At 41.9% G+C, this 142,221-nt stretch overlaps 8 protein-coding genes across 13 annotated transcripts in view; 2 read left to right on the top strand and 6 right to left on the bottom strand.

Moving 5' to 3' along the window:
- Positions 1-22,460, bottom strand: part of LOC111225431 (spectrin beta chain, erythrocytic-like) — a 53,670-nt gene extending 31,210 nt beyond the window's left edge. Inside the window, exons 1-14 of one of the 5 annotated variants that reach the window (XM_022750292.1) lie at positions 22,088-22,460; positions 17,466-17,524; positions 15,590-15,859; positions 6,113-6,264; positions 5,791-5,964; positions 4,220-4,317; positions 3,418-3,498; positions 3,140-3,255; positions 2,905-3,017; positions 2,629-2,816; positions 1,927-2,044; positions 1,119-1,277; positions 303-605; positions 65-215 (exon numbers count right to left, since the gene is read on the bottom strand). In XM_022750292.1, coding sequence (XP_022606013.1) covers positions 65-215; positions 303-605; positions 1,119-1,277; positions 1,927-2,044; positions 2,629-2,816; positions 2,905-3,017; positions 3,140-3,255; positions 3,418-3,498; positions 4,220-4,317; positions 5,791-5,964; positions 6,113-6,264; positions 15,590-15,737 — 1,801 coding nt within the window. In that variant the 5' untranslated portion in view covers positions 15,738-15,859; positions 17,466-17,524; positions 22,088-22,460. Of the gene's footprint in view, positions 1-64; positions 216-302; positions 606-1,118; positions 1,278-1,926; positions 2,045-2,628; positions 2,817-2,904; positions 3,018-3,139; positions 3,256-3,371; positions 3,499-4,219; positions 4,318-5,790; positions 5,965-6,112; positions 6,265-12,765; positions 13,352-15,589; positions 15,860-17,465; positions 17,525-22,087 lie in introns of those variants that run through there. The other 4 variants (XM_022750291.1, XM_022750293.1, XM_022750295.1 and 1 more) reach the window with 4 other exon arrangements.
- A 1,210-nt stretch (positions 22,461-23,670) lies between these two features.
- On the bottom strand, positions 23,671-32,410 carry LOC111225714 (stAR-related lipid transfer protein 9-like). The gene is made up of 11 exons (XM_022750736.1): positions 32,294-32,410; positions 31,232-31,435; positions 30,940-31,123; positions 30,116-30,262; positions 29,822-29,921; positions 29,428-29,594; positions 29,196-29,260; positions 28,769-28,971; positions 27,567-27,646; positions 26,987-27,145; positions 23,671-26,017 (listed from the first exon to the last, which is right to left on the bottom strand). The coding sequence occupies exons 1-11, from the start codon at positions 32,365-32,367 to the stop codon at positions 25,901-25,903; spliced, it is 1,500 nt and encodes a 499-aa protein (XP_022606457.1). The 5' UTR covers positions 32,368-32,410; the 3' UTR covers positions 23,671-25,900.
- Positions 32,411-35,816: 3,406 nt separating this feature from the next.
- On the bottom strand, positions 35,817-65,809 carry LOC111225760 (stAR-related lipid transfer protein 9-like). Its single transcript, XM_022750788.1, has 23 exons — positions 65,623-65,809; positions 62,815-62,884; positions 60,362-60,478; positions 50,482-50,598; positions 50,191-50,223; positions 50,005-50,066; positions 49,301-49,413; positions 47,143-47,285; positions 46,873-46,940; positions 46,582-46,679; positions 46,220-46,420; positions 45,408-45,505; positions 45,245-45,322; positions 44,880-44,957; positions 43,845-44,024; positions 42,830-42,881; positions 42,291-42,416; positions 40,949-41,031; positions 40,727-40,788; positions 40,039-40,232; positions 39,423-39,839; positions 36,562-38,357; positions 35,817-35,900 (listed from the first exon to the last, which is right to left on the bottom strand). Exons 1-23 carry the CDS (start codon positions 65,667-65,669, stop codon positions 35,817-35,819), a joined length of 4,317 nt encoding a protein of 1,438 aa, XP_022606509.1. The 5' UTR covers positions 65,670-65,809.
- A 1,271-nt stretch (positions 65,810-67,080) lies between these two features.
- cdan1 (codanin 1) lies at positions 67,081-78,396 on the bottom strand. The gene is made up of 28 exons (XM_022751244.1): positions 78,310-78,396; positions 77,106-77,818; positions 76,809-77,009; positions 76,293-76,483; positions 75,826-75,945; positions 75,651-75,729; positions 75,373-75,493; positions 74,952-75,061; positions 74,671-74,760; positions 74,457-74,532; positions 74,058-74,263; positions 73,618-73,750; positions 73,306-73,449; positions 72,926-73,092; positions 72,692-72,773; positions 72,421-72,510; positions 72,274-72,328; positions 71,886-72,022; positions 71,692-71,795; positions 71,124-71,273; positions 70,901-70,964; positions 70,715-70,793; positions 69,527-69,753; positions 69,207-69,314; positions 69,043-69,106; positions 68,613-68,824; positions 68,178-68,285; positions 67,081-68,051 (listed from the first exon to the last, which is right to left on the bottom strand). Exons 1-28 carry the CDS (start codon positions 78,385-78,387, stop codon positions 67,929-67,931), a joined length of 4,032 nt encoding a protein of 1,343 aa, XP_022606965.1. The 5' UTR covers positions 78,388-78,396; the 3' UTR covers positions 67,081-67,928.
- A 4,808-nt stretch (positions 78,397-83,204) lies between these two features.
- ttbk2 (tau tubulin kinase 2) lies at positions 83,205-95,650 on the bottom strand. The gene is made up of 15 exons (XM_022751059.1): positions 95,582-95,650; positions 93,565-93,712; positions 92,138-92,211; positions 90,785-90,925; positions 90,275-90,379; positions 89,378-89,443; positions 89,096-89,188; positions 88,861-88,986; positions 88,420-88,577; positions 88,030-88,237; positions 87,674-87,897; positions 87,022-87,574; positions 85,804-86,142; positions 84,019-85,019; positions 83,205-83,652 (listed from the first exon to the last, which is right to left on the bottom strand). The coding sequence occupies exons 1-15, from the start codon at positions 95,648-95,650 to the stop codon at positions 83,205-83,207; spliced, it is 3,753 nt and encodes a 1,250-aa protein (XP_022606780.1).
- A 7,794-nt stretch (positions 95,651-103,444) lies between these two features.
- Positions 103,445-111,956, top strand: tmem62 (transmembrane protein 62). Of its 2 annotated transcripts, none has more exons than XM_022750251.1 (14): positions 103,445-103,607; positions 103,763-103,967; positions 104,340-104,451; positions 104,619-104,756; positions 105,221-105,266; positions 105,757-105,898; positions 106,336-106,460; positions 106,569-106,691; positions 106,848-107,003; positions 107,605-107,764; positions 108,057-108,255; positions 108,527-108,622; positions 108,861-108,979; positions 109,752-111,956. In XM_022750251.1, exons 1-14 carry the CDS (start codon positions 103,570-103,572, stop codon positions 110,070-110,072), a joined length of 1,980 nt encoding a protein of 659 aa, XP_022605972.1. In that variant the 5' UTR covers positions 103,445-103,569; the 3' UTR covers positions 110,073-111,956. The 2 variants fall into 2 exon arrangements, with proteins under 2 accessions (XP_022605972.1, XP_022605971.1); XM_022750250.1 differs by having other exon boundaries at positions 103,728-103,967.
- A 396-nt stretch (positions 111,957-112,352) lies between these two features.
- ptgr2 (prostaglandin reductase 2) lies at positions 112,353-115,825 on the bottom strand. The gene is made up of 8 exons (XM_022750252.1): positions 115,558-115,825; positions 115,310-115,428; positions 114,849-115,040; positions 114,423-114,593; positions 113,852-114,061; positions 113,425-113,634; positions 113,278-113,317; positions 112,353-113,179 (listed from the first exon to the last, which is right to left on the bottom strand). Exons 1-8 carry the CDS (start codon positions 115,592-115,594, stop codon positions 113,115-113,117), a joined length of 1,044 nt encoding a protein of 347 aa, XP_022605973.1. The 5' UTR covers positions 115,595-115,825; the 3' UTR covers positions 112,353-113,114.
- A 6,528-nt stretch (positions 115,826-122,353) lies between these two features.
- On the top strand, positions 122,354-141,341 carry LOC111225750 (ELM2 and SANT domain-containing protein 1-like). Its single transcript, XM_022750775.1, has 12 exons — positions 122,354-123,992; positions 126,046-126,309; positions 126,900-127,248; positions 127,497-127,563; positions 129,874-130,016; positions 130,718-130,821; positions 134,189-134,264; positions 135,286-135,374; positions 136,082-136,225; positions 136,970-137,089; positions 139,096-139,295; positions 140,862-141,341. The coding sequence occupies exons 1-12, from the start codon at positions 122,400-122,402 to the stop codon at positions 141,097-141,099; spliced, it is 3,387 nt and encodes a 1,128-aa protein (XP_022606496.1). The 5' UTR covers positions 122,354-122,399; the 3' UTR covers positions 141,100-141,341.
- Positions 141,342-142,221: the final 880 nt, after the last annotated feature.

The raw sequence follows: 142,221 nt of genomic DNA, 5'->3' as shown, positions 1-142,221 counted from the left end.
AATAAAACCAGCACATTTATAATAAATATTCTTGCCAAGGGGAAAGATGAGCTACTGCACTTACTATCTCCATTTGCAAACTTGAGAGCAGCAGCACTGGCGCTGTGGACCCTGTCTGCCTGCAGAGCAATGTCGTTCTCTACCAAGGCGTGTTTCTGCAACAGGTCTTCAACTTCCAGCAAGTGTTTCCCAAAGTCTGGAGACAGCAGCCGGGCCTGTGAATAGAAATCAATCAATATGATCGGTTAAGTCTCTGGAAAATGTTTGGAATTAGTTTATGAATATTGCTTCACGTTCTGTACCTTCATGTCATCCATCCAGCTGATGATGTGCAGCATCTCCTGGAAGATCCTCTGCAGGGTCAGGTTCTTATCCAGACGCGCCCTACGAGCCTTCAGCAGCTCCTGCAGGTAGTCCCACAGACGCAGGATGTTGTCTTTCCGCGCGTCGATCCGTTTGGCGTCATGGTAACGCTCCGACTCCAGCTCCTTTGAGATGTCCACCAGGGCCTGAACACGTTCCTCGTACGCCGCGATGTCTGTCTCGATGGCATCGTGCTTCTTCTTGGCCGCCTCCACAGCCGGCAGATCGTAGCCAAAGTTATCCTGAGGAGGAGAGAGCGGAGAGTAGTTCAGTTCAGTAGTATATAATATGGTGCACTGTTATAGATGAAACTACCTAGGATATAAAGTAGGTAAAATAAGCTCCACCTGGTCCAGCTACATAAAAATACTGCTTGCATATAAATCTGTTGGTCATAATAATCCCTGAATGTGTCCATTCTGAGTATCCACGATCCACATTTTTAACAGCTACTTCACAACTTCTGCTCACTTCCTCTAACTAACTTTTTGTGCTCAGAAAGTTCCTGGGTTTTTTTTTCAAGGCAATCTGTTTCTGCTGTTTACCTCCCATCATCAATAATCAAGGTGCACAAACAACCAATTATTCAATGCAAATAGTGTAGAAAATCTATACTTATGCATGTTTTATACATGTAAATTTTTATTGAATTAGTCAGCCTCACTGAGATCAACATCTTCTTCAAGAGTGACCTCTGAATAAATATCAGATAATAACATCGTGTAATGTCCATAGTTGTGTTGTTGACAGTTTACCTGGGCCACCAGTCTCTGGTTCTCCATGAGCCACGTCTCCCTCATGGCAGCCTTCCTGTCGAATCTCCTCGCCATCTGCTCCAGCTTCTCCTGTCTGATCAGCTCGTCTCTCAGGACGCGCTCCCGCTCGTGCTCCGCCCTCTCCAGACGCTCCCAGGCCTGCACGCAGATGATGAGATGGATCATTAGGATTCGCAGTTTTTATTTGTCATAGTTAGTCGCCATAACATACAGCAGCAATAGCATCATCCCATCTGAAGGACCTCACGAGTGAGAACGTAACTGACCATCATTTTTGATTTGACTTGATTTATCTGTGGATCATTTATTCATTTTGATTAATCAGCAAATTCTCACATCTAAAGAAATATTGCATGATAACTGATATCAAATTATTACTTATTAATAAGTAATAATGGACATTACAGTCATCCACTAATCCATTACTGGACTAATTGTTTCAGCTCTAATGTCAGTAACTGTGAATATATTCTACCTTATTATTTTCTTGTGCCTGCAGTTCTGTCAGACCGTTATTCTCTTCATGAGATGGCTTTTATTGTACAGTTTAGTAAAGTAGTCTATAGTATTACCTGTATAATTCAATTCATCTGTGCTTTAATTGCTGCCTCAGGATTGCACTCTGCTAAATGAATTAATTTTGTCCATCTAACTGAGCCATGCTGCATGTCTGAGCTTCAAACCTCAGACGTTTGCAGAGACAATCCTCCCAGTAATGGGTTGACAGCCAGAGACATTTTTTAATAAAACACCCATGTTGTTTCTGTGTGCTGCCCAGGCATCTCACCCGGTTGATATCTGCGACCAGGGCTCCCTCTTTAGGCGTGTAGACCCTCTGGTTGTTGGCCCTCATTCGACTCTGGATGGTGAACAGCAGCACCTCGAGGTTACCCTTCTCCTGAAACCTGAAAGAAAACAAAGACGAGTCACACACAAAGGTGAACGTTAGCCACAGGGTTCTCTGCAGAGGCCAGTTCGCAAATAAATTTAAAAAAAAGAGTTGCACTGAGAATGGAAATACGTGTTCAATAATTTACTGAAAATGAAAACAGTGGCTGGATTGAACAGACCCAAACACACCCACTACATTACTTACAGCTCTTACTAATAACAGACTTTGTTAACAATAGCTATAACAGCAGCCTATGTTTGCCCCTTCTATATCAGTGTGTTTTAATGAGATGTTATTCAGTGCCACATACTGAAAGAGTTACGTGTAGTTTAAGGAAAACTAGGAAATCTTATAAATGCAGAGGATGTGTTGAAAAAAGTGTAGGTGTTTTGTTTATTTATCTTTTCCTGTTTCTGTTGTGTGTGTGCGCGTGCGTGTGTGTGCGTGTGTGTGTGTGTGTGTGTGTGTGTGTGTGTGTGTGTGTGTGTGTGTGTGTGTGTTTGTTTTTCAATTTAAGAAAATGAAAAAGAAAATGAAACACTAATAGCACAGACTAGATTAGAATGAGCCGTGGGGAGTTGTCCTGGCTTGACTCACTTGGGCGGCTTCTCTACAGTGCGGTAGGTGTTGAAGGCCTGAAGCTGCTGCTGGACTCCAGCCAGAGAGTTGGCAAGTTTTCGGTTGTTCAGCACGATGATGGTCTGCTCGATCCACGTCAGCAGGTCTGACGCCAGCGTCTCGTACTTATCAATCATCTTCTCTGTCTCGATGGCGTGATCCAGAACCTGGAAGAAGGAGGTCAAAAAACAATCAGGAAAAAACAGGCAACCAAACACATCACATCAACGAGTGTGCGTCATGTTTCCATCTCACCTTTCCAACTCTCTTGCCCTCGACAGCGAGCTGCTTCATCTTCGAGAAGTAGTGGTAAAATGCCACGACGTACGTGATGATGGACTTCTCATCTGGGTTCTCTGTGAACACATCTACAAAACAAAGGGGAAGACGAATCCGTCACAGCCAAGCCAGAGACATCACATTTCCACCAGGCTTAAAGCTCATAAACATTTATTTCCACACGAAGGCACAGCCTCCGTCGGTCACTCGCCTTCTGGGTCTAACAGTTTGGTCACGCCAAGCTTCTGCTCTGCCACATTGAAGGCGTTTTGGAGGTTGTGGGTCGGGTTGGACCTCTTTAGACTGTTATAGTCCACCAGATCTGGCCTGGGAGAGAAATATGGAGGCAGCAAAAGTGGAAAAATCAGACAACGAGGCAGTCAAAGAGATGAAGGAGAACGTGGAGGAGAGACACTGAGCAGACGGGTTTTGTGCGTGTTTACATTTCAGAGTTGGTGAGAGTGGATTTGGTCATTCATCTCCCCTTACCGGTGTTTGTGTATGAGAGCGTTGAAGGCCATGCCGTCTTTCCAGCTGGTGGTGAAGTTTGTGATGTTGACATTGGGATATCTGCAAAACAGCAGCCAGGGGACGTCACTCACTGAGCGTAAGGGACATTGCTGAGGAGCTCCTGCTTTAAATCAATGTCTGGGATTTGTTCTGTGCCTCAACATGTAATTATGCACCACTTATTGCTGCAGCTTCAGCCCCAAGCACATGAAGTTTTTTAACTCCACTACACTTCAGGGGCAGACATTGTACTTTTTGCAGATTCTAATTAATAGTACAAATTATAAATATACACATAAATTATGATTTAGATTAGTCTTAAAATTGGATTCTGCATAATAGGTACTTTTACCATTGGTATTTTAATTTACTTTTACTTGTGCCGCAGTATTTCTACACTGTGGTATTGCTACTATTACTTGGGTTAGAGTACTTCATTAATTTGCAATTTGCACAGTGGATTTTAAATTTTTTATCAAAATGAAATTAATAAATAAATAAAATTTTAACTATAAAACTGATAAAAAAAATTAATACTAATGATAGTAATAATAATAATAACAACAACAACACTAATAATAATAATACTAAAAATAGTTTCTTTTCCGGATACTGAAAGATGCTTTACACGACAAATTAAATAAGTAAAAAAATTGCAGTACTCTAAAGACATTTTTTTCTATTAAAAGATGTGCACAGGACTGGATTCACAATCACATACTATTTCCCAGAGGGTCCTTATGACAGCTTGGTTATGCTAAAGGTCACACATCCCACTAACCCTGCAGTTTTCATCTGACACCACAGAAGAAGAGCGTCCTTGGCTGAGCGCGTCTCCTTCTGGTCCGCCTGGCCCGTTTCCACAATAATGTCCTGGATCTGATGAAGAAGAACAACAAGCACAGCTGGATGGTAAATAATGAAGTTGAACTAATGGCTGTGAGGTTTGAAATCAAACGAGAACAAGTCGCAGCTGAGAACAAAAACCTAACTGATAGTAACATGTCGCTAATAGGACGCACCAGTGGGGGAACATGTTGGCAGAGTGGCACAAATATCCGTTTGAAATACATCATTTATCAAATCTGGAAGTAAAACTGGGAGGTTTTTATTTGTGCAAAACAAAACAAATCTCAAGTGATAAATCATCAATGTTATAAAGAGGCTGGAATTTAACAAATTTAAACCCAAAGTCTAATTGATAGGAAGAGGGGTGGTAATTATTGAAGTTCTTATTTTCCCACACAGTGGGCCAGTAATTAGAGCAGTGATGTGATCTGAGAGACAGGCCCTGAGAGAGGGCTAAATTTAGCCAGTTCTCCTTGGTTTATGCAGACTGAAAAGATACAGACAGGACTGAGTAAACTCCTTTCTTTCCTGTTTCATTTTTTTTTTTCTTTTTAAAGTCTGAATAATGCAGCAGGCCATATTGTTTGAACTAACGTGTCTAAAAATAACAGTGTTGCTGTCAAATTAAAAATAAATATCTGCCCCCTCCAAGAAGATAAAAGAGTCAAACAGACATGTTCTGATGTTCTGGGTGTGCTGCTAACAGCAGATAATAATGGCTGGAACCTGAAGGCATCTCGTTCGAGGAAAAAGAAAAAAGTCAAAAAAAAAAAAAAAAAAAAAAAGAACATCCCAAAGCTGCCAGCTGAAAGTGTTTCTGTGCTACATGCTCACAGACGCAAGTGAGAATAAACAATTAACAGTCAGAGACTTGTCTAATGAAACACAGCAGGTTGTATAGTACGGTCGCATTTAAATGCAAATGCAAATGTGATTATAATGTAATTAAGGCAATAATGCATGTGAAGCAGATCCATACTTTGATTTCATTAACAGTGCTCTTACGTCAATGTCAGCACAGTCATAAAGTAAGAGGTGATTCTACACCTCAGTTTCAACAAAAACTGATCATATTAACCTTCATGAAGGAGGATTTATTACAGGACTGGTGTATTAGACTGCATTAGTTTTAGCTGGATGTTCCTAATTGTGTATATTTGCACAGCTTCCTACACAATGCACAAATCATATCATGTGTATGTTCTAATATATAGCTTATAGATTGTCATTTACTTTATTTTGCTGTATGTATAAAGAGTTCTCAATCTGTTTCTATTTAAATTTCCCCTCTTGGCATTAATAAAGTCCCATCTTATATTTATTTTACTATGATGAGGGACATAGTTGAAGGATTGGTCATGATATATATTGCAAAGTTTAACATCTTTATGCTTTGATGTCAGCATCCTGATGTAAAAAGTTGAAAGGGAATAGAAGCCAAATCAACACAAAGGTAAGTAAAGAAAGATAAAAAAAAATGGGGGTTCAGGTTCCTGAGTTCACCTGGAAACGCAGGATGATGGTCCAGATGAGGCCGAGGATGAGGCGATGGTTGCCATCGACAATGTCGTGGGAGCCCATGTTCTCCAGGTGGACCCTCTGTTCTTTGAGAAACTGCAGAGCCTTGTCCACATTCTCCAAACAGTGGATACGCATCCGACCCTTGGTGGGTTTCGGCTACAGACAGGGCGGAGAAAAAAACAGACAGAACTTAGAAAGGAGAAAATTATAAACAGAGGAGTGACCACAAGAGGGTAAGGAATAATACAAAGAATATAAAAAGGGAAAATAACAAAATGTGAGGTGCAACAGAGAAGTCTTTTACCAGTCGTTCACCGGACAGCACCTCCAGCAGTTTAATGAGCATGCGTCCATCCCGTAGGTCCAGGTAGAGGTCAGATATGCGACAGCCGACCCGGGACAGGATCGAGTTGACCCATTTAGTGAAGGTCTTCTTCTGAACCGCCTCACGCTCATCTGAAGTTAAGAAAGAACATGAGCTCCATGAATAATGAAGAATCTTCACAGCTACAGAGCAGCACCACTAGAGCTGGTAGGGATTTACTGTCTTGCACAAGGGTACTCCAGACGGGTGGGAGACTGACGGAGGAACATGACTGGAGTTACATTATATCAGCATTTGTCTGTGGAAATCTGCTCTGGAGACACAGAGATCCTACTGGTTGTGCAGCCAACATCCACTCAGAAATGATTGTTTGGTTCCACTGATTCAATCCAAGTTGCCCGGTAATATTATTTCTTCCTTAACAACCTAAACCTTAAATAACCAAAACAAATCTTGGATTGGCAGATATTAGATCAGGACATTCCTAATTTAACTGCGAGTTTCCACCAAGAAATGTTAAGAGTTGTCACTTTGGGCCCCTAGAACTCTTCCTGGTAGCCCTGTTCAGTAATGCGTGCATGTCCATGCGTGACTAAAATTTCGGTTATTCAATGAAATGGTCAACCTTGTCACCGTGCCGCCCTGCTGGAACAGACGGCCTCACTGTGACACTTTGTCACTGTGGTGTCAAATGGGGACACCGTGCATTAAAATGAGGCCATATCAAAAGATCTGGACCAGTCAAATTGTCCCTGTTGTATATTTGTGCAGTGCATCTCTTTTATTGGAACTAGAGCAGTATGTCAGTCAATAAAATCACCCCGGTGACAGCATCACCTCGTAAAACTGCTGAAATGTCTTAGAAACCCACAGTTTTGACCTTTTCAGTCACTGCTGCAGGAGTCAGTCACTCCTGATTTTGTTATCAAACCACACGATAGAGATATATATAGAGAGGTGATGCTGCACTATAACATCACATGTATAACAAGAGAAGTAATCACAACGTCTCTGTAGCCAAGCGTGGGTGTGTACGGCATTTATGCCAAAGTTTCTCGACTGCAATTTTGCCTGAATGACAGAGCAGAGAGAAGCAGAGAGAAGCAGAGAGCATGGAGCGTCAGACATGGTGAGGGTTTTTGGGAGGAAGAGCGCTGCCTACATGGTGACACATCTTGCCGGGCTCACGCTCACACTTGAAACCAAATCTCTGTGCACGACAGATGTGCCTCCTACACAGCAGCAGAAATAAAAAACAATTTTGATGGGACCATATGGTAGCATGACCCAATGTACGATACTCTCTTTGTTTTGTCTGTGGACACACTTGATGTGAATGGAGATGGGGGTGTTGTGAGTGGTGTGAGCACATGAGATGCTCAAAAATCTACCTGCATGATTTAAACTGAACACTCAAGCAGAGAATAAAGCGCAGATTCTTACGTCTGTTAATGCCAGTACACAGATAAAATGCCCTCATGTATTATATATATATACAGTTGAATTCACTTGTCAGAGGTTTCTGGCGTTATGCAATTATGTAACAGATAGACTGTTTCTAAATGATCTCAAAACATATTTTTGACATTTTTACTATTTGCATTTGCAGTTTTTTTTTGTTACTTATTCCCTTTATATGCACAGATGACGATAATGATGTATCTGCAATAAACTAATAACAGCCCAGTTGATTTCCTCATCGAGCTCTAGAAATGAAGTCCGGAGACGACAACATCTCAGAGGGGAAAACAAAAACACCACAGTAAACTGCTAGACATTCCTCGTATGTGAAAAGCTACTTGGCAATAATCCTGATTAGGATTCTCAGACCCAGACTACGGCTAATATCCTCAACAGATCTTTCAAAACATTTCTGTAAACCTTCATTCCAACATTTTGAACAGACTTTTCAAAATTCTCACCATCATATTGATTGGCCAATTCGCTGGTTAAAATAAATGTCACAGTATTAACAAAGATATAATTAACTTATAATAATAATGCACATATATTAATATATGCATAATATAATACAAGTAAATTCAATAAATTGCTGTCAAAGACAATGAAGTCTGTTTCACTGTTAAGCAGTTTTGTTAGTTAAATTACTTGATTATGTATTTCTCAGTTAATTAATTTAACAGTATCAATACAGATAAACAAAGCTAGAGCTAATTTAACAATCATACAATATGATCATGAAATGACTTGAAGTCAACAAACAATAACACTAAGCTTATAATAACAATACCAAAATCAACATTATATCACAAAACTGTCTCACACACGTCATTACTATAATATCGCCTAATAATGGGCTTTACTTTAATTCAGGCTGTGTTGTTTTTTGGAGTGGATATTAGAGCTGAAACGGTTCACAGATTGATAGAAAATTACCTGCTAACAATCCTGATAATAGATCAGTCTCTTTAAATCATTTTAAAAAATGTGAATATCTTCTGGTTTTCTTGGACTCTCTCTTAATGGCCCATTTTTCCTGCCAACATTTCAGAGACCAAACAATTTATGTAATCATGAAAATAATCTGTTGATTAATCAGTGATGAAAATAACTACTATTATGCATATAGCATTTTCAATGAAGCTCTCTAAGTCCAGGTGATGTACTTCATACTCATCTGGAGCATGGATGAAAGAAAAACAATGCATGTCAGCTACAGTTACCTTGATTGGTCTCACAACTTCCTGCAGATACACACACACACACACACAGAGAGAGAGAGAGAGAGAGAGACACACACACACACACACACACAGCTTCTTTAAGTTTATCAGGTCAACCACTGGTGATGAGACCTTCTCCTCTCAGTCAACATGTACCATCCTGCACCACGTGACTTCCCCCTTGGTCGGCCTAGCTACAGTCTGCCCTGTTTATTCCTGAACCCAAATATGACTGCAAACGACGGAGTGCAAAGGACTGCATCCTTAATGACTTGTGTAATAAATGATTCAGACCCCGAGGCTGTGGAGAACAAGCAAGGAACAGCTGAAGAGGAGGAACAGAAGAAGAAGAAGAAGAAGAAGAAGAGAGAGGAAGGAAAAGGTGAAAGAGAGAAGTTAAAGGATTAAAGGTTAAGAGGAAGACAATAAAACAGAGGGAGACAGAGGAGAAGGCAGAGACACTGGAGCAAAGGTAAATCAGGGAGGAGGATGAAGAGAAAAAAAGGGCAGGCGATGGAAGGCAAGACAGATCAAACAGAAAGTAATGGAGAGACTGAGATGCAGGCTTTCAGGTTTAGTCTACAGAGACCCAAGCAGGAAAATAGAGCAAGATACATTACTTACAGTATCTCCCCTACTGCTAAAAATGACCCAGTGAGCACCTACAAAGCTCCAGCTCCTTTCTCAGTGTCATCAAAGAGAAGAAATCATGGGTTATTGTATGTAAAACACATGGTGCAGCAGAATACAGTAAATAAATCATGCTTCATTCTGCTCCCCTCAGCAGAACAACAGCACGCACCGCTCCGCTACATCCACATGGATAACGCCGCCGCCATGAAAAAGTAATGGCAATCAAAACGTGCAAATAACTCAAAGCTCCATTAGGAGTGTCAGCGGGATGCTGCCTCCAGAGGATCTTACAGCAGAGAGGAGTCAGAGGAAAATTAAAGCACATCCCTGAAATGTGCACATGGTTCTCTCGTATCATCTCACATCACGAGACCTTGAGAGGAGACAGTGCACACTGATGCTCCCGGCCATTTAGGAAGGTGGGGGAGGAGGAGAGGGAGGGAAGTTGTTGCGTGCATGCATCCCACTGAGCCATCTCCAGAGGAGTAGTCCAACAAGCTCATTATGACAACAGCTCTCTGTGCACTCACTGCTGAACAAGCCTCACAGCAAGTTCTGTTTAACCCCAAAACTCCAGTAGATTAGACATTAGAGAGAGAGTTGGACATTAAGTCAATAGAATATTGATATTGTGACTTAAGATTCAATATCACCTGGAATTTCATTATCCTAATATCAAGATGTTATATGTATGTGTTAAATTTTGTCCCTTCCGTCTTTAAAGCTATGTTACAAGTAAATGATCAAATCTCAGAGCTTATTTCCGCGCGATTTATTTCACATAATAAATTCACATCATAAAGCACCTTTAAAGTGTTTCCCAACGCATGCTATTCATTCTTATACATGTCTCCCAGTGAGCTATGCTGTGTTAACCGATATAAATACTGTTTTATGGTGTCATAGTAACCTAAGTCGAGAAGTGTCATGAAGTCAGCGAACAGACTCAGTCGTGTCAGTTTCACAGCAATTTCCATGTGAAGTTTGCTAACTTTAGCCACTAAGCAAGGCTGCATTTTCATGCTTATGAATTCAGCGTTTCATTCATCTGAATTTGAACGTCAGGAGTTACATAGTCATTTTTCCAAAAAAGCTACCGTTTTATTGACTTATTGCAGGATTTCCCGGCTGTCATGGCAGAGCTGTAGCTGAACAGTGGCTTAGCTTTTGGAAAAGACAAATGAGACTTGCATATTTAGCTACAGTTCATAAACTTGAAAGTAGCGGCAATAGCTGCAACACAATGGGCTGACCACAACTTTACTGCATGTTCAATGTTTGGTTGTTCTTAGTAGTGCTGCAACAGAAGCTGTCATTGTCATACTGTCATTTTTACATGAATTAAATATCATACATGAGCCATAAGTTCCTTATAGTTCTCACTTTTCATCACAGTCCTTCCACACTGACTGGACCATAGCAGCTTCCTGTCACTTTCCTGCTGCTTCCCTCTTCCCAAACTTCCCGGCTCCCTCTTCTTCCTGCATGTCAGTACAAGCCTTGCTAAACATTCCTCTGTTTTCACATGCTTTTACTTACTTACTCTTTGACTTTAGTGAAAGCCCCATGACTTATTCATGCTGATGGATTTTCCCTGTATACAGCCTGATCTGTCTTTTCCCACAGTCAGCTCTTACTGGATGCGGCCCAGTGGTCCCAGAGCACCCAGCTAACATGCCTGAGTCATGGCACTGCCGGCGCTACCTGTCCGGCACTGATACCATGTCTTTGTTTACAGGCTCGTCCAGGAGTAAATGAAACACCTGCTCTGTTGGCTTTGTTTATGATTGATTTCGGTCTAAGATGAAATGTCTGAGCCTTTGATAGATGGACTCACATTCTGCAGCTGCTGAGCATAAGATTAATGCACATTTGAGTGTGAGAGAGAAACAGGCCAGTGTTTTATCTAATGATGATTAAGAGAAGATGCAAAAACAAACTCTTGAATAGCATATATTCACAATAATTTGAGGATCAAACTCATGGCAAGGTTGTATTTTTCAAAGAGTGAACAGGAGACAATTAAGAAAGGAGGAAGGTGTGCAGACATGACTGAAGAAAGCCAAAAGGTTAAAGGTCAATATGTCACAAAAAACAACTAGGAGAAAAAAAAGACTTTTTCTGCAATCAGAGCAGCAGTAATACTCAAAACCAATGAGCGTGTCAACTTCAACAAAGACATAAGAAAATGCATGAATGCTTGAAATCAATAAATGCAAAACACATATTGTTTTCCCTCTCGTTCTCCAGCTATTACTTCTGTTTCTATTACTACTTCTTTTTTTTTTTTTATTATTGTTGTTCTGTCCAACTTCATTCCCTCTGCAGTCTTGACCAGACCTCCCTAATAGCGAGTAAATAAAAAGTAAATACAATTTCATGAAATGCAATTGGTTGGATCAATACACTTGGCTCTGAACACCCCCCCCCCCCCCCCCCCCCCTTTCAAAAAGTTTGCTGCTTCACGTATCAGTTGTCTCTGCAGAAGCAGTCGATACTTGAAATCTAGCAAGGGCAGAAAAAAAAAAAAAGAAAAAGAAAAAAAAGAAGCATGTTTCCCTCTCTGTTCCTGCATCATCTCCTCCATTTTCTTCCTCTCACTAATGCACTCCGGTCATCAGGGAGTTGGATAGCATAGTGCAAGCTAACAAAAATCCACAGTGACGGCAAACCTCACTCTTAAAACCTTAATATCACAGGCAGGGAGAAGTTAAACAGTCAGAGAAATGCATTACGTTTCTTTTTTTTTTTTTTTTTTTCACAATCATTCAGGGAAAAAAAGAGTTAGACACAAAACACACTTTGTTCTTCAGAACAGTTTGTGAAGGGTAAGGGCCATATGGAGAAGAGGTGACAAGCTTTGCTATCTTAAAGAAATACCTGCGAGTGCATAACACTACCTAGCCACAAATAGCTTTGGAGGGAAAAACATCACAACCTTTTTTAGGAGTTTGCCTATGAATTATTCAACACCAAGTCAGTGAACAATTAGGGCAGAGCTACATCTTCCTGAAAATAAATAAATTACTACTCGATACATTCAATAAAAGGCCCACCGCTTTGACATTTTTTTTTTTGCTGCTGCCTTTTTCCACCTCTCACAACAGGATGACTAACCTCACACTTACTCACATCGCAGCCCAACCTCCCCGCAATCCCGTCCTGGCCTAAACACAGACACAAGTTGGGGAAGGGAGGGGCATGATTGGAAAAGTGTTGTCTTTCTCATCTGTGAGGCGAGGAGAGGGTGGACAAACTCTCAAACACACACACACAGACACACACACACACGGTTCTGCCATCAGGTCCCTGTACCTTGCAGCTGCCTGAAGCGTCCATCCAGGATGGAGTTGAAACAGATGTTGGAGGTGCTGTAACTCAGCCAGCGTGCTCGCTTCATACTCTTGGCCGAGGAGGAAGAGGAGGAGGAGGAGGAGTGGAAGGGGGCGGGTGGAGGCGGAGGGTGAGGGTGAGAGGGCCGCTGACGTCTCGGGGTGCAAGAGGAGGACGAGGATGAGGATGAGGAGAAGGGGGAGAGTCCCACGGCGGGTGCCACGGCGAGCGGGACATGCAGGAGGGTGCCGTTCCTCTCCGGGTGGTGCTCCGGCTGCTGCTGCTGCCTGCTGATGCTCCCCCTCGCCGTCTTCCTGCTTTCGGGCCTCTGGGCCCGGTGGACCGGCGGGGTGCTCCTGCTCCGGCTGCTGCTGCTGCTGCTCATGCCAACCCGCACAGGGGCCTCTTTCTCTGCCGGGGCATAGGGCCGGCTGGCAGCCTCCTTGGTCCCTCCGCTGCTGCTCCGGATGGCTGTGGTCTCCCTGCTGCTGGCCTTCAGGCTGATCTTGACCTCTCGGAGCCGGGGTTGGCTTATAGGGGCAGAGCGCAGCAGGCACGGGCTGCTCATCTTGACCCCCAAACAACAACAACACGCAGCCTGGAGCTGGCAGAGGACCTTGGCTCTCCGCGTCTCTCCTCTTCTCTGTCTCTTTGGCTCTCTGTCCTCCTTTCCAGATCCCTCTCGCGCTCACTCCTCCTCTCTCCCTCCCTCCTTCCTTCCCTCCCTCCCTCCTTCTTATTCCTCTTTCTTTCTCACTCTCTCCTCACTGCTGCCGTAATGATGCTGTGCCTCCACTCTCAGGCGGCACAAGGGCTCAGGCAGCCTTCGGTTCAGTTCAGAGTGGTTTCTCTAGCATCATCCATGCATACAATATGTTTCAATACGTCCACGTGCTCCCACGACTCCCTCCCTCTACCCAGCCCTCCCACACAGTCGTGACATCACTGAATTTGAAGCACATGACTGGCACTGTTGTGATTTCCTGTGCCAACATAAAACTACCTATCTCAAAGGTATGTGTCTTTTTCTTTTTAGTCTTGTATGAGGAGCAGTGTAAATTACTGGATAATCAATACGTTCTGTATGAGGACTCTTTGAGGACATGCTGGGCACATATTTCTGAGTTCACAAGCTGTAAATCAGCAGTGGGTGTCATTCAGAGCTTCTCTCATCTCCTGCCTCTCTCCTCACTTTCCTCCCTCCTTCTCCCACTCTCCTTCTCCCTCTCTCTCTCTCTCTCTCTCTCTCTGACAGGAAACACTGATTACATTACAGAAACATCAGTGCAGCAGCACTCTAACACAATATCACCAACACCCACACAGAAGTCTACATCACTTAAAGAGACAGAAAGAGACAAGGCAAGAAAAGTGGTGAGAGCACTGTCCGATAAACTGTCTGGACATGATTTAAACAGTTTGGCCTCGCAGATGCAGGGCTGGATATTGAGCCACAATACTATTTGGGACCAACCGAAGTGTCTGAAACAATGGAAGCTGGCACTGATGTTCAGATCACACATTTCTTGATTGTGAGTCATTATATCCCCACTGGTTTAGTGATACTGTTTATGACCTATTTTTTTTTTCAGAAACAGCCATTCGATGTAATTGCATTCTTTCATTGTCTCTCTATTTAAATCAGAGATGCTTGCATCAAGGGATTTATAACAAATGATGGTACAGTTAGATCTGATGGGAAGAGACTTTGCTCTTTGAAGGAGAAGCAAACACAGGCATGGAAATTAGATCTCAGTAAAGTTAACAATACTTCAAAGTTACTGGTGGAAGAGCTGCAGCAGTTATAAAGGGCCGTTGTACACCTGCAAGACAATGATTGGAGGGTGCTAGTCGGCTGGTAGCCAAACAACTGATGACTGAGCCAATAATTGTAAAGCATGAATGGAGCAGCTGATCCCGATCAGCTAATGTAAACAACATCCTTGCTTACGTGTTGGCCATAAAAACTTGATTCTGTGATAATGTGTCAAATTTAAACTTTAAATTTGACATTTGAGAACTCATTATGTTCATTTAAAAAAAAAAAGGGGGTTTGTAGAGGTTCTGCCATTTTGGTGTTAGCATCAAAATTCAGGCATTGTATCTGCACTAGAAACGAAAAGATAAATGACACCCAGGTCTACCCAGAAGATCTTTCTCCACAGAGCAAGAGTTCGCGTTTTACCACCTTGTGGCTGACCTCTCTTGTGTCTGCAGCTTTACAGACATGAACATCGTGTGACCCTCAACTGTTATGCTTCCTCCCACCGCAGAAACGCTGCTATTTTAAAACCCCCGAGCAGCCGGCCCACAGGTGGGTCACAGCTTACCAGCTTAGCCAGAAATGCCAGAGATCTGTGCTATGGCAGGCAGACGGGCAGGGCAGCTGTCCAGATTGGTCAGTCGGGAGACATTCTGGGAATGCGCAAGTGATCCCAGCTACTTGCAGAGGGTGCGGAGCGGTGTCGGGGCTCAGCTGCTGGGAGCGTGTTACACCATGAGAAACATACACACACACACACACACACACACAACAACAACACCTACAGAGCTCTAGCTGGGTGTTTTGAAGTAAAATCATGGACTGCCTGGAGTGTGGTTTTGTAATTCTTTTTGACTAAATTTGTGTGAAGGTCAATGTTTCATTCAAGCTCATTCAACCCTGGCAAAGCTAAACAGACACCCATTATAGCTCATCCTTTCTGCCCTTCCCACGCTCTTAAAAAGACACTGTCATCTCAAAAATCCGCCACACAAATGCCTCAGCGAGGACGGGACGTAGCCTGTTTACTATGCAGTCACTCACCTGCGAGGGCCTTGATGCGTGAGCGCTCAAACAGCCTGGCAGAGCTGTTGTCATTGTCTAATTCCTCATCACAGAGGTCAAAGCGGGTGTTGATGTGGCTGTACTGCTGCGTGATCTCCACATTGTCAAAGTCTGTGGTGGAAGTCATGGCGGTAGCCAGTGTGGCAAGCAGGTGGGGGGACGGCGGCTGGCGTCCTCAGGTGCTCTGGGTGAGGATGGAGATGAGTGGAGGAGAGGAAGGCAGGATGGACCTGGGATATTGCAGGTAGTCTGAAACACAGGGGAAGGACATACAGTAGAGGTGTCATTATGATTGATTATGATGATTAACTGGGGGTCAGCACGTATAAGACTGTAACTGAGACAACTTTAATCATAAAAGTTATACAGAAATCAGAATGAAACAGCAGAGAATAAAGTGGTTTAAAGACCCCTCCCACTCAAAAATTTGTTTTATTGTTATGTCACTTGGATGTTTGATTATCACTGTGCACAATGGTGTATGCGCTGCTTTCTGAGCCTTTATAGAATAATCGATTAATCCAGGAGATAATCAGCTGATTAATCAATAATGAGAATAGTCATCAGCTGCAGCCATGGTACAGGGACAAAACAAGAAAATGATGCTGATCGGAAAGACCACTTTTCTTTGGAGGGAGCACCTGACTGCGGTTTAGTTTTATTTTCAGGTGTTAAGTTTCATTTCATGAATCCCAGTGAGGGGAAGCTCCATCTATACCTGGCACCAGAATTTAATCTTGGCAATTTGGGCAAAGCTATGTGATCTCAGATGTGGCACAGGTATATTTTTAAACAGGAATCTCACCTATCACAGCCGTCACACTGGCCCCACGAGCTCCTGTGCCCCTCACAATCTCCATTTTGTGTGTGTCACTTTGCTCAACTGTCACCCTGCAGTGCGTCCGTGTATTCTTTGCATGGAATGGCGGGTTGAAGGGTAACTGCTCTGATAGCTCTATCTGGGTGCAGCATAGCTCTCTTATCATGTCACACAGGGGGGGGGCAACCCCTCTGCACTGCAGAACATGACGAAACCGCCTTCTTTTGAATGATGCAGCTCACGTAGTTTGAACTGTGAGTGTGTGTGTGTGTGTGTGTGTGTGTGTGTGTGTGTGTGTGTGTGTGTGTGTGTGTGTGTGTGTGTGTTTGTACATTACTCAAGTAATCTATTAAGCACAATTCTGAAGTATTTACATTATCTGGGCATTTTAAATGATAGTTTGTATGTTTAATCCTCTACACTTCAGTGGGAAGAATCATATTTTTCTTTATCCACTACACTTATTTGGCTGAAGTCAGTAGTTACTGTGCAGATTCAGATTTTAAAAACCTATAATGAGTATATACAATAAGTTGTATTGTTATAAAGTAAATTAGATAACACAACAGTACATAAAATACTTAGTATTAGGGCCACTGTAAGCAGCTACAGCATTAAAACACTGTTTATGTGTTAATTCACCAACAATAACAATCCAGTAGTATCATATTAATATAACACAGTCAGAGGCCTGTGTAGTGAGAAACATTTTACATTTTACTCATAATACTTTTGTACTTTGGCTTAAGTAGATTTTTTCAATGCAGGACTTTTTTGCAATGGAAACATTTTTCCCTGTGACATTGTTAATTTATTGAGGTTAATTTACTTACTTAAGTCATTTACTTAAATAACGAATCTGAATACATCACTGAGATTTCATGAAACGAACCTAATAAAATAAAATATGAAAATAGCGGAAAAGCTTCACAACAGCAGCGTGACATGTTGGACCTTGAGGTTGATGAGACACAGCAGCAGACGGCCAAAAAAGAACAGAACAGAAATCTGAGGCTGCAGAGGGCACAGACTCACCAAAGCTGGGCAGATGAAGACTGGAAAATGTAGCCCGGTCTGATGAATCTGGATTTCTGCTGAGACACGCAGATGGTAGGGTCAGAATTTGGCATCAGCAGCGTGAATCCATAGACCCAACCTGCCTTGTTTTAACAGTCCAGGCTGCTGTTGGTGGCGTAATGGTGTGGGGAATGTTTTCTTGCGACGCTTTGGGCCCTAAATATCAATCAATCATGGTTTGAATGCCACAGCCTATCTGGGTATTGTTGCTGACCGTATGAATCCCTTTATGGCCACAATTTACCATCTGCTAACGGCTACCACCAGCATGATAATGCACCATGTCACAAAGCAAAAGTCTGACGACGAGTTCGGTGAACCTCAGTGGCCTCCCCGGTCACCAGGTCTGAATCCAACAGAGCACCTTTGGGATGTGGTAGACCAAGAGATTGGCAGCATGAATGTGCAGCTGACAAATCTGCAGAACTTATGTGATGCAGAATCTCAAAGTAATGTTTTCTAACATCTTGTGGAATATATGTTTTCAGAGCAGGAGGAGGCCTGACCCAGTGTTAATATTGTGTTCCTAATCAAATGCTCAGTGACTGTATATTTAAAGCCATAAAAGTAGAAGTAGTCATTATGCAGAACGGTCAATTTCAGAAAAATGGATTATATTGTATTATTATTACAATTGATGACGCAATAATGTACAGATCATTTGAATGTTGCAGCTGTTAAAAGTGGGGGTAATTTCAATTACTGCTGGGCTGTACAGTAAAGTACTTGAATAAATAAGTTAATTTCCACCACTCCTAAACTTATGACATGAAGTCACATGGTGGCTATGCAGTATGTTTGTCCGGTGCATTCAGGGAAGAGGCCCTCAGTAATGCACAATGATGGCATCCTACAGGTGTCCCTCCTCCTCCTGCTCAGTATCAGTCCTCTGCAGACGGCTGATATCAGCACGGGGACGCTCCACCCACCGCTGGGGATCCCCTTATCACCTCACACACAACCTGGACAGTACTACTGCACCGCACGCTCATACTGCACAAAACCTCTTTACACATACTCCCATATCCACGAGCTGTCAGCTGTATACAAAACCAATAAGACTGTAATTGTGTCTGAGGACTGACTGCTCGACTTAGCTGGCAAACACAAACCGCAGCAAATTAAGTGTTTGAGCTGAGACACACACTCAGTGATACTGTAGTAGGCTCCATTTAGAGCTGTATAAAGACAAGATGGCCTCCTGCTTATAGACAGTCCTGTGACAGAAAGGTCATGAGTTCACTGCCTGCCACAGCAACTGTGTGTCTGTCAATAGCCAAGTATCGTCTTGTAGTGTCCTTGAGCGAGAGGCAGAACTCTTACATACCTGATCACACACAGTGGGTCGCTGTCACTGTCTGCGCTAAGTCTCTACAGTGTAAAATAAATATGAATGTAGCTGTGAGGCGTGTCAGAATATTATAATTTGGCTAAACTCATTATACTGAACACTTGGTAGAGATGCAGACCTCTAAATCATTATTGAAATCTAAAGTTTCCATTATAGCAGCAGCTAACAGCTGCTTTCATTAGTAACTAATGTTTCAATTATTTCCATGGTTACTCTACTAATCATTTAATCTTTCGACTGTCAAATAATGGAAGCGTCTACTGTCATGTTAGCAGCTCTGTGAGGCTGCTAAATGCTAATGTCAACATGCTAACATGGTCACAATTACAATATCTTTTGCAATGCTATTCAGTAATTAGCACTAGGCACAAACTGCAGCTGAGGCTGATGGGAATACTGAGGTTTTTTCAAGTATCTGTACATGAACCAAAGTATTGGACAAATCTGAATTTTGACCTGATGGTGGCGCTAGAGGAAAAGTCAGAGGATCACCAGAGACATTAAGAGTCATCCTCTGGGGATCAAGAATCTGTACAAAATTTCATGGCAATGATATAAAACAGAAAAAAAGCAGCAAATGTTTTGCATTTTTCCTCCATAAATGACTTAAAACAATGAAACTGTGATGAAAACGTTTGCAGGTGAATTGTTTGGCGTTTGACGACTTGATTGATCGACACAAGTTTAGAGGAGTCTGAGTGTGGCAATGCTAAATGATGTAATTGCATTATAAGTCATATTATTAGTGCCACCATTGCAATGTACAGGGCATAATTTGATATTAGGTCGATACAGATAACATATTCTTGAGCTGCTGTTGGCTCTACTGATAAGGCTAATGATACAATGCTTTGGCACCACTTGTATTTCTTCCAATCACCTGCTGTAGATAAAGTCCTCAGCACACGGTCCAGTGAACACAACATTTTCATAGCTGCACATTGTGAGCTGATGAGTAAGACATTCTGGATAATTTCTCAAAAGTAGTAAAATGTCAAGATGGATGATAAAAAATGTCAGCTGGGATTTCTCAAGATATCCAAGCATTGCTTGACCTTCTTGGGAAAAAAAAACATTTCATATTTCTTTTTGCTGGAAATTACAATGATGCCACATGAGTTTTGATTTGTGTGGGTGCACATCTGCACATGATTGCCTTTGGAAGAATGGTTAAAAGGTGTGAATGAGATTTTTAACACATTTGCTGAGTCGAAACTCTCTAAAGCCGACAGCACGATGCCTTGTTTACGAAGTGTGAAAAAACTTTGATTATGACCTTTCCTGCTTGATTTTAATTGACTGCACCCCCCCTTTGTTGCGAATGCAAAACAACATTATAAACAAATATGTACAATGTAAACATCAAATCAGCGCCTGAGGTGAATAATACCCCTGGCAACCATGCTCCCAGCTGGAAGCAAACTCCATGCTGGTGCCTGGAGTGCACTCTGAGCAGCAGCACAACACATTAGTTGGCTCGCAGTGAGCACATTATTCTGAGTAGCATGGAGTCAGATGGAGAGGATGAAATAAGAGAAGGGTGTGGTCAAGATGTGTCATCTACAGTGTGTGTGAGACTGTAGCAGCAAAACAGCAGCAACTGGACTGAGGAGAGAAAGGCCTGTGGTACAGCAGAAAGTAAATCTGAGACATAAACATAAGAGATCAATATGGAAGGAGAGGAGGAGGAGGAGGAGGAGGAGGAGGAGGAGGAGGAGGAAGAGGAGGAGGAAGAGGAGAAGGGGCTGGTTACTCTCCACAAAGTCTCCAGCTTTAACTTTCTCCTCAAACTGGAAAAATCAACACTAAACTATTACTTATGAATTTTAACAAGCTACAAGGAAACACATGGTGAATTTTCAGTGTAAAAACACTCTGTTTAGCATAATCCATACTGTGCATCCATTTTTTAAACAAGCTGTGAAAAACAAACTTCCTTTGTTGTGGTCAGTTTTGTTTTGACTGCGACAATACTGAGGCCTGATCTAGTAAGAGAACTGATAGTAAACTATTCGTGGAGTGTGTTTACACAAAAGTTCCTGCTCGTCCAGACACAGCGACACACTCACACTTGTCCTTTTAAGGGGAATAAAGGTGAACGTCTGTGTTGAGCAGGGGACGTTTCATTTTTCAAAAGTCAACACACTGTTTTCAATCAAGGGTGCAACATGCAACGTAGAGAGAGAGAGATAAAGAGAGAAAACATGTAACTAAGTACATTTGAGGTACTTTACTCAAGTATTTCCACTTCATTCTACTATGTAAGCTTCTTCACTCTACTGCATTTCATAGGAAAATAAAAATATTCCCCTCTGACATATAAATACATATTTACTCCACATTTATTTGATAGCTTTACTTTCTAGCTACATTACAGATTAAGATTTTTTACAAACAAAACAACATGATCCGATAATAAATTATGATATATTTTATGTATGTTAAACAGTCTAAAAGTATGTTATGTAAGTAATGCTTTTAAGTAATGATTAAAAGCAGCTCCACCTTCACCTTCACCAGACACAACAATGACATGTTACTTGTACACTAAGGCACCAGTCATAATAAATCAACAATGTAATAGCCTATATAATATCCCAAGGGGCATTTTCTTTTTTTTAAATTTTATATATGTGTATGTATGTATTTTTACCTTTGATTGTAAATAGGCCTACATAATAATAAAAAATACATTTACTAAAGTGACATTCTCAAAGCAGGTCTTTTAGTTGCAGTAGAGTATTTTTATATTGAACTTTTACCACTTTAAGTTTAGAATCTGAAAACTTCCTCCACCTGTTTAACATAGAAGCCACTTTTGTAAAGCGCACTTTTTCCACGCGCAAACAAGCGCAGTGGCGTCATTGTGCGCAATTTCACCTACGCGCCTCCCTGCGGCCTTCTCACAGTCAAAGATAACAAACTGATAGCTCGGGAATTTAACAAGGTGTCGATTAATTAAAACAAACACAGGTTAATTTTGACAACAGAGCCCATTAATTTAAACACTCAGTCTACCACTTTTGAATCGACGTCATTATTTAACATGGCAGCCTGGTCCAACAGGTGGTATACAGGAAACTTGTAACTCAACTACAAACAACGGCAAACAATAGTAGTCTTAATGGAATGAGCACCATTCAGTGACCATTGACAGCAACTATTTGGCCAAAGATCAATAATTTCATTTAACAATGGCGCATTAGCTCTGCCTTCAATTTACACTTACTTGCTTCTGGATGTTGTCCTGTCCTGTCCGAATCTGTTTATGTTGAGTCTTCTCCCTGCCAGTGAACCAATTATAATCCCATTGAAGCAGCGCTGTCCTGGTCAGAGCGGACGAGGGTCTCCACAGCGCGAGGGGGGCACGGGGGACGAGGGAAAGGGGCTGAAGGCGCCGCGCGCTCCACGGTCATTCCCGAAAGCCAGCGACTGACCCACCCTGCCGGGTTAAAAATAAAGTGGGCGCATCCAGTACATGATCTGTGCGCGCGGGGGACGGACATTCCTGACAAGAGCTGGTGACTCTAAATGGCAGAGGCACTTCTGATCTCCTGTACAACCCCCCACCCCAACTCTGCTCCACCCCAGTCGGGCTCTAATCGCACACACAACCACCACCCACCCACCGAGACCCTCTGAGAAATGTCACCTCCACCGCTGCCGCTGTGTGTCACTTACATGCAGGGCGGAGAGGAGAGGTCTGGACATGTAGAGAAGTCCGCTCATTAGAAAGTATGTCCATCACTTTTTGCCCGAGTGAAAACACCTGTCAGATAATGTGACATACAGTGTGAGTGCACACTAGGGCTTTAACCATATAACCTATTTAGCTTTTATAAGCATAAACATTGATTTTACAAGTTATAACACACTGTAACGTGGGTGTAAGGAGATACAAGGACATTTTAAGTGTTATTTATTTGTCAACAATTCTCCTATGAAGACATATTTAATATTATTATTACATGTGTTTCATTATATTGTCATTCATTATCTGCTGGTGCAACAGCAGCTACTTAAAGCTGCTCACAGGAGGAGGTGTTGTTGACAAGTAACTTTGAACAAAGCAGAGCAGCTCACATCACTGGTATTAAAATAACAGGAGAAATTCTTCTGTCAAACATAACTTGGATTAGAAACGAATGAAATGACATCACTGCATTTCATATATTTTACTTAAACGCAAACTGTTCAATTTAATTTCAGCTTGAATTTAAAACTTATGAAAAGTAACATAATGGTGTTACATTCTGTAGGTCTTAACCAACTGAACCAAAATGTGGGTTGACCACTTAGACCCAGGCTGGGCATCATTGGACATTATATACAGTAACTGATGTTTAGCACTAAAACAAGGTAAAAAAAAACAAACTTTGAGGAGTATTAAGATATTATCCTACAAAACTGTTTTTTAAATTAAACAAAAAAAAAGCCAAACTTCTTAAATGCTAATTATAGTATAAACACATGCAGTGCAAGAACTGTACAAGAAGTTTGTTTGAATAAAACTGTGTGAAATTACAAAATTATTATCGAAATCACAAACTGCCCATCAAAGAGCAAGTAAACTATAGTATTCAATGCCAGCTTCTGGTACTTGACAGTTTTTGACACATTTTGATCCATTAAGGTTTCAATACCAAGAGCTGTAATACAACACTGGCTTTTGCAAAAGATTAAAGATTCTGATCATATATCATAAATCTTGTAACAGACCATCACATAAACAGGCAATAAACAAGTCCAAAAAATGGGAAGACAACAATTCACTTAAAAAATATGTATTGTATTAAAAGAATGGCCAAACAAGTAACATCTTATTAGCAGAGTGTTTATAATAAAGTACAAGCAGAGTGTTTATAATAAAACACATTTACAACACACTGTCAAAACATAAATAACAATTCTTTTTACACAATGAACAAGCACTTAAAAATATATAGATACCCATACAAAAGAAATCAGTACAAAAGCTGTCTTTGCGTTCCTTCACTCTGTTTCTCCAGTATTTTTGTCTCTTTCTCTTTGGTTCCCTCGGGAACGTCTTTAGTGTCAAACTGAGCGCCGCAGCTGCAGAGCTCAACCAGTCCTGAACATTCAGCTACTGTAAATATGGCTTCATATCTGGACACAGCTGACCCAGCTTTGACTGAGAGCAGTCCAGCCTTTGATCAGTTTCTGCATAGTTTCAACACTGTACAAATGAAAACAAAAATCACCTTTTTAATATGTAACATTAATAAATGCATAAAGGGTTTTGTGCAAGCTGCTGTAAACACAGCATCGCGCTTTGCTCATAAAAGACAACTAAAAAAAACATTCATCAGCATTTCAAACAGAGGGCAGGAGGATCAAAATAAATACAACAGACTTCAGAAAAAGGTGAGAACAAAAGCCTTTAAAACTCAGTTTATGCAGATTTGGGGTACCATAAAGTACAAATGAAAAAAAGGGAGGTCAGATGTCTGGGTCAGCTACAGAGCATAATGCCTGGAGCTGGTTGGTGACTTCAGTAACTTGCTCAAGGACACTTCAGCAGGCCAGATGGCTTGAACCAGTGACCTTGTGTTGAAAGCGGATCGGCCTTTTTTGCCTTTTGGCTTATTAAATCCAAAAGGTCTGCGACTTTCCACCTCATCCTCTCACTGTTTTGCTACTGCTTTGTCTTTAGATTAGATTTTCTGCAGAGAGAGAAAGAGCTCCGAAGACGTTAAACTTGCAGTGCTCATACAGATAAACACAGATAAAAACAACCTAACACTAAATAAATAATTCTTTGAATTCCTTCAATAAACCATCGTACTATCCAATTCAGGGACTGTACAAAAATTTAAGGGGTAGTGAGGTGGGCTGAAACTTATGTTTCACTTTCTCAAAAAGCAAGGCACTCACCAAGGTTACTGTTGTTTTCTTTGAAGTCTCCTCTGGACTTAAAAAACACTGCAACAACCTCCCTGCAACGTGTCAAAATAATATAACTGTTTAAAACTGAGACTACTTTTTTAATCATATACCTGAATTTAAACCATCATACCTTAATTTAACTTCTAACGTGCACCACCAAATGCATATAAATAAATGAAACACTGATAAAGACAAAACTGCACATCTTTAGGACTATGGCTGATAATAGAAAGCTAAAATAAAATATTAATCTAGAATGAGAAAAATCAAAGACCCTCATTGCTCTCCCCAAAAAGTAAGACAAGACTACTCTACATTCAGCCAAGATTAAAATGACTATACCCTCCAACTTTTCTGACCCCGTCTTCCCTAATAATTTTTGTACAGTCCTTTCCATATATTTACCTTTCCCCTTTTTGCTGAAAAACTGTTGAAAGACATTTCAAGTTCAGTGTCTGCAGAATTAAGGTCATTGAGTGGTTAAGATATGCAGTGTCTGGGGAAATAAGTATATGCATGTACAGTAACAAATCAAGGATGAACGATATTTGCAAATATTTCCTTCACATGTTTGGAAGTGGATTAACCCGTCAATTCAGCCGCTACTTTCTTTCATTTAAAAAAATTTATCCGTTGACTAACTCTTAAACTTCATCTTAAATGTTCTCTCTAGCTACGGTGTTGACCTCAACTTAAACAAAGTTGACTGTCCACGTTACAATGTGGTAGGAATCAACAGACACCATATTGCTAACAGGCTTTAGGGAAATTAAATGGCTGGTGTTTATCAGATTATAACAGAATTATCAAGCTACTTCATCAGATGAATCACATGAAGAAATTGATGAATCTGTCGAAACCTAAATGCAATCCTTAGACTTCTAGTCAATCTTTGGTAAAAAAGGATTGTGATTGTTAAAAGCATCCATGTACATGTACAAATATAAAAATACAGTTTCAATATCTTATAAAAAAAATACCTCCATACAAAAGAAGCTGCTTTGACTTTTTAACTGGGAATGAATATATAACAGTGCTCTTGAAATAGAAAAAGTCAAGTACATACATTTCAGGTGCAAATTCAAAAAGACAGGCTAACTCCATGCTGGAGAGATTTCAGTCTAAGTGCTCACTGCTAACGAGTCTTCATGTACGAAGCGAGGAAAACGTCAAGATCGGCGATGGCGGCTGCCTGTCGTCTGGCAACGGTGTTCAAAAGTCGGGGAGGAAAAGATGGAGTTCCTAGATCCACCTTAAGGAGATGAGAAATACTAAGTAACAGAATAATACAGCAAAGACAAACATCATTCAGATTGAGCATCACCTGCCAACCATAATTCATATGGATGAATCCGGATCAAAGGTTGAAGTAAATAAATCTCACTTGTGAGTTTGTACAGTGAGACAGCGATTTCAGCTTTTAACCGTTTTGACAAATGTGTCATGTTGAGAATATAGTTATCGAAACACCATTAAAATACAGGTTATAATAAAATTTTGTCCAGTTTTAAATAAATGAAAACACGTCAAATCACCAAAACCCCAGTTACAGCTGTGCTGCTGTTTATTTGCTCATTTTTTGGTTTATTTTATTGGCTCTCCATTAGGTTCTGCCTTAGCAGACACTAATGTTGCTGGGGTTCAGCTGTTCCAACAATAAACGTCAACTCTGGAATCAAATACGGACAGTGAAATCTACATTACATTACATACAAGTCCACTTCACTAAGATCAAGCAGCCTGCCAATGGTGACCCATAAATTTTCTCTTGCTGTAGAGAACCATAGCAAAATCTGTGTCAGACGGCTGCCCACACTCTGCTAGCTGGCCACTCCAATTTTACAATTTATTTTAAATTAACATTTGATCTGATTACAATGCAAGAAATCATGGACTTATAATTAAACTACTAAGTGATGCTGGCTGGGTTTAAATCCTTCACAGCCCTTGGTCCTGCACCAAAAGCATTTCACATACGTGTTTTGAGACTGAAAAATTCACACACACACACACACACACACACACACACACACACACACACACACACACACACACACACACACACACACACACACACACACACACACCCTTTAGCTGTCAGAGGGGGCTTTTGCTGATCAAAACATCTGTGCTTTTGCTGGCAGTTAAAATGCGGTGGTGCTGCTAGTGAGCACAACACATCTATCAGGCAGCCAATTAGTTTATAGAAACTATATCTCACCTGCAGCAGGTAGATGACCCTGGTGACTTCTTTTCCACTGCGTCTAATTGGCTGAAGGACCCAACAACTGGGCATCATTTCCCCTCGGACAGCATCAACGCTGGGACGAGGCAGTGACTCCTCAAACACTGACTGCATTGCCAGCACGCACAGGCCACCCTGAGGCAGAGAGCGAGAAGAAAACCATCAATAAAACAGGCAGCACAGCCTTTTGATCAGCCGAGAGGCAACTGTACACTGACATCCAACTGATAACCAACAGCCGACACTGTGTCTTCCACACCCACTCCCTCTGGGGCAGTATTATGTATGCCTGGTGTTGTTTCTGTGAGCATTAGTGGCTAAATAGTATGTTCTGCATTTTGCAGATGAAAAACTTAATGTCGCACTGTGCACTGAATTTCAAAAGACAGCACTGTCCAATCCTGGCTTCATGGCACGCTAATGACAGCAAACTGAATTTTCTCCTTCAAACTACGGCATGAGTTTGTGTTTAGCTTTGCAGCAAATGCTCACCGGACATGAGGGCGACTAGCAGTAATCATCAGGACCGGCTGGGTGATTTTACAGCTGTGCTTACCTGTCTGGACTCAGTGCTGATGCAGCAGAAGTCCCGCGGCTGGCTGAGGTGGCAGGTGGACGGATCTGTTAGTATGTAGACTAAACAGAAATACAGAGAGAGAATACGTCAGACTGGTGAACACAACTTTACTGCTTACTAAGGTTGGAGAGCAACCTTCCACGGTCAGCACGAAAGGCAAAATTTCATGCATTTATAACATGATATGATGAACGACTATAATAAACAAACAAATACACAAACCTAACTTTGTAAAAGTCTGAAAGACTTGAACAGAGCAGAGTAAGTGAAGAAGCAGAGGTCTGATGATGTTGCAAAGGTAATAAACGCAACATACTGCAGGTGTGAAAATGGAGTTGGTCATGCAATAGAATTAACTTGTCAGTGATGAATGAGGCTCTGTATTGTACTGCACTATAGATAGTTATGGCTGCACGTGCATAATTTTGAAGTGAATACATTTGCAGGGTCCATTAATACGTTGCAAAAATGTAACAGTCTTGCAGCAAAGACAAAAATATAAATACTTTTTTTGTCTTTGTGTTTCTGCAAAAACATAAATATTTTTTGCAAAGTAAACTCTTCTATTACATCAGCTCCTTTCGCAAATAACCAGGACTCATCAGTGTCTCATGAATGACTTCACTGGTGAGTACATGATTTCATGTCTCATGTATACTGTCATCTGAGTGCAACTATCATCTGGGATTTCAGAGAGTTTGCTGGCAACGTTTTCAACACGTATCGTCTCACATTGTAGCAAACAGTGATGATGGAGGGATTCAGATCCTTCACTTTGGGAAAACATCTAATATGACAATGTAAATATCTAAATATGGCCTAAGTAAAAGTATACTTATATAATCAACAAAATGTACTTAAGAGTATCAAAAGTACAAATACTCATTGCTGAAAAATTAACCTTGTAAGTGTTAAACTTTTATATATGATATTATAAATTAATATTATTATTACTATTGATGAATTAACTTGTAAGTAGCATTTATTTTTATAGTTGTAATTTTCATTATTCTACAGATAAAAATGAAATGGTTGCTTAAGAGTTTTAAGTAAGTTCTGGACGTATAATGTGGCATAAAAATCAAACTTTATACTTTACGTTACATTCCACCACAGGTAATCACTATGATAATTTATGAAAACCAGGTAAAGATATACACTAAGCAGAGATGTTAACTCACCCAGCTGAGTGCTGTCATCTAGTGGTCGTGTCCAGACAGAACGAACTGACTGATTGTACATGTGGCTCTTGGACAGCTGGCAGATCATGTTCCACAGGCTGTCCAGGGGTCTGTCCAGCTCCCCGGACCCCAGGAACCCATGGACAGACGGGCTGGAGGAAGGCTTATAATAAGCCTGGACCCCTCGTTCTTCTCCTTGGTACCTACATGAACAAACTTAATATATTAGTAAACTGAATGATAATCATGATTTTGTGAAGTGAAGCCTTTGCAGTAGCATATTCTCATATTAATTAAGTTGACTGAGAGCAAGTACTGAATAGACAGATCTCAATATAGAGTATTGATGGAGGAATACTGAGCCAGTAGAAGTTGGGGATTAAAATGAAAATAGGTAATATGTTTTGGATGAAATAACTGAATTCACCTCCAGCCTGCCGTGGCCTTGCCCATCACTAGGTTAGTCAAATCTCCAGCGGAAGCTAATCGTACCTGTGGAGAAAACAATGTACTATTAAACCAGATAAAAATGTCTGAAAGCGAAGATTACAAACAAGGAGAATCGTTAAGATAAACACTAGATAATGGTAATCTTTAATGCCATGGCTTGTGTTGGATATCTCAAAAGGTTTTTTTGGGGGGTTAACTCTGAACATTACCTCAGCTAGAGCTCGCCCAAGGAGGGTGGATGTGATATCCTGATAGGTCGTGGATATGGAAGAGGAGGAGCCAAAGGAGGCAGTGCGTTGACGAACACATGTGGGGGGTGATGGAGATGAGGTCACCAGGGGCTCAAACACCATGACAGAGGGCTCAAGGCAGACATCTAGTAAGACACGTGGATGTTAGAAGGGACGTTAGATACAGGGAACGTAGAAAGGGATTAAGTGACAAACCAGTGACAGATCTGGGCAAAATTACTTAAATTACCACCATTTTAAAAATCTGGTATATCTGGAATAATACACTATATTTTAGAAAATTTGAGCACAGTTTGGATGGTTGTTTTGCACAGATCTATTTGGGTTTTGTGAATCGCTGTCCAGTCCTTACCCTGGGCAGAAAGCCAAACTCTCTGTGACTTCACACTTTGAGCACCACATATAGGAGGACGTGTCCTGACCTTCAGCCCTTCATCCTGAAACCCTGTAGTCTGAACAAAAACAGTAACATTGATGCAACTGGCCTGTGTTGCTCATTCAAACAAAAAAGGAAAAAAATACAGAGAGGTGAGATATTTACAGTAAATCATCCAAAACATTCCTTTTACATTCCTTTGATTTTCTACAAGTTCTTATATCTCCAGTATTTCAAATGTACAATAACATGTAACATTAGTGTGCCAACCTGTCCGGTCATTACTGGTCTGTCACTGTGCTGTAGTTGGACAGTGTTGCCACTGTTGTACCCTGATGTGGGTCCAGAGGAAAGACTCAGGCTAGATCCGGTGCACAAGGTGCTGTTACTGATTCTGGTCCGATGCCTCAGGTCATCCTGCCCGACACAGATGGAGACACCCAATGAAATGATTTGCAATACTACATTTTAGTAACCATTCTTCTTTAATGTTAACATCAATAAGCCCATGACAACAGAGCTGTTATGGTTTATCTTGACCCAGTTAACTGGCAAATTAGTTGAAATCCTATATAATCAGAATAGAGGAAAAAAACAAACTGTGATTAACAACTTATTAGACCTAACTAACGCTTAAACAATTTGGCAATTTATCAATTACTTGATGTACAGAAATTCAATCGTCAATAATTTTGATAAATAAGTCATCATTTAAGTCCTTTATCAAAGAAAATTTTCTGGTTCAAACTCGTCAAATGTGAGAATTTGTCATTTTTCTCTCTTTTATGTGATTCTAAATCAAATATCTTTGTTTTGTCCAACCAACATTTCAAAACACAATCAATTTCAAAAAGTTACCTTGGTCTGTGGGAACCTGTAATAGGCCTTTTCACTATTTTCTGACTTTACACAAAACCAACAATTGATTCATTGAAAGAAAAAAAAAAAAAAAAAAAAAATAGCCGTTAGTTGCAACACTAACACAAGCAAAGTGTTCTTTCTGACGCTGGTCTGACCTAAAACTTTAGTCTGAACTAAAGTGTTTGGACACTTGGATGAAATAATTATGATACCGCAGTGACACACAAACTGACCTTCACTTCCTGAGACAGGGCCTGCTGCTGAAGCCTCCTCTTCTCCTGCTCAGTCCTCTCTCGCAGACGTTCTCGTGCCTTCGCAATCTCCGTCCTGGCTTCTTCCCGGGCTCGGCCGTAGTCACGCAACATCTGCTCAATGTCAGACGGATACTGGCCTTCTCCTCGTGGAGGATTTGGTACTCTGTCACACAGATAATTCAGCAAAAACTCAGCAAAAATGTTTTCATGTACATTTTCTACACTAAATTTAAAAACATTTATGTATCAAATTTAAAAACCAGTATCTCACCTGGTACTTTCTATCACCTCTTGGCGGAGCTGTTGCAGGTACTCTTTACGGCGACTGGGCATAGCGGCAGACACCTTGGAGGATGAAGCAGGCTCTTGAGGAAAGCGGCGAGGATGTTTGCTGGGACTCAGACTACGAGCTCTCCTGCAAGTCTGGAGCCGCTCCTCCCTCTCCTGCCTCAAACCTTCAATACTCCTACGGTGTCTGAGACAGAAAATACAATAAAACCAGCGAGGTCAAAGAAGGGGCTTTTAGTCAATTTTACAATAAATTTAGGTCACAAATCAGAAGAGTGAATTGGCTCAAAGACGGAAAAAATGTAATTGCACTGAACCTTTCTTGAGTTTTCCAAGTCTATAAAAACATTACAAGATATCTGTGTACCTTGTAGGTATATTAACTTTAGCTGATTTTGTATGGCTGTTTATCAAACCTTAATACATTTTCACTACCAACCCCAATGTGTTTGTTTATTGTTCTTGTTCATGGGTTCCCAATTAGCTTCTGCTTATGTGGTTGCTAATCTTCCTGGTGTCTGAAATAAGTCTGTAATATGAAAAACTGTCAGGTATTGAGAGATGGTATTAAATACTTGGCCAGATTTTAGTCTTGTTTACTTATTCTTTGATCAGTTATTTCCTAATAATAAGAAATTAAGAAACTTTGACAGTGAAGTTGTGGGCTGGACAGCTAAAGAATGAGCTGAAAGCTGAGGAGAGCTTCAGGTGACACATCTCTGTGTACTTCTTTCACATTGTTTTCACAATGTCATTTGACACAGTTATTGCACAATAAAATGCAGATTATAGCCTCTTTATGACATCATTAAATATTATGCATTGGGAAGTGGGGCATATATTGCAGAAGTGAAAAAAGGGGCTTGTATAGACAAATGTTTATATTCCTCAGACTAAGTAATTGGAAAACATGCATTGCTTTAGTAATCGTACCAAAACCTAAGCATCACACTGGCAGCCGTATCTAAGTACCCCCCGTCCTAATTAGTTTAGGGCCATTTTATTACATCAAAATAAAGGGTAGTTGGGTTGTGTGTATCCTTACCGATCATAAAGCTGCTGTTTGGTAGGAGAAGAGGTCGGTGGCTCCAGCTCTTCTCTGGACCTCGGGGACAGCATCTTCAACAGCGTATCCGTCTCTCCCAGCCCATAATGCAGCTTGGCCTCCGTCAGCTCCACGGTCAGAGGTGTTGGGTTCATGTTGAGGTTGACCGACGCCATCACCTGCTCTCTCTCCTGTCGCAGCCTCTCTATCTCTCTCACCCTTCTGTCGCTCTGTGCCACAGACTCCACATTTGAGCCGTAACTTTCTACCTCACCCCATTCGGCACAGTTTCTGCTCTTGTCGTGGTCGTTGCTAAGCACCGTGGCCAGTTTGTTAGACTGTTTGGATTGCTGGTGGTTGATGCCCGACCAGTTGGTGAACTTGTTGTGCATGGGCAGGTCTTCTGGGACTATCTGGTGGTCTTGACATGGGGACATGCTGGTGACAGGCTTGATGTTCACAAGGACATCTGTGTTGCATTCACTGGGCGCCAGTGACACCATGTCATCCTCTTGAAGTTGAACAGTCCTGTCGCTGACTGGTGATGGGTTGTAGGAATCAATGCAACAGTCCACAGAATCAGCCGCAGGTCTTGCGTAGCCTGATGGTTTTCCTTGTTCGACTTTAGCCTGGTGTTTGTTCACATCAGTCTGTCTTAATATAGGAGAGCTGTGGCTGTGTAAAGTTAAACCTTTTGTAGAGGCACAAGTCCTCAATTGTGGAGAGGTCATCTGCCATTTTGAACTGGGATGGTGGTGGTCCTTGTCTTTATATGTGACATTTCTCCTGTCGGTGTCAGTGTATCTATCCAGTGATGAACTAAGGCTTGTAGAGCATTTATCTGATCCTTTAGGGCTTGAACAGCTGATCTCACTCACCTTCTCAAGTGACACAGATTCTGATTGACAAGAGGAAACATCACACTCTGGCGTGAACATCTTATCATTGTCTGAGACAGATGTGAACACCGACTGTTTGCTACAAGGCACAGAAGGGCTGTCTTCCACAGAAGCATGGTTTCTTTTTCCATCCATAGATTTCGAAGGACATATTATTGGTTGTTTTCCTCTCTGCTTCAAACTTAACCTGGCTCCCACAGTTAGAATGGGAGAAGATGCACGATCTTTGTATGTAGCCTGTTTCTTTGAGCAAGGAGATGGTTCATTTCTTACAGACGAGCTGTGATTTTCTTGGTAGCCGTTTCTTGACAGTCTGTGGGTGGTTTCAGATATTGCAACACTTTTATGACACAGTGCCTCAGACGTGCTTTGTTTTGAGCCTCTAGAAGAAGCAGATCTTACACGTCTCTGACATTCAGCTGCAATCTTTACCGGAGGTGTTCTGAGAGGGACATTCTCTGACTGTGACGCAACAGAGGCGTTCAACCTCAGGTCAGGCACGCTCTGCATCTTTTCATCTGGGTGAGCTTTCGTTTTCACCACACAGTGCACATCCTTGTCTTGAGGCACACTGACAGCCTCAGAACCAATCACTCTAACTATCACATTGACCTCATGAGGTTTGGACTTTTCACTGGGTGACTGATGAACCATGACTTCCTTCTCTGCCGTTTCTGTTTGGATCCCAACATCTACAGCTGTCTGAGTTGAGCAGTCTGCCTTAGTGCAGTCATTAGACTCACTATAAGAGACGGTAAGATTTGACAGGTTGACACTCCTCCTCGGACTGGCCCTGTGAGCTTCGCCTGTTCTCATTCCCTGGACGTCGCCCAGCAGGTCTGAGGTGCTGTTGATCAGCTTGGAGAGGTGAGCCGACATGCTTTCCATGCTGGCCCACGTAAGAGATTCTTTAATGTCTACCTTGGTTTTCTGTGTTGCAGGTCCATCAGTGTTGCTCCTTCTGTGACGATCTTTCCTCTTTGGAGCATTACTACTGTTAACAAAATTTACTGTTTGAAGCCCACGCTCTGTTTGAGTGCCATGTTCACATGTCCTCCTCCTTTGGGCCAGTGTTTTGCTTGCCTGGGACTCTTGCTCAGACGAGTAAACATACATAATTTCATCCACATGACTGGAGTTATTACCTAAACCACCAGGAACGTCGTTACTTGAAGAACTACCGCTCACGGTCAGATTGGCTAAATGACTGTGAATATCAACAGACGTCTGTTGACAGGGTGTGAGCTGAGATGCTTTGTTTGCTTGTTCCTTATAATCCTCCATACTGCTAAGTGTACTGGAGAGCCCCTTGTTGGTGGCATAAGTGCTGAGATGGGAATTGAAAGGGGAGTTCTGCCCATTCAAACCATTGTCAACACTGCAGCATCTTGTCATACCTTTTTCAGCGCTGTTTAAAAGCGGAGATTTGCAGGATAGGTCGGCAGCACTCCCGAACGACGGGTTCTTAAAACAGTGCTGGTTTGAGTCGTCGTCTTGCCACTGGTGAACAAATGGGTTGATGTCACTTGAGGCAAAATGCATAGGGGAGTCCTGAGACTTCAGTGTATGTTGTGGTTCTCTATTCTTAGCATGCGGAAGGATTTTTTCCACATTTGGCTTTTGTGACATTGCTTGAGGGGGTATCAAGTGTCTCTTTTGGCTGTAATCTCTACTAAATTTAACCTCACTTTTAGTTCCAGCAGAAGTCGTCTTCATTTTAGTTTTGTTAACTGACACAGAAACATCTGCATTGTTGCTTCTAGCCTGTGTAACTTCCTGTTTAGCATTACTCTGAGTGGCAAGCTTTACCCATTTAGATGAGAGCCGGTTGTAATGCTCTCTGGTGGTTTTATCATCCTCCTCATCTTCATCTGATGACTTAAGAGAGGACTCAGAGAAAGAGGTGGGATGAGTCTGGATCTTAGATCTTCTGAACCTCTTCGACTTGGCCTTTTTGGCCGTAAGAGCAGAATTACCTTGTGTACCACCACATGTTTTTACATCACTCTCTCTGGACATGAGAGATCCACAGCAACTTGTATTTCTGACACCATGTCCCTGTGGTATTTGGTGGAGTGGCTGTATGGAACCAGAAATAGTGGTTTCATATCTTAATTCTGCCAATATCTCTGGAACCTGTGCTTCAGACTGGCAGGTCAATGTTTCTTTGTCATTTTTCATCACACAGTTTCCTTTACTGTCAACCTGAGTCTGTTTGTCACATTTACTCTGTGAAATTGATAAATTATGGCACTTGTTGTAATTCATATTGACCACACAAGTCTGAGTCAAATTATCTGAACGGGTTTGTGTACAGCTAAATTGATTCTGTGCTGTGACAGACAGTTTACCTCCTGTTGTGAACTCTGTTTCACCATTTCCGTCGTGGCCAGGAGTAACAGCAAACCCTGTCATAGAGGCTTTCTCATCAAAGGATGTATTCCGGTCGCTGTTATGGTTGAGTGGTTTGAATTGAAGACTTCCTCCATCAGATAATAACTTTGTGGCTCCGGATGTGTCAGGACTGTGCTGGAGATGTTGCTCAGTCATCTTTGGTGAGCTTTGTTTGTATGAATAATGGCCTTTATCTTTAACACTGGATGCAGCTCCCAAACTGACAGCCTCTACATGGCTACATCCACAGTTAACCTTTGTATCACCAACTGTAGAAGGTGATTCATGGTGTATTTGCTGAAGCTGTGGGTTATCTGTATCCAGGGTAGGGGGATCAGAACAGGTCTGGTTGTCCATTTTTGAGTGCATATCACTTAAAGCAGAATTAAGATGGAAAGTTATTTTTTGTTTACCTACATCATTCATTTCTTGAGATAAAGCAACTTTCTCCACAGTGCTTCCTTGAGAATCAATACATTTTCTTGCTGAAGAGGAATCACTCATTGAGGACAAACTAACTGGTTGCAAAGCAGTGTTTCCAGAGTGTTCAGTCTCTCCGTGGCTGTTAAGTGTCAGATTTGATTGGATGTTGTTGCATTTCGCAGAGGTGTTTTGGACAACACAGTGACCATTTATCAGCTTGTTTGATGTTTCATAAGAAAAGTTAAGAGCATGGTCGGTCTTTTGAGTTACTTCAGTAGATTTAAGCATGTCGCTCTCATGGCTAGTCCTCAATTCAGCTGGTGTATCTGATGCCAAGTGCTCACCTATGTCCACTGTGGCTTCGCTTGTCCTTTCCACTGAGGCATGTCCACTGAGGTTCACTTCTTTCACCTGATCTTTCCTTTCATCTCTCAGCTGGTTTTCTGTCACTGTATGCTCGTCACTCTTATAGCCAATATGAAATGCAGAGGATGCTGTTCTTTGACTCCTGCTCGTCCAGATACCATCACTGTCAATCAATGACAATCTCACATGCTCTTTCACCATCTCTGAGATTCTCAGGTCAATAGCACTACAAATGGCATCAGACTTGCGTATGTGATTTCTATTTTCTTGATGTTTCCTGGGGTTATTAATGTGGAACTCTCCTGCTTTTGTTTCTACATCTACTTCTTCTATTGTTACATTTTCCTTCTCAACCATCTTTCTGTCTCCCACAGAGGAACCACTCTGGGAGCTTTTGTCATCATTTTGAAGCTCACAGTTAGAATCCTCAAAGACCTGTCCAAGTTTCCTGATCATGGGATCAGAAACTGGCGATGCCACTGAAGCCGCTTTGTCCTCTCTAACGCTGCCACCTGCACAAGCAGAATCAAATCCATGGCTGCAAGTTTCCACGGCAGACTCCTCCGCTTTAGAGTCACTTGTGTTGTTATTGTCATCAGGCCAAATATGATCCTGGCTGCCAACTGCTATCGAGCAGAAAGTTACCAACTCTCTGCTGTCGCTCCTTTTTGGAATTTTCAGGCTGCCCATGAACGCATCCTGTTGGCCTTTGTTCCTCTTCCTGGAATTTTTACCAGGTGATTTAACAAGCTCCTGCTGTAGTGCAATGTACAGCTCAGTGTCTTTGGTTTTATCTCTTGCAAGTGATACATCTTTGGTATTCTCAAACTCATACTGCTGTACATCTTTAAGCTTTTCTGCTCCATCTACATTGCATTGTAATTCATCCTCAATGGACGGTTTAAAGGCACTCATAGCTTCAGACATTTTATTCAGTGCTTGGCCTTGGTTAGTCGGATTTGTAGAGAAATGCATTACTGATTGACAACCTGAGGTGCACATTTCAATGTCAGAGGACAAACTGACATCCCGAACTACCACATCAGGTGCATCTGGAAACACCTGAAGCAAGTTTGATGTTGCTTGTGCAGTGTCGGGAATCCCAGTGTGAGACACAGAAGTGGCCTGATCTGAGGTGGGTAAGGATGCTGGACTTGCATTGTTGCTGTAGTCTGGAGAATCTATAATTGTATTTTCCACATTTTCTGACTGTCGCCCTGGTTGCTCCACACCTTCCTGATCCCACGATACGAGGGCATCTTCTGGTGTTGTTAGAGCCTCCCCTGAAACCACAAGTCTGTGTTCCTGCACTGTTACATTTACACCCTCAGTGCTGGTGGATGTTGAGCTATAGCTTCTGTATCCACTCTGAGAGTCTGACAGATTCATACTAGTTGGACTGGAACTACTGCTGCTGCTCTCCACTTGTCTGAACATCATTTTTCTTTGGAAAGGTAGGGAATCTCTGTGAATCCTGGGACTGTCTGCTGCATCGGTGGAGGACCAGGCATCGGTGAGCGCCAGCAGGTTCTCTGGCTCCCTCACACTGCAGCTGCTCAGTGAGCGTGGACTGCTGGTCAAAGCGGTCTGCATGTTCCCAAAGTCTTCAGTCAATTCCTGCACAGTGTCTTTGCCTCTGGAATCTGCTACTAATGGGCTTTGAGACAGAGGATTCCTTGTTGCACCTATTTCCATTTTCTTTCTCGATTTTGGGGAACCTTGCTGGCTCCAGTAGGCCTCTGCTGGGATCACCTGGGGTTTCTGAGAGCTGCCCCAGTCTAAACTGCTCTGTACAGTCCTATTGTGCCCCATGGATAAATGAGAGGAATCTGTCACCAGCGAGTAATTTGGTACCACTGTACGGTTTAGTCTCGAGTATTTCCCGTTGCTCCCCACAGCCAAGGAGTCTTTAGACATCTGACTGTCTTCGCTTTCTGTTTCACTCTGAGCTGCTTCCTCGTGTCTCAGCTGCTCTGCCAGAGCTGTTGCATAAGCAGAGGACAGGGAATCAAGAGAGAAAAGGCTCTCACAGTCTGACGTCCCTTCATCCCTCTCTTCTTGCTCTTCCTCCCATCCAATCAATCCCTCCTGCCTCTCAACCCATCTGCTTGTCTTTTTCATCAGAGCCTCAGTACTATGCCACCGTCTCTGTCTAATGTCCTCAAAAAGAGCCTTTTGGTCAAGCTCCTCACATGAGACGGCTGTTTTAATGGCACATTTGCTTCGGATCATATTGGTGTCTTTTAGGCTTCTGTCTCTTTTTTGTTTCCAGTGAAATTTGCTTGCTATCCTCCCCAAAGGTTTGGGGCCTCGTCCTCCATTTGCACCTGATGGTGGTTTTCTGAACACTTTGGACAGGACTGTTTTTAACCTGGGTCCCACAGAAGAAGAGAAAGATTTCCTGATGGTTTTTAGTCCGCTGTTATCCTCATGGGATGGTGTTCTCACAGTCATACAAGAGACAATCTCAGAACTGGGTCTGTCTGTTGTGGCTCCTTGTACATTTTCTTTGCTGACCGGCTGCACAGTAGTTCCAAGTGGTGACTTCAGACTCACTGATGAGTTCTGATCTGACCTGTTTTTAAAAGACAGATCTCGGTTTGGCAGCAGAGGTTTTCTTTCAGGCCGTTCCCGAGAGGGCGGAGCTTGTGGTTCCTCTCTGGAAGTTTGTCTGATGTTTTCAGAGGAGCTAATTCTACTCCGGCAGGATTGACTTTGTCCTGAGAAGATAGTCCCGGAACAACTTTGAGTCCTTTCCCGAGGAAGACACTCATCCGAAACCCACTTCCTGCTGCCAATAGAATCAGATGTCGTGGAGGAATTTGAAGTCAGTTCTATGGATCTGTTTCTCTTCAGAAAATGTCTGTAGAGGAGAGAAAAAGAAAGACTTAATCGATTCCAAATTTAGGAAAATATTCACATATAGGGAGGCACATGCAACCACATAACTCTACAGGTTTTACATTTTACTCTATGTGCTCACCTGAAGATAGGAGTGTGCTGTGGGTAGAGCCGGGAAAGAAGATCTGATGAAAATGAGTGTCTACGAGAAGCGAATGGTCGTCCTCTAGGCTTTGAGGAGGACCCCAGCTCAGGAGACTCGGGGCTGTCCAGTCCAGGAGGCAGGGCTTTTTCCAGCTGCTGCAACTGCCTCTTGGCTTCCAACAGATGCCTCTTGCGGGCGATTCTCTCCAGCTGGTAGTGCAGCCTTTTCCGACGGATGCGGCTTTCAGTACGGCAAAGGGCGTGATGCTTTAGTAGCTCCTCCTCCACCGCCTTCTTCCTGGCTCTTACCACCAGGCAGGGACGATCCACTGTCAGATCTTCCTGTTCCTCAGACGCCTGACTTGCCAGCCGCTCCAGGAGGGATGCAGGGATAACGTCTGTTTGAACTCCAGACTCTTGGGTGACTCTCTGCTCAACAGTTGTCAGGCGTTGTTTCTCTTGCGTAATCCACTGCTGGACTGTTCAGTAAAGATTCAAGGAGAGAATGTTGAGTGGGTGTAAATATTTTGCACCTATTTTATGAAAAGACAGAGCGTTATGTAGTTTTTCATTGCACTTAAAAACTAGTGATTTCTTGGAGGGGGTTTAAAAGTTGATGGGTATCTACATGAGCAGCAGTAACAATTTTCTACATGTGGGTGTGTGGAAAGTACTTACTCTCAATGTGCTGCTGTCGCAGGTGAGCCTGCTCCCTCTCCAGCTCTCTCTCAGCCCGTCTTTGTGCAGCCTGGATCTCCTGTCGCAAACTCTCCACGTAGTGCTGCTGTTCCTCCAGCCGCTGTCTCGCAGTAGACTCCTCACTTGGGGAGATACAGGCACCCGGCTGCCCCTGGAGCTTCGCTTCTTCAACACTGTAAAACAGGCACAAAGATTCAGGATGAAACACAGACCGAGAAACTATGATGGAATAGGAGAAACAAGGCAATAAGAAAAAGGTATAATTTTACCTCAATTAAGCACAACTTGATGTTAGAATATAGTAGTTCTGTGATGAGAGTGGTAGCTTTAAAGTAAAAGCTACTGTTGTTAGTTTTCAGTTCAGCGTCTCAGCAGTAACTAAGCAACGCCTGAGCAAGTCCTGTAAACATCTAACTGGGATTGCTCAGGAGGGTGGGGGCAAATAGAAGCACATGCCATCTCCACCAACTGGAGGGAAACATGCATGAAGCACTGTCCTATTTCTACAGCATGTTCAATGGTACAACACTTTGTACTTCTTATCAAATGTGTATGCTGTGACTTGGCAGAATAAGCTCTCTGTACACCACACACACAGTTGTGAATATTCTCCTAAAAAAAGACTGCTGTGTCGTTCTGTGACTTTCTTTTTGGCGGCAGTATTTACCTGTGGTCAGGGGTCAAAGGGCAAAGGTCAATGTAGGTGCAGGTCATACCGCCTTCACTAGCCTGAGAATAGTAAAGAGAAGATCCACTGTGTTATTTTTTTTTGTATCATCAACATGATAGTTTACCACCTGAAGTATCTCAATTATCTGCTCATCAATATCATCTTGATTTACAACTTAACCAGCAACATGATGCTTATTTTCAGATAAGCAGCACTTACCCGTCTGCGTTCCCGGAGGACAGCTGCCTCTGCCGGATGGTTGAAGCGGAACTTATGAACTTCTCCCAAGGTGATCACCATCCCTGGAGACAGAGAGACATATCCTTCATCACAAGCTGTGCTTATCCTGTAGCATTGTGTTGATGTAAGCTCAGGACACAGGTGTAGGGGTGTGTGTGTGGGGGTGTATGTGTGTGTGTGTGTGTGTGTGTGTGTGTGTGTGTGTGTGTGTGTGTGTGTGTGTTGCAGTGTATAAGCGCAGCAGGGTGGGTGTGAGTGTGTGTCTACATTTTTATCCTTAGGATGATTCTGTGTATTTTAAGTGTGTGTGGGCATAAATATCATTGTACATTCACCTACATGTGACATCCAGCACACAGCCACAATCACTTGACAGGCCTTAATGCTCAGTGTCAAGTGCTGTTCACTCTGATTTTCTGTTTGGCTGTTTATGTACATTCCAAGCATAAATTGCTTGTAGTATGTGCTGAATTTACAGTCATATTTACAATTAAAGTTATTATTTGATTTTCATCAAATCAAATTTATCCTATTTATGGTTGCCATTTATTCTGCTATAGCCATTTAATGTATTTACACTCCTTATTTACTTCTCTATACAGGAGTTTGCATTGTGAGTCCGCCATTCCCACCCTGGGTTCTAATTGTAAACACATGCACAAGGGATTCACAGAAAATGACTGCAAGCACTACTAGATGAATTCAGAGGATAAGAGCCGATGTATGCGCACATCGCACATAATTTGTGTGTATGTACAATATGTCACACAATGACAGAATTTGGAAGAGCAGAACAGGTGGTTTTGGGTATTTTGCAGAGGAAACATACTTGTATTAGTACAAGTAGAGCTACAGCGATTTACAAAGACGACATCAGAGTTTCATCATTGCCAAACAACTCGTGAAAAGAAAACAACCCTCTGAAAGTCAGGACTTTTCTGCCCTCATTCATCAATAAACAATAAACAGAACTCTGGACTTGTATTATTCAGACGCAACAACATTAATTTAACCAGAACTGAAGTTTTAAATGATCAACTCTGTCAAGTGTCGGGCCTAAGATAATCTTCTACAGGCATGAGAGTGGCAATAATGTGTAGGAATGTTAAAAGAAGAAGTTGTATTTATTGTCAGTCAAATAAAAGTGGTATAAACGTTGCATGCCGGCATATCTATAGAAGCTCTGGTCAAAAATGAAAACATGCGACTACTACATTGGTCTTTTTGCTGTTCATTTCATCAAAAAATATCTCATTTGTGCCCCATCTAGAAGAAAAAAATGCAATGTCAACAAACTGTTTTGTTGAGGACATGAACTGACCTTGAGCCAGTCTGCAGGGCTCAGTGACCTCCCTGTCGTTGAGCAGGCAGGAGTAGCCCGGCAGCGGCCTGAGTGTTACCACACCTCCACAGTTTTCAATCTCACAGCTGGAACTGCCCTGCAGAACTAGAAACGGAAAGCAGAAACACAATCGCACATACTGATTTAGGAAGCTTTACTCAGGCAGCTGCTGTACTGCTGAATATATTCAGTGCTCAATGCAGCATTTAATGAAAAGTTAACAGGCCATTTTAGGACATATTATGTTTTATTATCCACTCTCACTTAACAGTTACAATGTACCATATATCCTCTGTGTAATGCCATAGTCAGTGAACTGGATATTCTTTTTGTTGTCTTGTGTTTTTTGCTGCATGTTTTGTCTAAAGCTGTCGGTTTGTTGTATGTTTACTCTGTGATAATGCATAGTTGTAAGAGGCTTTGAGGATTTCCAAAAAAGAAAAATCTCATTATACAGTTTGAAAAGGAATATTTACAGCTGAATGAGGAAACATGGAAAGCAAATGAATAACTAATACCTATTTGTGGCTCTTCAAACTGGTCTTGAGGTCCAATGTGGGTGACTCCTTCCTGCAATAAAAAAAAAACATGATGTAAGCTAAATAGCCGCATAAACAAAAACATCAAAACAAACCACATCCATACTTGTCATTAACAGGATGTGCTCATAACAAAAGCGATAGAACATATAATGACACGAATTTCACACAATGTCCTTTGAAGAGCTATTGTCCTTTCACTTCTAATCTTCCACTTAGCTGACAGGAAAAATACCATTTGTTTACTTTGAAGTCTTATCTAATGAGATTAAAGGCTTTCTTATATGGTGTCAGGACCACATGTGCTCCCAGGTGGCCTCGGCTCTTCACATGCGGGAAACAGTGTAATTGTCAGGCCTAAGGGTATGCTTGTCATTGTCAGAATCAGGACAGCTTAAAATCCCCTGCGTCCTAGCCTCAGAACTAAGAGCTTCTTATCCAACTGAGCTTTATGCATTGCGGAAGACATTCACACAGAGAGATGGGAGATCGACAGGACAGTTGGAGGGTAGAGAGAAAGAGAGAAAAAAAAAAAAAAGGCAGTAGAAACACACCTTTTCTCAAGAGTTTTTCTAGCAGAACAGAGGAAAAATAGTGGAAGGAGGAGGGGGAAGAATCTAGTAGACAGAAAAAGAGATGGTTTCAGTTCAGACAGCTGACAAAAACAGTAACATGAGATTTGGGAAAAGTAGAGCAAATGAAAAAAATATAAGCGTGTGGGAGTTTGCATCATGTTGTTCACACAAATGTGTATTTTTAGTGTAACAGCATGTGTGCAAATGAGTGATGTGAGTCTCTAGGGATGAAAAGAAACTCAGAAAATACAGATATGAAAGTACACCATCCCAAATAAAAACACTATTAACATTAACTCCATCACTTTTACTTGTAATTCTAATACCTAAACCAACATGTATTCATATACATATCCAACTGCGTACTAATTTACACTGAAACCAACACAAGACATCTATTTGCATTCCTGTCGTCATACCCTGAGGTGATAGAAAACGACCCCGGTGCTGAGAACATCTCTATCAAGGGTAACCAGGTGTGGCTGGAGGGAGTTGATGAGGAAGCCCGCCTGGTCCCTGTTGATGTCCACACTGTACTGCTCCAACAGCTCTTTCTTGTCTCTCCAGCTCTCTGACCAGTCCTTCGTCAGCTGCTCCACCTGAGGAGGAGACGTGGATGAAGATGGTGAAGGAAGATCATGGGGAGAGGCGAATGAAAAAAACAGAGAGGTGGATAAAAACCAGAGTGGTCGATTTCTGTGGTCAAGGAGATAATGGTGATACTAATAGCAGTTACTTTTACAACTGCCAGTGCTACAACCACTGCTACTAAGACTATTACTACTACTATTATTAATAATGATGGTTTGTTAGATTCAGATTCATTAGATATACATAAATGTTAATTTAATTTAAGTAAACTCTTGGTTTAAGTTAACTCTTAAACCACCACCAACCCTAAAAAAAAAAAAACCCCAAAAAGCTAGCTTTCCAAGAAACAACGTCCCAGTCCCATCTTAATCCACAGAATTTATATATCAATAATATATAATATATATATTTTTTTTATATATATATATTTTTTTATGTCGGGTAAAAAATAAATAAATAAGGAGAAATCTGTCTCAGGATATCTAAAATAAAAGTGGGAAAGGAAAAATCCTGTCTGAACAGCTAGATACACCTAGAGGCAAGTAAGAATGTTTTTGTCATTTAGGTGGACTGATCCTTTATTGTATATCATATAATTTATCTAAAGACCCGCAGTCTAAACTAGAGTTTGACTAGAGTTGAGATTCTAACCCCTTATGGCCACACAACATACATGATGAGAAATCTGCCCATCAAAGGTTGATGCAGCTTATTACACTGTGCCCTGATTTTCTTTTTTGTGAAACATCTGTCAAACTCATGAAAAACATTCCATTGAATATAAAAGCGCACTGGTTTGATGTGCCAAGGACTACTGTAGTACTATCTGGCAGATGTAACCATCTGTGTCGACCCTGGGTTACCTTTAGTTCGTTCTGTAGCACGATGTCAGAAAGATTTCCATCCCTCTCATCACTCAGGGATGGACTGGGATTGCGCCGCTGTCAGTCAAGATGGAATAAAAATGATCAGTCAAGAAAAACAGTGGAAAGGGAAAATGACACACACGATACAATGCACTCCAATCTTTGCCACTCAGGGGATTAAAAATGTCACAAAGACACAAAGTACTATATTAAGCCTTTGGAAAGAAAAAAAACTTGTAACGTGGATCTCTTTTATTCAAAGCCTTACAGTACTAGAGGGCTTTTTTTTTGGGTAAACCGAGCGGATTGGGTAAACCCTGAGAGAGTTAGCTCTATGCTCTAATGATAAAAAGTCACCATACCATTTCAAAGCTGAGCAGCATACTCTTCAGCCTGTCAATCTCCTCTCTCAGCTCCCTGATCAGACGAACATTGGCATCCTGTACAGAAATCAAAGCACACACATTAACCTACTAGAAACATTTAGATCAAACATTACATTTTGGCATCAGACTCTACACTGACCTCATTAACACGGGGCTTGTTTACAATATTTCTGGCATGGGCAGCATAGCGCAGTGTGCTGAGGGTCTCATTGTAGCTGTTAGCAGAGGGTGAGACCGCTGCAACACAGAAACACACAGGACAAGATACATGTACAGCAATTAACACTCACATCACATGAAAGAACAATGTCAGTTTAATAAGTGAGACTACAGTGGCACCGTAATTTTGGTTTTGGAGGCATATACACATTACTGTGAACCATTTTCACAGCATCACCATTGCTCTTCAGAGTAATACCCCACCATCCAGGCAGCCATCAGCTTCAGTTAATGCCAGAGCAAAAATTAACTTTGATCCAGATAAAACAGATATTCACATGGACCCTTTGCAAACCAAAATACAAGTATATTTTTGGTGAAAGTTACGTTTAATTTTTATGTGACAAGGCAGCTGTGAGCAGGGACTGAAAAGTGGAAGAGTTTTTCTTGTCAATACATTCAAGTGCTTGTAGGAAACTCTTTGACAGAAGAGACTTGATTACAATCAATATGCATTTAAAGAATACACAATCCATTGCCATAGTTCTTAATAACGACATTCACATCTATTTCACACATCACAATCACTCACTACTATATTATCCGTTGCGTTATGGGAAATTGTGGGATCTAATTTCACCCTAAGAAGTCAGGAGATCTGAGCTCTTTGATGTATCGATTCTAACCGTATCATCTGTCTTTTGGGAAGTTTCCCAGGTTTATGGAAATGCAATCTAATTTAAATCTCTGGAATACCCCTTCAACAATAATACTGACACCTGTGACACCTACTTGCAATCATAATGGTCTTGGAGTTGCCGCCCAGGCTGTCTTTCAGGAGCCAAGTTAGGACTGAGTCTCTGTAGGGGATAAAGCAGTGCCGCCTCCCTCCTCCAGACAGGGAACTGCTGTGGCTACCCACCGTGCTGCCATCACCCTCTGAGGCCATGCTGTTGATACTCTGGCAGCTGCTGGACATCTGGGAGTTCTGGGCTTTGGAGGCAGTGGAATAAAGAGGTACAAAGTTTGTGGGATGCGCCGATAAAGTAAAATGGACTTGAAAGATTTTACTCCAAATAAAAACAGCAATCTTAAACATTATCACTTCAGTTTCAAATTGCAATCATAAAAATTTTAACAGTATCTTCATTTACCTAGAGCAGAAATAACGATGCCCAAAGTGACCAGCGATTTGTTGATGTTGGAGCCCTCCGTCAGTCTATCCCTGCAGTAGTGGGGGTCTGCTCTCTCACTGTCAAAAAGAAAACCAACACATCATGAGGTTCATGTCATTTGAATGTAGATGAAAAGAAAATATGGGATATGGAGAAAATCTCAGCGCAGTAGCTAAGGTCCACTAGGGGGCAGTTTTGTCAATAACTTTGGGTTAAAAGATGTTGATAAAAAAGAAATCAGGACACAACAGAAGGAAAAAACTGTTTCACCTCCCAGCCAAGTCCACCAGGTTAATCTTGCTGACAGTTTCTGAAGGAAGGTTATTTTCTAGGATTGCCTGTGGGGAAAAGAAAGGAGCAATCAGCCTGGAATCTGCTAATAATGATAAGTGCTTCACATTAAAATAGATGCTAACAATATTGACTGCTTGTCAGAACCCAAGGAGCAATTACTGGCAAAAAATCTGAAAGAGAATCATTAAGAGACTGATTTATTAACAGATTAAGTGTGACTTTATGGGTGTTGAGGGAGATGATGACCTGTGTGTACTGGATGGTGAAGATGGCGTGGGATCTGCTGCTGGCATCATGGTTGTGGGTGGCTGCAGTGATGCGGTTGGCAATGCCTTCCTCCAAAAGGTCCATGGCCTGCTTGTAGTCTGTGACCACATGCTGTGACAGGTCTGATGAGACAGAAGCAGACAGAGGAACAAAATGTTACGAAATCTGTGCAAATAAACCGAGAGCATTAAAAGGTTTATATCAACCTGAAGATGGTAATTTAATAATTGAAACTCCCTGAAAGAGTAAGTGTCACCTAAGGGCATTCTATTGTTGGATATCAAGATGCACATTTTAAGATTGTTGGGAATTGAAAAAAACACATGACTTTATAGGGTCGTCAAAAAAACATGTTGAAAGAAATGAAGAGTAAGAAGCTCATAGATTTACATTTTACAGTTTAGGTTATTTATGGCTGCCAAAGGGATTAATGTTACACTGGTAAATTGAGTAAAAATTAATAAAAAATACACTATCTAACAGTTTTTATAAACATTTTGTAGATGTAAAATTGATGTGAGACTGACACAAAGACACTGAGGCAGAGGAGTTAAACAACCAGAGAGATAGAAATGTGAAAAAGACAAAAACAGGAAATATGTCTCATCATTGCTAGGCTCCTGTTTGATTTGTAATATTTTCCCACAGCATTTAGTTACAAAAAAAATCAGTGACAATGCTCAGCTTCCACGCGTGAATCACATCAACATAAGTGGATGTTAGACATGTGCAGATTACGACAGAGTCTGTAGGTGCTATAACATCCGGTTAATTATTCTTTGCATTCATTTAGCCAGTAACACAAATATCTGAATTATTACAAAACATTAAGAGTGACGGTAGAACGCTAATGAAAGGATCAGTGCTGATAGAAGTAAAAGCTGTGAGTCCTAAATGTGCTCTGTGTGTATCGTGACTTGTTCTCCCTGGAACCACATGGAAATGACTTCACTTCCTCTGGTCATCTGGGATTTCTCCTGATACAGACAATAAGTGGATGTTAGGACTTTGAACACAGAGAGGTGGGCGGATGAGAGAGAGAAAGAGAAAGAAAAAAAAGGAGTGGATGAGGAGATGGAAGGAGAAAGAGAAAAGAGAAAAACTAAAAAAAGAGGCTAAAAGAGGAGTCTGGATTAGAGCCAGGGCGGCCAATTCTGGACCCGATCAAAAACTTAACAAGGCAACAAAATTCCACCGCTGACCACATACCACAGTGACTTATAAACTAAACATACAAGACAAGAGCATTGCTCAAAATACTGCAGACCATGTTACACATCCAAGTCCATAATTTGACAAAATTATGTGTCTGCGTGTGTATGACAGTGTAGAGACAGAACATTTAACATTTGGTATCCTCCATCATCCTGCCTCTCTACATACCAATTGTTTCAGACAGACTCTTTTACTATATGATCAACTGCTAAGTGGTGGGATAAATTTGACAAATGGTCCATGGACACTTCTTAGAACTCATAGCCTGTGAAAGCACCTAATCATAATGCCATAAAATTTAAATATGTCTAACCCTAACCCTACTGTATGTCTTAGACATGAGGTTGTTGCAAGATGATTGAAAATTAGTTTTCTCCAATGCAGACTCATAGACTTGTTATCTTATTTTAATCTCAGTGAAATTACTCTAGTAGGTTAATGAGAATTTGTAGCCTCTAGACCTCTAGTTAAGTATTTAATCAAACAGACAAAGAAAAAGACAAAAAGCATAAATGATTAGTTGGTTTTTGAAGGCAATATTTTGTGCAATTATACCTGGAACTGTGTTAGAAAATTGAATTATATATAATTATAAAAATTAGAAATTTGAATTATAATTCATTTAATTTGTTTGACTTGCTTTGTGTTTTTAGGACAGGTCTTTATAAAAGCCCTTGCTGCTCTACTGCTCCTGCAGAGGTTTTCTTTTAATGTCTATGTGCATCATTCATGTGCATATCATATCTTTATCTACTACATCTTTTAAATTGCTATCTTTTTAATGTGCAAAGAAATAAACAACGTTAAAAAAGTATTACTTGATTTAGGTGCAAGGGTTGAGAATCAGCATTAGTAAGGGTGCCTTTCAAATATGAAATCTACCAATTTACAAAGTATAGCTGCAGCTGCCCTGAACACTCACCTTGTACATAGGGTCCTTTCTCAGGGTGCTCTCTAACTCTCAGCGAGGCTCTCTTCTTCTGTTCTCCTCCTCTCAGCAAGTCTCTGACACGCTCATTATAGATTTCCAGGAAGCTGCAAGGACAGAGGGATAGGACGACATCCTACTATGAAGACATAGCCCTCATATAATCTCAGGACTGGATCAGTTAATGCCTATTTTACCTATGCTGTCACACTCAGATGCTGAATTTATCTGATTCCTTTTCTGCATCGTTATTTTCCACAACATCTCGCAAGATATCAGTCTTTGTTTAAGTCTTCTATTGGTGTAACATGTGACAAGGGACCCTGGCTGTATTTGAAGTAGGTAGTTGTAGTGGTCTGTGTTTTTTACTGCTGGTCCACCCAAAGGATCCCACAAATTTCACTGGGTTATATTGTTGAAAATACAAAAAAAAACACATAAAATTGGCAAAGTATAACTTCTGTTCAGTCGAATTTATATTATTTTCAGTAAGTTGAGGAAGTTGGTTTAAATTGTTGGGGGACTCCTCCACCAATGACAAGAAAATCAAGTTTTGAACTGCATTTTATTGCCTGTAGCTCTGCAGCATAATCGTTCCGTAAGTACTCATCTAATTTGAATTCCAGCGTCATGAAAAGGCCCAACTGCACTGATTAAAATGGAAAAGATATTAACAGAGTCTCACAGGAACAACGTACCTGATCTCGACTCTGCTTGAATTTTGCCCATCAGGAAAAGTGTCTTCAGACCTAAAGAGACCCTGCAAGAAAAGAATAAATATAATTACATCATTACTACAACACCAGATACTTAAGAAGCTGAATTATGAGAGTGCTCACTTCATTTATGTTGCCACTTGCAGGGATTATTATCAACTATTTTACCTGACAGATGCGAGGGGTCAAGCCAAAGGAGTCCTGAGAGCATACAAAACAAAAACAAAACACAGAATGAGCGTAAAGTAGCACTCATTTGACAGTTGACATGTACAACTGAGTCACAACACAATGCTTTTCTTATTTGCAGTGTAGCATGGTTTGAATTTGCACTTAAGTGCGCTGACTTGTTTGTGCTGGGTGATATCAGTTGAGGCTCCAAAAGTTCAGTTAAATCCAATCAAATAACACTTCATGCCATGCAGTGATGCTGGTGCACACTCCACCCCTGCGCCTCACCGGTGTCCCCATCATGGTGTAAGTCTTCCCAGATCCCGTTTGGCCGTAAGCAAACAGACATACATTGTAGCCCTCAGAAGCTCCGGAGAGAACCAACACACCCAGGTCCTGGAACACCTGAGGAGAGTAACACACAAACACACCCTCAACCACAAATATACAAAGAAAGACGAACTAAGAGATGACTTTATATGATGACTTGATTTCCCTCCTTGTTTTTCCAAAATGTTTATATGATTAAGCAAAGGGCTGATATGTGATGGAATCACTTTAAACATATTTTAAATAAAGAGTAAGAAAGAAGACTCTGAAAACACCTCTGAAAGATTGGATTACTAAAAAAGTAAATGCACTTGAAAATTGATGAGGTGTTCACAGTGTAAGTCAATGTCCTTGATCTTAATCGCATTGTGTTTTAACATTGTTTATTCTTACACCAAGGTTTCACGATCACAATGCTGTGGCACCAGGCCAATGGCAGGGAACTAATGTTTTTCCTGCTGAGATGTTTGAGTAAGGAGCAGGGAGGTCAGCTAATACTCTAGGTAAACAATTTTGCAGAATGTGTATGTGAGAGAAGCAACTGTGAAGGTAAAAAGAGTTTGAGAAGTGACTTTGTCAGGAAAATAAACCTTGCCTGAAAGTGCAGTGGTGATACGGGGGATGCAGGAGAATCCCACTCAAAACAATCAACTGAGGCCTCTTGTTTTCTTTCTCTCTGTGTCTGAATCTGAGATCCAGAATCTGAACATTATTAGCACGAGGCCAAATCACAACCTCCTTTTTTTCTTATCTTTTTGGAAATTGAAATGTTATTCATGTGTTGCATGTGTGCACTGAAACACTTAGTGAGATGAAAAACTCTCCATAAATCACCAATTATTGTACCAATTACTTTCAATCAATTGGTCGTTTCAGCTCCACCAGTGGCACCAGCGTCAAACAGTGTACAACACCTAGAAACCAGCTAGAGTCCACTCTAACTGGTGAGTTTTAGAGTTGACAAACAGCGAACCAGCACCTTAAAATAAAAGCCTTGTGTTAATGTTGCAGAAAAACTGTTCAAGTCAAGTGAGAGAACGCGCTGGTTGGATGTTTTTCCATGGCATCACAGGGGCGTAGAATTTGCTGATATTTGTTTTTGATTAGTATCAAAGTCAAACACATTGTATGATGATAACTGATTTTGCTGCACATGACACATTCTGCATGTTGAGTAATATGGGTGTTTACCACTTAATATCATGTATCATAATAGTCAGCTGTACCTACTTTAGTGTGTGTGCAGGTGTTACTGGTTAGAGGTAAAGCAAATTAATAAAAAAATGTTCAGTCTTTTCTATTGTTATCGTTCCTTTGTTCATTACCGATAAGCAAAAAGAAACTACAACAAAACCAGCTCCTTGGGACATGTGGCCTCGTCAGCAACCCAACAGCTCAGTCCAAAGGCAACATGTGCCTTGGGGGGCAGCAACCTGATCTAGACCAGACCTGAGACACAGCACATTCCCCTCCAGAACCATAACACACCCTGGGATCAGTGAGGGGGTCCCCTCCCTTGGCCCCTGGGCTCAAGCCTGGACCACATAGACTGGTGGGTAAGTACACAGAGGAGAAAGGAGAAATGCTCTCAGAGGTGAAGTAGAGATACTTTCAACACACCTCCCATGTGTGTGAGAGTGTGCGACTACCAACCACTGTCAGGAGAAGCGAGAACCTGGAGTTAAGCCTGTGTATACTCTAGGCTTATAAAATGGGGGAATAGGTTTAGGTTGGATGTGGTTGAAAGCTCTTGTGAAAGGCCCGGGCCTTGTGAAAGCAGCCTGAATGGATTCGCTGGTCATCTGGTTGTTCTTAAGACTGTGCAAATCTGTGTGTGTTAACATTCAACAGCCTTGAGTTTTCTCTGAGAGAAGTAAAATGTTCAACACCGACACGGTGGAGTGAAGCTCACACAGAGACCAACGTCTTATTTAAACCACCGTGACCAAGTGGTAAAGTATAACCAGTCAGTGAACTAACACCCAATGTTAGGACAGAGACTTTCAACATACAATACAGAATACTCGTTACCTGCTACGACTGTTAATCAGCGCCTTAAGTCACATAATTACTTTCTGTTGCTTTGCTTTCAAAAGCCACAGAAACTGCAGGAAAACACCAGTTTATGTCAGTTTTTGGGTCAATCAGCAGCAAATCAACAACATTTTTGATAATAGATTCATCCATTAAGTCATTTACCAAGCAAAAATGTCAAACATTCTCTGCTTCCAGCTTCTCGAATGTGAGGATTTGCTGCTGTTCGGTTTAATATCATTAGAAACTGAACATCCTCCGCTTTTTGACAGTTTACAGACTAAACTGTTTTTCAAAAAATAACTATACAGATTCATCATTAAAGAAAATAACTAGAGGCTGCAACCCTAAATCAGACCGACACCATTTTTCATTTTAAAGTATTTCTTTGTAGCCTAGCCAACCATGTGCAGACAGCAGCCACGTGCAACTAGTAAAAGTGGTGCTACAACGGCTGTCTTACTCAATGACCTTATAAATCACCCAACAGGCACTGTGTAAGAAACATCTCACACATCATTATTCCTATGCATAGGAATTTTAACCCTTTTTAACGAATGTGTTGTTCACATGTTTCAAGAACCTGGAAAGTATAATTTGTGACAAACATTTAAGCTGTATACAACAACACATAGTATATAGTATATGCGAGTCTACAATACACAATAACAAACAATATTGTAAAACCAAAACAGAATGAACTATTTAGTTTGAATTTTGTTTTATGCCAAGAAATAAGTTGAGAAAGAGAGCACCTTACGTAACTGTTGCTCAATAAACAGTGTCACGACTACAAAGTGTGCAATTCACTGGAGTCCAGACCACCAACTGTTGCCCCCTGCTTCTTGGCTGAATGGAGGCTTAAACATGAAGACAAAAAGCAGCACCACCCCTGTCTTGTCCTCATCCCACTATCTTAAACCAGACACAGACACACTCTCCTCCCTCAAACAGAGAGAATCAACACAGCTCTTGTTAAAGTTGACCCTCCTAAATTCACTCTATGGGGGCTACGACAGGGCTGAGGGTCCCTCCAGGCTTAGCACAAAGAGCAGGAACTTCACTTCAACTATCCGCTCTTTCTTTGAACCTGACTCTCTCTTTTTACCTCTGTACACTATTCCTATTGTTTTCTCTGTTTCTGCCATTTTTGCTGTTTGCTCTTCTTAAAAGTTTGCAAAACACTTTAAGCGATCACTGAAGAAAACACCAAGAGGAGCGTAAAGAAAAACATTAACTTATTTCAACCTATTGTGCGAATTAAAACTGTGTGTTTGAGTTTGTCTAGACAGGCAACATCAAAACAATCCTGTTGTTTGTCATCACTGTCACATCAAATTAAATCACAAGATTGTAATTTGTGTCATTATACTCTGGCTGCCTAAATGGACACAATGGCCCTCTGTCACAGCCTACTTTCACAGTTTGCAGCAGCCTGCAGCAATGGGAGGTATTTTTAGGTTAACAAAGCAGGTGAGGTAAGAGACAGGTCCGGAATGGAAATGTACTCTAGAGATGGAGCAGGAGAAAAACAACTTGGAGATAAAGTGACCAGACAAGAGGCAAAGCAAGCGTGCATGCTGGTCGGTCACAGGGGACAGACTAAACACTTCCATTAACAGGAAGGCTGTTGTCATCAGCGGGCTGTTGCATGTGTGTTTGTGTGTGTGCCTGTGTGTGTGTGTGTATCTCTGACCAGTTCAGAGACTGGGAGGAAGCTGCATGCACAATAAGTACAAAAGCTTCAGAGTTTGCTTCCCTCTCTGAGAAAAAAAATGTACAAACAATCTAACAATGAAAGAGGAAAAGCAGAATATAGTTTTCATTCTTGTGCAGGAAATGCAAGTCAGATTCATTGAGTCAAAACAGAGAGGACGGAAGGAAGAATAAGACACGGGTTTGGGGTTAGGGTTAGTGGCAAAGGCTCAAAAATCGTGCAGAAAAGGAAGGCCTGATTTGGCAGGGATGTATGGCATATATACTTTCTCAATTCAAAAGCCAGTTGATGACTTTTTACAAAGTTCATCCATGATGATAATATTTCACTCCATCTCTCCAATATAAACCAATCCAATAATAAAACAGACAAAAACTGGTGGAAAACAGCCCTCAGAGAAAACAGGTGTCACTTTAAATGCAGGTCAAATGCTAGTGTTACAATTTGTAGTTTTTTTTTTTTTTTTATTGCATCCACTCATGCATGCATGATAAAATATATGGCTTGCAGCAGTACTCTTTAAAAACACCACAATCACAGCAAACCACTATCTCAAAATGAAATGGATGGCAAGGCTCACGCCAAAATTCAAATTTCAAGTAAAGCAATGCCAGGAGCTGGAAAAAGAAAGCAGGTCAGACTCCACACAGTTTTAAATTAATACCACCACATGACATGTATGGCAGCCATTTTCAAACTAAGTGGTGACAAACAGAGAGATACTATTTTGTAAAAAACTACTTTGGCAACAGATCTCAAAAGCAAAGTTGAAAGGTACATCTAATGTGCATCTAAGTAGGACCAGACCTCTCGGACGTGAATGAGGTCTGAACCAGCTGGGTTTCATGCCAGAGATCTGGACCATGATAAATACTGTGTTCCATATTTGTTTTGAAACATGGGAAACACTTTTTTTCCAAAGAGGGCGCCTGGGTTGTGGCCTTGTAACACAGAAAAAAAGTGGAGGAACGCAGTGAAGTGGGTGAGAAATGTTGAGAAGTGATGGCAGTCGTGAAAGAGAAAAGACAGCGTGATAAAGACAGGCTGACAAGAGTGAAAACGTAATGCCACTGTAATGAGTTAAGTCCTGTAATCACAGGCTGTGTAAAATGCCAGTTGCTCGTCTGGTTTTATGTGGCTTGCTGTACACTAAACCGTGGAGAAGTATTTATGTTTAGTGCGTGTGTGTGTGTAAATGTGTGTAAGATGTTGTCATGGGTGATGGCAAAAGGCCAGCCAAGCAAAGTGAAGTACTTTGCCACATTTAAAGACTTCAGCTTCTCATTGCTTTTGCCAGGTTTGACGCAACCAAGAGGACCAAGATTAATTTTCCCTCCACAACTGCTCTTGCTGGGAGGGAGTGTCTGAGCACAACGCAAAGACACAAGACTGCAAGTGAAAAAGTAAGTGCAAAAGGAGATGCCACTTTCTCCCAGTCAGTCAAACAAAAAACATCAATTCATATAAAATAATTTCCCTTGCTTATTCTCCCTGTCCAGGAGTGGACAGCTGCAGCAGAGGCGAGGGTCACTCGGTTCCTGCCCCACGCTTTCCAGCTGGGTTACACAAACACAACAGCTGGACCCTGAGCAAAATGCTTTTGTTTAGACACAGGGAAAAAAAATGCCACTAGAGATCCCTGTCCTGACTTCCTGCGAGGAATCGAAGTTGGAGAGTCAGAAGTGAAAAGAAGGAAAAACGCTCAGAAAGGAGCACAGGGAGGACACAGACAGGCAGACAGAATCACACACAGCGAGAAGACAGAGAGGAAGCTGTTTGGCCAGAGTTCAACAACGCTCCAGTTTGTCACACTTGGACAGAATTTGTAGGTCAAATTAGCATGGAAGGGCCGAGAGGCTGGAAGAGAGGGAGGAGGGAGAGACAAACAGATAGGCTGCTCTTCATTACTCAGGCCTCCCTACACATGGGAACGAAGGACAGTGGGGAAAAAAAAGAGGAGCAGAGCACAGGGAAGTGAAAAAATTGAAGGCAAGGGGCACTCTGGTAGTACATTTCATTTTTCAGCATACACTATTGCTGAAACTGACAGTGGGGCAAAGGCTACACTTAAAACAAATAAATAAAACCATATCTGGAGAAGGTTTGGGGATTTGCAGCTCCTCCCCCAATCCTCGTTAAAGAGGCCAGAGCAGAACACGTAGAGCAGAGCTGCATGTCGCACTCTTTATTGCAGACTGGAAATTACTTCTCCAGCCTTCAGACTGATGGGAGCCCTGTGTGATATTCATAGGTTACAGTGGTACAGTATAGGTTTTCTTGACTAGCAAATAAACTGGTGCAACGTTACTACAGTTTGACCTGAACTTAACCACTATTCTTTCACTATTCTGTTTGATATCATTTGATTTGAGAACCCACACCCATCTGTTAGTCCATAAATATGATATGGGGAAAACATGTGATGCTGATGGATATTGCAATATTGATAACAAACTGGATTAAAGAGAGAATTTCTAACCGTTAGGACTCTATTTGTGATCTCTAATTTTGTGTTTCAATTTTGTGTTATTGACATATGACTCCATTTCCATTTACAGACGATGGCAACAGATCCACAAAGGCTGCAAAAAATCCTTTACATTAGTCGTTTTAAGAATACAAAAAAAAACATACAGCTTGTGGATGTGCATCAAAATGGACAATGGGGCTTATTTATGAACACAATGAGCAGCTATGAGGGAAACAAAACAATTTTTTAAATGATTAAAATGCCCCAATGTTGAGAAATCCTTAAAAAAGGGATTCCAGGATATACTGTACATGTGATTCTAAGGCTTAATTTTCTACCGATTTCTTCTAAAATCTGTTTGCAAGTTACTTGAGAAAATAAGTGGCAGATTAGAATCAATAATGAAAATAATTGTAGGTTGCAACCCAAAAAAAAATTTTTATTGCGGAAATGGATTTCACAATGATGCAAAGGACATTAAAAAATGACTTAGAACGATTTTCATATATCACTCAGCCGAGGTCTGATCTGCACACTACTGTAAACTGCAGCAAAGCCTGACCACGTCACTGTTCTCCCTGACTTAAATCTTAAATCAATAAACTGAAGATCCAACCACATTCAGTCTCTCTTGCAATAACTCCTGTCATCCCCTACTGTAACTGTTTTAAAGCCGAAAGACTATACATAAATCACAGGTGCTTTTCCTGTATCCACATGGTCTAGATCTCATATTTCTTTGTTGACAGCATGTGGTTTAAATGGCGTCCTATTTGTAGTTAATTCGTACCAGGCTGAACTGGACTTTTGGCTCTGGGTCCAGCCTTGTGTTGAGGGGGAGTAAATGCTCATGTGAGTGTGGAGGATTCTTCATATACACAGAGAAACTATTCTTCACCCAGTCTGCAGCACTACTGACACACAGACCTAGAAATACTGCAAACATAATCAAATCACGCACTGCATTGACAGAGGCACAGAGAGACAGAGGAAGAGGAGGAGGAGGAGGAGGAGGAGAGGGAAAAACCCCAGCAAGCTGACTCCATTTGGCCATAAAAACAGCATTGTGCTCTGAGCCGAATCCTCAGCAGTGACGTCTTTGCACTGAAATTTAACTGCGAAAAACTTAGTGAGGCAGATGCGAGCTTGGCAGGCGTGAGCTGGGGGCTGCAGAGGCACAAAATTCGCATTCCCGCATTCTCTAATCAGTTTCTCTTGCCATTTGCTATCTCTCTATCCAGGCTCTAATTCTCTGGTTTTCTTTCACTTTCCTCTCCAATGGTTCTTACCGTCAGAAGCAATAAACAAGCTGAGGGGTTTATTTTATTAAATAGTGGAAAAAGCTATTTATTAGCTCAATATCTACGCCCAAAACAAAGGCAGCCGCATTTAGACAAATGGTCCCAGTTCACTTATGCATTAACTCAACAGCTGGTTTCCATTATGGATTATGGTTCTCTTCCAAAATCCTACCTCTCCTCACCTGATAGAGCCCTTTCCTTCCACTCTACTCAACCTTCTTCAAGAAACCTTTTTCCCCCAAAGATGCCATTTAAAAACTGAGCCTCCCACCCTGTAAAACAATCTTTTTTTCTTGTGGGGAGTCCTCAGTGACAAGAATGCAACCACGTCTGCATCCCAAGAGTCACATTTCTGACTTCCCTCTCTGCTGCACAGTAGAAAGAAACCCCCACATGTATCTGGTGTAAACTATCAGAGATGCATGGACAGCAGACAGTGCAGAGCAGGAGTTGGGAGGGAGGTACAGGGGCTGGGAGGCCAGTCTCTAAGGGGCGCTGGGTGTGGTTGGATAGTGCTGGACTGGAGAGGCAGGAGTTAAGATCCAGTTTCCCCTTGTCTCAGTCTCATGGGGACTAGGGAGTAAGATGAATTCAGTCCCTCTTCCTGTTATGAAAAAGAGTAAAGCATACTAAAATATATTTTCAAAGAAGAAACCATGAGACAATCTGGTGCTGGCAAAAGCTGCATCAATTTATTAAGATGGAAAATGGGTAAAAATATATATGTGGTTAGATATTTAATAAGAGCAAATACCTAAATATACTACCACTATGTGAAATGAGACACAACAGAACATTGTTGGAGAATTTTGGTTGTGGATAACATTAACCTGGCTTCCAGTTTTCTCTACTTTTTCAGTCACTCACTGTTTCTTCAAATCTACCATAGAAATAACTGCCCTATGCTTAATTCAAATATTTTCAGCTGTGATGTGATCAGTAAATGGTTGACGTTGTCATCTAGTATATTCTTTGTTAAAGAGACAATTCTTTGGATTGTCATGCAGGAAAAGAGGTCAGATTAAAATCTAGCGGCTCTGTCCTTCACTGGTGCCCTTCCGCCCACCCCGGGTCAACAGAGGAATGTCTTGTGGCAACCAGGCCGCTGTGACTGGACACAAATCTGCTGAGGATAGAGGCAGCCAACGCCAGAGCCAGGGAGAGGAAAAAAAAAAAAAAAGAGAGAGGAAGAAGTGCTGTGCTGTCTGTTGCTCAGTGCAGTGTGTAGGCCATCATCACAGCCCCATCTTTCTTAAATACTTACAAAGGTGGCTCTGACAAGAAGAGAGACAGGCAGTGAGGGAGTGGCAGAGGAGGGAACCCCATGGACAAAGGAAAGGAAAAGTGGACTAACTGTAACTATTGTGCTGAACAATGAAAACTCTATGGAAATACAAATTAATAACAAGACATTTAATCTAAAAAAAGAACTCTACACGTATAAGTTTTGGAGAGATTTCCTGTAATGGAAGCAGGCAACACTTCCTCTCAATCTGGAGCCCTTCTCAGGTTCCAGAAACACCCTCCAATCAAAGCAACACAAAGATATCTAATTACCCAATCACAGCCACGACATGAAAAGCGAACTGACTGTAGCCGTGCCATGTCTGAGGGAAAGAGACTTCTGGGTAACAGACAGAGCTGATAACATATCCCCTGAGTGGCGGTCTGTGTAAAAAAACATACAACACAACACACAACCCTCTTGTTGTGGTTTGTCTACAAAGAGAGTGTTTCCTCTGGGCTCTTTTCTTGGTACAGAGATTGTGTCTGCCCAGTGTCAACTTGTTTCCAGCAGGCACATGGTCTCCACCCACAACAGGGCATATAGCATGGCACGAAAACAAGAAAAATCATTAGGTAGCGCTGCACAGATGGTTACATGTCAAACCAGATCCTAACAAATTACTAAAAATAGATATATTCATCCATTACAAAAGACAAACTGATGACTAATCTCACTTACTACAGTACTACACTACACTGCAATATTCTAGTATTCAAGATTTAAAAACAAATATGGTGATTGTTTCTGTAGGAGAGTCCTTTGTGCTGGTTCTCCTTTCTGAATCTACTGGCCGGTATATCTGCGAGGGTTTGATTCACTGGATTTAAACTCAGACGTTGTAACACACTGGGGAGGGATGTTATAGCATGTATGTGTGAAAATTATGGGAAAATTTGTAATGGCTGTAGCAGTTCAGTGAGTAAGCATAAGAAAAAAACCTTAATTAGAATACTGTTGTACTTAGGGTAAGGTCAATAAGCGGACATTGTAATTCATATAAACAGCCAGTTAGGGAGTTGGGTCATTACCTCCTCCTGCGAGGCATAGTGAGGGTCTGCAGGGTCCACCGACCAGTAGCAGTAGTCAAAACAAAACTCCAGAAGCTTCTCCCTGGAATCTACAGCACCGTCTGCTCGTCCATCCAGCTTCAGGGAGGAAAACAGAGGAGTAAAGGATTAGTTTTTGACTTATCTATTTGATTATCTCCACACAGTAGCAAGGTGAGTGACATCATACCAGAAATAAACAGGTGTTTGTATTACAGTACTTCATGGACAGATAATACAGTACTACACTGCACACTGACACACGCTTTATGGAGACAATATGTGTATGCATTTAATAACATGAAAAGTGAAGTTTAAATAAAAAGCCAGGTACTACAGCTTTTGTTTTTAAAGGGCTGCTTGGGTGTGGAATTGCAAGCAAGCTGTTTCCATTCATTAACAATGCATTCACTCCTCCTCCAGTCCTTTATTCGCCTCGGTGCATTAACACTAAACACCTTTCTGCTTACTGTGAGTGAATCCTGAACTGAGGAAAAACAGCACAGCAGGATTTGAACTTGTCCAGGCACAGCAGCTACGATGAAAAACAGTGCAGCATCTAAGCATTTCTTCTAAATCACTGCATTCAACCTAGAGAAACATCTCAGTTCAGGGACGCTCAGTGTATTCCAGGATTTTCTTTGAGGTGGAGGGTTGTAAATCTCAAATAAATGTCAGTGGAGAAAGTGGCATGTATGGCTAATCTATAAAGGACATCTACCAAGACCATATATCTATTCAAACAAGATGGTGCTGCTCTCATGGCAACTTGTTGCAGCAGTCCCGTTTGTTTTGTTTTTTGTGTTTCCCTCTGCTTTACTCTGCCATTTTTGTTGTTCTCATCATGATCTATCTGTCTATTAAATATTGCCGTGGATTTTAATTTCATGAAACACACAACGTTTTCTCGTTTGTTTTTCTGTTGAGCTGCTTCTTTTAAAATAATATGACTTTCAATGATAACTGGTAAAAAATCGAAAATGCTGATCCTTGTACACCACCTGTCACGTGTTTTGATCAAATTACGTATGCTTTATACATACCATCAAATTAGAGCTGAAACAATTAGTCCGTTAGCCTGACATCTTTGTCAGTTGATCTGCCGCATTGAGCAACACTAATCCCTGGGTATCAATTTGTACACGGCAATTTCCTCGCTTGAGAGAGTGATTGTTTAACCCCTGAGCACTTTTATGAAATTCAACAATGGCCTTGTAGTGTGAGGGATCAGCCAGGAGAAACACCAGCCACAGGCAAATCTCCTGTCCAACAGAGCTCCCACCACTGAAAAACAGAGTCTGGGAGAATTAACTTGACTGTTTGTAAAAGATAACCCTTTATCTTTTTCCTGTTTAACAAGTTTTAATTTAGTTCAGTAGGTCTTTATAGCTCGTATCACTTGATGTTTATAAGCGTTACGTTATTGGCCTGTAAAATCCACGCTTTTTTCTGTCTCATATCCTCCAAAACTGTCCCACTTTCCATAAATAATCATTCCCATGAGACCCGCAAGAGCCTTGAAAGTCTTGATCTTTTTCCATGGCAGAGGGAAGCCATATGTGGTTCGTCTCTGTCACATCACAACAGATTCTCTCCTCCCCCCACCCAACTTCTCTCTATACATCTGCATGTAAAATGTAAAAGGAGATATTCTGTAAGTTCCAAATAAAGAAATATCTGTGGCAAGGATGGAGCAAAATGTGAGTTTTGAAATTAGTTTCAAGCTGAATTTCTTTTATCTTTTTGTAGGTTTTGCATCACGTGGATATTTTTGATATTATCTTCAACAGGGCTACTGCAAACTGTACCCTTCAAAGTTCTATCATCTCAATATTAGCCAATGCAAACATTCACATTAATGAAAAACAGTGTGTAAGATGTTCCACACTGGAACTGTAGAGACAGCACCAGACTGCAGTCTGCAGGCAATGGAGCTCCACCAATCAGACAAGTCTACCCAGCCATCTGACACAGCAGGTTGGTAACTTGGTGAAAGTATCAGTTTACAAGACTTCATAGCTCACATAATAATTATTTCCAAATGTGCAAAGCCTCCTTGAAATCTATACTACTTTATAGAACAAAAAAAAACAAAACAAAAATTACCCTTTTCAGTTAACAGAAAGTATAAAAACATAGAAAACTCCTCTTGTCTGGCAAGTATGACTGTTACTAATAACGCCTGGTGTCCGGACTACACAGGAATGGTCTCTCAACCTGTGTGTGTCTCAGTGTGTATGTGTGAGCTCAACACATATGATAAACAACTATGACATCAAGCAGGAAAAGGCTGATCCAAAACTGTAAACATCCTGTTGCTGTGCTAGATACCCTCTACACTTTACTCCCAATTCACCCAGTGCAACGCACCAAAAGACTCCCAAACACGGACTCAATCTAAGGTATTTTGGGTGTTTGTATGCAGAAATACTCACCTTCACATTTTGGATCCTCACAAACTTATCCTCCACCTGAACCGCTAGCCTTCCTCCATCTGCACCTTCCCTGTGGACAAGAAGAGAGCAACTGTCAACCTTTGTCAATTGAAGAAAACATTAACTCGTGCTTCCAACCGAGAAGAGAAGGTCTAAGGGACACTATCAGTATTGATTAGCATTTCCTAATCCAAATGCAAACCGGACAGGGATTTAACAATGGTTTCACTTCGGATTCAAATACTGCATTATCACCCTACAGTCTGTTTCAAATTGGTTTAAAATCCCCTTTTGCTGTTCTTGATATAATTGAGAGGGTGTCCAGATAAATCTAGGCTAGCTCAACTTCACCAGAGACCATCACATGACAGTTACAACAATGAATCTTTGTGTGCATGTGGATGTGTGCATGTGATCCATGAAATCGCTACTCAAGAGTTGTGAGTGCCACTGACCAGTTTGAGATTCAAATGAAAACAGACCCTCACACTCTCCAAAGACTTCCTCCGATGAGACAGCCCAGGCTGTTTCCACAAAGTCGAGAGAGTGTGCAAGTGTTGTGTGTGTGTGTGTGTGTGTGTGTGTACAACTGGGACCAGCATGTGTCCTCGCAAGTGTGTGTATGGGAGTAAAACAAGGTCAGCTCAGCTGTGTGTGCTTCAACAGCTGGACCAAGTGCATCTGATGCAACACATGCGAAGCTAAAGGCAATCACAACAAGGAGCTGGTAGAATTTCGATCTCCAGGAGCGATAATAATGGCAAAAGCTGCCCGTAGTGCAAACGCTCCATCTCTGTGGTGGGTTAGGGGCAGACGAGGAGGCTGTTGTAATCGTCACCTCCCCCTGTGCTTCACCACGTGGGACCCAGCACTGGCGACCCAACCCAAAACCACCAACCTTCAATCTCAGGCTCTAACCAGCATGGAGGACAGGAGGCTAGGGGTGGAAAATAGTCAACCTAAAAAAAATGTGCTTTGATACAAACCTAGGACAAACAATTTCACAACTGGGCTTACATGTTTCTTGCACATGTGAGGGGATGCCTGCACTATCAGGGGGGCCCTGGGAATCCTATTGGTCAACTAAAACAAAGAGCAACACACTTCTGTGCCCAACCAAATGAGGAATGTAGCTTACCAGGCTGGTGTTAATGTTATCTCTGTCACACAGCATGCCCTTATTCAAATACACGAGTAAGGAAATACATCTTTCACTTAAAAAAATAGAAAAGAAAAGAGGACAGTATGAGTGTCAGAGCCAGAAATCAGGAAGGACAGATTTGCATGACAGTGAACATTGTATATAAGAAATCCTTTTGTTATGCAAAGAACCAGGAAGACTGGTTGAAAGAATCATTGTCCAGCCCTTCATTGCTTGAATAATGCTTTGTTATGGTACTGTAGTGGCCCTTAGTGCACCACCCCTGCAAAACAGTCTGCAGGAGTTCAATGTAATTCAGTGTACTACTACTACAGAACTTATATGCACTATATCTCCAGACCCTGAAGACCTGTTAGTCAACATGTTGTAGCAATTTGACTGTTAATGTAAAGGGGTTCTCCAGTGGAGCAAAGCAACTTTACAGCCTCCTTGTTCTACTTCAACAGTGGATTTTACAGCACTGTAAAATAAGGGGAATGTTTTTTTCCATAAATGCCTCTAAATAAATAAATAAAGGGAATAGGTTAAGCTTAAAGTTAAAATTCAGTATGTTTTGTATACACAGTATGTTTTGTATACAATTATAGTGTCAGGCTGAGTCCAGGGAAAGTTTAATAAAGTAATGAACAAGAATATTTCTATTCGATGGAGCCATATGCAGCCATAAAAAACATGGAGTCTTGAGTATCAGTCATTGTCAACATTATCTGGCTTGAAGAACTGGGACAAGTCAATACAGAAATATGATACTGTCAGACAGAATGGAATGATATGATTTTTTATGGATGGAGCTATTGATCATTTTCTATACTGATGAGCTGATTCATCATTTTGTCTATGCAAACCATTTTCCAGAGGTGACATTTTCAAATTGCTAGTTTTGTCCATACAAAGTCCCAAGAAATGTAGGTAACTACCATGTAAGAGAAAGAAAAACAGCTTATTTAAGAAGCAGTTGATCAGCAAATGTTTGGCATTCACACCTGAAAAATGAATTCAACAATTAATAGTGTTCAGGTAATTTTATGCTACTAATGCTACTTAAGCTGAAAGTGGATGTGAAAGGGTTAAAGAAACTTTAGGCTCTGGCTGCAGTCATACACACAGACAGGCAGCTAAGGTGTGTACATCAAAATTAGACCCAATTAGCCTAATGGATGTTGTGTAAAGATAAATGGCTGCAGTCAGATACTTTAAGCTTTACCTAGCTCCAGTTTTTTGTACATTACTCAGCACCACACACACACACACACACACGCACACACACACATGTGCCTCGTCAGACAACACTACTGACAGCCACAGATGTCATTATTCACCATGTGCACCATTTGTTCCACTGTAACCACTGTACAAAGTTTTTTTTAGATAGTTAGCTTGCTGGGTTAGCCTCCATTACCGTTTTGTGTATCGTAGAGCAAAACGGACAATATCGCAAATACAAAGGGTAATATGAGAAGCATAATGTTTTGTATATAACTAGTAAATTCCCATGGCTAGCAACGGTGGCAACAACAGTTCAGACACGAAGTTAGCAATGGAGATAACTGCATTTAAGTAGCTCAGCTTATGTACGTTTGTTAAGACGTTTGTTTAACGTTATGTTAACAAGCAGAGGGAATTAGTTAGCCAACATTAGAACTTACCTTGCGTTGGGAGGACGGACTCGAATGGCAACTTTAACGTTTGCCATGATTTCTTACGAAGATTTTACTAACAACTCAGCGGTTGGCTAACTCGGAATTGGTGTAAAATAACGTTTCCCATGTGAGCATGTCGAGTCTTTGTGCTTATCGGTCCGATAAAACTTGAAGCGGGAGTGACACTGCCCTGTTGTCCGCTGCTCAAGTCATCCTCTACCCGCGCCTCCTCCAAAACTCCCAACCGAAGACTGAAACTTCCTGCTGGACAGAGAGGGAGGAGGGATGCTGCTGGTTACTCCTCCTACAGAGCCATATTCAAATCTGGCTTTTGCATGTCTGTTATTATTTAAATCCCCCACTTTAAAGTGCTAAACTGAAGATGAAACTTTTGTTGACCGGTAATAATCTGATTTGTATGGGGAAAAAGTGTAGAAATTAAGTAATTAATTAATTAATTAATAGATAAATAACTAAATGAGAAAAGTTAGTTAGTCATAATTAAAAATGTTCATGACAGGTACAAATTTTAAGAAGAAAAAATTAGATTTAAAAGTCCAAATTATAAACTATAGAAGCAAAATCATGATATAAAAAGACAAAAATACTAGATAAAATGTCACAATTTACACTATGTCAAATTCTTGCCATAGGCCTAGTCAAAATTATCAGATGAAATTTTGATTTTTTTAATCATCAATCACCAACCATTTAATCATTTTCACTTGAGTCAAACATTTGACTTACAAGTTTTGACATGCTAAATTGCAAAATTATGATAAAAAGTCAATAATGACATAAAGACAAAATTTTGACTTTCCATGTCAAAATGATGACATGGAAAGACAAAATTACAAGATAAAATCTCCCAATTTTGACAGATTAAGTCACATTTTGACACTGTTTCCTTTTTTTCTTTTACAGGCCTCTGTAGTTATATCAGCTCCCAAGCTTCATTTTACACATTGATTCCAACAAGACAAGACTTTTCTAGCCACCAAGTACATTTACTCAAATTCCGTACTTAAGTATAACTTTGAGGTATTTGTATTTGAGTATTTCCATTTTATGCCTCTGGACACATTTTCAGTCCATTAACCTTCAAAGGAAAATATTTTCTTTTCACTCCAGTTCATTTATCTGACAAGTATAGTTATTAGCTTCCACTGTAAAATGCTGGTTACACAATGATGCATCTCTATCAACAATCTAATATACCATATAATAATATATCAAGCACTTTGCTTTTTCATGCTGATTTTTTTGGGTGATAATACATATGCAGTTTAACTTTTTAAAGGAAGATTTTTACTCATAACAGAGTATTTTCTGATTGTTGTATTGGTACTTTTACTAAAAGGATGTGAGTACTTCTTCCACCACTGACGACACACACAGCAAATACACACAACAAACACTTAAACCAGAATACATCTTTATTATTATATTTTTAACTTTGTGGCAACATAAAAATATTTCAATTTAAAAGCAGCAGAGAATAGAGCGCTCATTCAACATGAACAAAAATAATCACGAATGCAGTCCTGCATTCATGAAATAAACATGCAATTCACTAGTAGTGGCGGTCATAGGCAGTGTGTGAAAGTGCTATACTAAAATAAAGACATTTATTTTCTCTGGTGGGTCTAAAAACTAACAAAAAATTTCATTTTTCAGTCCATGTTTAGAAACTCTGTCTGATGCAATGTCTATTAAACATGGCATGTCTGGTTGAATGAGTCAGAATTAGAAATATACAGTATTTGTTATACATTTTAATGAGCCAGCGCCTTTATGTGACAGCGAAGTTACTCAGTTTACATTCGCAGCTCCAAAAAAACTTACAAAAAGGCCCATCCTGGGCACTCTTCTCCTGTCTTTGCAAATACTCTGCTTTGGTCTTGACTGTTTGAAGTGCTTGATCTAAGAGTATTTCCCTTCGGATACAATCGTATATCCAGGTTTACTAACAGGAAGGTTCCATGTATCTAAGGTAAGAGATGATGTGGTCCCTAGCTACTACGACTGACTGGCAGGGCTTTCTGGTTCTAACCAGCACCCGAGCAAAAGAGCAGAGGAATTCATGAAAGGCAGGTGAAGAACAAAAGTCTGAAGCCTGCAGAGTCTGAGCAGAGGCTGACAGGTGGAACAGCTTTGATGCACGGTGCACAAAAGGCAAATGGAAAAATGGCCAACAATATGAAGTCACCCAGAACTGTCTCCCTCTTGAACAACACACTGACAGATGTGACTTAAAACACTGTGGTGATCACACAAAAGATGCTGTGGGACATTTGCTTGTATTATCATTGTCACGTAGCGCCCTCTACCGTCTGATGTGAGACCTGCAGCATGTCCATGTGACTTGGTAAGTCGGCCAGAGGCAAGGTGGGTTTAATACTCTGTGACTGCAGCTGAAATTTCTCTATCAGCTCCTGAAATGAGACAGAAAAGAGAACAAAGTGAGCGAGGAAGAGTGGAGAAGAGTCAAAGAGGTCAAAGCACGAGTAAAAGAAATACTTCCTAAAAAATGCATCATGATAAAAGCAGTGAACCCTCACCGCTGGCAAGGCCAAGCCTGTTAGCTTCTTCCAATAAGATATGACCTCTTCCTCGCCCAAGATTCCTCTGTCAACCAGCTTTCTAACCAGGAACAGGTAGTTGTTCCACTGAAAAGACAAAGGAAATCTTTATAGCACATTAGAGACCACGGAGTCAGTCAGAAAAGGTTAAACTCAGCAAATAATGTCACCATATCTATGTAAGATGACATTTTAAAGAGTGAAATATCGGTGTAAAAACCTTCAAGTTTCATGTTATTCTCTGTACACAGAAGATATCATCATCATCATCATTTAAGTGTTTTTCTCAGTTTGAAATTAGCAAAATGTCATCTGCACATCTGTATGTATAAACCCTATAAAGATGTATGTATGAAGGTAGAAGTAGTTGTAATAGCATCATTAATACTTCGATATCAGCAGCAGTTAAAATACCTCCGTGTCGCTGGCCTTCAGCACAGCAGTGACAGTGAGTGGGGTGAAGAGCAGGTGGAGGGGGGCGGAGGAGCAGCAGTCTCTCTCCCACAGCTCAGCAAGCTGCTCCAGCACCGATCTGACAGGAGTCTCTGACCCTGAACCAGGACCCACAGTAACCTCACCACCTCCGCAGCACCCTGACAGAGACAGCACCGGCAGCTCTGCAGACACTGAGCGGATAAACACAACAGGCACTCGGGTCTGTTACACAATACACTACATCAGCTTGCTTCCATATCACACAGCGAAGGGCAATTTAATTAACAAATAAGAGTGTTTATGAAGCTGTAGCACTTAGGGGAATTAACCTGTTTACATTTTAACACATATCATACAGAGAGTGTTTTCCTGTAATTAAGGGTTTATCATTAAAAGCCTGGATTCTTACCCAGTTTGCAGGCCAGTAGGACAGTAGAGTTCAGCAGCATCTGCTCTGACACCACAGTTAAAAACTAAGTGAGGAAATAAGAGGAACAAAGTGTTATCATTACTGGCAAAAATCAGTAAATCGAGCATGAGTGTTGTTCTGTTGCACTTGTGTGTCTCGTGTACCTTTCTGCAGGCCAGTGTGTCTCCCACTCTCTGTAGCAGTGTTTGGAGCTGAGAGCCAGTTGGCAGCTCCTCATCAGTCCTGGGGCCGACTGCGATGCTCAAGAACTCCTACATTAAAAAAAAACATTCAAGTAGAACTTTACACAGAAATCTTTCACTTTAACTTCAGTGAGGAGTAACGTTGGTTAGCTAATTGGTGACATAACACTTAAACTCATAAAGAGAAAATTAATTCTAACCAATTTTTGCATAACTAATAATAATAACAGCTAACCCAATAGCTTAATGAAATGCCAAAATATTGTCTTATGCAAACATACCTTCATCTCGATGAGGATGTCTGAGGGTAGTGAAGCAATGTGGTTGCAGTGTGGAGAGCAGGAGATCACTCTCTCACTTCCTTGTTTTCTCTTGGGCGTAGTCGACTGCTCCTGGGTGACCAACTCGACTACAGCCCGCTCCACATCCCCCAAGTCCGGAGCCACTGGGCTACCCAGAGCCTTCATCACGCGATCGTATCTGCTCTTCCACTCTCGCCTGATGAGCGCTGATGGTTGGAAGACAGAAATGATATTTTAGATGGATGTCCTTGGGCAATCCTTTCACCACAGAACGGGCTCCTTCCTTTTTCGAAAGAAATTAAATTAGGTTCTGTGACATGATCGTGGCTTTCGCTGCGTACAGCTGAGTACAATTGTAATTTATTATAGAAATGATTCCATAAATATATTTTGTGATTGTATGTTTTCGTCTGCCCAAATTTCAAGCAAGAATATAACTTCTTCATTAGACCAGAGAGAGGTCCTTTCACAGCCATGCTTGGATGGGTCGAATGGTTATAGAAATCACTTACAGTAGTTTTCACACTTGATATGAACCGTCCTCAAGTTTGGGGTCAAGCATACTCAGATCCAGGCCTGGGCCCCTGATGTGAAAGTTTCCCTAATTTTCATTCTTTAAAGGATCATACCAGTGTTACACTACATATCATGTAACCTTATATAGTTTTAGTTACAAGAAAATCAGAAGTCACTATTTAATAGGCCTGCAAAAATCTTTTTTTGGTCAATGTTGTTATAAAATCCAGCCTTCCTGTTATCAGTGACGGCAGGCCAGAGCAACCCCTGGCCTCGTGTTCTCTCAGATAATAATGAGTCCAAAGCAAATCTGGGGAAAAGAGAGCAGTGGTATCGGACTGCTTCTTGCTATCAGCAGATGTCCCGAGTCGAGGTATCAGAATTGGGAGAAAAAGAAGTTGGATCGGTGCCTCCCTATAGTAGAGTTGCTTGACACACACAATTCATCACACTGATCACTTCACTAAGTCCGTCTTCAAATTATAAGCTACATTCTTGAAAACAAATAATCAACCACGGACAACATGCACATCTCAAGCAAGTTTCCTCTAATAACAAGCAAGCAAACAAACAAAGCAAGTTTCCTGTCTAATATTACACTGAAAGGAAAGAGATAAAAATGTAAGACTGAAGTATAAAGTGACTTGCTACCTGTAATGTTGGCAGAGAGCCAGCTGCAGGCTTTTTCTGTTGCAAGACGTTTGGTGATGTTTTCAGATGTGGTCAGGACCTGCAGAGACATAACAAGTCAAACACATGGGAACAACCCACAGAGAATTGTTTTTTGACATGACATCACCTCATCATTTTTGCATGGTGATTTTTTTAATGACTCACAGCAGGCGGGGTCTCATCAGGGAGCAGGATTCTTATGGCTTCAGGACTCTTCTCACAACAAAATCTGCAAATCACATAAGACTAAGATTAACACTGAGAAAAGATTCCCCCACAGAGGTGAAATACAATATGTTACATCAAAATAAATACAATCTTTTTTCCAACTATCAAATGGCCACTCAAGACAGTTTTGCTTGCTGGTTGTTAAAAGAGGCTGTTGTACCTTGTGGCTCTTGCCAGAGCCTCTAATCCAGCATCACACAGCTGAGCACAGATGGAGTCATTCAGTTTTGAAGGATTTGAGTTTGGCAACTCCAGTCCATCTCTTAGCATCTTCTCTCCTCTGTCCACCAGTTCACTCACTAACGTCGCCCTGTTGAAAATCCCCAAATAAATGTGAACACACAAACACACATGTGCATTAACATAAAAAATTTTAATTAAATACATAATCCACAGTTAACTTTTATTGATGATGAAAATAAGGGTTGTGATACACATGTTTTTAAAAGACAGCTACACATGGAGGTGATTTCACATAAGCCACCACCTGAGTAAATTTGGACTGTTGAACAGTTACTAGCCTCTTAGGTAGGCAACCAACCAAAGTTAGAGGCTGATTACCTGCTACTCTGAAAGTCCTTTTCAATTCTAAAAAGTAATTTAGTGGAGGCTGGTCAAAGTGAAATAAAAAACTGTGAAAGATACAGTTGATTTAGAAATTCATGACTTGGAAATTTCTAAAGCCTCAGGCCCAACAACCCCCCACCCCCAAGCTCTGTGATACTAACTTCATATGCTTGACGCCGTTGGATCCGATTCTCTCAGCTACAAACTCCACAGTGCGACGCAGCGACGGAGGCTGGTTGTGAAAGAAGGCTTGCTCGAGGTCCATCTGTCACAATTGAGTGTTTGGTTTAAATACTCGCAAACAGGCAATTCATTGATGCCATTTCAAATCTCTATTTACAGCCTGTTTACTCACCTGTAGTTTCTGCTGTGACCTGTTGGCAGTTGGCGTATCCCTGAGCTCAGCAGAGGTGGGAGTGATCTTGCGGATAATTCCTCCACTTTTAGCTGTGCTTCCAGACACAAAGGCAGCGAGGAGCTTACGAAACTCACCTGGACCAATGAAATCAGGCAAGGAACATCAATCCACAGCTTAGAAAAAGTGCATGTTACCTGGAGGCCCATTTGCGGTGAACACATATCAACCAAATGTGATCTAAGCTCTGTGGCTCCTGATTAACAGCATGTTACCTCTTCTATAGCAAATACTGTGACAACACTGCAACAAATATACATCTAAAGAAATGTAAAATTGAGCAGGTAATCCTTGAGGCAATAACAAAGATTAACAAATTTCCACTCACCAAGAAACGGACAACAAGTATAGAGAAGCTGCTGATCCACAAGGGGAATGCAGTCCTGAAAATAACAAGAGAACCCTCAGTGAAAATGAAAAAACAGCAGTGGGCATTTTACGCACAAACACCTATTAAGGTGAATATTTTACTTACAAGGCTTGCACCACTTGTGTTACTGTCCTCCAGCTTAGCCACCTCAGTGAACTCATTGGTGAAGAAAATGTCCTCAGGAATCACAGGGATCTACACACGTTTAACACAAGCAGTTCAATTACAGGTAACTGTTGTGTAAAAGTAAAATGATGTAGTATGTTAAATGTAAAACTGAGCTCTGTCAGTTTTTACATTGCAACCAATCATATTCTACAATTCACTTTACGCTATTATATACAAAAACAGATAATATCTACAAGTTGCGTCTCACCTGGAAAAGCCAACCTAATACAGACACCATTAGTAGTTTGTTCAGGTAACACACTTCTCCACATCTGCCCAACAGCATCCTCCTACAAGAATACAAAAAGTAATCTTTAAAATAACTTTCCAAGAAGGTCAAACATCAACAAAAACAAAGAATGTGTCGGTTTGTTTATGATTCTGTAAATATTCAGTTAAGATTTATTACTTCTAGAAATGTTTTCAGGTTTTTTTTTTTTACCTGTACAGCAGAAGCAGTGTGCCTAACGCAGTCCTGTAGCAGAGCAGCAGAGGACCAATAAAGTCCAGCATGGAGAGGAACTCCACAAGCCAGGGGACAGTCAAGATGGTGCGCCTCCTTTTCATACTGTTATTTAGCACAGCGCAAACATCCAGCACTGGAACGCTCTGATGAACAAAGAGAGGAAAAGATAATGTAATTAAATGCCTTGTAGAAAACATGCCAGGACTGGACTTAAAACAGTTTGGTTTCCTTGATGAGATTAAAGTCACCCTACTAGAGGAAATAAATCCTTTAAGTTAGCTTATACCTGCTCCATTTGAAACAGGCCTCAATTAATTACCTTACTACTTCATAAACATTCATCAATTCTTCCTCACCTTGCTGCGCAGAGCTATCGCAGTCTCCTGAATCTCTCTGGATGGTCTCTCAGATGTTTGGTAAGGCAGAAAAGAAATAAATCCAAGGAATTTAGCCAGGAGACGAGCGAGGAGCAGCACTGAGGTGAACCGCTGTTTCTCGTCCTGATGGAGACAAATGAAGAGGGTTATGTAATAATTAAGAGTATGTCAGTCAGATTATTATTCCTTTAATCTGGCATGTTTGCAATTTCACAGACTAGCCCATGCTGAAATCTTTTACCTGCCATGAAAAACTCAGTAACATCTCTTTGTCTGACTCCGATAGTATACCTGCTGCTCCATGTCCCCATCTCCCTCCTCCTCTCCCTCCCCGATGGAAGCAGGGGGGCTCAGGATGGACACCTCGTCCAGCTGGAGGAGTTGCTGACACAGGCTGTCCTGCAGGTGCTGGTTCAGCTGGCAGCTGGTGCACAATATGTAAAACAAGTTAGACCAAAGAAAGACAAGTCAAGGAAAATGTTTGGATCGAAAAGGACATCTGCCAAATGAAAAACGACTTGCTCAGAAAATAAACTTCCTGCTGCTATGAACAAAAAGTGCATAATGAGTTATTATGTATCGCTCCATGCAGTTTTTGACCACCGATTATACCAATTATATGAATACATAATGATAAATAGATCTTACAATGTGTCCTGTGTCAATTTTATATTTTAATGATATAGTTCAACAATGTCACTGGTGGCATTTGTTTGGACGGATTGTCTCACCAGCTAGCTGTCTGTAGGAAGTCTCTGAAGAACTCCTGGTGGCCAGGGAAGGATGGAGGAGGACAGGGACCAACAACTCCATGAGGCTGGATGAGACGCTCTTCAAGACGCTTCAGACGCCCCAAGCTGTCAGCTCCCAGCATGCCTAGCAGGTCGGTGTCAGGGGTATCCCCGGGAGAGTTGTTCATACGGGGTCCTTTACACATCTAAAAAAAAAAAAAAAGTACATGTTGAGGGGAAGGAAAGATAAGGAAGAAAGCTGCAGCTGGGCTGTTCTTATTTGTATTCCCTGACCCTTATATATTACTTTTATCTGGGTGTATGTTATCACTTTAAGATAAAATTACTTTAAAAAGTTAAGATCTATTACGTACATTTGGATGAGGTGCCACAGTTTACCTGAACAAGCTGCTTCAGGAACAGACGGGCAAAATGGGAATGGTTTCCTGCAGAGGTCAGTTGACTCATCATTCCTCTAAAAATAGAAGACAGAATGATGAAACGCATGTAGCAGAAGTAGATAAGATAAATGAATTGGATAGAAATGTTGTTTTACATTTTCAAATTACACTTGGTCCATAAGCTAATGAGAAAAAGAAATCATTGGACTTGCCTTATCCTGCTCCCTAAAGCGACATCAAAATTCCATCCTGGTTCCGTGTGAAAGTCCTCCCATTCTCGCAGCACTTCATAAAAAATATCTCTGAGAAAAGGGGGCAAAAATATCAAACACAGAAGGGCAAGTGATGAAGTCTAATTCAGCAGTTACTTTAGGTTCTCAGTCTGTTTATAACCATGAAAAATCCAAGTATATGAGGTTTACCACCATCTGCTGCACACTTCATCCGTCATAAGAGTCATTTTTGTTGGACATAAGAAGAAGCTGTGACATACCTCTGTTTTTTAAAGGTGTGGAAGGCCTTGTCACTACCGAAGTTGGACCTGTTGTCCGTGGCAGGACGGAAAGGGACTGAGTGGATGAAAGTGGAAACTGAGGGGGAAAGCTGGAACAGAGAAGGAAGAAAGGGACATAAAAATACCATCCAAAAGAATATAGTACAGAACAGCTTTAAGTTGTCTGACATTTTTAGAGTCAGATTATGAACATCTGTAGTGAGGAGCAAACAAGGTTTATAATAACAAACAAACTTCATGTTCAATATTTTTATTAAATAATAATAAAACAATCTATTAAAAGATATACATATTAACTTAAAAATGCATCATGGAGTAGAGACCAATATTTGAATTTATTCAGTAACACTCCAGGAAATAAAAGCACTTACACGAGTACAATAAAGTATAAGTGTGTTACCTTGGCTGTGCTTCTGTCCTGCGCTTGAGTGAGACGGTCCCTGAGATCTGGGGAGAAAGACGCCACCCTCTCGTTCTCTGCCAGCAGACGCAATGTACACTTGTCCAAATGAGCTACCAACCTTTCATATGACAAGAGAAGATGCTTATGAATCAACTCGGAGATTGAGTGAGGGAGCAATGTCACCTAATTGAGGCGAAACTGTGAACTGATATGTTCCTTTTAGTGAATAGGAGAAAACTGAGGAAAACTATGACACAAAAAATAAATAAACTCACTGAAACTGATTCTCCAGAACCCTCACTGCAAAATACACACAGTTGTGTACTTGTCTTAGGTAACATCTCTCCAGAAGATCTGAAAATGTGAAAAAGTGACTTAATTTCAATTCAAACAAAATCCAAAAAAAAAAAAAACTAAAAATAAAGGACTATAGTGACATAAATTACACACCTGAATTTACAGCACACAAACTGCCCTGTTCATCATCATCATCTTGACTTTGAGGAAACCGAGACGTCAGCAACTGCATCACAAAGAATAGCTCCAGGAAAATGTTTGGCACTAGGTTTTCTGTAAGACACCAAAAAATGAACACTCATTTTCATCGTCTTGTGTGAGATTTAATAGATTTTAAAACACTTAAAATTACTTATATTGTGAGGTTTTTATATTTATTGTGTTACGTTTTTTGAAAATACATAGTGTATTTATTCCTAATCATATTAACTCCAAAATGATTTCTTGTTATGTTTTACGTCTGACTTCTTAATAATTAATTTTGTTTTGTTTGTTTTTTTTACTTTCTGTAAATGCCTTTAATTTTCTTAACATATTATATGTAAAAATACATTTAATTCATTTTTTTTTCCTCCAGTTACTTCCAACTGGCACAATTATGACGCCTTGTGGCCATTTACCAGAAATGCAGGTGCAATACAGCTCTGCCAAGAGATCCAGTTCCAAGGAGAAGGTGACTTTAGATGGTTCAGGACTAGGTGTCTGCAGGTCAGGTGTAACTTTAGATCCAGTCCTAAGCCCTGACTTGGTAGGGGTGCAAGGGTCCAGAGAGGAGGGCAGAGGAGGGCCCACCTGCTGGGCGCGCTTTGTCCTAAAAACAAGAAATTTCTGATCATGAACTTTCACATGCACCTGGACCATAAACAGCAGAGGACAGGAAAATAAAGAAATAAGACAATGTAACATATAATGTATGATATATCAATATCATAATGAATGTATAAAATATTAATTACAAATTCTAGTTTACCTCCACCATACTAACACATGTATAATGCTAAATGAAAAACAGTACTTTTGCTTTTAGAACTGGCCAGGCAAAAAGTATAAACAAACATATTTGTGTAACCCTTTCTTCCACTACTTTATACTAGAATTTGTCAGAATAATTAGAGTCATTCTGCATGTTCACTTACTTCTCCCTCTTAAGTAGTTCCCTCTCTTCCTGCAGGCTCAGAGGACTGCCCACTGTCATCGACCCCTGAAGCACCTCTACCCCTGATGGGGGGCTAGAGGGCTTCCTGAATGGGGTGGAGGTGAAGCAGGTCTTTGGTTTGGAGTGTGGCCGCTCTGCACTGACTGGTGTTGGGTTTATTCTTCTAGATGGTTTGGATGCCCTGAAGGAGGGAGGAATGTAAGCCATTAGACAAATCTGAAAATATATGGTGGTGTCAGTGTGGACTTTTGTTCAAGTTTAAGTTGAGAAGACTCACACTGGTGAAACTGGTGACGACCCAACAGGAGGGAAATCCTCCAAATTGCTGAAGTTGAGCTGCCCCACAGATGGAGGTGAAACCTGCTCGTTTATTTTACTATACCCTCCTCCTCCTCTACCTGACCTTCTCCCCCCACTGTCCCACCGTACATTCTCATCACTGTGATGTCCTCCACGCACTCCTCCATGTCTTCCTTGTCCAGCCATGCCGCCACCACCACTCCTCCTGCGGCCCTTCTGTGACAGGAGGTTGGGGCTGTTCAGGAGGTCTGGAGGAGAAACCATGTAGTCCCCCAGACTGATCCTCTGGCTGGCCCGGCGCTCAGAGCCTGAGGGCCTGGAGGCAGGGCTCCATGTTGTAGAGAAGGAGGGGCTGCTGAAGGCACTGACCCCACTCAGACAGTGGGACTCTGACTGGCCAGCAACACCCCACTCTGTTCCAGGTGACACAGACGTGGCCGGAGAAAACAGCTGGACGCGGCTGGCACTCCGTGAACCAGGTCCACCACTAGCAGACCTGCAACCCCTCTTGTCAGTAAAGCCTTGCGTCTGTGCAGCAGGCCTGGGACGGCTGGGGGTCTTGGCTGGCGTGGCAGGGCCATGGGTTAGTGCTTGACTGCTCTGCTCTCGCAGGAAGTTTAAAAGAAAAGGCACAAACTCTTGTTTATGAACTGTCACCCCAGGTTTGTTGAGTGACAGCTTGTCATACTCCTGTTGAAAAAAAACATAATCGTTGGAAAATATATTTGTGACCAATGAGGCATTTATAAAGCTGTAACAGCACAGATGATCAACACTGTTTAATGCACGATGTTCCACAGACAGAGAGTAACTACGTCATCATATGTTTAGTTGGACAGCTTCAGCACATTTCTGCAGAAAATAGCCAGTTGACCTTGCTAACAATGCGCTTGCTAACATCTGCTAAACTGCACAGCCCTACTCGGACATTAACAATGATAATAGTTGCTAACAAAAATGGCATATTATTATCTGTTTTGACACTAAATTTTCTCTTGACTCGTAGGAAGCGTCTCGTCTGGTGTCTATACCATCCAGGCTACATTAGCTCGCTAGCTCGGCAGCTAAAAGTTTTGTTTACACTCAATTGTGAGCTATGTCATCTCATAAAACACGCTATACAAAGGGCGGGCAAGTGTCAGATGTCTCACTCGTGTTGCTCTGAATTATTTCAGACTTACCTCGATATTTTTTAGCCAGTCTGTGACCGTATTTATACCCACTTTCTTCGACAGAAGAGATTCCAAAAGAGCCGCCATTCTGGCCAGGCGCTGCGCGGCTGCACTAACTGCGAGGGGGGGGCGTGGTCTGCGTCAACGGAGGCACGTATTGCGAGTGACGTACGCCGACCACGTGTGCAGCTGGCGGAAGGTGACAGCTCTCTGCATTCTATATGGCCCTGTGACTGAAGCGTTGTAAAGTCTCAAACCTCACATTTATGGGGGATACCTGCTAGATTATTCTTTCCTTGGGGGGACCTCTGCCTCTTGAATACGTACAGAAAAACATTCCATTGTTGTGTGAAGCCTAATAACCTCCTTTTCCCTCCCCGCGCTTGAACCTGTCAAAACTGCTCTGCATGGTAGAGTGATGCTGAGGTTGTATTCTTGGAGTTGCTTTGTACTTACAGATGAGACAGACAGCACTTAAATAAATCTCCACCAAAGAATTATCAGCTGATGAAAATGTCTACTGGGTCAGATCTGGCCCCTACGCCAGTAGTTTGAAACCCCTGATTTAGAGAAATATCTATAAAGGATTTAGCTAACACCATACAATTAAGTAATAAAACCTTTATTAACTTTGATTGTAATCTCTTCACTCCAAAAAGGTATGATTCATTTGATGATACTGTTGGGTAAATTCAACATACATAAATAGAAAATCTGTTGTTTGGATTATCTCATTACAAGGATTAATTTAAAGCAGTAACCTTTAAAACAGCCAAGAGAGTCTGAAACACAGAAATTGTACTGCCAAAGATCATATGAAGTCTTTTTTAGTTTTTGAGTTTTTAATGTAATTGTATTAATCTATTTTACGCTTTACAGTGTTTTGGATGTATCTATTGTATTTAAAAAAAAAAATCTTATTCTAATATTTAATTTCCATTCAGTCTGTGATGACTGATTGTTACAAACTGGTTCTGTTAATAACGATATTAAAAACAACAACAACACGCCGGCAGTCCAGTGCATTACTAAAAACACACACAATTGCATGTAATAATTCTTGTCTTATCATCCACTGCTCAACTCTTCAGGATTAAAAGCAGGAACCTTTCACAAGATTCTGTCTGCATGCGGAATGAGTATTTTATTTATAACCAGTTTATAAAAATAAAATACAAAATAATTTTAAAACAAAAAAGAAAAAAAACACTGTACAAGGCATTGATATGATACAAATGATAGAATAAACATAAATAATTACAGTTATATACAATGCAAAACTCCCACTTGTTACATTCTTTCTTTGAGACTGTACAGTTACGTTTCAAAACCAAGACATACATTACAACACAAAAAATATCAACCATTAAAAAAAATCCCAACAATTTAAGTCAAAATGATGGATGGGCAAATTAGCAAATGTCACAATAAATAATTTCTGTCAAGTATTTATAAGTTATTAACAAGTAATCCGATGTTATGACATGAGACGTGTACCAGTGCACACCAAAGCTTTCATTAGTTTCCATCACCTTTCAAAATAAAACAAAACAGCTGGGGTTTGTTCTCATTGGCCTATGGGTATCTGTAACCACAAATACCAGCAAGCTACTATAAATATGACACCTTCATCAGCAGGCCACTTTAAAAAGTGACAAAGAAAATCTCATCTGGAGGGTAACACTAGTACTACAACTACACACCACTTCTGTGCAACAGTAATAATAATACAAAAAAAAAAAAAAACATGAAGAAATCTGATTATCTTTTAAAACCAGCAGCACTCTTTAGTGTCTGTTCCTCCCTTTCACTGAAGCTTGTTAGAATATAAGTTAAGGTTTTACAATGATTTTATTTAAATAATTATTTGAATATTTTACAGGTATATATTAAAAGTCTGCACAACAGCATTCTGAACTTTGAAAGCTTGAATTATCTTGAAATATCTGTGAGCCTGAAACAGAGCAGTTGTAAGAGGGAGAATTCAATGACTGATTGCTGGCGACATGTAGAAATTTGCACGCGCCTGTTTGAGAGCATGCGGTCATCATACAAACAAACACACCTTGAATACTGCGGCCTGAAATGTTCTCTCATTTCCACTGGTCGACCAATAAATGGTGCACACATTCTCACAGAAAAAAAACAAAAAACAAAAACAGGGAGCTCTCAGGCAGAAGCACAAGAGTCTGACAGCACTGATTTCAGCAGGTGACGTACTGACCACACTGACAGGCATGGCAGCACGTGCCATTTACAGACGAGAGATGAGTGACAGGAAAGGCTTGGCTTGGCCCTAATATAGTGGAATGATCTCCAAAACAGACAAGGCTCAGTCATCCCTCGCTATGCACAGAGGGGCAGAGAAGAGACATTAAGGCGGCTGACTGACTGAACGCTGTCTGCCTTCAGGATGAGTCATCGTAGCTGCTCGGTGAGGCTGAGCGTAGGATACCTGCGAGATCTGCACGAGCACATTTTATATCTACAAAGCGACGTGCCCATTCAACCTCTATACACTCCCGTAGTTATCATATCTCATAAGTCCAACCACATCTGCAAAAATTTATCAAAATATTTGGCAATGGGATTTTTCTATTTGCTCACATGTGCAGCCGTATCTTATAGAGGCTATGGCTGACGTTCATCTTTCAACTCGTGTGTTTGTTTGTTTTTTTTTTCCCCCACAATACAAATGCTTTAAAACACAGCAAAGTCTATTCACCTTTTTTACTTTTTTCTGGTAATTATTTTGTGCATCATGCCTTAAGCTAGTTGCACTGATAAAAAATACAGTCTATCGTTATCCGGCAACACAATCATCTCAAGTCAGTGCAGGAAGCGCAGAAAACTAGAGTCATAGATCAGATGGGAGGAGGAAAACGAATAGTGAGATGGGTCAGAGAAGATATACAGATTCACAGAAATTAAATTTGCTCACCCAACAGGTATTGAAGTCCCTGCTGGGTTGAAATCTTCACAAGATAAATGCCCTGTAATGGGAGGTGGTATGCAGCTTTTTACTCAGTAGTTTGATTCTGATTAATTCTTTTTTTTCCTGTCTTTTCTCTGTTGAGCATGCAAAGAGTAGCACTGGAAGGAAGCTGGAGTTAGTTTATTTTACAGTATCTTACAAGCAGAGGAGTGGGAGGAGGTTGCGGAGGAGAGTTTCAGTGAGGAATCCTAACTAAATTAAACACAAACAATACTCTGATTCCTTTGCCTTATGCACAAACATACTGCATGTCATTATATAAAAGACATTCTCCGGCGTAGGAGGAACAAAAAAACAAACAAAAAAAAAAAACATTCTTCATCATTTTGGTGTGAGAAATATATGTACATATGGCCTCCATGTTCAGAAACATTTGACAAAATGTTGTTTGAGGTCTGAAATTCACATTTGTTCAAAGTTTTTTTTGTTTATCTCAAACACTGACCTGGTTCACACAGGACAGCTAGAACGGGTTTCACTTGAAATATATTTCAAATTACAAATAATAGCTACTCGGTCCTCAAGTAAACTGTTGCTCAAATTGTGTTTGATTTTACAAACAATTGTGTTGCTACCTTTTCTACATGAAAGAATACTGGTGAAAAGGGTCGTCTTATAACCGCTGGCACAAGTCTGTTTTTGGCTCCTTTATTTATTTTTTTTATTTTTTTTCTAATTACAGACACACCAGAGTGAATCCTCAAGCTGCCCAAAGTGCCAAGGCACAAATATCTGCGTCTGAACATTACATATCAGTAATGTACCTTGTGTTCTTTAAGCTTACTACTGCTACTACAAACTACTTATACTGGAAACACACGTTCTGTTAACACCTTCAGATCTAAAAGGAGTTCCACTGTTCTAACCTGTAATTCCCTCCAAATTCCCTCTTGGCAACACAGTAGGCACAAAAAGGTGCGTGACCTCACACACTCCACATGACTGATTGTATAAAGGATCACTATGGAGCGATCCAGTCGATTAAACATTTAAAACTAATCTGAGTGACACGAAAACCACACATCCACGATCACACAGAGGAGGGTAGGAGTCGTAAGCGTCGCTAAAGCATCAAAATAAATATCTCAATAAATACAACTGTACACAAAGTCTGGCTTTATGCATTCACACGTAGCATAAAGTAAATAGTATTATACCCTGCCTGCAAATCTCCAAACGCACAGGAGATAACTGAGTCAACCCCAGGCCAATATTTAATTAAGCTGTGATCAGCCACACTGATATTCCATCAGTATAATCCAAGTGCATTAATACTGGGGATAAATAAGTTACTATATATCATGGTGCAGGATGGTTTAAAGTTGAATAAGCAGAAAACTGATTTATTTATGTGCCCACTGGCTCAACTAACTATTGATTTATGTATTATAGAACTTCCTGCAAAGGGAAGCAACTGCTTCATTTTGCAGCTACGCTATTTTGCTCTACAACATTTTAACAAATATAAAATGAGGACAGAGACATGTCAATATAGTTTGTGTGTTACACTGTCATAAAGGGGCACTCCAGCCATTCAGTTTACTGACACTGAGGAGCCAGGGAAATAGAAGAAGCTTATCGGACTAAAAGACGAGCCGTCTGCCGCGCAGGTTTTGACCACTCTCTCTCAAATCTCAGTCCCACGACCTCATGGAAATTCAATACTAAATGGTTGGAATGCCCCTTTAAAGCTGGGCACATAAATGAATGACAAACCCTGTGTGCTAATAGAAGAAGTGAAGAACAGTGGGAAGCGGCGAGACAATTCTAAGGTTCAGACTGACAGCAAAAAACAGGGATTTTTTTCTAATTATAGAGGAAGACTCAGGTTTTTATCCTGACCAGTGTCTACCCTATCATGATTGGAGTCTTCCCGTCCTGTGCTGTGGCAGTGCAACCCGGTGGGCAACTATCTGCTCAGCTTGCTGGAGCACTTGCCCTCTCGACTGCAGCCCTTTCCCCTGGACAGGTGGAAGGGGCCCGTGCGTGCCTGGCGGCTGCAGCATGTCTCCTGGTGGTGGGGGTAGAAGCGGCGGGGGGGCGGCGAGCCCGAAAAGCTGGGAGGCGAGCGGCTGCGGCCGAGGCAGCCCCCTCCCCCGCCGCCACGGTGCTCGTGGCGGGAGGGCGAGGAGCTGACAGAGCGCTGCAGGGAGGAGGAGCTGCGTGGCGAGGCGCTAGAGCTGCGGTGATGGTGCGGCGAGCTCGTCAGGCTGCAGATGCCCATCCTAGAGCCCCCGTGCTGGGCCGAGGAGCGGTGGTGGAGGGGGGAGCCACGGGAACCATGCATCAGCTGAGCCAGGCATGTCAGAAGGTCTGAGTCACTGGTGCTGCCAGCTCGGATGCGGTAACGCCTAAGCCTAAGTAAGTACAAAAAGCAAAACAGGGAATGAAAAAACAGCCAAGTCATACATTTCAATGCAAACCAGGAATCAGTGTGATGAATTACATTTCCTGTCAAGAGTTGAATAAGAGGACCAGTCTCTCTCTCATATCTGCTTTGTCGTAGCTTCCAAGCTGATCAGTTCCTGGCTCTTACTTTAAATTTGGCACAGACATGAGAGTGGTGTCAAACAATCCCATTAATCACAAGAACAAATAGGAAAAGTTATAATCAAGGTGCAAAATCATGCTTTTTTAAAGTCTTCATGCTCCTTCTTTCATGCTTTTCATAATGAATGCTTTACAGAACAGTAATATTTAGATTAATTATTGGTTGAAATTACCTGCCCTCCACGGTCGGGCGGCAAGGTGGCTTTCCAGGGGGTGGGCGGGGCAGGAATTGGGAGGCCAGCTGCTCATTGGAAGATGCTGAATGAACGGGTCGAGGGATCCTACTCTTGCGGGACAGAGGGCTGGAGGAGGAGGACAGGGATGGAGCATCGTCTCCCTGGCGGTCAGAGCGGGAGCCCATGAGAGAGTCCTCGTCCTGGGAGCGATCAGAGGTGGAGGACAGAGGGTCCCTCGCAAGGGAAGCCACCATGGGGCCACGCCTATCAGAGAGGGAAGGCGAGGCAGTGGGAGAGGGGACCGGGCCCTGGTGGCTGGCTTTCTTCTGCAGGAGTTTCTCCTTGGCAGACCCGGGAGTCGGGAGCTCCAGCAGGCTGGAGGGCTCCAGGACAGGGATGCGGCTATGCCTGCGGCTGGGGTCCTTACGGGGGGCAGCCGGGGAGGAGGAGGTTGGGCCGCTAATCTGATCTGGGGCCCGGTCGACCTGTCCCCTCTCCTCCCCTCTTAGTTGAGGTTCTGTGGCGCAGGGAGTGTGGCCAGAATCATTCTCAGAGTCTTTCAGCTTGGGGAAAGCTCCATTACTTAATTCCCCTTGGCCAGTAACATGAGGGGAGAGGTGACCATTGGCAAAAACAGGACTGCGAGGAGAACGAGGAGAGTGAGGGGAGCGAGGAGAGCGAGGGGAGTGCGGAGAGGAGGGCGAGCGCGGAGGAGGCGAGCGTGGAGAGCGGGGGGAGCGCGGGGAAGACACGCGGCTTGGCACAGGGCTTTGAGCTTTGGTGTAGCTGTCTCCATTGACCATCGTCTCAGCCAGGGGGTCTGTGGGTGTCCCTGGATGGGTGGGCACATGGTCCTGGGGGGAGATGATGTCCACTGCGTGCTCCTGCCCCTGCTGAGTCTCAGCTTCAGCTTCACCACGCCTCTCCAGCAGGAGGCACTGTGGAGCACTGTCTGATCCTGACTGGGAGGACAGCCCAGAGGGACGCTGAGCTGTCAACTGAAGGGGAGGGGGAGGTGAAGACATGGGAGGGAAGAGAAAGACACACTGGTGTTATTTAAAAAATCAACCCCACTAAAAATGGGAATAATATTCGAAATTGTCAAAGGCCTGTTGCTGATAGACTACAACATGTCGAGTTGTGCTGTAGTTCTGTAGCAAGAGCCAGATGCAGATGTGTGAAAAGAGAAGAATTTTATAATATGGCGTAATAAATGGTGATTAGTTTGGCAACAGCATGCAATACCATAGCTACCATTATCAGACCGAAACACACAAGTGCTATGGCAGTGTCAGTCAAGCTGTGAGTACTAAACCGGCAAGTAGGACAGGAAACGTTCACGCAACTTCGCAGGGGGCTTCAGCGAAGAGAGGGTGAGGAACAAATACAGGGAGAGAGAGAGAAAGAGAAAGATAGAGAGGACAAAGACGATCTGAAACAAAAGAGACCATGCAACCTGTAGTCATGACTCGACATTCCAAACACACATGCCACAATCAGACAAACACACACCCCTATTCAGATCACAAGAACACATGTCCAGACACAAGGACACATCTGACCCATGCTCTGTCTGGCCTGCACAATGCCCTTCATGGTCTCTGGAGAGAGCTGCCTGACCACAACACAATAAGCAAGCCAACTGAACAAAGAAGCCCAAAAAACAAGCAACTTAAACAAAAAAAAGAAAATGAAAGAACATAAACGTTGAAAGCCGGTGTGTTGCTACTGACGGAGAGGAAGCTGAATGGAGGTCTGTTTCTATCGCGATGGGCTCATCACCTGCTGAAGCTGGGCACGTGTGATGCGTATGACAGAGGGAAACTTGGCGTTGGCAGCACCCGCCGGGATGGGAGGCAGTTTCCTACGACTGGGCGAGCGGGTGCCGGGGGCAGGGTTTGGTGGTAGTGGAAGTGAGGCATGGCAGGAGGAGGATGAGGAGGGGCGCTCCTGCTGCTGCTGGTCGGCAGACTGGCTGCGCCTCATGCCCGGCGGGTGGCGCTGGTGCAGCGGGTCCGACAAGGTGGTCAGGAGGGTGTGAGGGCTGGGAGAGCGCAGAGGGATGGGGCTGGATGTCCGGATCGCGACCTCCTCAGGCAGGGACGGAGGAGAGGTGGGGAGCTAAGAGAGGGGAGGGAGAGAAGTGGGAGGTGGAGAGAGGAGGGGTTGTGAGTTTGGTGAGGGAGTGAGAAGATGGAGGCAGTACGGTGGGAGTGCTGTGAGGCAGGTCGCACCGGTTCAGAGCAGGACGCAGAGCTGGGTTTTTTTTTTTTTTTTCCAGCTGAAGCGACGGAAGGATCATAAAGATAATTGAGGGGATGATTTTAGGCTAAGGAAGGAAGAAGGAGGGGAGGAAGGTAGTTCTTGGGAAGGCAGTGTACATGGAAGTAGTAGTTCTGGTTGTAGGAGATAGTGAGCGGACAGTTATTCCTCTTGTGGTGAAAAAAGCAAATCTGAATTTAAGCAAAAGCGGTTTATGTCCAACTTGAGCAGGATTTTGGAATTGGACTCAGCGGGCTGGTGGAAGGTTATGAATAGCAAAAGGAGCAAAAAAGTAATTTCAACAAAGCAAACCAAAGTATATTTTGTAAAGAAATCATTTAATTTGTAAAGTAAAAAAAAACAAACTAAACACATTGCAAATGTCTGCAAATAAGACAAAATTATGCACGAAATCTAAAGCAAACTGAATTCCAAAGCCATAAAACTCTCCCTTTCCTCCATGCTGTGATGTGATCAAAGCTCTGCAGTTGTGTCACAGATATCTTCTACTAACAGATATACACCAGTGAAGAAGCGGGCAAACATAAAGCAGTAACATTTAGCTTCAAACTACAGCAAGATGCAGCTGGTGGAACTCTGATTGTTGTATGACATTAGCATTTACGTTCTATAGCTAGAACTCTGACTCTGTGCAGCTTTTTAACTTTGTAAAATGCTGACTACAGTCAGTATCATGTATGCCATGTTGTGAGATGACCTTCAAATGAAAGGGCTTACCTGAGTGAGGACTCCCTCAGCCAGAGCTTCAGCTGGGCTGGTTGGGGTGACGGGGGGCAGAGCCCCTACAGGGCCCACGCTAAGCTCCAACTTGTCCACTTTTCCACTTCCCTTCGAGGAAGACACGCTTTCTTGTTTAGCTTTGCCAGAGCTCGGGCTTCGGCTGCCCTTCTCCCATCCAGGAGTCTGTTCCCCTGGCTGGAGGACCTCTGGTTCCTCGTCCTCCTCTGAAGGGCTGGTGGTAACCTTAGCTCCTGGGGAGCCACTGGGCCGCTCCACCATTACCCACTCCCTTGAGTCAATGTCATGCTTCCCAGAGCTCAAATTGAGGGCCACAAAGCCCCCGCTGCTCGCTGCCCCCTCTCCCTGCTCTAGAGATCCAGGGGATGCAGGCTTAGGAGAACCACCACCAGACCGGAACTCCTCGTCGTAGTGCCAGACCCTATCAGGACGCTCCCCGGCAGGTACAGTTTGACCCTGAGTTACCGGGATGATTGCGGCACCGTTTCCCTCCTTGTCATGGTGCGGGGTGCCGGGCTGCTGCTTCGGTGAGCTGAACGGACACATGACAAATGCAAACAATCAGATCTCTACTCTATCCTAAGGAAAAATCAGGAAAAGAATGTTGAAAAAAATATATTGATAGACCCACCAGGCCTCCAGGAAGCGCTCTGGACTGGGCTTTGACTCTAGGCCAAGTCTCCTCTCCAGCTCAAAGCTGTGGATGTTGCGGAGCTTCCTCAGCAGAGGGCCGTCACGGTCTGAAGCCATCACCTCAGAGTGTAGTTTGACTGGGGAACCCAGACTTGGCCCAGCATAAGGGCTCTGGTGTCCTTGGTTGCCCTGGTTGTTACTGTGTTCCTCCTCCGTCGCCGCCTGTGGGAACCAGCCAGTGTTTGTAACTTATTTACCAAAGAAATTACTTTAACACGAGGTATCAATTATCTTGAGAGCACTTGAGGTGATGAAACTCAGAGACTATAGTTTGTGCGTTCACTTGTAGTCTACCTTCCAGACAGCCGTCCTGATGCGGTTACGGTTGCGGTCTAGCTCCTCCCAGACGTCAGCCTCCTGGTTGCGGTGCGGATGGAGGGGAGAGCCGGGCAGGCGCTCGGGAGCAGGGTTGTTCTCCACGTCGCTGAGCTGCTCATCCTGCAAAACCTCGTCTGTGTTTTCCCTCATCAGGTCGCCAGGTATCAGGGAGGCATTTGCCATGCTGGGAACACAAAAAGGACGCACATTATTCTATGTTTGAGGCTACAAAAAAAAATAACCACCCAGAGGCTAGTGTACAATTTCAAGTTAGGTGATTTCATTCAGAAAATAAATAACCTATAACAGTGCTCTGGTGTTTAAAAAAAAAAAAAATCCTTCCTGAGTTAACTCAAGCAAACTTACCCCATATGTGCCGGAGTGAGGCGGGTGTGATGTTGTGGTGTTGTGGCACTGGCACTGATTGTCAAGGTGCCATCTGTGCCAGTCCGCTCCCAGTCATAGGGGTCATTCTCCACTACATTGTAGGTTTTCATACTGTTGTCAAACACTGACATCAGCAGCTGTAACAAAACAACAACACACGATTAACCTTTTTGTGATTTTATTCAGGACAATCCCACAGAGGTCTACAGAAAATGGGTTTTAAACACTTGTGGTACTTGAAGTCAGGCTCATTTTGGGGTGCTCTCTTGGGGGAATCAACTTCAGCAGACCTTTCTAGGGCATGTACTGCACACTTTGCTGTGTTTTTTTAACAGAGGAAATATATAAAGCGCTATATCATCACTTGCTGAAACCAGCACTTTTATGTAAGATCTGCAGAATTGAATCCAAATTAGTCACCTGGTAATCAGGCTTGGTGAAGTAGTCCAGGATGGAGATGTGTTCCAGAAACACACCGAACTCTGCTGGCAGATGTTTGAGCATCAGACGATGGTCGTACGTGTCCTTCAGCTTCCCCACATGTTCCTGGGAGTGAACGAACACACACACACGCCTGTCACATCTCATCACTCAAAGCTAGCTGGACAGGGCTGTTTACTTTCAAGGACGGACAACAATTATTGGTTGTCCTTACTTTGTCCTTGATCTTCCTCCATGGCAACTGACCGACCAGAAACTCCACCAGCATGTAGAAGAGGGACCAAAGGTCGTCATGACGACCCATCTCCTGCAGAATTACAAGTGGTCTGAGTTAACATTAATCACTAATATGTGATCATTGACAAATCGTGGGAAAGAAAGAGAGAAAGTTGTAGGATGTAGCACATAAACAGGCAGTTGTGGGGCAGCAGAGAACACACAGGTCACATGTCACAGATTACACAAGAGCTCTAGCACAGGGTGTACTGATACTGACCTTATTCTTGTGTGCGTTGACAGATGCATAGCGGACTGTTCCCCTGAACCCTGCTACTGGACGGGGCTGACAACACACAGACAGATACAGCCATCAAATGCTAACAGAGACATCATCTAACACGTGTATGCTTGAATCCAAACCAGAATTTCAATGACAAATAAACACAAAAATATAAAGAAACTGTTTAGATTTTTAATTTAACCTTTTACCCTAACCACTGATTGGAACTTTTAACATCATTAGATTATGTTAAACCTACAATTATTGATTTTTTTTTTTTGGCCAATTAAGGGCGGTGCAACAAGCTGTAAACACAAGGTTATCATCTTGTAAAATTTGTTACAGCAGACAATTATTAATTTACACATCCAAACACAAACATGGAGCAGCATTAGCATTCATTTGTAGTCTTCTTTTTAGTCACCTGACAAACACAAGTGCAATATTCACTCTCTTTTTAGCTCTATTTTGGTTTCTACCAATGCCTACAAAAGATTTTGAGCTCTTCAGCTCTTAAATATTGTATTATGCTCACCAGCTAGTCGCTAACTTTGTCAGCCTATTGTAGGCTGCTGAGGATGAAAATGAATGAACCAAAACAGTAAGGATGCATCCATAGAGATGAGGGGTACTGCAGAGCTAAAAGGTAATTCTCTGTGCTTACATCCCCACAAGTGACATCTTTCATCATACACACGTTTATTTTATCTTTATTTATATTTTTTCTTTCTCTACCTTTAATGTTATGCACCAAAACACCAATGCAAATTCCTCATATGTGAAAAACTACTCGGTCAGCTTCCTGAATCTGGTTCAATAATTTGATCCATTGTTAACATAAAAATGTTGAAAAGAGCAGCTTTAAACTCAACAGTAACAGAGGAGGGCACTTACAGGTCGGACCTCCTGGCAAGAGTTGGTGAACTGGCGAGCTAAACCAAAGTCCAGCATGTAGCAGGTACGACAGGTACTAGGGAAGCGACCCATGGCGAAATTGGACTGAAGCGGAGAGGCCAGGAGGTAAGGGGGGAAAGGTTAAAGAAAGATGATTAAGTGTGAAATGTAATTGTTATGATATATACATTCATGCAAATTCAGAGGAATAAATGTGTTCAAGTGGTGAAATATCATTTAATGTAGCAGCTCCGAAGACAGACGATATTTACATTCTGTTAGATTTTGGGCATCTAGCCAGCACTCACACTGAGTCAGTCAAAAAAGCAAAATACTGAATCAGCAACAATACTGGCAGGGAATAATAAAAAAAATGCAGGGGTCACAAACACTTCCCAGACAATCGAAATAAAAATATTCCCCTGTGCCTGGAATACTAAAAGTGCTAGGTAATGAAATAAGAGGCATGCAGAAAATATCCTCTGCTGCAGCCAGCGTCCTGTGACTCACCGGTTTGATGTCACGATGCAGGAAGCCGACCGAGTGGATGCTCTCTATGGCTTCCAGGATCTGCCGACCCAGACGCAGGGTGGTGCTGATGCTGAATGTACCCCTGGTCATACTCCTCCTGAGGTCGGCCAGGTTACGACCCTGAGAGACAACGTACGAGATCTGTCAGTCCAAAGGCCTCAGCAGTACCCTTACTTCAATAAACATGATTTTTTTTTTAAAAAGCCAAGAATACACATTTATCTAGTTTAGTTTTCTTTTTGCTGCAACACTGAATAGATAGAAATATATTTATACAAAACAAAACAAACAAAAAAATCAGCTATAAAAAGGTTTTACTGACTGTCTGATAGCCAAATGCGCTGAGTGGACATAAAGTCTGCTGTGAGAAAAAATAAATACAGCGGCACTGATCATCTATAATTAAAAACATGATGCGGTTGGGAGTCAGCGCAGCACACATAAATATACCATTCCTGTGGGTATGGCTGCATAAATTACAACCACACCACACTTTCAAAACCTTCCAATGCAGAGAATGTATTTGTGAATTTATGAGGATGACTTGGGAATCCCAGTCTCATGTGCTGCATGCAATAACTAAAACTAATTTGATGCCTCTGTAGTTCACAACAGGTGACGTGGTATATGAACAGCCTGCAGTGGTGCTGCCTGATTTTCTACACTGAGAGCATAACTGCTATAAATAGCTTTCTTTTTTTTCTTTTTTTGCATGACGCTCTGTTCTACAGTCTGTTTCATACAACTTACTAGTGAAGCAGCTCAAATATGTTGTGCTCATTTACCCATACATCTGGGTCACGGAAATGTATGGATGTTAGCAGCTAAATTATTCATATGTAGCTGAGATTCATTTAACATTAACATGGCTTGGCTTCTTGTAACCAACCTCAGCACAAGGGTTACACAAGAGAGAGTCATGGTGTCCCTCTGTCCCAAACTCAAAGTCAACTCAAGTTCAGAGCAATGACTCAAGATGATTAGACGCAGGACGGCATTGAGATAGTTCATAAAATGTCTGATGGCTGTCTTCTGAGAAATATTTGTGCACATTACAATTTTCTAACAGTCCTAAGCCCAAAGATATTAAACTTCCAATCATTTAAAAAAAGAGGAAAGTAGGAAATCCTCATTTGAGAGGCTGGTATCAGCAAATGTTTCATGTTTTTGCTTGATGAATGAATTTCAGTGATTAATTTAACAGATTTTTGGCTAATCAATTATTCCACTAATTGTTTCAGTACAAGCTTAATTAGTCAAACTTGGCTGCACTGAAAAATCAGCTAAGAATTGGTGCTTATGAGCCATTAAGTCTTCTGCATTTAGACCAACCTGAAGCTCCATCACCACATAGTTGAAGCGGTCGTTACGGCCACATCCCACAAAGCGACACACGTGGTCTTTACCTAGGAAATAAAAGAGGAGAAGATAGTTTCAAGGATATTTTCATGAGAGAACATGAGGTCACTTCGGAGTCACTTGACATCAGCCGCATCATTTGATTGTAAGATGCAGTCTGCTGGTTGACTCATGACGATGTGTGTTCATATTTCGCTGCCCTTCCCTCTCTGCCCTCCCATCACCAGCGTCCCTGTACGGCTACCCTGCTGATTTATAGGCAATAGAGTGCGACACAGTGTCTACACATGTGCATGAATGCCTTGTGTGTTTCGTCTCAACGGACATTGCTGCACTGGCAGCTTGACTTCAGCCACACCCCAAGGCCCTTTGGACTAGCAGTGAATGTAAACAGACAAAACTAACAAAGCCTCCATGTTAAAAACACAGCTTTTTAGAATGCCGACTTTCACCAACTTCTTCTACAATAAATCAAAAATAATACAACTAAAGGAGCCAAATCAAAAACAAAATAAGCTATTATTAGCTCGATACGAGCCATTAATCTTCTTATGAGGCCATGGGTCGATATTTACTCTTTACAGCTGGGCAGGTCAGCAGTGTTTAGGGGGGCTGGAGTTCAGCCCATCTCAAGTTACATGCTGGTTCCTTTAGGAAGCAACAGAACCATGATGCCCCAGGCCACAGCCATTAGACAGTAAACATGATCCCAGCCCATTGATTTTCCTCTCAGAGGGGAGACAGAAAAAAGGCACAGCGGTTAAAAGGCAGGAAGGAAGAGGGGAGGGAAAAGACACACAAAAAAAAAGAAAGCAAAAGGAGTAAAACTACACAACCCCCCTGAAGGAGCTTTTCTTGTGTTGATCCTGTTTCTCTGCTGTGAGAGACTGGGAGTGTCCATGAACACAAACACACACTTCCTCTGATTTGAGCACTCTGTCTCCTCTGTTACTGTCACCTGAAACTTTTACAATAAAACTACCGAGACGTAATCCACCATTACAACACGAGATGTGGAGCTCAGAATGATTTATCTGCTGCTCCTGCTGAATGACGGTGTGCTTTGTGCTGCAGACACTGAAGCAGACTCCGCTGAACCCTGGGCCAAACTGTGTTTTCAGATGAGTCAGATGATCTATATATGCGGTTTCTGAGGGAGAGATTATTCAACCCTGTGACTAATGCACACCGGCTATCCCCTGCATTTTCTACAGTCACAACATTTCCTGCTTCGTCTCATGTTTGTTTGTTTTTTTTGTTTTTATTAATCCAAGAGTTATTATTGACAGAATACTAATGATGAGTATCATCTTCTGGGGCAACTCAATAGGTCACCGTGCCAGTGAGAATCAATCAATTCCAGAAATGTAATCAAATCCACTGAATCCATTTCGACTCACCCTGGAGCTTCTTGAGCACGGCGACCTCCATCTTGAGCACCTGTTTGGGCTGCTGGGCCGACTCCACCTTCAGCGCCACACTGACCCGTGTCAGCAGGTCCAACGCCTCGTAGATCTCGCCAAACCCTCCACCCCCGATCTTCTTCACCTGGAACGAGATGAAATATATTTACAGACTGTATGTGCACATGGACAGTGGGATGTATGTGAAACGTTGGGGAGATTGAGAAGAGGGAATTGTTTGCTCCCTCCTCTGGGTGGTCAGGGACAAACAAAAAAAAAGGACAAATATAACGTATTATGAAATCTACTTTGTCCCTTATCTTTTCAACAGTGTTTTAGAGCGGTTTTGATAGCAGCAATAATGTGCAATGTAACTCAAACTCCTTTCATTAAAGCCCTGCCACCATGGTGACCTGGGCATGATGGAGAAACTGCAAATTAAAACCATGTGATGTTAACATGATATTGATTTCAGCACTGTGCCCATGCATGTGTATGCATGCTCTGTAACCACTGTACTGTGCTAAGGGGCAGCAGTTCTTTGAGCTTTGTGCTAATATGCAGATGTGCACAGTCAAAGGAGGCAAATCAGGCAAATGCTTGGGGCCCTTAAGGGCATATTAGCATATTTTGCAATGGCAAATGTAAACCCCTTAAACCTCTCATAGAGGCATTATACAGTGCACCGCTGCTGCCCAAAAACCCCCCTAAGTGGAGTCCCTGATGATGTGTGCTGTAACTAGTATCTATCAACTACCTACACGTGAGGCGTTTAGGGTCTACTGATAGTTCGCATATGAGGCACCTCTTAATTGGGAACATCTGTAAATCGATGGGCTTCTTTGCCTGGGCTTTGCCATGCTCACGATGCTGAACAGCACGCTGTTGTTGAGCAGGTATAGAAGCTTAAAAACACCCTAAGAGCATTCTGTCAGTCCAACAGTGCTAGAAATTGTTTTGTATAATTAATTGTAAGAACTAATAATCAAAACTAGACAGTTTGTTAATTTAGACAGACCATCCCCAAACAGTAAGCAGACACTGAATGGGGTTAACAAGTTCCTGCATGTGTGAAGTCTGCATAAACTCAAGCAGTTTCTAACTGGGATTGCAGAAAATATTGAAGTTTTGAAAAAGGCTGCTGTAACAGAAGGCTAAATGGATAAATTAACTTTTACTGTTAAGAAATAATGAGAGATGAATTAGATTAATGTGATGGAGCAGGCATGGGTAATGCAGACATTCTGGTATGGAGGCAGTTTTGGATATTTTTCACTTTCTACAATAGTGCATATTATTTTGTGATATAGAATAACAAGCTGAGGTATTTATGAAACTTATTTTTTTGGTTACCTGACAGGGATGCATGTGTACAAGGTAATTTGTTTTTACCGAGCTCTCATCTTTGTGTCATTCTTTTAAATTTCCCCCAACACTTCTACCTACTCACTCTCGCTGCTCAGTACTACTAGAGCTTTCATTTCCCCTAAGCTCCCACGTGTCCTTTACTGTCCTCCATGCACACACACACACACACACACAGAGTGAGTCTTGTGTCGCACTAGGAGCTAAAGTCATAGGATTAGCTGCAGCATTCTTATGTAACTCAGCTCCTTAGAAGACAGGAAGTGGTGCCAGGCTGCCAGTTAGGAATAACAGCCTCACATGGCACCCAGGCTGGAGCAGCAGTGAGAGAGACGTGGGCCCTCGGGGAACACAGTGCAGTGTGCTACTGCTGCCTATAGCACACTGCACTGCCACAAATAGCCATACGGGCTATTTTTAGATCTCCCATACTGCAGCAGCGCTACCTGGACAAAGAGACATAACCCCAAACTGTTCAAGCCACAGGTAAGATCCTTTGGAATAAAAGAAGAGGACTCATAGGCAGGGGAGAGCATTGTTTGATGAACAAAGAGTTGTTGTTTTGCGGGACAGAGGGTGAGCTAGGGACAGGCAGTGACGGGGCTCGACAAACACACCGTCTATTGTCGTTGAATGACACGTCACTTACCACTTTCCATCGTTCCTTGACCAGGGAGAGCACGCTTAGGATGTCAGCTTGCTCCGCTCCCCCGCTCATGCCGTCTGCAGACCAGGGACGCTGTCCTCACTGCTTCCCCCTCGACCAGCAGCCTCAGACTGGGCCGGGCATTGGACCTTGATGGAGAACCCTACAGAAGTCCAAGAGAGACAAAACAGTCAGAAAGAAGCTGAAATCTGGTTATTTTGGATAATCTGACAAAATGATAAAAACTCCAGCACCTTGAGCTAAGGTTCATGGATGCTGCACGAGGAGGTTTCTTTGTGTCTAATATGCTAAAGGCCTGATTTTTTTGCGCTTGGCCTGGTTGAATCACATGTGAAAGGTTGAAAGTCTCCCCAGTTGAGAGACAAAGTTAAACCCCTGGCTTAATGTCTGGAGCTCTCTGATACTTGACCAGCGCTGCAGCTGCCACACCTGCTGCCAGCAGCTGTCTTTTTAAACAAATTCACACCACCAACTCGCAGGCAAAAGTGCTGCATCTTAAATTACAAAAGGCTTTGTCTTAGTATCATTTTTCCCAGCCATTTATCTTCTGTGTATGACAGCCAAGGAGCAGACCTTTAATTTAAGCACTTTAAGTCACATCAGATATAATGAGACTCTTTCTTGCCTAATTTTGCATTAGGATGACTCAGTATTCAGCGCTGGCTCTGTGATCTGGCAGAAAAAAAAAAAAATAAAGCATTATTTTCACCTACTGTACCATAAGTTTTGTTTGAATACATTTGTGTTAATTATATCAAACTGCATAAACATGTATTCCTAATTCAAGGCAACAGAAATGTGTATTTATAATAACTATAATAATGTTACCACAATGTGATCTTTTAAGTGAGGCTACATTTGAACCAGACTTCTGAGCAAACCAGAGTTAACATTCACACAGCTGTGTCCCACAGTCCTGGACCACCTTAAATATATCTGATGCCAAAAGATCAATTGTTAATAAATAATTCACTAATGCTTTCCAGATCAGTTATAAGCCATGAATTAAAACCGCTTGGGCTACCAGCTTGTGAAAAAACCTCTCTGGCTTTTGTTTTTATCCTTTCAATTAGGTAATAATAGATTTTTTTAACTTACAGTTTAAATCACTTGTGGGTTACACACTTTATAAGAAGCCAACAAGTCTGCAGTTTAGGGCTGCAACTAAATATTGTTTTTATCATAAAATAATCTGCTGATAATGTTTTCGATTAAGTGATTAAACAATTGGTCTATACAATGTCCCACAATAGTGAAAATTTTCATCAATCATAGTTTCCTGGAGCTCAAGATGACATATTTTAATTGCTTGTTTTGTCCAAACACATGTCTAAAACAGATGCTCTATTCACTACCAGAGACAAAGACAAGGAAAACTTGCAAGTTGCCAGTTTGAGAAGCTGAAACCAGTGGAATTGTTGCCATTTTTTCTTAAAACCAGACTTAAACAATTGATCAGTCATCAAATTTGTTGATGATTAACTTTCTGTTGAGCCACTAATTCATTCATGAAGAATTTATTTCAGCTATACTGTTGATAATTTGTTAATAGGTGAATTTTGGTTCAGGTTCTCTGCAGGTTTTTCCAGAAAGTGAATGAATTAAAGAGCTAAAAATGAAAGTGTCCCACCGGAGAATAAACACCTGCCACAGGAATTTTGGTCAAGACATTTGGTACAACATTGAAATCCTTGATGAAAAGAGACTATTGCTATGAACCACAAGCTTCCTTTAGATAAAAAGCAGGCAGCCTGTACAACAAGGATCAACTGCAGATTCCTCTGTAAAAGCTGTATCTACACTCCTGTATGTATTATACAACATCCGTGTCATAGATAAGCATTTCTCAGGAGAGCACACGCTGGTAACTTCCTTTAGTCTGGCTTCAAACACTCAGAGCAAACCCGACTTCGCTTCATCATTCTGCACACGGCGCGCTGGCATCTTAGGTTATGCAACGAGCCTTCAAAACACTATTTGGTTACAGGGCATGATCCTGACATCAAGGAGGCAATCAATCCCATCATGTACCAGGATGAGGTTGGGAGATGGAAGAGGGCAAAGCGTGGTTAGACTAGATAACAGCGAAACGACGAGCATGAAATATGACCCGGGGTTAAGACTCAGGAGTAAGGTGGCTTTGGTGCAGCTGCACTGCTCCAACACACAGATGACCCCACTGCATGAGATGCTTCAGGATAATAAATCTCTTCACAAGACATAGCTTACTATTACTGTCATAGATTTATTTTAATTTAATTTACTTTAATTATGAAACATTTAGTAATTTTGTGCTTAAGTGCAGTATATAGACCGAATCACATGTTAATATGGATTTTGTTTTAGATGGGACTGTATATAACCAATATATTATTATAAGAGGTACACTGAAACTTGAAATAGTTTAGAGCTGAACCAATTATTTGATTAATCAATTAGACAATTGAGAGAAAATTTATCAAAAACAATTTTGATTATGGTCTCGGTCATTTGTGAAGCAACACTGCCAAACAGTTGCTGCGTTCAGCCTCTCAGATGTGAATTTGATGCTTTTCTTTGTTATATTTAATAGGAAACCGAGTATCTGAGAAACATCAACTTGTGCTCGAGGAAAATGTAACAAACATTTTTCGGTATTTTTTCATTGGGACAAAATGATCAATCAAGAAGATAATGAGCAGATTAATCGAGAACAGATAAAACCATGAAGCTCTAATTTATATTTTCATCAATAAATAATACAAATATATTCTATATGCCAATTCACTTTATTATACTGTTTCCTAGGTACGCCATGTGAGTTTTATCCTGTTTTTACCCTTTATTTCCTTCCTTGAAAAACACTTTGTAACTTTATCTAAAAAAATACACGTATATACGAACAATGAATTAATGTTATTATCATTCGTTTCATATGGGACCATGAGAGCATTAAGTGTTTAAATAACCAGAGAAGCATTATAATATATACAGAGAAAAATGTCACTAACTACCACGACTGAATATTATATGTTTAAAAGTGAACAAGACTAAGAGAGTGCAGCCATGCTAGCACCTCTGCTAGGCTACTTAGGCGTAGCAGTGCTTTGAGCTATATGCTAATGTCAAATGCCAACTATAATGTTTATCATGGCCACAGTTTAGAGTGTTATGCTATAATTTGCTAACAACCATTAAACGCAAAGTACAGTCAAGGATGATGTCATTAGCTTTGCAGGTATTTCGCCTATAAACCGAACTAAAGGGAAAATTATATTTTTGACCTGATGGTGGTGCTAGATAAAAAGTCAGGGGGTCACCAAAGTTGTTGGGCGTCATCATCCTGAATGTCTGAACAAAATGTCATGGCAATCCATCGAATAGATGTTTCAGTCTGGAGCAAAGCGGTGAACAGACTGACACTGCCATACCCGGAGTGACGACGCTAACATGGCTAAAAATCCTGGTTACAGTTACACATCTGTACCTTTTGTTTTCTGCTTAGTTCAAGACAGAGACACAAAGTGTAAGGAAACAGGAGGAACAGAAGTTGAGCTGAATCAAGCTCTCTTTGCTCCAACACCTCTCTATAAATCCATAGCGGCCAAAGCTGAATCTATAAATGTCTCTTTCTGGCAACAACTTATGTCAATGTCAGGCACTAAAACCTGGATCATATTTTTCCTCATGTGTTGCATCTGAAGGTCTGCAAAGCCAAGTCAGAGCTGCATCTTGAAAACATCTGCTGAATTCTTGATATTATGCTAAAAAAACAACAACAACAAAAAACACAGCACACACCATGAAAACCACAGAAGAAACATGCTGTACAGATAGCTTCTAACCTCGAGGGATAAGCAACTCACAGCGAACACTGTGATTAAATAACCTCAGCTGTGAGTCCTGTGTCAGAACTTCAAGGTCACCCGTTGATCTCAGGAAAAACACTTTTTCTTTCATGCATGAGACCTCCTTTCTGAGCACAGTAGGACGAGTTAGTAATTTGCTCAAAATTCATCAGGGGAGAGACAACTGCTGCTTTGCCACATTCAACTTCCACGGCTTAAGAGTGTGAATGTGAGAAAAACATTAGCTTCTCACAGAAAAATGGAAGGTATAAGAGAAAGGATGGATGTTAGGGGAGTTGTACGCTACCTAACCTAAACTATACTTTTAGGTTAAAGAGTCTGGGAGCATCTGAGGTATCTACTAGCCCCCCAAAAACAATCTGAGTGGGTCAGAATATCAATCATATGCAGTCACACTGCATGAGAAGCTTAAGCCACTTCTCCAATGCACATGCACTCAAACACAAGCTCATACACATATTGCATTTAAGCAAACACACCTATGCACAAGCAAGGCTGCCTCACACTGTGACTAATCTCACACCTCACAGAGAGCCAAGGCTGCTCTTCCTCCTCCTCCTCCTCCTCGTCCTCCTCCTCTTATTCTTCCATGTAAATCACCATCAATGACAAAACGAAGAAAAACAGCCACATGGAGAAAAAAAAAAAAAAATTAAACCAATCTATGACAGCCAGCTCCTGTCTCATCATGAATCACACACGCTTCCTGACCCTGGCATCTCCATGGCGACAATGGTGCAGTGCCATTTTTGTTTGCTGACTGCAGCTTGTCGTCGCCTCTGGCCTTTTGGTCTGCTGGAGGCTGCAAGTTTACAGCTACTGTACATAAAGCATCATGAATGTCATGTCAACATGTGATCCCACCACAGAGGATTCCTCTCGCTCCTCCTCCTAAAGCCAAATCCTGGAGATGCTTTGGCAGTAAAAAAAACAACAAAAAAAAAAGAAGCAAATAAGCTCTGAACCTAGAAAGCCATCTATGCATGCATGCCAAGTGCAATAACACAAGTGAGAATAACTTTGCTGAAAATCTAACATCTGCTAAATTTTCTGTCTAATCCGAGAGAGGCCTGGTTAAATAGCAAGACAGGGAGACTTGTCGGGCTGCTGCTGGACGAAATTAGTGTCTGGTCTGGCAACTGGAGAGGAGCCAGCATGGGGAGGTCCTCCACAGTCTGGTTCCTTTCAAATGACAGCATGGATGCAACTGATCCTGGCTGAAGAAACAGTAAAGGATGACACCTGGAAGTGTGTGTTTATGTGGCAGAATAGCTTCACTGAAGCCATTCACCTAAAGAGCAGCAACTACTTTCAATGAACAGTTTTTCATATCCTTGATTTGTGCAAAACAAATAGAACAAGATAAACACAAATACCTCTGCAGGGTTAGGTTGTTTTCAATCGGATGTGACAGGCAGCAAACTGCAGCAAAAATTAAACGTATCCCCCTCCTATCCTCCCTGCAGTGAACTGACTGGCTTCGCTGTGGAGAGCTGTTGCATAGCGAGTTGGTTGCCACAGCAGATTTACTCAGGCGCGTCCACGCACATTGACCGTCCACAGGCCACGCAAGCTCGTCCTGCCTGGCGTGGAGGAGGTTATATCGTAAGCTCTGACAACATGCAAGATAACAGACACAACGCATACAGCTGCAGGCGACAAAGAAAGAGGGGGGGGGGGTTACGGTGGTGAACCGTATGGGCACGGCCTCCCGTTTCTGGATCCTTACCTCGGGTCTTTGCTGCTTGATCCTAAAGAAGAGCCGGGTGTGGTTAGAAAAAACCGTCTACGTTTGGAGGCGGCGGGGACGACATGGAGCGGAATCCCATAGCGAGAGAACAGTCCATAGGAAGAGGCGGATGCGGTCGCTGTCGATGACTGGAAATAAACAAGCGGACGGGGGAGGGAATATGTCTGAGCGTGATCGTCCCTTTTCTCCTTCTGCCTGTCACCTCAGCATCTCTGTCGGTCGCTGCGGATCCGTGACGTGACGACTCTGTGATGATCAGCAGCCTTCCTGCGCGCGCGTCCCCGATTCGATCGCCCCTCGCAACAGCTCGGGCGCGCGCACCAGGTTCTTTAAAGCTCGTTCGCGGCTTATCAGTGGGCGCGCGCTGCACACAAGTGAGCCAGATTTGAGTGACAAATAGTGGACCAATCCAAAGACCCTATCCAAAAAGTTGCCCGATTTCTCATTCCGATCTAGGAGAGTTTTCCTTGTCCATCATATATAATTTAAACGTTAAATGACATCGAATTATGCTGTTGACCCCCCCCCCCTTTTAACCTATAATTGTTTATATCGTGAAAAATTATTATTACGCCAAATTCGCTCTTAGCAGTCCCTGATAGCTATTTACAATTGGATGCACTGACAGCTATTAATAAATTACTAATTAAAGAACTTAAAAACGTGATGATTCTCAGGCCAGTTCTACAATAAAAAGGAGGTGTCTTTTTCCATGATTTCTATGTGGGTTTATTGAAGTTTATTCTCAAAGACATAGGGGATATTCAGAATATGTCAGAAGATTTGTTTAAGGACGATTTCTGACACAAATTGTGGCAATCAGGCTTGGTCGCTGCGGCAAATTTTGGCAACTAGAATAATAACAAACTTCCTGATGGTTTTTTTTTTTTAGATCACCTGCATGAATTTGCGGAAACCGCCCAATCTGGCAACACTGGCTACATCGTGCATACAATCAACAAATCAGTGTTTGGTGATTGTTTTATGAGCTGTAACATTTGGTCGAATATTATAGTATATACACGTTGCGCAATAAAAATCCTAAATGTTTTGAATATAAAATTAAGATAAAGTCACATGTGCAGTGTTTGAGGATATAACTGTTTAGTTTGGAACGCAGCCGCAAAAAAAGACACTTCTGGCAAAGACCACTGTGAGGCGCCATTAAGCCAAAGATGACGTACTCAAGAATAAAAATTTTCTGCCACCATGTGCACTTATCACAAAAACAGTCATGGAAACAGCAACAGTTGTTGCTAAAGTGAAGCCTGTTTTATTTATGGGTATTGGTTTAAGTTTGGATGCAGTTGGACAAGTCCTAAACTAGTAACACATAGGACTACCCGATCTCACCACTTTCCCATTAACAGTCAGTGGTGAAAGAAGTATTTAGACCTTTTACTTAAATAAAGCTGTGGAAATACCCCACTATAATAAGACTCCATTAAAAGTAAAAGCCCTGCATTCATAATCTTAACGTAAGAGTTAATATTAAAGTAAAATATTAGCAGAAAATACATCAAAACTAGTAGCCTACTCATTATTGACACTATGCCTGTACTGTACATACTGTGTACTGTGTAAGGACATTGAGAGCCACTAGAAATCAAAGTTAAATTCCTTGCCTGAGCAAACATAAACTCAACTGTGAGATTATCAATACCACCCAGCTAAATTTAATGCAGTCAAATATAGCAGTCCTACAATAAGACCTATTATCATGAAGATTATAAAGTTAATTTTCGTTTAAACGATGTTAAATAGGTGTTTAACTTCATGATCGTTCTGGAGGCTGCAATTTGTGGTGCTGCTGAACTGTATTATATTATACAGAGAAATGTTGTTTATCCTATCCTCATTGATTTGATTGGGGTGGACAAAATAATAGGAATACCTGTTAAAATAGTGCAGCACAAATTGCAGCCTCCAAAACGATCATATAGTTGAAATAACACCTCTTTAACACAGTTTCAACAAAAACGGAACATTACAACTTCGATGTAGGGAAGATTTGTTGCATGACTTTTGTTGTATTGTGAACGCTGTATTAGTTTTAGCTGGATCAGAGATGCTCTCTAACAACAACTTTCTGAGCTGTCTCTGGCAGCTGATTCTGATTCCGGTTATTCCCGAAACGTCTCGCGATGGGAGGTGCAGTAGGTTTGCAGTCGACTGCGGTGCTGAAACAAAGTCAGAGTGGGAGCTCTTTCTTCACACACTCTCCTTTCGTCCGACGTTGACGTTTCCTCTTCCAACCGGTCAGTGTGCTGTTGGTAGCTGGTAGGGAGCTAGCTACGGAGCTAACCTGCCGAGCTGCCTCCTCCGCCTCTGAAGGCAGCTGTACGGAACCCGTGAATGAACCCCGCACCTCAATGCATCTCCAGTGGCCGCGATGGCAGCGACAGAAACGGTCTGAGTCGTAGCTCTTAGCCATGTAGTCAAATTGTCCACCCTCTGTGTAGTCAATGTTAGTGTGATTCGTGCCCTTAGCTATTTCCACCAGTAGCTAGCTATTTTCTGTCCGGGACAGACGGCGGCAGCTAGCCCCCTCTCTCACCACTACAGGAGGATGCTGAAGCTGTTCGGTGCACTGGTTATCCTCGGACTGGCCCTGGCGTGCATCACCTCCTGGGTGTTGGACAGCTATGACACGGCTTGGCACCCGAAGCGGAGTGTTCGGCACCCGAATGCCGGTGATGGAGATGTGTCTAAGGGGAGTTCACCACCATTTCCCGGCGGCGAGTTGAACAATATATTTTGGTTTTTACAGGTGGGCTGTTATTCTGACCTGCTAGCTAGCTTTGTTTGGTCTTTCAAGCCGTTTACCAAAAGCGAAATCATGCTGTTTAAACTAAATTGTATATGTTGCATATAACATAGGTAGAACATTTGGCTTTGCAGTGTTGTTATAGACAGCTAGCCATGGTGGTTGAACTCTCTGAATGATTGACTGAAAGGGGTCACTGACCACAGAAGTGTGTCATTGTCACTTAAAAAGGTGGTTCAGCAACACAGTAAGTTGCAGTCAGACTTTGCCCCTTTTGTGTTTTACAGCTCTCACACACTGCTGTGTTAGAACTAGGTTAAACACAATCCAGGTGTAAGACCAGTTTTAATCTTTTCTTTATCCCCAATTTTCAAGGTGTCTGACATTCACATAAGCCGATTTCATGACCCAAGACGCATTCCTGATTTTGAAAAGTTCTGCACAGACACCATTGAAGTGATCAAGCCAGCTCTAGTGCTTGCAACAGGTACAGCAATCCCTGCACCTTAAATTAGTTTAAGTTGCTTGGAAAGTCTTTGTTTTGTAAGCAGACTCATCGGGTGTGGCTCTCGTGTCTATGTAGTCCAGAAATCAACTAAAGTGCCTCATGCGCTTCATTCCATGTGTCTCACGCTTTCCCTCTCTGCTCCACAGGGGACCTGACAGATGCTAAAACAGAGAGTAAGGTGGGTTCCCTCCAGCATGAGGTGGAGTGGCAGGCCTACCACAACATACTGAAGAGGTCACGCGTGATGGAGCGCACTCGGTGGATAGACATCCGTGGGAATCATGGTGATTAACTGCAGCACTTTGTTATTTTATCATCCTCTCATAAGTCACCACTATTGAGATTTTCTGAAGAATTCATTAACCGTGGTGCATTTTAGCATCTCACAGGAAGTCTTCCCACCCCACCCTCTCCACTGCTTTCTTCTCTGTTATTGGATTGGGAGCTATTAGATGTGAAACAAGATATCTTTACTTTGTAACTGTCAAAAAAAGAAAGCTAGTTATTGGACCTGCAGTTTCTCTGACAACTGTTCTGCTGTTATTGATTGCAGTTGTTGATGTGTGTCCTGTCTTTATCAGTCCATGGATTCTATGATAACAGATTTGGTTCGATATCTTCCTGTATCATGAAGAAATCTGATGCCTCGATTAAATATGCATCATCCTCATTACACATTCTGGTCGTTGTGATCTTTTGTAAGCTCGTATGCCCCTCAATCTCACCATTGTTTCATTTCTTCTGACAGATGCCTTCAACATAATGTCATTGGACAGTGTCAACAATTATTACCGGTCAGTATGAAAAAGTCAGTACCACAGTAAATGCCTGATTTAGATAAAGTCAGAGCTTACCCCTGCATATCTTAAAGTAGCAAGCTGAGTGTGAAGTCATTCAGAGTATATTAGGACTTCAATGGCTCTGAAACATGAGTAGTAGCAGACCTATTTATTGACAATATTCCAAGCTGTCTGAGCTTCCCAAAGACCAAAATAGAAGCAGAATCTACATGAACAGACCGACTTCCTTGTCTTTTCAAACAAATTATGTTTTATGTGGCGTTGCTGCCTCTGTCAATGCTGATTGATCTTTTGTCTCCCTAATATTCTTAATGATGTGGTCATCCTCTGCGAGACAAAGTCTGTCTCTTACGCGAGCCTAATTGATTTATTCAATATGCATTAAATTATCTCAGGGCCGTACTAAGATCGGAGCTGCTGGCTCCATCCCAGTCTACTGTGCAGTATCTGGTTGCTCACGTTGGCTTTTCTCAATTTTCTCTAGGAAATACTCGGCTAATCAGAAAGTAGGCTCCTTCCACTATGTTCACAAAACTCCCTTTGGCAATTACTCCTTTGTCTGCGCGGATGCCACTCTGACTCCAGGACCCAAGAGACCGTACAATTTCTTTGGTATTCTCAACCAGGTATGTCTGTCTAACACCGACTCTTCACAGAACGCAAACATTCACTGAATGACAAAATAAATACAGCAAACACTGGTTCTTTCACACAGTTGAATTTATTAAACATTGAATGATTTAATGGCACCTTCACCTGCAAAGAAACGTGACCACTGAAAAAGCAGGTGGTTGAAATAAATGAAAAAAATTTAGAAATAAGCAAATACAAGGTTGTACTAACACATACAACTGACAGTTTCAGTGCTACAACATACAGTATACTCATACTTGACAGTATTAAATAGTAACCAGTGCTGTAAATGTGAATTTCCTGAAAGGAAAAATATGGCTCACAATCATTATTCTGTCTTTTAAAGGAATAAACAAAGGATCTGCACACAATAAATGTGAAATCTAATGGAACACATGATTAATATATGGCTTTTCGCAATATATGACAGACTCAAATGGACTTGCTGGACACGTTCAGAGTTGAGAGTCTGAAAAGCAACCAGTCCATCTGGTTTGGCCACTACACAACCTCAACTGTTGTCTCCCCTTCTCCTGGGGTTCGAGACATGATGAGGTAAGATAAACCTCGACTATAAACCAGTTCTTAGAAAATGGATCCACCCAGTTATTGCACAAGCATTCAACAGCCTGCTCTAACTTCTAAATTTCATCTTTTGATTAGATCTGCAGTTGCCTATCTCTGTGGCCACCTGCACACACTGGGCGGCTTGATGCCTGTCCTCCACAGCAGACACCCTCAAGGCACCCTGGAGCTGGAGCTTGGTGACTGGATGGATAACCGCAGGTATGCAATACGTCATGATCACAAGATATTTCTAACTGTATGGTTTTTATTTTCCCCCTCACTCTTTTGCTTGTCATTGCTTGCTTTTTATTTCCTTTCTCCACATATAGAAATATACACAGGTGTTCAGCACATTCTTCTCACACTTGCCTCCAGGTACAGGGTTCTGGCCTTTGACCATGACCTGCTGAGCTTCTCTGACCTGAGGTTTGAGCAGTGGCCTGCAGTGCTCATCACCAACCCCAAGGACGCACAGTACCTGCATCCAGGGGTGGAGCCGCTGGGTCGGATACGGAGAACGACACACATCAGGTCTCTGCTCTGTGTGTGTGCTGACTGTTACTAGAGCCATAAACCCTTCACTGACTCTGCTATACGTGGTTGTACAACATTTGGTTTCTCTCATGTCATGTACAGATATTTTTACAGATTATTTGTCTCTGATAATATACCCAGCATTTAATGTTACTCACACCTGATTTTGTTATATGTTTGATTGCAAGTAGCAGTGCTGCACATCACAAAACTTGGTAACAGATTTCCATGTCATTTGGTAGAAACTTAGGTCACAGGTTAGTCAGTTTTAGTTAGTTAGATCTGGATCTAGGAATCTTTTAAATGACTTCTATAAACATCTTGGCCATTTAATATGAATTAGAACACTTACTTTAATCAAAATACTGAGGATACGTGTCTGTTATTTCATTTGTTATGATGGAAATCTGTTTTTAAATGAAAGATTTCAAAACATTTTTGATTATTTAAAAGAATAAATGTGGACTGTGCTACCTTGGCAGAAGTTGGCAACCCTGGAAGTTAATTCCAAATTTAGTTTTTTCACTGGGAAAGCTTGCTGACATGACCTTTATCTAATTTTCAATAATAAAACATTAATTTCCTTGGTTCTCAACAGGATCTTGGCCTTCTCAGAGGCTCAAATCACAGCAGTGCATGTGAGCGTCGATGGGGAACCTCTGGGGAAAGGCCACTCTGCTGGAGGTCCTCTGTACGTTCTGCTATGGGATCCATCTCTCTACCTCACTGGACTGCACACTATCAGAGTTAAAGTGGAGGTCAGTACAGGATTCACTTATCTTCCACTTAAAGTGAAAAGTGTTTTGAGACTTATAAATATTTCATAGGTCTTGATTAAGTTTGTTTGCCTGAGTTGAAATATGATTCAGTAGAAGCTTTGTTAGATCTGCTGTCTGGACACCATGTCTTTGAAACACTACTTAATATTGATGTCTTGGTGCAGATTTCAATGTGTCTGACCTATATTTGTAGAATAGATATATATTTATAAATATATGGATTGAAAAATCTGTGTCTTCCTCATCTTTGTGTGCGTGTCCTGTGAGTCAGGACTCAGCAGGCCGGTCGACAGTCCGGGAGCAACATTTCACTCTGGAGGATGACCTGACTCCCAGCTTTGGTTTTGTGCAGTCCTTCATCCTCCTCACAGACCACTACATCCTGGGCCGAGTGGCCTTCATATTCATGATGCTGCTGAATGTTGGTGTGCTGCTGGCCTTTAGGTTCCTGCGTGTTCCCTCTGGCAGAGGTGAGCTGTCACTGAACACCCTGCAAATAGCTACATCATCATAATTTCATTTGAATTTCAGGCGACTGAAGAGCGGTTGCACTGATTTTACAGTCTGCAGAGCTGTCTGTGGACAGAAGCAAGGCTCACAATAAACCTGCGCAGACTACATGTTGATTTATTATCATTTGCATTGGCATATAAGGCTGTGTAATTATTTCAATAGAGTAGTATATTTTACAGTGTGTACAATCATACATTTAAATTTTTTATTTTTTTTAATCATCTACAGGATTGACATCTCAAGCGTGTATGTCGCTCCATCTCGTCAGTAAAATGGACACTTTCTACTACTCTCTGCTACTGTTCAACCTGTGTACAGCCTTAGGTGGGTCAACTTCTTTCTAAAAATGCCTCTATTTTCAAAGTAGTATTGCAATAACAAATCTGTGCAATATCTGTGAATTGAAGACTAATCACTAAATAATATAATTCTATAAACTAAAAAGAATGTTAAAAAATAACTCGTCTATGTAAAGATGCTGGATTTACCTGTAATCCTGTGCATGTTCTTGTATAGTCCATAGTCATAATCGCCTGTACTGTTTTCCCATCTCTGCCTACAGGTCCGTGGTTTATAGGAGAATTGATAGATGGCCATAGCGGTGCCTGCTTCGCCTTTGGGGTTTTCATAGATGGACACTTCCTGGAGGGCAGTCTCACTTATGTTGTTGGAGTTGTTCAAGTAAGAAAATTACTCACTTACTAATGACAAAAAATGTTAGATGTTAGATGTTGCAGCCCTAAACTGCTCTACATATCAGTGATGTCTGCTTGTATGCAAATATGCTTATTGTGAGTCATATATTCAACTACAGCCTATAACTTCAGGTGTCCTTGTGTTCACCTTTTTTTCTCGATTGCTAAATTCTGCATTTTTAGCTTTTTTTGTTTTGTTTTTGGCAGAAAAATCCTATTTTTAATTACATTTATTTTTTGGCATAACAGGTTCCACTGAATCTACTAGTGCTGTCTTACTTCACTAAAATTATACCTTAAATCAGTGGTTCCTTTCCTGGGTGTCAGAACCCCCCAAGGGGTCCTAAAATAAATCTCAGGGATCACAAGATGATTAAGGAAAACAAAGAAAACAATTGGGACAAAAATACTCAATACTTTAGCTAAGATAAAATAAAATAAAAAGTGTTCGAAATAAATGAAACTGACAAAGAAAAATCACCGTTTGGTTAAGCTCATGTCTCTCCAGCCTGTGATGAAGGGTCACAGGTAGATATTTCTTTATTCTAACGGATCACAGGCCAAAGAGCCTTCAACCCATTACCTTAATAAATTTGTACTTAACATGTTTTGTAATCCTTTCAACTCTACGCTCATATTCTGTTTTCACTGCTGTATTAATATGTTTGGGTGAAGCCACCCACAGCTATTATCAAGGCCTCATCTTATTTTAAGGACTGACAACTGCACTAATCACATTTAACTGAACTAATTTCCAGCTGCTGTTCTTCAACATGCCCCTCACTTCTTACCTCTGCTGGAGCCTCCACCACCGTTGCCGCGGCAACACCTTCCGATCCCACTTCCTGCGGCCGGGCTGCCGCTGGCGAACTCTGGCGGTTCACCTCTTCATGCTGCTGCTGCTCACCTGGCAGGCCCATTCCTGCTACTTTCTCCTGGAGACCTACGGCCCCATGGCCTTTTTCCTGTCTCCTGTCCGCACGTGGGCATTAGGGCTCAGTCTGCTATTGGTGTACCGCGCCTGGACAGGCCCTGCCCCTCTCATTCGTGACAACAGCAAGAGCATCTCCTCCTCTTGACAGTAATTGCACTGTACCACCACGATTTCCCTTGAGCCTGACTCACAGATATATTTTGCTGTCTCTATCCACCCTGAAAGCCTCAATTTTCCCCACACAGAAGCTCCCTCCTTTGTTTCGCTCCTTCCACAGCCACTTCACAGTACATCACACACTATCCTGTTTCTAGATAGTATTGTTTACTTAATATGCATGTTATTGTAAAGCACCGGTGAGCACATTTCTGGCCATATTCATAGCAATGTGTACAGTGTTAAAAAACAAAAACACCTTGGATACAATAAGGATTAAATAGCCTGTCGGAGCTATTAGAGGACTAGTCCAGTGTATGCTGCAGTTGACAGTATACGAGCTGTATTCTGCTGTGGTTTAAGCTGACTCATTTATTTGAGCTTTAGCACTTTTCTGGAAGTGTTGCCTTGGCCGAATGCTACTTCACCACTGCCAAAGGATGAATAAGAAAGATTTCATCTTTTATTCTTCCCTCTGAAAACCATTTTCATTCACTAATGAAGGCTGGATGTGCCAAACCGATCCTTGAGTTTACCTTCCGACAGACAAATCATGTGGATAATAAAGGTGTACGCCTCATTTTATACACCGCAAGCTTTTCCTAACTTCCCATGGCTGACAGAGTGGTAGTTACTTTGGTGGAGATGACATACTGTAGGTAATGCAACCTAGACAAAGATATTTTTAAGTTCTACACACAATCACAGGAAATCAAAGGAAGGAAATTATAAACCAATCAAGTGCTGTAGTTGAGCTGTGTATAAGTAGTTAATGATTGAAAGTGTTTTTAAATCAAATTAATTCCATTGCACACAACTGCCACTAAAAACTTCTAAATATTCGCATTGGAATATTCATATCAAAAAACTTCAATGCCACTTTTCACCAAAACGCAGAGAAGCCGGCCTGACTCTTCATGCTCCTTCAAACGTGACTACAGAAAGCAGCTGTTTGTTTCTCAGGAATGTGAGCACTTGAACAATAGGCTGGTCCCAGTAGTATTTCAGGACAATGTTTTTATACTCCATAGTAGCTCAGTGAACTAAAAAAAACCATGTTTAAAAATTCCAGTTGTGTGGTGGCTAAAAAAAAAAAAAAAACAAAAAAAACAAAATGAATGTGTTATAGATGTGATGAAATGAGATGAATCAGTACTATGCTGTTTTTATTTATTCATTCTGATTGTATTGTGTGATTTCTTAATTTTTCCCTTGTTATAAAACTGCACTGGAAAGGACATTCTTTACCCCCCCTCCCCTTCCTCATGGTGAGTGTGGTTAGGAAGATATAAGGGCATTCCCTGCATTGGAAGCTAACCTGACAGCCTTTCACTCGTGTGAAAACGTGTTTGTCTATATGGTTTAGAATATGAATCCCTTTTTTTGTGAATGTGTGTGAAAGCGGTAAAGTGTGTCTGTTGCACTCTCAATTTAATCCTTTCCAGCCAGTAGTAGCAGGTGCCTGGATTCCACGAGAACAAACTGATCTAAAAAAGAACATATATAGGGTGAAGACCACATTTATCAAGTCTTTTAATAGAAGCAATGTTCCAGCAGCGTTGGATCCACGTGTTTTTTTTTTTTTTTTTTTCAAACCATACCGGTGTGAGTGCAGAATAATTGCTCAGTGCTGTTATAAGGCATGCAGTTTAATATTAGAACACCTGCCAGACACTGGGAAAATGAAATTATGTGCGCTCATGCTGACAATGGTTTAATAACTTCTTTCCTCTCTGTGTAGACGAGTCTTTATCACTTGTACGGAAGCACTACCAAGTGTATAATTCCAGCAGAAAGACTGGTGTTTTCATTTTATGGACTTATGTTTGTGGAGAGGTCTTCCTTCACAGTGCTCAGCACCTCTCACAAGCTTTGTTGTTTGTCCACAAGGAGGCAGTATTGAATGGATTTAGAGGATAATGGTTGATGACTGGGTTGGGTGACCACCTCCCAAGTAATGCATGGGACTAATTTTTTTTTTTTTTTTTTAATTTTTTTAAAAAATCACCTAAAGTTCCATAGTTTATCCACACTCGCTGATTATGGTTTATAAATGTGGTTGTGATTATTCTGTACTGTACATCAAACTGACCGTTCACAAGAAAACATCGTCTCCACCACCGTTGCGTCTCCGAGAAGGAATATACTGTAAGTGATGTACTGGTGTTCACTTGACTTCTTCTGCATCCCCTCCTCTGTTCACATACTTAAGTATATGAATTAGGATGATGATTTTACACCTGCCACATATTTTTCTTGTGACAACTGATCTTAGAGCCAACCACAATTTTATTTTATTAATGGTTTATAGTGCTGTGGAATAAAAATGTTCATTACAGTAACTCATATACTTTGGGTTTGTCTTCAGGTCATTGTTACATAATTTCACACAAGCGTGAACAAAAAAAGTAAACAAAATTAGATACTCAAAATTATGTTTAATTATGACAATGGAGAGACATTAAATGAAATCTTCACCATGTCAAGGATGACAGTAAAGTCCAAAGGCTTATTTCCATTTACATGGGTGTGATATGAAGCTTAACTAAAAACACTGCACGGCTTTTTCATAAAATTAAAACAGCAAGTGCACATAATGATAATCATCTATCCGCAGTATATGCTGTGGAATAACTCAAACTCTATTAGCAAGATTGTGCTAATAAACATTTTTAGTTTAACACTATGGGCGACAATAAATCACATGTAGGATAACACAATGAAGACCAAAGGCTTGTTTCGATTATGGTCTTTGGTTAAGAAGAGAAATGCACTTGTAGAGGAAGATAATGCTACTAGCATGGTGTCTTGTGAACTTTTCGTCGTGTTAGCTTTCAAGCACTCTTTACATTAATTTTATTTTTCTCAAAGACACAGTTTCATAATTGTAATCAACTGGCATTAGGTACTCAATGCAATATCCTACAAGAGTTCATTAAGTTAGTGTTATCGGCAGTGATAAAAAGGCAACTGGGTTAATTTCCCCAGGTATCTGGTGAGAGCAGTCACTACTGGAAATTACGGATTTTCTTCACTGTAATATCTTTATAATTTGCTTGCCAATGTTTCCCCCTTTCATCATAGAGCAAAATGCATCTGCAAGAAAATGAAAGAAATTATTAAACTCCTGTCAGGTCAAAGAAAACAAGTCATAGAGTCAAGAGGGAAAAATGCCAGAACTGAAACTCACATACCTCCCATATGTTCAATGCCATTCACCACAGTTTCCAGCACCTGCAAAATGGAAGAAGAATTGCAACAAAATGATGCAAAACGACAGACAGGGAAGAAGCGTGCATTTTGCAAACGAACAAAGACACCCAAACAGTCAACCTCCTTACCTTGACTTGGCCTGATTTAACACACTGGCTGAGCTCACAGAGGGCAGCGTCTGCTTTGTTCATGTAGTTAAGCACCATAAATCGCTCTCGGGTGATGCTCTTTCTTTGCAGGGTTTCCTGAGTCTCCTCACTTAAAGGCGGAGGATATGGCACATCCTTGTTATACTGAGAGATCTGCCCACACAAAATCACATGGCCGCCTTTGTTCATCTGGAGGTAAAGAAAGAGAAAGAGGTCAATGAGTCAGATTGAGATTTCAAAACAGAGAAGATTAGCAGTAAATACTTAAGAATCCGCAGCCACCACTTTTAATTTTGCAAAAGCTGGAAAGACAATTAGGGGAAGAAAAGCTGACTAACACCTCAGAATTCACATGCTTTCCAGCCAAAGAAAAAACACATGCAAACAGATACAATCCAAGCAGTACCTGTGCTATAACAGTATCACTGGTGACACCTCCCACGTTGTCAAAGTAAACATCCACACCATCAGGGCAGCACTCCTTGAGCTTTGTCGGTACATCCTCTTGGCCATAGTTGATGGCAGCAGAGAAGCCCAGATCTTCCACTAAAGCTCTGCATTTCTCATCAGTTCCACAGATCCCAACAACCCTCACGCAACCATCCAGCCTGCCAATCTGGAAAAGAAAAGCAGGGTGCAATGATAAAATTGGGCTAAACTGAAACTATGTTTATGTTGCCAACTATAATTAGCGAGATTAAACCTGCTACCTTGAGTATGGTTTTTGAACTACAGCAGCAACAGCTCCATCAACCATCTTGCCTTAATCTTTCTCATATTTACACCCATTGGGACAGAGATCATTTCAAGAATTAATTTAACTCCTTCAAGTTATTTACTTACATTTTTTAAGTCAATTAGATGGTAATCAGTGTAGTTTTTGCGTATTTTTTCACCTTTTCAAATAGATGCACCTGTATATTGTATTAGACAGTCAAGTGTTAATGGACTGGAAATCTGGAGTTTCCTGTATTTACCTGTCCAGCTATGGAGCCACAGGCCCCAGCCGCGCCACTCACCACCATGGTCTGATTGGCCCCTTTGATCACGTGACCCTTCTCCCTTACACCCAGCAGTGCAGCGAGGCCTGTTATGCCAACTGCACCCAAAAAGTAGGACAAGTGCCCGTCAACCAACTGTGGATCAACCTGCAATAGAAAGAAGGTACTATTCACAGCTGATGTAACACAGCTTACCTGTCACATGCAGGGTGCTATCAGTCAGTGCATTACTTTTTTTTGCAGAGAGAGAACAAGTAGAAACCCTTACAGCTTACATAACACATTGCAATTTTTTCACACAGATCACAAAGTCATTCTCCTCTCTGCAAGAGGAAGTTATGACCCAGTCTACCTGTCACAGGGGATAATATGCCACTGCTGAAACACAGTGATATGCCAGACCTTCTGTAAGCCACTTCCTTTCATAACAGCATGGGTCTGCCAAGGCCAGTTGAATGAAGTGACCACATCTCCTTCAGTGCAGGTGCTGCAGCGGCTGGACTCAACCAACCCAACACCTCCACCATCCACACACTCAGACAGCTGCCATGGAGTCAGGTAATCAGCACCGGTGTCTTCGTTCAATCTGCATCGCTGAGTGGCAAAGACAGAAAGATAAGAGTCATGGAGATGGGGAAGCTTTGTTTGTGGTTTTATGACTAGTTGACTGTATGATATAACTTTGGCTCTTTAATTGCAGTGATAAGAAGAAGAAGAAGTCACTGGACAAAAACTTAAAAAAACATTTTGAACTTAAACCTTTCGTTTGGTAACATTTATTTATACTAGACAGTCTGGAGTCTAAATATAGATAATATGGCTCAAAAGGTCATCTATTTTGTCTATCTTGACTGTATCAATACCATGTAAGGGTCGACTGAAAGGTAAAGCGTCCGGACAAGGGCCTCCCCATCTTTCAGGTCAGGTGCTAAAGTCGTCTCCTCCACACGGAAATTTTCAGGAACTGGCGCCCCGTTTTTACCTTGATGTAAATAAGTAGTTTTCAGTAGTATACGTTAGCCACACGGTGCTGTACTGTTGCAACACATGAGATAAGACAATGGGTCATCTTCTTTTATGCAAAAAATTAGTAATTTGTGAAGTTGCCAACCTGGTCGTGAGTTGAGAACGACTCTCTGCACATGCATTCTCCAAAAGTGCCCTTGAATTCAAAGAGGAGCCTGTTTTGATAGAATAGACCTAACATAAACACGTCAGGCTTGTATACGAAAAGAGGTCACGAGTGTAGCTAAGTGTTACTTCATGACTAGCAACACACTAAACTAGCCAGTACTAACAAACCCTGCTCCAAATGCTGTATTTACATTAGCGAAATGGTCTTCTTTGCCTGTAAGCTAGTGGAAATTGCATTGACTGAATGTCTTATTTTATACAAGGCGAGAGACTTTCCTGTTAGCAACTTCCGTCTTCGCTTAAATCCGTTAGTCAATTGGACCGATCTATTTTTAGCTGTGAATCAATTACCAGATCGTACTTGATTACGTATTTATTGTTAAATCATATTTAATAAAACACCGAGCTAGTGAGCGCCCCACTTGACGCCCACTGTCTCTAAATGTGAATGTGAAGTGGTTAAACGAAAGTGCGACATTATTTCCCCAACGTTCCGGTGTAGCGGGTGTTTACTATCTTGCCTTTCATGTAGTCTTTTCGCTAGGTGCAGTTGAGCCGTTAAGGCAGCTACAGTGAATCAGAAACGGTACGCGCCCTCAGCAACAGATTTTATTATTCCAGTTCATCACACTGGAGCGATTGAACATAGTCAGCAGTGAATGTAACTACATTTGCCATTACAGTCGACATTTTCAAAGCAATCGTCCGTTTCTCGTCAGAGATTATAAACGCGTGGTGCATTATCGATTGTTGCTAGCTTGAAAAGTGTTTCAAAGTGGAACTGGGAAGTTACGCCTTGTGGAGGAATCTGAAAAAATAAAAAGTTTATAGGGTTTCATCAGTAAGTGCCGCTACACTAGCTTACTGTCAACTTTGGCTGCTGCAGGGCACCGGCAAAAACAGGGAAATGAAGGCTGTGTGCCATGGAGGGACAGAGTTTAATGTAAGTACTGCAAGGCTAATCGTTTGTGCATGCCGACTCATGCTAGGTGTTTTGTTAATGGGGGTATGTATGGTTTAGTGCACTGTAATTAGCCACAGTAATGTGTTGCAAGTAGCATTGGTGAATGTAGCTAGCTTCACCTGACCTGACCCCACCCCCAACAAGCACGAAATGTCAAAATCCCCGAAGTCCCACAGGAGAAACACCCAGTATGCGATTCTTAGTATACCACCAGTGGTGGAAAGTTTCATGTACTCAAGTACTGCAGTTTACTTTAGTGCTTTAATTATGTTTCTGCTCCACTGCACTACAAAGGGAAATATTGTACTTCTTACTTGACTACATTCATCTGACATCTGCCAGTGGCTTTGCAGATGAGGATGTTAAAAATTTGTAATGAGCCTATTGTACATTAAATGAAGCCACCCAGACAGAATATAAAATGGGTGAAATTAGCTTTACAATATTGAAATGCTGCTAGTATGGTAATGCATTAATGATAAGAAGAATCAAATAGTGTAACATATAAAATGTAACACTGTCAGAACCCATAATGTGTACTTTTACTTTTATACCTTAAGTTCATTTTGATTTTGATAGTAACTCCACACTTCTTAAATTGTGCTATTACTACTTTTACTTACATAAGATCTGAATTCCTCTGCCAGCACTGAATATCACCTGTAGCTAAAAGTTTATATTATGTAGTAAATTTTTAGATAGCAGATGTGAATAATTATATAAAAGATACAGCAAACTGCAAAGACTTGTAGGAAGATCCTGTAAAAATGCATTTCAGTATGAGTTGCGTGAATAGAGGATATTGGAGTCTAGGGCTGCAATTATCGATTATTTTCATTATCAATTAATCTGCCACTGTAGTTCTCAATTAAGGGTTTAGATGATAAGGCGTCAGAAAATAGAGAAAATGCCTGTCACTACTTCCCAGTACCCCAGGTGGTGCATTGAAATAATTTGTTTTATCTGACAACCAGTCAGAAATCCCCACAATATTCAATGTTGAAAGATTTTAAACAGAGAAAAGCAGCAAATCCTCACATTTGGGAAGCTGACAACATAAAATGTTTGGCATTTTTTGCTTGAAAAATTACATTAATGATTAATTAATTATCTAATTAGTTGCCTGTTAATTATCTGTCAAGAGACAAAATTATAAATCGACTAATTGTCATAGCACCTCTGTTGTCTTCTTCAAAAGCCCAACAAAACAGCTGTTATAAACTCTCACACACACTCACACCACAATTCCCAGTGCAGTGACAGTGTCATCAGAGGCAGCCATGTCAGTCTGACTCGACTTCTTGTCGACTGCATCTGTGAATGTTTTCAGGCTTTGCACGTTATTTTAAGGGCCAGAGAGAGGAGAGAGGGCCCGGGAGAGAGACTACAGCCCTGCACAGTCTGACTGCCTGCTTGGTCATGTCCAGTGACATGATAGTGTGTCATCATTTACCAATAGTAAAGCAGTTTGACTTCCTATTATAATAGGCCCTTTTCACAGCAGACATTTTGACTTGTCATTGTAGGAAAGGCACAGGTGTCACTAATGATACTGGGCCGGTTCCATTCAAGAGCCCCAGTAAGCCATAACAGTGTGATAGTAAACCAACATGCACATTAGAAGGACCCTAAAAGTGAAGCAGCTAAATAGAATTCAGCCATCATTAATATTATTATAGTGATTTTCCTACTGTGATGTGTCCAAATGTATTCTGTGAAAAATGCCTATGCAGTATAGCCAGGAATTACTACACGTACATTAATTGCTGATTCATTTTGCACTGAAATTGACAAATCGTTTTAGCTCTAGAATAAATTATCAATATTGATTGATTTACAATTGATTGACGAATTAACTAATCATATAATGGTGTCAGGACTGCTTTATACAGGTGGTTGGTTGCCTCATGATGACCAGGGTCACTTCTTTATCTTGGCTATTGCTTTATTTGTTTGATATTACATCATTGAGTAGGCCATAGATCACCTTGCAACATCTGGGCCTGGATAACAATATACTTTTTCTTTATAGTTACTTAAACCATTTTCTCAAGCAAACATGACAGATAGTCTGTGCTTCAATATTAGGATTTGCTTCATTTTACTGTTTTCTGTCAATTTAAGTTGAGTATCTTTGAAATTCAAGAATATCATTTGAACAAATCAAGACATTTGGAGATGGCACTGTGCACTCTGGGAAATTATGACAGGCATTTTGCACTATTTTCTCAGATTTTCACAAATTCAGTGATCCATGGAGAAAATGATTAGCAGATTAATGAAAATAATTCTTTGTTGCAGCCCAAATTTATTCTATGTGTTTGTCATTTATTAAGTAAAAATACCAAATTGACTGCCTCTCCACAAAGGGTGAGGGTCTTCTCTGTCTCTGTTCTCTGTCTCAATATAAACTGAATACTTTGGTGCTGGTAACACCGAGAAAGTAAACACTATAAATCAAATCAGGATCTGTTGATGTGTAATGAATATGTTGTTGTATTTCACTGTTTTAGACACTTATTTGTAAATGGTGAATTCATGCTAAAAATATCATCACCAGAAGCCCTAATATAAACAAAAATGTATTTTCACATTTTTCCTCCCACACCCTGGAGACCTTTTTCTGCAGCTTCCATGAATAACACCCTGTTTGATGTGTAATGTGCACACACCATACGTGCAATTCAAGACGAATTTCTAAAGTAACCAGACGAGGAAAAAAAGAAGTGGTGATTTTGAAAGGAAAGTGAATGTAAACGGAGTGTGTGTAACCGGGTGCGCCCTTCCCCTCCAAGCCCCGCGGTCCTCCCATGTGTGTTGGAATTTCCCGCATGGACTGAGAGGGATCTTGCTCCGTAAATTACAGCGCCTTCCGTGTCAGAGGAAGGCCTTTTATGGGCATGGAAGTAGGTGTGGCCAGCGAGCTTGTGGCGGTGGAGGGAGGGGGATCACAAGACAAGCAGAGACACGGAGAGAGTAGCTGTACAGCAAAAGGCCGCATTGCCAGTGTGAGTTTTTTTTTTGTGTGCAATCCTAGTGCAATAATGTGCAACAGACAGCGGCGGCATTGCGCCCGCGTTTGTGCAGATTAGCGCTCAGTTTCCAACCGGGGAGGAATCTGTTTACGCACCGACGTCGACCCCCTTTTCCTCTTGACTTTGTAGCGGGGAGGTGTGTTGGTGGTAGGGGGTGGGGGGGGTGAGGAAAAAAAAAAAAGTACCAGTGAGTGAGGTCAGCAGCATAGCATGAGTCAACCTTGGGGATGTATGCAGTCACCATCGCAGGTCGGTATTGTGCGGGCCTGCTGCCGCTGCTGGCCGCACAGAGCTGCGAGTGTGCGATCCTGCGGGCTGAGCTGCCGTTAGTAGCAGCTTTCATGACAAACACAGTAAGTATCGGGGCAGACAGGGCTGGAGCCGCCGTGTCGATGACTGTGTGGCGTTGTTGTTGTGGTCGACAGTGCATGTTATTGTGGCCACAGCTTACTGACAAAGTTTTGTTTACCTCGCCGAGACGGACTGGGCGCGCAGTGCTGTCGGATCAAACCTCCACCACACGGGGCTCATCGCTCGTCTGTAGGATGTTTATAATGTCACTGCACTGAGACTGCAACAAGAAGGAGACATGTGACGTATTAACCTTGTTGACAACTTGTATCGATCAGCGGCATTTCTTTATTAGCCATGCCACCACACTTTTGTCATACAGTCCGCATTGTTGGCTCGGTTTGTTGCAATGGGACATGGCATTAGTGACTGGATAATCCGTTTTCTGCAACAAAGGCTTTCTCGTAAATAGCGCTGAGCTGGCTGGCCACAAAAAAGTGATGTGGAGGGGAGGGAGAGGGAGAGGGGGGGTCCAGGAAGAGTCCTGTCGTGGAAGGACTCAGCATGTTTTTCTTCTATCTTCTTTAATTGTCGTCTCACACTGACACGGTGCAGGCCGCATATGTCGGCTGATGTGCGAGCCATGCCACACGGACTGATTTAAATTAGGAAACTGCGATGGATTAGGCCCGCTAATGATGCTTGACATTCATTTTAAGCCAATTTAACGTGTTAGTGTGTTTATTGGGCTAAACCCCGGGCTTGTATAAGGTTGCACTTGTGATGCGTCACGATAATCCCTAACCTCAGATGGAGTGTGTGTCTGTTAGATGCACAGAGGCTGCTCACACAGCGTGGTCGCCCTGTGATCAGCACTTATGGGTCACTCTGCAAGAAAAGAATGTGGTTTGCTTATGTGCATCTTTTTCATAGGGGGTGTTACATATGATATGACAACAGGGCTATAGGCATGTGTAACATCGCATGGCATTGCTGATGCACACACACATACACACAGTTTGTTAGCAACATAGCATGACCATTCAGTTTCCCCAGTCAGCGGTGCCCCTGAGCCAGTGCAGGATCTGAACAGCTGCAGCTGTCTATTTTAAGGAGCTTGTGTTTTACTAGGCCACCAGAGTAAAGGGTGACAACTGTCAGTCACTAGGTTGTCAGAGATGGTCTCTGCCAAGCCCGTGTTGTAGAGATTCTAGGATTCATTTATGTAATCATCTTGCCAAATAGTTTTGTATAACATGCGTCCTGCAGCAGGCCAGTGCATTGATTATTCGGATTCTCGCAGCAATAAAAAAAAAAATTGTAATGGTTTTCTGTTTTAGGTTGTTGACTGCTGCACAAGAGAGGCAAGATTTTCATTTTATACAGATGGAGCAAGGATTGAAATTTTTAACAGAAACACTGGCGATCTGTGTTCAGCTTGAAAATTGGCAGGCTGCGCTGTTTCAAAATCTGCTCCAAAACCTGGACGTAAAATAATATTTTTGCTTATCATAACGGGTTACCATGGCAATTGTCAAGATCTCCCCACAAGATAGCAAAGCCTTCAAGGCCATTGTGACTTTTTCCCTTGCATAGATCTTTTCAACATGACTCATGCTTGCTCACTTTCAGTTGCCCTTCTTTTTTGAGTCTGCAGCCATGGTTCAAAGGGCATGAGTTCCCTTTTTCGATGAGTCACATAGTTGTAAAAAGAGTGCTTTCTATCATGTTCAACCTGCTGTCTGTTCGGGTTGTTTGGCGGGAAAGAGAGCTTCCTTTCTGTTGCAGGTCAGTTGAGCTGTGAGGGGTTTTGACAAAGGTGCTAAAGTTGCAAGTCAACCTCAATGATGAACATTTCTTCTGTGCATTTGTGCATCTGTGCTGATGTCACAGCCCATCATTAAACCTGGTGCAGTAATATCCTGTAATGACATTTCCAGGAACTATTGATTTAGCTTTCTCTATTAACTATTTTCCTAAGGAATGCTATATGCAGATCCTTTAGTATACGTGTCCGGCTGCATGCAGGACCTTATCCCTATGTCATGTGAGCTTAGCGAATAATGACACAGTTTAAACCTACCCCTCCCCTCCTCTATTCTCACACCCGATACCTTTCAGTGGAGGTCTATTGTTGAAAAAGCAAACAACAGGTTTTTTACATGGCTGAGGCAGGGATGATAATGAGAGCCCCCTGTGGGGACCCCTTTAGTCTGATGGCTCAATGCTTGACCTCTCTCTCATTTTCTCTATACAGGGTGTTGCCCATGAATGAGGAAAACACACAGACTTCTTCGGATCTATTCACCCCAAGGCCGGCAACCTCTGGATGGGTCACAAAGAACTTCAGAGGGGAAGAGAAGATTATCTTGGTTGACCTGACTCCTCCTTACACTGATGTCAATGTAGTTTTATAGCTTTATTTTACTGTGGATACCCTTTGATTTTTGGATTGATATATTCAAGTGACAACCGGTTGAGCATCGGTAGTTAGTTTGGTTGAAAATATTCACCTGGCTCGGCTTATTCATGCCCGTCATGAGTGTACCAGCCCAGCAGAAACCCAGCGCCAAAAGAACAGGCAAACGCATCACATTTTTCAACGATCAAAGCGTAGCAATGAAGGAGACTTCTCAGCACCCTGAAGGGTCCTATTATGTCCCAGGTGGCACTGCTTCAGATCCCGGACAGAGCGAGGCTGCAAGTACCGTGACCTCCAATCCAGAAGGTCCTCACATGTACCTCAATTCTGTTATCTTCAGCCCAGATAAGGGTGACCAGAGCAGGGGTCATTATCAGCAGACTGTTCCAATGAAGTGGGCCCACCAGGAGCCCAGTCAGCAGCAGCCATCACAGTCCCTGCAGCAGAGAGCTGCCTCTTGGACCACCATGAGTAACTGGGGACAAAACTTTACAAATTATATCGGAGGAGTTAACGTAACAGACTCAAGGACCCAGAATGCATTTGTGAAGTCGATGCACGAGACTTCTGGCTTACAGCCACATCAACAGCCCCCAAACAGAGCTGCAGACAAGCAGCCTCTAGGGGCCAACCCTGCAGTGGAAGTCTACAGGGATGCGGTTAAGGCTCGGGGCATGGAGTGGGAGCAGCAGCAGCAGCAGCAGCAGCAGCAGTCTCAGGCCTTTCAGGAAACATTAAAACCTGGGGCACTGAACACTCAGCAGCACAGCACTTCCCACCCAGGAGGAAGCTCAGTTCTGCAGCCCTTCCAGTTGGCTTTTGGTCAGCCCAAGCAGCATCTGCCAGCCTACTACCAGACCTTTCAAGGCAACAGGACAACCCTACCTAACCCACCAAACTACTCAACACAGGCAAAACCCCCACACCAGTTACAGCAGCTGCAGAAGCAAGAGCAAATACAACGCCAGCAACAACATCACATAATCCAGCAGCAAATTCAGCAGCAGCACCATCAACAAATGCAGCAACAACAAATCATTCAGCATCAACAGCACGTACAGCAACAGCTACAGCAGCAGCAACAAATACAGCACGAGCAGCAGCAACAAAAGATACAGCAACAACAACAACAGCAGCAGCAAATACAACAACAGCAGGTGCAACAGCTCCATATTCAGCAGCAAATGCAACATCAGCAGTTGCAACAACAAAACGCTCATGTGCTTGACTATTACCCTGGTGCACAAAATGCACACCCTCACCCACATCCACAGCCTGTGGTGGTACACTCCCAGGAGTCCTCTGCTCCAGCTCCCCCAAAGATCCAGGAACCAGTCATCCAGGACATCACCCCAGAACCCCAGCAGTCGTCAGATCCCCTGCAGCCCCCTCTCCAGTCTGAGCCCCTGTCCCAGTCGCAGCCCCAGACGCAGCTCCAATCGCAAACGCAGCTTCGCAGATCACGACGGCTCTCCAAGGAAGGAGGGGCGCCATCCGACAACCCTTTTCTCTCCGTCTCCTCGGATCAGGCAGCCCCGGGGCTGCAGGGCTCCCAGAACGGGGCCCGTGACATTCAGGCAGCCCCAACGGGCGTCATCCAGAGCACGCGCAGGAAACGCAGGGTGTCCCAGGAGGTCAACCTGGAGACCCTTGCTCAAAAGGCCTCGGAAATGGAGTCTCTGCCGTCACATGTTGTCAAGGTAAATGCTCATTTTAATTTGTAAACTATCAAAATGCTCAGCCATTCTTCTTTCCTTATGTTGCTTTCGTTTTACTTCTGTCTTTCCCTTGTCTTTTCCTTTTTTGTGTCTTTCTGTTTCCCTCGCTCTTTTGCGCACTCATCTGTTTCTCAGCTGTTTCCTCTCAAGGAAAAGAACCACAGAAATAACCTTAAATAGAAAAGGACAGAATGTTCTCAATCCCGATCATTACATAGCAATTTATATCTAAACTCATCGCCATGAGCTGGAAGCCTTAATTGTGAATATCTTGGTGAGAACTAGAAATCTATTTTTCTAGTGTTATCCTAGGTTATAATTGTAGTGGGACTTCAGCTCCCCGAACAAGAGCGGGAACTGGAACAAACAGCCTACTGCCAAGAAAACTCTGCCAAAACTTGTGTTGTTTGTGAATAACGTGTTGCTGGAAGAGATGCTGGGTGTAATCAACGCCCAATGAAGTGTACACAACAGGACTGAGCTGCTCAACTCTGCCTTGTGGGGAAAATCAGTGGCTAAATCTTTACATTGTGAATATTGTCACATATACTTTAAAAACAGCTTCTTATGTGACTTTTCAGCTCTCACAGCATGTTTTAAAGGAGCCACTTACCCTAGCTGTGCCATGTGAAGGCATAAACTTATCTGTGTTTATCTGCTGAATGTCTTGATTGTGCAACAAGTCCTGTTTCCAAACAGCACAGAGTCAGTATGTCTGTAGTTCAGCACGGCTGTGCCCTGGATTTGCCTCATGGGTAGCTGATCATACAGACAGTGTGTTTGGTTACATGCCTGCACACACCTCCCCCCATCCCATCAAAGGAGAGAAACTCCAGCCTGGCCTTGTCTGCCCTCCCCCCTCTCTCTGTACAGGGAGGGGTGCAGGGTTGCCCTGCGTGCAGTGCTCAGCAGAATATCTCTCCACCACTCCGGTGTAGGGACTGGAGTTTTCCACCAGCAATAATGAGCAGAGATTCAGCATAGCCCACACTGCTGCATGCCTCTCTGCCCATGACGATGCAGCGTGCAGCGGCAGAATGCATCCGTCTTCAACTGGCCTCTGATGTGGTGGTTTAGATGGCTTTGAAGCTGCTCCAGAGTTGATCGTTGCTCTAAAGCACCCAGGCTGCTTGTGCCCACTCATTACAGTTTCTCAAAGAAAAAAATGTGAAGAATGCTTTTGGGGATCGTTTCTTTGACATGCGTGTAAGGTCTGTCACTTAAGTGCTGCACCTAGCAGTGCAATATCAAGCCGAGACATGGGAACATTTCAAGTTCTGTCTTCATCCTGTTTTATTTTGAAATGCTTTTTTACAGCGGTTTATTTTCAGTGTTTGTGGGAATACATCTCAGGCTCGTTGAGTATTGTATCGACCTATTTGTTAACACTCCATTTTGAGTATTGACTGAATTTTTGTTACGTGTTGTGTTTTTGTGTGAGGTGAGCAACAAGGTTGTAGGGTTTCCAATTTATTGAATTGATTTGAATCGGGCAGCCAACCAAGTAAATGTTATTGTACTATGGTGTGCTAAGCTGCAGGTACTTGAAGGTGCTCCGTATCAGCTGCAGCAGATAACTTTATTAATTGTTGCAACAGGTTGTAACAGGATGAAACTGCTGTCTTTAACTATTACAGTAACCTAGTTTGAGGAGTCACCCTCTGAGTGTTTTTAAATCCACGAGGATGTATGTTTTAGTATAGGGATACAAATAACCTTTATTTTATTATTGATTTAATCTGGATAATTGATTTTGTCTATTAAACACCAGAAAGTAATACAGTGATGAATACCCATTATGATTTCCTTAGTTAACAGTTATGAAAGATGAAAAAACCAGCAAATATTTACAGTTAAGGAGCTGGAACAATTTCTCACTCATCAAAATTGCTACTGATTCATTGAGATTTTTTGTGGATTGATAAATACACTTAAGGTTTCAGCTGTTTAGTGTCAACCAGTTCATTTGCAGTGTGCTGGCAATGCATTTGCATATGCTCTAGGATGTTTTATATGAATCCACAATCTTTCTTAGGAGCCACACAGACCATGGAGTCCCAGTGAATCAGAGGCCAAGCGCCCTCGAGACGACAACCTTCTGCCGCTCGTCATCCCCGTGTCTGTTCCGGTCCGGAGGCAGGATCCCTCCTCCCCTGACAGAGACGAAGCAACCCTGGCCTCCAACTGGCCCCCCAGGCCTTCAAACCCCCAGGACCTCGGCCGTGCAGACCACACACCCTCGGTCATTGTCACCCGGAGACGCTCACTCAGGAACTCCTTGTCAGAGAGCTCAGAGCAAGTCAGTATAATTTTGTTCTTGATGGCTTTCTGTTGTCTTTGTTTGTTTGTTTGTTTTTGCAGTGCCAGCAGAGTTTGCTAAACCTTTTTTAGTTGGTACATTTTCATATATTTATTTACCAAGCTATCAGAGTCGAGCAATAATCTGGTATCCATCTGTCTTCTTCAGTCTTATTTCTGCCTGTCTAAACTCCAGTTATTAAATCCTTGCATTTATGCCACATCGCCCCACCAACATACTCTCCCTTCCCCCCACCATGCTCGGTGTCTCCCCTGCCCCCACTTTAGTTGTCCACACTTTTCCCCCTTTCCCTCTTTCATTTGGGCAGTGAGGGGGGTTTTTTGTGAACTGGTTGCCCTGTCCCAGATCAGGCAGATTATCAGGGTTTAGCACTGCCATACTGTACATTATGTACCATACAGTTGAGGGTTGGGGTGGCTTGTTCTCTAGGATTTCTCTGGATAAACACATAGAAAGGCAACTGTGTTAGCAGCCAAATTGTCGTGTGTTTTTTTTTTGTGTGTGTGTTTTTACATAAAATTAAAAACAGAGTCAAATATTCACCTCTTAAAATGATTTTCCCTCACCAGAATGGCGGCACAGAGGGGGAGAAAGACGAAGATGGCAAAAAGTCCAAACGGCGTCCCCGGCCTGAGCCTCTCTTCATCCCACCACCTAAACCCGGTTTATTCATCGCTCCGCCAGTGTACTCCACCATCACACCTTACCAGAGCCACCTACGCTCCCCCGTTCGCCTGGCTGACAACCCCCTCACCATGCCCCCCTACACGCCTCCACCCATCCTCAGCCCTGTTCGTGAGGGCTCAGGCCTCTACTTCTCCACCTTCCTGTCTTCTGCAGCAGCCGCTGCCGCCAGCGGCCAGGGCCTGCCACCTCCCGCAACGCCCAAGTCGGCCACACGCAGCCTGTTGCGTTCCAGTAAGTAAAAAACATAAAGATAAGTTCATGAGACCTCACTGAATTATCCACAGGACATCTAAACTGTGTAGATTCAGACATAAAGTAATAAACATCTGGCAGTGATGTATGATTCTGCATTTGATATTCTTGTTTTTAACCTCCAAGACAGAATATATACAACATATACAAAATATAACTCCTGCGATTTATGACAAAAACCTTTTTGATAATGTGACTGAGTGGATTCTGTGTTGCTGCCCCTTTAGACAGCTGCGACATCACACCCCCAGTTCTGTCGGCTATGAGCGAGGCCACTCCAGTCAGCATCGAGCCGTGAGTATTTTCCCTCTCCACATCCCAAAATCATCATCTTCCATTATGGAAAGGGTGGGTTTGGGGGGAGGGAGATGAGCTGTGTGTGTGTCATTTTCAGATAAATTATATGGTTACTCAAGAGCATGCTTGAGTAGTAGTTCTGCAATCAATTATTCAAACCATAACACTGGGCTGAATCATGATTTGTCTTGAAGGAGAGCACAGACTTGAAATTCTAAACCCATCCTTTAAAGCGGCCCTCCCCTTCACCACTGTTACCACTGGAATCTTTTGCCCTGTCATCCACAGCTTGCATTAGTGGCAGCATTCACCTTCTGATCTAACTATTCAGCCTAATGTCTCCCTCAGTGAAATGCATCCTGTCATAACAAGTCCGTGTTATCTGTCAAATGAAAGCCTTGAAGCTGTTTGAAAACTAATGACGTTAAATACACCAGAGGCCTGAGCCTGTGCTCTTCAGTGTGTGTTATAATGTGGCTGGAAACTGATCAGAATCTGGAGTTTAACAGAATACCATATGAGGCTTTTGTTGATATGAAAGTTTAAATCCTTAAGATTTTAGTCCTGGTTGATTTAGATTCACACCCATGGTTTAATACTCCAGCAGACACTAGTTGAGCAGCTATGGAATTACAACAGAGGAACTGGTTTAACTGTTAACAGTGCAGCCAAAGAGACTTGCATTGTTTTAACCCTCTGCAGTCCAGGTTGATTTTGGTTCATTGTTGCCGACTTCCCTGCAAACTAACATGCCACTAACATGCAACATACAACCCACATGCATATCCCCCTTTTCAACACAAAATATACGAAAAAATGACTCTAAATAAAGTCATAATCTTGTTATGTTAAAAATATTGTTTCAATATATAAACAGAAAAATGTCTTTCATTACTGATACAAGCAGAACTAACCTATAAAATATGCTGTTGCTGTATCCTGTGGCAGCTTCACAATAAAAGCCTTCCTTGTGTTTCACAAGTTAGGGAACTTTTAATGTGAAGCAGATGCAGTAGGAAGAGTTCCATTTAAATTAGCATTCATTTAAAACAACCTTGATATGGTATAAAGGAAGTAAACAGCGAGACTGAATTCAGTGAGATAAACTTACGCTGGATTACCGGTACATGTCTGCATTGTTCCTCATCGAATCCAGTGCTGGAGTGGCACTAACAGTAAAAGCTACTATATAGAGATGTAAATACATTGAATGGCCATTGCAGAAAAAAAATACCATCCAAAAATAAATAAATTTATTCTCAGAGATAATGCAGGGAAAAACTTAAACCAAATAAGACCAATAAGAAATCACCAACAACCAAGTTACTCCTTTAATGTAAACACAGCCAACGGTAGCTTGGGCGTTTATAAAAATTAGAGCAGCAGAGAGGAGGAGCTTAAAGAAAACTGAGACCCGGGTGTTTAACCCTTAAACCATCAGACAACAATTCTTTTTGTAGTTGCTTGCTGTTGCATTGACAGTGAGGTGCAGTTTATGGGGTGCATTGTGCAAGCTGTTGCCTGACTAGTGCCAGCTGCTCAGCAGTTAGTTAGTTAGTGGACGAGCCAGTGAGGCTTCTCATAAATCATGGCTTCAGCTGGGTCTGGTGTGCACACAAGAGGCATCACAGTTCAACTTTTAGCAGCCCACCTTCCCTGGGGGAGGCAGCCAGAATACACACACTCACTCAGCTGGAAATACTGCAGGCCCACTGGAAATGCAGAGGAGGGAGGAGACATGCTTGAACGGGATTGTCTGTGTGAACAAAACTGCATCCCTGTGATATCTGGTTTCAGCCCCTTGAGAAATATTATCTTTGACTTTCCGCACTGGTTGGATTATGAGTCTTTCTTCTGCTTTGGCCACAACTTTTGTCCCTCAGCAGAAAGAGGATCCATTTACTTTCAATTCAGTCAATTCAAGAAATGCATTCTTTTTAAAATACACATTTTGAAAGTCATTTGCATTTTACTCATTATGCTGAGAACACAAGAGAGCTGTGTAACAAGCTTGAATTCGAAACAGTGCAAGAATTACAGCACTCAGAGCCTGAGTGCCTCAGCAATCTCCCTGCGGCTATTTAAAGATCATGGCAGGAAGAAAAGCGAGGAAACCAATATATGATCTGAGAAAAAAAACAACAGCTTTACTCTCAAAAGAAATTTGATATTGATATGTGATGTCTTGACTGAAATATTTAAGAGTGAATAAATGCCTCATAACTGAAGAGGCACTTGATGAATTCTGATCAAATTCAAATTGAATGATCTCCATCCTTGTCGCTCACACTGATGTCCTGTTCCCAGGCGGATAAATATTGGGTCGCGGTACCAGGCAGAGGTGCCAGAGTTGAGGCAGCGGTCAGCTGTCGAGCTGGATCACCATTGCGCGGATCTGGTCTGGGCTCCATTGAATGAGTTGGAGGAAAAACCTGACTTCCACGAGAAAGGTAAGTAAAAATACCTGACACATTATTTCACTATTGTTACATCACCTGAAACCAACAGCAGAAGACGGAAGAGGATGTTTTGTGCAGGATTTGTAGGCTGAAAGCAGCTAACTATTATTTCCTGTGAAGCTGACTTTCTGCTCTTCAGAGTCCTGATTTACATTTTATGATAAGAAGTAATTAGTTTGAATATAAATCACCAATTTCTTTTGTCTTAAACCCTGTGTTTTTATTCATTTAAGTATGTAATTTCCTTGTTTGCAAACTACAGAAGTAACTGTCTGTTGTTATCACTTGAGAGATAACGTTTTCAACAATTCATGATCAAGATGTTGCAATGTGGGTGACTTCTGTGCAAGCAGTTTTAACTCTGCAGATCCCACTGCATATGAGAAAATGTAATTGTAAATGTAAATGTAATGGTATTACCATGTTACATTTTCTCATATGCAGTGGTATCTTATTGTAATACCATATAGAGTATTTGTCACTGTGGGGAAGTTTGTTTTAGACTCAGACTAATGTTGATCGTCCATAATAGAAAAAATCACATCATTTTATTAGATTATGATTGTATTACATGCTTCGCCTTGTTCATTCTTTCCCTTACAAATTTACAAAATCTTGTCACCACTGTTTGTAAAATAATAACAAAGTGTGTGTTTTTTTTCCCTGTCATGAACAATCTTTGTCTCTTTCAGTGGAAGACCTCATGCACATGGCCTGCTCCAGTGTTTTGTGTGGAGGAGGCACCAACCAGGAGTTAGCCCACCATTGTCTGTACGAATGCAAAGGGGACATAATGGTGAGTGTGACAGAACAATCCGTATTGATCGGCCGGGCAGGGATTTACACTATTAAAAAGAAAAATGAGCAAGAGCTGTGCTCTGCAATAAACAGATTTATCCGTTTTTCCTTCTGACCCACACAGGAACAGCGACATGTTTTCCTCTTAAAGATTGATTTGACTCATAAAAACAGCAATATCTGCATTCCTGTTAAAATATCTAGTGTCACACAGAAAAACTTAAAAGATATCAGATATGAACCATTTCAAGAAAAAAGGACTCCAGCTTTTATAGAATGATTAATAGAACAAACTGGCGGTAGTTTATCGTTTTTAGACTTTGTTAGGTTTGTTTTTCTCATTTTGAAGTGGTAAATCATTTTGAAATGGGGTATTTAATCATTATTTCCGAAGTAATAGCATTGAATGAGAGAAAATGCGAGGCCTAATGTACAGTCCACACATGATTACATTTGCCATTTACCTCAAAGCCTTGAAAGAATATATTGCTATGCTTTGTAACTGGACAGAAGCCCATTACTGCAATGCAATCATGTTATTGTTGGCTTTCTGCACAAACCTTAAGCATCATGTACACGAGGAAACTGGATTTCTGTCTGATTTCTGGTCTTGTGAACCTTTAACCTTCTTCTAACAGGGTTAGAGTTGGGGTTTCATATGAGCAAGAGCAAGGCCTTCCATTCAAAAGAATTCAATATAAAGTCAAACCAGGACAAAAACATGTCATGGTGTTGCTTCATATCTCACTAATACACTGAAAATATGAAAGTCGCAATTCAAAAATATGAAATGTGGGAGAAGATGAATCTGATTATTGACCAGCTGCATCTAAATGCAAAGTTTAAAGTAATCAGACTGATGCAGTGCACACGCACGTGTCCTCCGACTTCCTGCCCTAACCGGCTCCCTCCCAATAATCTGGTTTCTTGTCCGCACTTAGATGTAGTGAATGTATTGTAATGCATTCATCTGAGCTCTCTTTGATTACTGAACGGAAGTGACTGATCTGTAGAATTTCACTTTTGCTCTGTACTGAAACTCTGTGGTGTCCTGAGATGACTGACAACAGTGTGGTTTTTTTAGCCAGAGGCAGAGTGATGCTGCTGTGTGTAGAGCAGAAGAGCTGCACATGCTGTCAGAGAGGTGTGAAGCACAACAGTCAATTGACAGAAAAATCTACAATTGACCTATTTTAATATTTGATTTATAGTTTTTTCAAGTTAATTAAAGCCCCAAATTCTGTAGTTCAAGCTTCTCGGTTGTGAGGATTTGCTGCTTTTTTCTTTTGTTTTATTTAAGACATTTGAAGAGGTTTCCTAAAGCCTGACATTTTATAAACCAAAAGATGAATCTATTCATCAGTTGCAGCCCTAGCTCAGTCGTTTATTGTAGCCATGTTCTAGATATTGTCAAATATAGAAAGCAAAGATCAGGGCTTCACTCGACATGATGAGGAGAAGGATTTCTACCTTTTAAGATGCCAGGCGAAACGTACAGCATTGTACAGTATATTGCCCTTGTTGCATCAGGTTTTTAACACATGTGGTCAGGTTCACACGTATTTCTTTGCTGTACTTGAAAGCATCTTGATACACGAAACATCAAAGTCATAGATGTGCTTGAGAAAGGTCAGAAAAGTCATAAATGTTCAAGCTTGCGTTCAGTGATAGTGTCACCAAGACTGGTCAGACGGGTGCCCCACCTGAACCTGAAAGTGATACATCCTGTGTCTCATAATCATTGTACCACCGTCAGACCGATAATTACATCAGAGATCATTATCAGGGATAGTTCAGTTTGCAGTGCATAAATCCGAGGATGTAATCCTTCAAGAGCAGCCTGACCTCATCTTTGACCACAGTATGAAATAGCTCAAATGACGACTTATGATAAGTCTCTCTGTGCAACTGATTAGATTTCAAATTTCACAAAAAAAAAGAACAATGTGCTCTGTGCTGGTTGTGGTAATGAGGCCAAATAGCTGTCACTGTTAAATGCTGCGAGGCAGCATCTCAAGTGGCCCTTTCCTGGTCACATCACCCCCATTGAAATACCAACAAAACAACATCAGATACAGTCAGGCATGGTGCAGTTTCAGAGAATTAAACAGAAATGAGCAGTGGGAGGGTTGGAACAATGGCTACACTTGGGATAATAAAAGAAAAAATGAAGGCTGAACATCTCAGAATAGCCTCGCTGCATGAGACCAGCTTTTATCTTGAATGTAACAAAGTTAAATTGAGTCATTTAAATGCAAATAATAATAATAATAATAATAATAATGATCAGGGCTGCAACTAACAATTATTATCATACTTGATTATGATGTGATTCATAATAACCTGTATAACCCTAAGGTATCTTTTATTTTGTCACACCAAATATATTCAATTTACTATGATGTGAAGCCAAGAAAAAGCAGCAAATTGTCACATTTGAGAAGCTGGAGCCATCAGATGTTTCACATTTTGGCTTAAAAATGACTTAAACAATTAATCAATTATCAAAATTGTTTTGTAAATTTTTGTAAATTTTTTGTTCATCAACCAACCAGTTCCCAACCAACCAATCCCCCTATCATTGCAGCTCTAACAATAATACTAATAATACTGTATCTGTGGCACCTAATCTTACTAGATATTTAGTTGAAAAAATTAAGAAACAATATAAATCACATTTACTATTTTTGTCTTGTGTAAAAAAGACTAATACGAATAAGAATTATTCAACACTGAGCAGCACAGACTGACTTTTCATTTCACAGGGAAAACAAATGTTTGCGTTTTGCATCACATTGTCTTTAGAGCGACATAAACAGTCATCCTAAACCACTACTTCCATTATTGAAGATGCACAAGCTGGACTTGACTCGATGCCTGCTTCAGAGTTGTTCAGAGTGCTTTGTGGTACGATACTGTTGGAGATTTCAGGCCCTAGCGACCAGCTCTGGTCCAGCGTTGTCAAGGAAACTATGAGGAGGGGCGGCGGGGGGGGTGCTGTCAGAGCGCCCACTCTCTGCAGCGGTCTCGTCTTTCAGCATTCATGCACAGTGAGACGGTTTCTTTTTTTGACAATGCCAGAGAGCGTATCAACATAATATGATGCACTTAGGTACTTGATACTTGCAGGAAAATGAGAACGATGGTTATCTCCCTCCCTGGTCACCTGTAACATTCATTGTTTGGCTCAGTGTGTTTTTACAGGTTTATAAAGCACAGCTGGAGCTCCTAATAGAGCAAGAGTCAGTCTGCTTGGCAGGAGTGACCTTCTCTATAAAAGCTCACAACAATCACTGTTGTGCAGTTAATGCAGCTAATGTGCCAAGTGTCTTCACTTTCAAGTAATGTTACGATCTTGTTTTCAGGCTGCTCTGTCGCTCCTGATGCTGAGGAACCCAATTTTCTCCAAGTCTCATCAGCTGTCAAACTACCACTACTCAGGTCAGTACTATAAAAATATAATTTATTAGTATTTCAATAGAACTTTTGCTTTTTTTTTGCTTTTTTTTTTTTTTCCAATAACAATAAATGGATGGGATTTACTTAGATCTGAAACAAGTAATCGTTTCAGTCATTTTTCAAGCAAAAATACCAAATGTCTGATGTGATATTACATTGATAAATATGGGGTTTTAGACTGTTGACGGTCAGTTTTCAGTATTTTTTGGCATTTAACAGACCAAACAGACAGAACAGTCGACAGATGAATTGATGATGAATTCTAATGATTATTGGCAGCCCTAGATCTATTGAAGCAGCGTCTTCTGTGAGAAATGATCCGTAAAAGAAAGTTGACTAAACTGATCACCAGTCATTGCCATCATTTTCTAGCATCCTTTATTACCTCATGTGATAAGACCCCACCCATCTGGTGCACAAAGAAGCTCAAAACAAATGCTCATAAATAGTTAAAAATCCAAATTTCAGCCAAGATAAATTCTTGCTTTATCTGTGTATGTTTGTGTTTATATTTGTGCCTTACTTAATAATCTTGGATGTGTGCAGCGTGCCCCCCCCCCCCCCCCCCCAAAAAAAATTTCCGTCTTATTACCAATAAACAGTGATGGACTCTCTGAGCCTCTGCCTCTAAGCAATGGCAGCTGCAGTAGCGAGAGTGTGGTGTTGCTGTTGATGCTGGTGGGGGTAGTGGGGGACTATGGAGGATTGTCAGGGTCAACGTGATGAGGAAAGGAGGGGGGAAGAGGGGAATAGGCTGGGGGGGGGGGGGGGGCAGCATGTGGCTAATCCCAAGCAGAAGACAGGAGAGCCATTGTTTATCAAGTGATTTGAGTGAATGTGTGTGTGGTTTTAAGAGGGGGGGTTTGGGGGGCACTGAACTTGTCTAGGTCTCAACACAACCAGAATAAAGATACTTGCTATGTGATTAAGTGTTTATAAACTGGCCACTAACACGCTGTTTCTCTCTCCTCTCTGTTGAAACGTCTTCCTCTCCCTCCCTCAGGATCAGACAGCTGGACGGCAGCTGAGAGACGCCAGTTCAACAAAGGCATCACTGCATACAAGAAGGACTTCTTCATGGTGCAGAAACAGGTACGCGTGCAGTTTCACAGGGCAGGGACAGCAAAATCAGTTGCGTCATGCTGCGACTAAGGCCACCTAGCTGTGCAATCAACAAAACTTCCCAGTTCACACAGTGTGCACATGATAATATCCTGTGGCGGGGGAAAGGGAAATATAGTCACTCTGGAACAATGTGTCCTTCTTGTTTAATCATTTCCAGTGTCGCAATCAATTATTGCTTTTCCACAACAATGCAAAACTATTCGATTTTCTTGTCTGAGTCTCTGCATGGATGTCAGTCACACACCACTTCACCAACAAGTGAATTGTCAGCCTGTGGGATCTACTGGGAGATAGATCAGCAACTGATTTCATAATTGATTATTTGTTCCGATCATTTTTGGAGCAGAAGTGCCAAACACTTTGTGATTTCAGCTTCTCAAATGTAAGAGTTTGCGGCTTTTCTTTTTTCTTTTTTTCTTTTTTTTCATATGTTGGTAAAGTCAGTGGTCTGATGATTATGTGAAAGAATAAAATAATCTGCAGATGAATCAATAATTGATCAAACTGCAGCCCCAGCTGAAGGAAAGCTTCTCAGATCAAATCAAAAATGATCCTGCTCCCGAATGCCCGGAAAAATGACTTCATGTGCTCAATAACATGTATTGCGTGGGTGTGTGTGTGTGTGTGTGTGTGTGTGTGTATATGTGTGTGTGTGTGTGTGTGTGTGTTGACAGGTGACCACTAAGACGGTGGCGCAGTGTGTGGAGTTTTACTACACGTACAAGAAACATGTCAAGATGGGCCGCAACGGGACGCTGATCTACGGAGAGGCCGAGCCTTTGGAGAGCAGGACCACTGAGGAGGAGATGGACCACAAGGTCAGTTAACAGTGCAGTAATGTGTTTTGTTGCTGATATAAAGTCGTAAAGATGGTCATTTTAGAAATTTAAGCTGTCACAGAGACGATGAAGATCCTGACATAAAGCAGGCCAAAGCGCTTCCACCTACCTCTGTCATGGAAACAACCAAATGCAATATGCAAAATATTGATATGTTATATATTGAAGAGATTTTCCTGAAAGCTAGAAAAAACTTAATCTAGTTATAAATAATCACAATGAATGTGACCTTGTTTAACCACAGGGCAATATGATTAGATATGAAACAGCAGCAGCGTTTTATTTAGATGTGAAACTGCAGAGCGTCAATTCAGAAACATCTATATCTATATTGACAAGCTGAGTCTTCAAATGAACAGCGTGTGAGCGGCTGCAGCTCACTCCACCATTTACTAACATTAGATGCAGAGATTTCCTTCAACCATGGAAACATTGCAGGTGCAGTTTGCTGGTTGTTATGGAAACTGTGCTACATAAATACACGGCAGCAAGTTTTAAACATCCTCATCATCTTAATCAATTAACCCCCTTTACTCTGCAGTATTTACTGCGTAGCCTTGAAAAAAAAAAATACAAATACTTCAAAACCAATGTTCAAAAGAGTTGCAGTGTGAAAGGCAACATGTGTAACGCTCCACGACAGAGATGTGTAAATGAGCATGGAGCTGTAAGTTTCTCTCCCAGAGGCTTATGTCTTCAAACTCTACCTCCTCGGGCCAGCAGGGCTCTCACAGACTGGAGCCGCAGCGGGAGGAGGACAGCAGGAAGTGGGAAGGATCAGCTGACAGGAAACAGGATGTCGGCCCCACCAGGGTCACACACGCGCTGCAGTCCACTGAGAACGTGAGTGTGAAATTGATTATTGGCTCTGCATGGGAAATTAACCAGTGGCTGAACAAACAAATAAAACGAGTAGATAAAAGGATTGAACAGGTCTGTTTTATGACATCCACCATCATGTTCCTGTTAATTCATAGATAAGATAAAAAAATGTTTTTAGAGAAAAGCGATTTCATCCTGTAACCTATGAGATCATTGATTTGTACTTTTTAACAATGGCCAATTCTGTAGTCTGTCTGTAGACCCTGACGTGTATGAAGGAGGCATCTGTTTTTGAAAAGAATGGTATCCATAATGAAATGTCCTTGTCACCATGTTTACTGAGTCACTGTATTAACCCAAATATAAAACGACCTCCCTGTTTTCCGACAGATGATTTAAAACACTTTCAGACTTCTCCTGGTGGGAAAGATTCCCTGAAGTACTGATAGTTTAAGAGTAAAACAGTCCTCATCCTTGAAGCCTTTTCTCTTATAGAAGTGAAACATGAATTACTTCCATCAAAGCTTGACAGAAAACATACTGTACGTTTCCACTCCCAACTTCGACTCTTTGTTTGGGTTTGAAGGTCACATAAGCCTTTTTTTCAGACATGGAATATGTAACATTACTGGATTTATCTACTTGTTAAAGCGATGGCATTTTGTCATAGAGACATTCAGGCATCTTTTTTACAGTAATGTTAATGTTAACTCTGCTGCCTGTTTAATATTCGATAGTGAACGAGCATTGAATGACAGGAGTCTGGACTCATGTTTAATTCCTATTTACTCACATGCAGTATGTAAAGCAGCTGGCTGGATGTTCTTTCGTTCATCCATAAGTTTGCATGTAAATTAAAACAATGGGGAGAGACTGTTGGTCAGATTATCGTTATAAGAGGATTTTTAACCTCTTGTGACCCAGTTGATACATTATGATATCCTGCGTTGCCCTATGAGTGAGAGAGAAAGAGGAGTGACCAAAAAAGCGAGTGTGTCCTGTTTTGCTCTCTCTCTCTCTCTCACTCTCTCTTTCATGGATGACCTGAGCGATGACAGTAAGATGACAAATACATTTTATGTTTTATGTTAAAACAAAATTGTCATCACAAGTAATGCGTCTCTGTCACTGACTGAGAAACTGAACTAAATGGCGCGTTCTGTCTGCCTGTCGATCTCCTCCTCGTTATTATTTTCCACACTCTTTGTCTTTTGAGCTCCTTCATTATGACATTCAGTGACAGCAGTAATTCTCGGCTCGGCTCGAGATTATTTGCTCCGTCTGTTTTATGCAGTAAAGATGTCGCAAGATGCTTTTGACTGGTTTTCCTCACATGGCAGCAAAATATGTTTCACAGGCTATCAGAAAGTCCCTCAGCTTGAACTGCGCTCCCTAAACACTTAATAGGCTGAATAACTCTAAAAGACTCTCTGTAGACTGACTCAACGAAACTGGTAACTGGTGAGCCTACCAAACCTTACAGCTACAAACAAATGCCTGTTATACAAAGACCTCCCACGGCCCTTGGAACATAACCAAATGATCCCGGTGAGAAACCTCAGCTTGCCTCTTCAGACTCCACACTTTGTCCTTTTGAACTCTGCTGGACTTGTCCTGGTGGCTGGTTGTTGCATTTGCTTCCCCCTGCTGGATGTGTAGTGGGGATAACTTGGCTGATGTCAGCCCTCTCTGGATTGTGCAACTCCACGATGTCTGTCAGTAAACAATGACTCGACAAGAAACATTTATTCTTCTTATTTCCATTTCATTTCATCATTAAGTACACATCAGTTGTTGGGGAAAGTACCAGGCTGCATATGTTGCTGTTTTGTTTAACTGTGTGTCCATATGTTTGTTTACTGGCACATGTTTGCATGCCATTGTAACACTATCCTACATAAAAGGTGATCGTAAAGTAGGTTCAGGCTCATTATTTTCTCTCCTAAATGCCCTCAGTGACTGTTAAATTGGAGCTTTCATGTTAACTCCACCTCTCTCTCTTATTGTGTGTGTGTGTGTGTGCGCAGCCCGGGACCGTCCTGATCATGAAAGGCCAGGACGACACGGGGAGGGACCAGCCGCTGTCTCGGGTCATCCACGCCCCTCATCCACCTCCTCCCAGCTCCAAAGCACGCTACGATGGCAACGCACGCCGGACGAGCCCTTCAACAGGCAACAAAGCCTCAGCCGGGCAGGAGGGAGAGTTCCCCTGCAAGAAATGTGGCAGGTCGGTGATCAGAAATGTCACATCAGTCACCGCTGTTGTGTTGGAGACGCCGGTTGGGCTCTGTTTACTTATGCAAAGCTGACAGCAGCAGTCAGTTGAGTTACATAAGCAGCCTTAGACTGAACTCTCCAGATATAAAATGCAGAATTTCTGCAGGAAGTATTGCTAATGCCATTGCCCACTTGGAATATGTATTAGTAAATAGAGGCAAGTGTCTTGTGGTGTCTGTTTGAAAGAATCAAACTGTCCTGTCATGCTTTGATTAAATAACAGCTCGTCCTCTGGCAACACCGGGCCTGTTATTGCCAGCCGTGTCCTAGCAACTGAAACACAGAGTAGACGGGCACATCACGCCTCTTGTCAATTCAGCTCTACCCAGTGACATGACAAGATCTACTCTCTCTCTCTTTGAATACTCACCCTGCTCAAAGTGTGCTCATTATAGAGCGTCCACCACCGCAGAGTCTGAAGAATTATGTTACAGGAAATCCAACCGGGGTTTATCAGTCACTTCCACACTCTGCAAGGTCTAGATATTGCATAAGGATGGAAAAGTTTGTCCCAACACACATGAGTGCACATTTTGTGCAAGTACAGACCCACTGCTGTGTCACATGCTGTGATTTTTATTTTAGAACTAAACTGATAAGTCCATTACTCGGTCGACAGAAGTTTTACCATCGAACTCTATCATCATTTCACAGAAAAACATTTTCTGTTACCAGTCTCTTAAATTTTTTAGATTTTCTCTAATTTATATAACTAAGTTGAAACTCTTGAGGACAGTTGGTCAGGCAAAATTAGAAATTTAATATATCATCTTGGAAGTTGTACTAGACATTAATGAGACATTTAATTAAAGAAAATAATCCGCAGAATGTTGAATTGAAGAGTGATAATGGCCTAGTGGACTGTCAGTTACCCAGCCCTTATCTCCATGCATCGTACTGAGCCTTCACTTCAATGTTTATGGAGAGGCAAAGAAACATGTAAGAACCCTTTACACACGGTGTTGAACAATATGCAAAATAATATCCATACAATACATACAGAACATAATGATTTTACAGAACTGGGAAGTTATCACGGTGACAGTTTGTCTTTCGTTGCAGCAATTGTAAAGTAAACAGTGGTATCTGCCAGGAATGTGTGCTGGCATCCATTTGATTGGCCACCGCAGCATGACGTGGTGGCAAAGGTTGAGCTGAGTTTAACTTTTATAACGAGTACCCTGTGCCCCCCACCCCACCCCCCGCATTGGCACCTCCGCTGTATCACCTCATTTAAATGAATGAGGGGGGATGGGTTTTTATTTCAGGCAGCGCTAATATCAGCCTGAGTGCAGCCTTAGTCCTGCTGCTTGCTCTCCTGTACAGGTTGAAGTTGTGTGTAGGTATGCTGGAAAATTCATCAGGTGACCAGACTACATCAACTAATAATAATGATTCAGATTTTACCCCTTTTGTGCCTTTTGCTTTCTCTATTAATTTATTTTTCTACAGTGCTCTTATTGAAAACCTTTTTAGAGAAAAGACCTCTCTGACCTCCTCTGTCCTCCTCCTGCAGGGTTTTCTACAAGGTGAAGAGCCGCAGCGCCCACATGAAGAGCCACGCCGAGCAGGAGAAGAAGGCGGCAGCGCTGCGTCAGAAAGAGGCCGAGGAACGCGCGGCGGCAAAAGCAGCAGCCGAGGCCGCCGCCATCCTGGCTGCTCGGCAGCAGAACGGGACACGGCAGGCGAGCGGGGACAGCACCAACGACGACTCGTCAGACAGGGAGGACGAGGACGATGAGGACTGGCAGTGAGAGAAAGGCCGCACCCTCTGATCGTGGGGTGGTTTGTTCTCTGGGATGGGAGGAGGAACTTTTTTTTTTTTTTTTTAAAAGATGAAGAATCCCTCCTGTGAACTCTCTGTACATTTTGTGGATCAAGAAGACTTCCGTTGCTTGGCACATTCAGGGACAGATTTACTCCTGTGTATGTGTTTGAGTGTGAATGTGTGGACTGAGTGAGAGCGCGTGTGTGTGTGCGTAAGTGTGTGTGTGTGTGTGTGTGTGTGTGTGTGTGTGTGTGTGTGTGTGTGTGAACTCACCAACGCCCCTTTACTCTGCTTGAAAAGCTTTTCAGGAGTTACCTCTCTTGGTCACAGGGCTCGGTCAAATCAAAGCCATGCCGCTCCTCTCGGCGCTGTCCTGCCCTCCACGCCAGGCCGCGGCCTTCCTCAGCACTTTTGAGTCTCGCCCTGCTTCGTTTGTCAGGCGTGGAACTTGCTGGACCCTTTTTTTTCTCTCTCTCTCTCTCTCTCTCTCGCTCTCAATGAGCCACAGCACGCGCTTGCTTAAGCTGCGTCCCAACTCTCCGTCATCGGATGAAGTTTTTTGACGAAGTGAACGCTGAAATCTGACAGCTGGGAGGAGGGGGGGTGGGGGTGGGGGGTGGCGAGTAACAAACGGAGGGTCGTGAAGATGGACAGATGGGTGGATGGCCTTTGTAAACTGTTGCCTCTGTTTCGCCGCTCTTCTGCATTCAAGGCTGCCAAAAGCTTTCTCAGACGCATGATGTGCACCAAATGGGTTCCCTCCCTCTGTGTGCGTTGTTCATTTGGGCTTCAGTTCTGTGAATCTCCCCTTCAGCCCTCGTCACTTTTTCTAGTTCAGTTTGTTCCTCACTGTTGATGCCTTGGATGTTTTAATGCTTTTTATCTTGAAATGACAATCAATTTTACACTGTTGTTGTTTTTTTATATGATATATATATACAGGTAAATGTTACTTTTTCTGCCTGTGTAGCTATATATGGCTATTGTTGTTGTTTTTGTGAATATTCTTGTTGATGATTATTAATATTATTATTATTATTATTATTATATCCTGGTTTTGGCTGCAATTTAATTGAGCGCTTTTTTTCCGTACTTGTCCATAGCTTTT

This window comes from Seriola dumerili, unplaced genomic scaffold, assembly GCF_002260705.1.
Source record: "Seriola dumerili isolate Sdu_G_001 unplaced genomic scaffold, Sdu_1.0 BDQW01000149.1, whole genome shotgun sequence".
Lineage (NCBI taxonomy): Eukaryota > Metazoa > Chordata > Actinopteri > Carangiformes > Carangidae > Seriola > Seriola dumerili.
The sequence above is the reverse complement of the archived record's forward strand: the minus strand, read 5'-3'. Positions and strand labels throughout refer to the sequence as shown.

What these genes read in the sequence shown, in the direction of transcription:
- LOC111225714 (XM_022750736.1), bottom strand. Translation starts at nt 32,367, where the DNA reads ATGCTGTCCCCGAGGTCCAGAGAAGAGCTGGAGCCACCGACCTCTTCT. An exon ending in GACCAGTAATGACCGGACAG is followed by an intron (nt 29,922 to 30,115) that starts GTTGGCACACTA and finishes GTTTTTGTTCAG; the next exon opens with ACTACAGGGTTTCAGGATGA. An exon ending in AGTTTGGCTTTCTGCCCAGG is followed by an intron (nt 29,595 to 29,821) that starts GTAAGGACTGGA and finishes GTGTCTTACTAG; the next exon opens with ATGTCTGCCTTGAGCCCTCT.
- LOC111225760 (XM_022750788.1), bottom strand. Translation starts at nt 65,669, where the DNA reads ATGGCAAACGTTAAAGTTGCCATTCGAGTCCGTCCTCCCAACGCAAG. An exon ending in TGCTGCTCAGCTTTGAAATG is followed by an intron (nt 44,958 to 45,244) that starts GTATGGTGACTT and finishes CTTGACTGACAG; the next exon opens with CGGCGCAATCCCAGTCCATC. An exon ending in TGCTACAGAACGAACTAAAG is followed by an intron (nt 44,025 to 44,879) that starts GTAACCCAGGGT and finishes TCTCCTCCTCAG; the next exon opens with GTGGAGCAGCTGACGAAGGA.
- cdan1 (XM_022751244.1), bottom strand. Translation starts at nt 78,387, where the DNA reads ATGGCGGCTCTTTTGGAATCTCTTCTGTCGAAGAAAGTGGGTATAAAT. An exon ending in GTTCTGGAGAATCAGTTTCA is followed by an intron (nt 75,494 to 75,650) that starts GTGAGTTTATTT and finishes GTCATATGAAAG; the next exon opens with GTTGGTAGCTCATTTGGACA. An exon ending in GCTTTAGGGAGCAGGATAAG is followed by an intron (nt 74,533 to 74,670) that starts GCAAGTCCAATG and finishes TTCTATTTTTAG; the next exon opens with AGGAATGATGAGTCAACTGA.
- ttbk2 (XM_022751059.1), bottom strand. Translation starts at nt 95,650, where the DNA reads ATGAGCGGGGGAGCGGAGCAAGCTGACATCCTAAGCGTGCTCTCCCTG. An exon ending in CTTGCCAGGAGGTCCGACCT is followed by an intron (nt 89,444 to 90,274) that starts GTAAGTGCCCTC and finishes GTGTGTTGTCAG; the next exon opens with CCCCGTCCAGTAGCAGGGTT. An exon ending in GGAGGAAGATCAAGGACAAA is followed by an intron (nt 88,987 to 89,095) that starts GTAAGGACAACC and finishes GTTCACTCCCAG; the next exon opens with GAACATGTGGGGAAGCTGAA.
- tmem62 (XM_022750250.1), top strand. An exon ending in AGCTCTAGTGCTTGCAACAG is followed by an intron (nt 104,452 to 104,618) that starts GTACAGCAATCC and finishes TCTGCTCCACAG; the next exon opens with GGGACCTGACAGATGCTAAA. An exon ending in ATGTTGTTGGAGTTGTTCAA is followed by an intron (nt 108,980 to 109,751) that starts GTAAGAAAATTA and finishes ACTAATTTCCAG; the next exon opens with CTGCTGTTCTTCAACATGCC.
- ptgr2 (XM_022750252.1), bottom strand. Translation starts at nt 115,594, where the DNA reads ATGCATGTGCAGAGAGTCGTTCTCAACTCACGACCAG. An exon ending in CGTTCTCAACTCACGACCAG is followed by an intron (nt 115,429 to 115,557) that starts GTTGGCAACTTC and finishes ATTTACATCAAG; the next exon opens with GTAAAAACGGGGCGCCAGTT. An exon ending in TTAAATCAGGCCAAGTCAAG is followed by an intron (nt 113,318 to 113,424) that starts GTAAGGAGGTTG and finishes TCCATTTTGCAG; the next exon opens with GTGCTGGAAACTGTGGTGAA.
- LOC111225750 (XM_022750775.1), top strand. Translation starts at nt 122,400, where the DNA reads ATGCCCGTCATGAGTGTACCAGCCCAGCAGAAACCCAGCGCCAAAAGA. An exon ending in ACTCCAGTCAGCATCGAGCC is followed by an intron (nt 127,564 to 129,873) that starts GTGAGTATTTTC and finishes TCCTGTTCCCAG; the next exon opens with GCGGATAAATATTGGGTCGC. An exon ending in AATGCAAAGGGGACATAATG is followed by an intron (nt 130,822 to 134,188) that starts GTGAGTGTGACA and finishes TCTTGTTTTCAG; the next exon opens with GCTGCTCTGTCGCTCCTGAT.